Source organism: Cyclopterus lumpus, chromosome 3 (genome assembly GCF_009769545.1).
Source record: "Cyclopterus lumpus isolate fCycLum1 chromosome 3, fCycLum1.pri, whole genome shotgun sequence".
Classification (NCBI taxonomy): domain Eukaryota; kingdom Metazoa; phylum Chordata; class Actinopteri; order Perciformes; family Cyclopteridae; genus Cyclopterus; species Cyclopterus lumpus.
This window is the reverse complement of record NC_046968.1, coordinates 2,013,228-2,149,398: the sequence shown is the minus strand read 5'-3', so window position 1 is coordinate 2,149,398 and position 136,171 is coordinate 2,013,228. Positions and strand designations below refer to the sequence as shown.

General features: G+C 41.9%; 3 protein-coding genes across 4 annotated transcripts; 1 reads left to right on the top strand and 2 right to left on the bottom strand.

Annotated features, from left to right (window-relative positions):
- The first annotated feature begins 21,306 nt into the window (after positions 1-21,306).
- On the top strand, positions 21,307-67,148 carry il16 (interleukin 16). The gene is given in 28 exon segments (XM_034562691.1): positions 21,307-21,458; positions 25,870-25,922; positions 25,971-26,110; positions 29,704-29,840; positions 30,156-30,273; positions 32,390-32,533; positions 32,641-32,746; positions 33,916-34,064; positions 34,827-34,922; positions 35,492-35,606; positions 37,603-37,676; positions 40,228-40,477; positions 43,595-43,712; positions 47,590-47,722; positions 49,332-49,419; positions 50,311-50,534; positions 50,677-50,814; positions 51,844-51,915; positions 52,347-52,499; positions 54,768-54,855; positions 55,744-56,876; positions 57,405-57,556; positions 57,792-57,957; positions 59,046-59,147; positions 60,346-60,609; positions 60,674-60,797; positions 61,663-61,796; positions 67,125-67,148. Coding segments are annotated over 28 exon segments (4,647 nt in total).
- stard5 (StAR-related lipid transfer (START) domain containing 5) lies at positions 66,752-82,809 on the bottom strand. Of its 2 annotated transcripts, XM_034557334.1 has the most exons (6): positions 82,073-82,809; positions 80,296-80,345; positions 75,213-75,345; positions 69,670-69,787; positions 67,786-67,879; positions 66,752-67,675 (listed from the first exon to the last, which is right to left on the bottom strand). In XM_034557334.1, the coding sequence occupies exons 1-6, from the start codon at positions 82,160-82,162 to the stop codon at positions 67,525-67,527; spliced, it is 636 nt and encodes a 211-aa protein (XP_034413225.1). In that variant the 5' UTR covers positions 82,163-82,809; the 3' UTR covers positions 66,752-67,524. The 2 variants fall into 2 exon arrangements, with proteins under 2 accessions (XP_034413225.1, XP_034413233.1); XM_034557342.1 differs by lacking the exon at positions 80,296-80,345.
- Positions 82,810-83,202: 393 nt separating this feature from the next.
- On the bottom strand, positions 83,203-131,386 carry LOC117727702 (transmembrane channel-like protein 3). Its single transcript, XM_034528133.1, has 23 exons — positions 131,265-131,386; positions 126,564-126,710; positions 121,057-121,132; positions 118,953-119,034; positions 118,601-118,707; positions 117,916-118,014; positions 116,337-116,479; positions 108,417-108,564; positions 108,144-108,187; positions 106,745-106,892; positions 104,375-104,484; positions 104,190-104,268; positions 102,167-102,424; positions 100,456-100,584; positions 98,197-98,264; positions 97,717-97,845; positions 88,934-89,044; positions 88,144-88,269; positions 87,933-88,011; positions 86,897-86,939; positions 86,530-86,803; position 85,788; positions 83,203-84,207 (listed from the first exon to the last, which is right to left on the bottom strand). The coding sequence occupies exons 1-23, from the start codon at positions 131,384-131,386 to the stop codon at positions 83,203-83,205; spliced, it is 3,528 nt and encodes a 1,175-aa protein (XP_034384024.1).
- Positions 131,387-136,171: the final 4,785 nt, after the last annotated feature.

The window sequence follows — 136,171 nt, the reverse complement described above, 5'->3', positions numbered from 1 at the left end:
GCGGCACAGGTTCTGGTCCAGGCTCTGATCTCACGGCTAGACTACTGTAACTCCCTCCTGGCAGGTCTGCCTGCTAATGCCATTTGACCGCTACAGTTCATCCAGAATGGTGTTTAAACTCCCAAAGTTTACCCACACTACTCCGCTCCTCCGCGACCTTCACTGGTTACCGGTGGCTGCCCGCATCCGCTTCAAAACATTGGTACTTGCGTACCGTGCTGCGAACAGATTGGGTCCAGTCTACATCCATGACATGGTAAAACCGTACACCTCAGCTCGTTCACTTCGCTCGGCCAATCGGCTTGTAGCTCCGTCACTTCGAGCTAAACACTCAACAAAGTCACGACTATTTGCTGTGCTGGCTCCTCATTGGTGGAACGAGCTCCCCATTGACATCACAACAGCAGAAAGTCTCTACAAACTAAAAACACATCTTTTTCGACTATACCTTGAATAGGGAAGGTAGCGCCGTAGTAGCACTTTAGTAGCACTTAAATGTCTCTTACTGATAGCACTTTGTAGTTTAACTTTATTGAAGAAATGTTATGTTGTTGTTCTGAGTTTGTACTCATGGTTGAATGCACTTCTTGTAAGTCGCTTTGGATAAAAGTGTCAGCTAAATGAAATGTAAAGGGCTGAATCAGGTTTGCCCTGGTCCAGCCCTTAGATGCTGCTATAGGCCTATAGGCTGCTGGGGGACATTTTAGGATACACAGAGCCCCTCTCTCTTCTTCTCTCTCTCCTTATGGACACATTTACGTCTCTTCATTGCACATTACTCTACTTCATCCCCGGGCCTGGCTTCCTTCCCAATGGCCCTGCCTCTTTCTTTGTGCCTCCTCCCTCAAAGGCCTGGCCTCATTGTTCTGGCCTCTTTCGCGATGCCTCCTGCCATGGCCCTGCTGATGCCCCACCCCTCCTCTCTTCCACCTTCTGTTTCATGGATTGTGGAGGTTTGGATCATGGTCCATGCCTGCTACTCATTATTCATACATATTCTGTCATATTTATTAAATGTGTTGTAACTCTGTATCGCTGTTCATCTGTACACATGACATCTATTGCATCTGTCCATCCGGGGAGAGGGATCCTCCTCTGTTGCTCTCCTGAAGGGTTCTTCCCTTTTTTCAGTGTGAAAGTTTTTTTCTCATTTTCCTGATGTGAGGTCCTGGGACAGGGATGTCGTATGTGTACAGATTGTAAAGCCCTCTGAGGGGAGTTTAGAATTTTTGATATTGGGCTATACAAAATAAACTGAATTGAATTAAATCACAAAACTCACGGTTCGGATCAGTCATGAATCAGATCACAGATTGGATCAGTACAAAATAAGGGAGAAAATATAACTTTTAGACATCCCTGCATAAGTTATTAGATGATCCATATTGGTAGATGCACATCCCTTTGTTGTTTTATAGTAGCTGGCCTACAAGACCTCAGACTATTTATCTTTTTCCCACTGTCCCAAAAGTTCCACCGCTCTGAAGTCAGTAAACCATCAACAGTTATCTTTTCACTTTTTTCTTTCACCATAAAAATGTTATTGTCTAAAACAAATCGTGTCATTAGTAGTTTTAATAATGTATTATAAGTCTCTTAGAGTTAGTGTAAACAGCTTATAATACATCTCTAAGATATATTTATGTTGCTGTGAAAACGTCTCCTGGATTAATTAAAGTTTCTCACCAACATTTCATATTTGACCAGATTACATGCAATCACATCATAATAACGTTATAATTTACCCTTGCCAGAGCCTGAAAGCATCATAATGTAAGTGAACGGAACCTCCGTTTAGCATGCTCATGTCAACTTCCTTGTGGAAAAATCTTATTGGACACAAAAGTATTATTTAAAACAGAATAGTTTGATGAGTGGAGGCATTCAGATGACACCTCCCAGCAGATCTGGCTGTGGACAGTGATGGAGCTGCTGTTATTGCAAGTGATGGAACTAAACAGTTGCTCCCCAGCCATGACATCTGCTCTATTTGACTGAAAACACCCTCACACACACCACAATGTGGAAACTTGGCTGTCTGTCAAGTCCATTTTTAATTCCAGGCCGAGCCCTTCTTTGGCTCCCGTCACACTACAGGACTGACTACCCCAGCCTTCTTGAGACCCTTGTTTCTTCTGGTCACACCCACACACTGACCTCTGAGCCACAATGATTTCAGGATCTGTTTTTGGATTCAGAAGAGTTGTAGAGCTTCCTCATGATGAGCACATTGTTAACACAAGCCCACTCACAATACACACTTCATATCCTGTCCCGACCCAACCCTGCTTGCCATTGTCCTCACACACAAACAACAATATTTACCATGGCCTGTGCCTCAGTCACTGTTCTGACCTGATCAGGGATCACCTCTTCCCTCTATTATGTGTGCATGTGTTCTCTGTGATGTGAGCACTGTTCACATATACTGTTTGGACCAGGAAAGGAGGCAACGGGTTGTGTAGAGGGTGGGTGATATTACGGCCATCAGGTTGAGGAAACAAGCTGCTTTTCCTGCTTACTGCTCAGAACTATTTATTGAAAGAACAAGATAGATAGATAGATGGCCTCAGAGGGCTTTACAATCTGTACACATACGACATCCCTGACCTTTGACCCCACATTGGATCAGGAAAAACTCCCCCCAAAGAAACAGAAAAAACCCTTTCACAGGGAAAAAAAGGAAGAAACCTTCAGGAGAGCAACAGAGGAGGATCCCTCTCCTCGGATGGACAGAAGCAATAGATGTCATGTGTACAGAATGAACAGCATTACAGAGTTATTCAATGAATATGACATTATTAATAATGAGTAGTAGGCATGGACCACGATCCAGAACTCCAAAATCCACGATACAGAAGGAGGAAGAGAGGAGGCTCATCAGCAGGGCCATGGCAGGAGGCAGGGCCACAGAGGCAGGAGGCCGGCCCACCAGGCAGGAGGCATCGCAAAAGAGGCCGGACCAATGAGGCCAGGCCCTTTAGACAGGAGGCACAAAGAAGGAGGCAGGGCCATTGGGAAGGAGGCCAGGGCTGGATGCAGGAAGCAGGGGTAAGGGGGCAGGGGGGGCAGGACCCAGGAGCCAGGACCGGCTATGGACACTATGAGGCGAGAAGGCACAAAGACTTGCAGGGAAGAAGTAGAGTTAGTAATGTGCAACGAAGAGACGTAAATGTGTCTGTAAGGAGAGAGAGAAGAGGAGATAGGTGCTCAGTGTATCCTAAAACATCTCCCAGGAGCCTATAAGCCTATAGCAGCATATCAAGGAGCTGGACAGGGCAAACCATTGATTGAGGTGAGCTACTGCAAAGTCTGACTGCAGTTGGCAGAGATGTTCTCCTGTATCTGTCCTTGTGACAGCAAGGCTGAATCAGTCTGTTAGAAGAAGTGCTGCGCTGTCCCTGCAGTAGGTGGTGGAGAGGGTGGTCCGAGTTATCCAATATGGATAATCATTTATTCAGTGTCCTCCTCTCCAGACTAAAGATCTACAGCTACACTGGTTGCTTGTGTTAGCATGCTACCTTGCTCACAATGACCATGTTAACCATCTTAGTTTGGTGTGTTATAATGCAAACAAAGCAGTTTTTAAATAATAAAACAAAAACAAAAAGTTTTCCACTTATTTCATTTAAAAATAAGTGGAAGTTGATCAGCCTTCTGTGTTTAGCACTAAACACAGAAGGCTGATTAACTTCCACTTATTTTAATTTATGCTTAAATAACATAACAAACATAGTAATCTGAAGTCAAACTATGATGTTTTACTCAAGTAATTTGGTTGCGTTTATTTCAACTTTGTGTTTAAAACTCTTTAAAAAACGGTGTTTTTCCTCAAACAAATAATCCCCGAATCCCCTATTCCTTCCACTCCATTCAATTTTGGAATACCACCGTGGCCCAGATCTGTTGTGCGGTCATTTGATTAAACACATCCATTTAGAAATATGTAATGTGAGCAAAACAGAAATAACGATGTGTTAACACAGTCAACATCAGGTAGTAAAGTAAGACCTACTGTTTGGGACTATATATCTGTATATGTATGTGTAGTTATATTCTTAAACTTCGTACTGTGGGGTTTTGCTCTTCTTTGAACATTTCTGCACACAATTACGACTTCTAATAACTGCACATTTCTTTCATTTAATTATTGATATCTTTAATTATGTTATGCACCATTACACCATCGCCTCATGTTAATAACATTAGAATGTTGTGCTTTAATGACATGATATTGGTATTGTTTTGATTTCATATTCATGGTAAAACATTTGTATCATTAAATTAAGAATGTAAACGATAAAAGGCAATGAGAAGTTCCATAATGTGCACGTAAAGAATAGAATAACCGTCCGTTTGTGCCTGACACCGTCCAATCACAGGTCTTACAATGGGGGCATTGCTCCAGGTTGGCCTGCCACACTGGGTTCCACCGCACTCTTGCTTTCATGAGACAACGGGAGAGAACTGTCACGGCTCTGCTCTGCTCTCCATTTTTAATTTAGTTAAAAACACACAATTGCGCAATTGTCCTACACACTTGATCCGATTCATACCAAACTTTTTGTCTTTTCCCTATGTCTCTTGTGTCCCCTGTTCATTCACTGTTATGTGTGTGTGTGTGTGTGTGTGTGTGTGTGTGCCGTGGGCCCTGGTTTCCGGCACCTGGCAGATCCCCATCCCCACACCTGCACCTCATCTCGCACCTGTCTTCAATCACATCAGTTCCTTCATGCTAAAACATTCCGGCTTCCCTCTCTCCAGTTGCCAGATTATTTCACCATTTCCAGTGGTACTTAGACTCTCGGCCTCTCTAGGATTTTTATTAATCTCGTACTTTACATTGAGTTTGACTTCTAACCCCTGTTCCCTCTGCCCAGGATTCCCGTGCCTGCACTCCTGCTCAGCCACCTCACCGCTCTGCCTGCACTCACCTCCTGTCCTACCTTCTCGTCAGTGTTCTGTCAATAAAACCCATCACCTTCACTGAGGCCACATTTACACATAGCCGGGTATTTACAGAAACAAATATTTCTGCCCCTCCGTTTTCAAAAATAACGTCGTACACACAAGGTCGTTTTCAAAAAAGTTTCTGTTTATATGAACCCGCATAAATACGCCCCCGGGCGCCATCATAACTATGCCAAACCTGTAGTCGGCAGTGTAACGAGAAGGATAAAGACATGCAAACCAATCAGAATTCTCAAAACCAACAACAACTACAAGAACACGATCAACTTCCTTTTCGTTGGCAGGCAATGTACCTACGTCTTGGGAGTATAGAAAGCTGAAGAAGGACTGCTGACCTCCGTGCAGTTCTTCGCCTCTGCTCCTCGACGTAAAAAATCAAATACAAACAGGCCAAAAGGGTTTGCATTAACGCACAAATGAGCACTACCTTGACACCATCCATGATCAGTAGCCTAAGTAAACTAACTGTAAACAGGACGCTCACATGACGTGAAGCATTTTTAGTCGCATACTGTGATGTTTGACAACCTAAACCTCCGTTTGACCTAGTTCACACGCAAACACAAAAACAGAGTTTTCAGAAATCTCCACTTTGGCCGGAGTTTTTAGAAATGATCGTTTTCCGTGATAAAACCTCCGTTTTTGTGTAAATGAAAGGCCAAAAAGCATGAAAATATATGCGTTTTCCCATCGTGTAAACGGGGTCTCAACCTTGCCGTCCCCGTGTCTGCGCCAAGACCGAACCCTTACGCCAAGACCGAACCCTTACGCCAAGACCGAACCCTTACGCCAAGACCGAACCCTTACGCCAAGACCGAACCCTTAGGCCAAGGCCCGAACCCTTACGCCAAGACCGAACCCTTACGCCAAGACCGAACCCTTACGCCAAGACCGAACCCTTAGGCCAAGACCGAACCCTTACGCCAAGACCGAACCCTTACGCCAAGACCGAACCCTTAGACCAAGACCGAACCCTTAGACCAAGACCGAACCCTTAACCAAGGCTATACGTTAGCTTGTGTTCTGACATTCACACAAACCATGGCTATAAGTTAGCTAATGTTCTGATTTTTATACAACAAAAGGGCTGCATGTTAGCTGGTGTTCTGAAATGCATACTGACTATTGGACTTAAACACAAAACGATGATTGACGACATTTTTTATTGCCAAGGCATATTTTTTTCTTCAACCTGAACAATATATTAACTGTTTAAAAGTATACTATGATTATAATTAATACAAAATCCATGGCTTCAAACTACAGCTTCAACATTTTTAACTTTGAACAATAACAATAGTTTACAGTATACTTAAATACATATAAAGAAATACAAAACACACACACACACTGTATACAGCTTCAAACTTCAGCAATTCTTTTGCAGAAATATGAGCATATTTGGCTTCTCTGGTAAAATACGACACCTCTCCTGACTAATTGCATGTGCACAGGAGAAAAGCCTCTCAGATGGTGTCGATGAGGCCTGTACACACAGGTATGGGTCTGAAAGTGCAGACAATATGGGGAGGCTGTCCCGCTTCATCCACCACCAGGCTGCAGGGTCTGGTCCTGATGGGATTGAAGGCCGACTTTTGTAGATTTACATCTCTTTCTGGACCTGTTCAGCAATGGAGAGGCACTGCCTTTAGTGGTCGTTGCCTCTCGAACAGCTTCTATAGGACTGACTTCTTGGCACGAAAGATACATAGTAGTAGTGTTTAGACAAACATGCTTCAAAATAAATACATTCATTTGAATAAATAAAATACATTGGAGGATATTTATTGCTACTGTGATGTCCATATCAAATAAAGTCAAGTCAAGTCACCGAAAAACCTTGATGTAGCGTGGACCTGAATACACACCCACTTTGTGTGATGTGTTATGTTATAGAAAGTGGATGTAACATCACACAATCCTGCCAAAAATAATCATGCATGATGCTGGTCCAGTCTTGAGTACATTTACATGAAGAAACTTTCAAATTTGTCATAGAAACACCTACTGGGAAAATAAAATATTTTTTACTATGAAGTATTACTAAAATTAAAATTATACAACTGGGTCTAGCCCTGTGGTATGACTATGCTCTGGAACCAGGAGACCTGGGTTTGTATCCCATCTGAGACTAATTTCTTGCATCCTTTTTTTTTACATTTAATTTACATGATATGGTCTACACTTCACTTAGAGACACATGATGCATGTATATGTTCACATGGTCACAGCGCCATCTACTGGCTCCACTGGACTTCCTCGAATCTGCCCCAAACTTGTCATGCTTGATAAAAGTCACGGTCTGAGGATTTTGACACATTTATTTTTACTCAGTCAAAGCACCACCTACTGGCCAAAGAAAATCAGCCGTGTGTGACAAACGGTAAAATGTCCGACTGGCGGGCCTGCGTCCCGACTGGCTCAAATGAGCGAGGACCCGTTCATCGCTGCTCGCAGCTTTAATTAGTCAGTCCGAGAGGACCCTATTGAGTTTGTTAGCGTGAACATTGAGCACATTTTGGGGTATTTGCGAGCGACGAAAACCGCTCTAATTTGGCACGCTTGTCAGGCTTGGTGAAAATAGCCATCTGATCAAGGAGTCACATTTTTGCAATTCATAGTTGCTCTCTAGCGCCCCCTAAAACTTTGACCGGCGACGCCCCTCACCCAGAATGTCCGAATTTTTCACACATGTTCATTTACACCTGCTCTACAAAAAAGCCTCTCAGACCCCTAAGGTCCGCCTACTTAGATTTTCCGCCATTTTGAATTTTGTGAAAAACACATATTTGACTTTCTTAACTACATGCTTGGTCCAAATCAACAACACCTGATATCAATCAGCCAGATGACCTAGAATATGTCAACCGTTTATTTATATCTCATTATGGTAAGGATCTAAGGCTCAATGAACATCTTAGGGGCGTGTCTTTGTTTTTCAATGCTCATAGCGTCAACACTATTGGGAATAATCACTTTGAAGCATTTTTCCTAAGTGCGCATGGCATGCCTTAACTTGCAAAAGAAATCTTGTGCGATTTGAACACTAGGGGGCGCTACAATAATTCGCCGAAGTTGGCTGTTTTTCGCGTTTTTCACTCGTATTTGGCACTTTTCGCCGTTATACATTTAACTTTATCTCCCGCAAAAATTATCCAATCGACTTCAATCTTCTTTCCAGGATGACCAGAAGGCCATGACCATGATTATTCTGCAAAAAAACGTTGCTTTCACCCACTCTCACTTGTCGTTAAAAATATTCCAATAAAATCCCACTTTCTGTTTTTTGTTATGCTAGAGACTGTTGCTTTAACTAAACCAATCTTTCCAAAGATAATCATCCATGATGCCAGTCAAGCCCTGAACACATTTCCAAGAAAAAACATTCGAAATAATCATTGGAACACCAACTAAAAAAATAAAATGACCAGAATATATATATAATATATTTATGAAATATATATATATATATTTTTTAAATACATATTTGTTTTAAATATAAACTATATATTTATAGACACAATATATAAATAATTATATCTGTATCTATATATTTATATATGTAACAGATTTGTATTGGGCAGGGAAGAAGTTTACTTGGATTATTTCTTTTCCAGCATTTATTTGCTCCTGCAGAAGACCATAAAACACACATATTGTCTTACAAAAGGTAAGAAACAAATAAAATGACAAGGTTTAGACACTAATATTTTCTAGCTATATGAGTTCCGATTAAAATTGTTTCAACAAACCAGTGGTGCAGTGGGATAAACACATGTCTTGTGTGTTGGAGTTGTGTGTTCGAATCTAAGATGGGACACATTTTTTCATCACTTTTTCTTTTTACCTTTAATTTACATGACGTGGTCTATACTTCACGTAGAGACACATGATGCATGTATATGTTCACATTCTCAAAGTGCCCCCACTGGCCAAAACAAATAAGCCTAAAAATGCTTAGGCTTGCTCGAACTGGATTTGCTCTAATCTGCCCCAAACTTGTCATGCTTGTTACATGTCACGGCCTGAGGATATTGACAAGTCTAATTTCAGTCATAGTCAGAGAGCCACCTGCTGGCTCCACTGGACTTGCTTGAATCTGGCCCAAACTCGTCGTGCTTGTTACAAGTCGCGGCCTGAGGATATCGACGAGCTTATATTCACTTGTGTCGACACGCCACCTACTGGCGAAAGAATATCGGGGTTACGCGACAAACGGTAAAACGCACGATCGGCGGCCCCGTGTTCTCGGCCGAGCGGGTCGGCGTCCCGCCAGCGCCCCCGACCGGCGCCCCCGACCGGCGCCCCCGACCGGCGCCCCCGACCGGCGCCCCCGACCGGCGCCCCCGACCGGCATCCCCAACCGGCGCGGGTGAGCGAGTACCCGTTCATTGCTGCTCGCAGCTTTAATATTGTTTTGTTTTTCCCTTATAGGAAAAGAAGCCTGGATTCTGAGAGCAACAGCGATATTAATCCCTGAAAGTCCCTCCTCTGGTGTTGGTGATGACCCAGATGTACCACCTCTGAGCAGAACTGACAGCATATTTGTAAGTTTGCATGATAAAAAACTAGCAGAATAGTTAACTTTGTCTAGAGAAAATAAATTCTGGTAATTTTGTATATCTTTTTTTCTCAAATGTTATGTATGGGTACAAACCAACAATGAACTTATCTACTAACAAGTCTTGTGAATGCATCCAAAACGATAGAACTGTTGTTTTACTATTAAATATATATTGATATTTGTTGTCGAAGAAAAAGACAATCAACCAAATCCTAGTAAATTTAGTAATCAGTAGAATTATTCCTTGTTGCTGTTAACACAACCCTGACATAGCCTTAGCCTTACCCTGTATGGTGGGTTGATTGTCAGGTTCAGTTGATCAGGTTTTAAGGGATTCTCAATGACAGTGTAAGATGTCCATGCCTGCTTACTGTTTCTTGCAGGTAATTTAGCTATAATTATCTTGTATATTTAAATTCCAGCTGATCAAAGAATATCTGGACTCAATAATTATTTCTTGTTTATTATTCAAATTAGTCATTTTAACAGTACTTTAATGCTGAGCTGTTAAATTCTATTTTTAACAGGAGAATAAATACACCTCGGTCAACTGAAGTTGAGACCTAGTTGCTTATATTAAAGTCGACACAGCAGCAGTCTTTCAGTCCAGTAACATACTTTTTATGTTATATTAACGCTATTTACATGGCACTTTAGTAATAGGGAGTTTGCCATCTGAGGTTGTCAATGTGTATTAACTGTCCTGGTACAAGCTGAACAGTTGAGCTTGTAAATAAAACAATTCCCACTGCTGAACATATGAAGCTCTATGAATCAGTCCACTCGAGGGCTGTGCAGTCTGTTCGTAAACTCTGAAAAGATTGTAGGCTGCTCTTAAAATAATAGCACCTCTACAGAGGAAAATGTTTAGGCATAATCCACTTAAAATTGAAGTGCAGATCTAAAAGTGTGTATATATTTTAACGGGTGGAAAATAAATCACGTTACTAATAATCTGCACGTTACATCAGTGTTTTCAGTATGAGATAGATCTCTGTACTCACAGCAGGAAATAGTGCCAGTAAAATATCGTAAATCGTTCTGCTTATGCTATTTGTTTGTTGTTGTTACAGTGATGTTTGCACCGACCCCTGGAGAGAACGTTTCTCCTGCTTCTTCTGCCTCTATCGAAACACTGAATAGTACTTTTCGTGTTTGCTTGTATTTGTGCATCCAAAAGATCTGTTTCTTGTGAAGTAAAGTAAAATTAAAATGGAGGCAAAGTGAGGCTTGTTAGCTGTAAGGGATGAGTGTTTTAGATAACTACTAACTACTTTGTTCAAATATGAGCTTAATTTGTTTCTCTTTTGTACAGTAGTTCTAAGTGTTTTCCCAGCAGCTGATTTTTGAATTTCATTGTATAAAGAGTGATAGTTTGCCGGACTGGAGATAGCATCTTTAATGTTGAACTAATATCACTGTTCAGGTGAAACACCAAGTCCTGTTTGTTAAAAAAGGCCAGGTAAATTATCCATCATGTATCAACTATTTAATTGTATGTTGTTTGCTCAACAATTATATTTTAAAATCAGATATGGTTTGTTTAAAAAATCAAACATTTGGCAGTCTGGAGTATTAGATTCAGTGTTAATATAATCTCATAATAGGGTTTCATCCAATATAGGTAGATTAAATGATTGTTATGAATTGTAGCATGCCTAACAGTGGCGTTAATTGTATACCAATAGACATAACCTGAATTTTTTGTGAGAGAAAATTCAGGTTTAACATTTTTTAGAGAGTTTTTGAGGTTTAAAGTAATTTTAGTGTTATCTAAAAAGTATCATGATTTTAGCAGCTAAAACCATGTCTCTAGACCCTTCAGAAAGGGTGGATCCCATCAGGCTGCTTCCAGGCAGTAGACCCCATGATGTGATAAAAACGGGTATGTGTGTGTGCACAGGTTAATGTGAACCAGCAGTAACATTAAAAAGGTGTGACGCCAGGCCTCCCTGCTGCCTCTGAGCCCAGTTCTTTCTCCTTTATGTTGTCCCTACACTGTACTTTTAGTCAGACTCACATACTCACTGGACACAGTCCTCTGTTTTGTAGGACTGAAAGAAAATTGCTTGCTTGGATTTACATAAGAATTACTGATTGAGAATGTAATGCCACTATTGTATGAATGATGTTGCATCGTTTGGACAGTACAGGTTCAGTTCTGCAATCCATGAGTCCAAGGAATATGCAAAAGAGCTAGCTGATACTCAGCTAACCCCTATTTTTTGGTAGAACGATAAGGCAACCTCAGAGAGAAAAGATGCACCAATACCACTTTTGTTTAGACCAAATGAACAATTCATGAATACTTGTTAGAATAAATGTACTTTTGACCACTCAAAGCTCTTAAACCCTTTGGGGTCCAAGTTGTTATTCTTGATTTTACATAATTTCTTAAATTCACTTTTTAAAGGGCACTTGCATTTGATAAATACACATGTGTTGTACGTCAAAAAATCTCTTGTGAAAACATACCTTTACTCAACTGTTTTGGTGCTGGAAATTGATTTACCAAAGCCTTATGCTGCGTTGCGAATTTTTCGTGCGAGTAGTTGCGAATGGCATGATTTTTTTCTGAATGACACGAATGGTGCGGCGCGAATTTTTAAAATATTTTAGTTGAAATATTTAAACTTTGGCAAAAAATTTGCCCGACGCTGAGTTGTGAAAGCCAATCAGCGTTGAGACACTCCGCCTCCTGGCTGCTGCTGCTCTAGTAGCAGCCAATCAGCGTTGAGACACTCCGCCTCCTGGCTGCTGCTGCTCTAGTAGCAGCCAATCAGCATTGAGACGCTCCGCCTCCTGGCTGCTGCTGCTCTAGTAGCAGCCAATCAGCGTTGAGACACTCCGCCTCCTGGCTGCTGCTGCTCTAGTAGCAGCCAATCAGCGTTGAGATGCTCCGCCCCCCTGGCGGCTGTTGCTGCTCTAGTAGTGCTAGAAAGCGGAAGTTATCGAGACGGAGTGGGTGAAATTCACCGAGCTGTGTGAGCCTACGGGTGATGTTATGAACCCAGACACCAGGGCGTTAGATGGTTATTTCTTCCATGTTGGATGGCGGAAATGATAATGTTTCCACGGTTAAGCCACGGTTAAGATTACGGAGATAAGCCACGAATATTCACAATGCGTTTGGTGTGAACGCAGCATTAGGTTCAAAGAAATAGTGGAATATATGAATAAAATAGATACATGTAATAAATGTCTAAAACCAAATTTTGTAATATTGTTTTTTTTAGTTTTTTGTTGTCCGTCACTCTACTTTCACAAAACGGGGACTGAAAAACAAACACGAGGACCTAAAGCTTGAAGGCGATGTGAACACGGGGGTATTACAAAGACAATGTGGCAGAGGACAAGGGAAAGCAGGGGAGTATATATGAGGGAAAAACACAGGAGAAGGGAGTGAACAATCAGGAAACACACACGGAATGGCTGAGTGGCAAAAAGGTCTCCAAATGTCAGTGAGAAAGCCCTCCAACACAGCCAGACAGAACTCAACCCTCATGGACTTTGCAGAAATGCGTTTCAGGAGTGAGGAGATTGGGATTAAGACTTCATTCTGTGACTCTTTGGGAAATGAGTCAACAGGAGATTATGGGACTCGGATAACAAGAATGAGGGTAGTTTAATGACATCTGGTGGAAGAAAGGAGAATTGCAATACAGCATTATATTAAATGCAGCATTCTGGAGAAATGGGAATGTGGCTGGAAGAAGAATAGAGAGAGAGAAAGGGCAAACAATAAACACAACTGAGGAAGCTATCATGAAAAATAGATTCCTTTCTGAGCCTTGGACAGATGCACACGGGTAGTCTACCATGATCTATCTGATTTTACTAAGAGGCAGGGGAGTGGACTATTGTTTAAATATAGGACCACATCTGCCCAGCCATTTAGTATCTGCCAGCTCAGGCAGAGATAGAAGTGACACAGAAGAGACAGAGGGTTTCCAGCTCTCTGGCTGTTTACTGTCCTCTTTTCCCTCTGAGGTGTGGTCCGATTCCTTCACACAGTACGATACAGAAGCCTGTCTACTGTGTGCTATTAAATCAATGTGGTTGAGTATTCTGAGACATCTAGCACAGAAACCCTACTCAGTACACACACACACACACACACACACATATATATATATATATTAATATATATATATATATAAATATAAGTATATATAAATCTATATATATATATAAATATATGTATCTATATATTATATATATTTAATATATACATTTATATATATATATATATAAATTAAATATATAAATATATATATATTTAATATGTATATATATATATATATATTTAGGGCTGCACGGTGGTGTAGTGGCTAGCACTGTCGCCTCACAGCAAGAGGGCCGTGGGTTCAATTCCCGGTCGGAGCGGTCCTTCTGTGTGGAGTTTGCATGTTCTCCCCGTGGCAGCGTGGGTTCTCTCCGGGCTCTCCGGCTTCCTCCCACAGTCCAAAGACATGCTGCAGGTTAATTGATCTCTAAATGTCCCATAGGTGTGAATGTGAGAGTGAATGGTTGTATGTCCCTACATGTGCCCTTGATGGACTGGCGGCCTGTCCAGGGTGTCCCCTGCCTTCGCCCTATGTCAGCTGGGATAGGCTCCAGCGCCCCCGCGACCCTAATGAGGATAAGCGGTATTGAAAATGGATGGATGGATGGATATATATATTTAATATATTTATCAAATATATATATATTATATTAAGATATGTATATATATATTTAATATATGTATATATATATTTGATATGTATATATATTATATTTATATATAATATATATACATATTTAATACATATATTAATAGATATGTATATATATATTTATATATATTCATATATATCTATCTATATATATATAGATAGATATATATGTCTATCTATATATATATAGATAGATATATATGTCTATATACATAGACATATACATATATGCATACATATGCATACATATATATATATATCTGTATCTGTGACATTGTTGGAAGTTACTCCTATTCCATTTTTCAGAGACTATTTCACTCTGGTGCACAAGCTTTACCTTAAAATATCTGTTATTAAGACACAATGTATCATGTTGTAACCCATTCATACATTTATTTTACGACAGAGTGAAAATCAGGCTGAACAGATCTGCTTGTTATCCAACAGTGAATTTCATGACAATTATTTTTTAAATCATATAAACAACCACTATATGGCAGAAAATTCAAACTGGGTGTGCACAAGACTGGGTGGGAGGAGCGAAAGTCGGCCAATCAGGATGTGTCTACCTGAATAGATTTGCACCCCACAGTATATTGGCCCCCAGACTAATACATTGAAATGCTCAGACCGTCAGAGACCTTCAGATACCATCAGAGACTTTTCTGTTTGTTGTTGACTTTAATTGAACCAGATTCAAGGATATTAAACAATTTCTGCATTTCATTACTGAATTTTATTTCTTAAACTGCACTGCAACTTGTATTCTATATTTTTAGCTTTTTAATGTTTTACTGACTGTTTTTAATTGTTTTAAAATATTGTATTCTTTTGCATTGTGTCGTCATGCTTTTAATGCTTTGAGTGCCACTAGAGGGAGGTACAGAAAATACATGGTTCACTCCTCACAGAAAGGAATTCTGACTCATTTATCAGAAAGAAAATAAGCTGTTAGTATGAAGAGTTCAGTTACACCCGCTGGGTGGACAGTGTCCAAAGACTATTGAGGGTCTACTGAGAGAGTACTGTGAGAGCAGCCACTGAGCTGAGTGGCCCACTCTTGATCCAGAGGTGTTGGCTAACTACAGACCGATCTCTAACCTTCCCTTCCTCTCTAAGACCCTTGAGAAAGTAATCGCAAATCAGTTGTGTGACTTTCAGTCAGGATTTAGAAAACACCACAGCACAGAGACAGCACTGGTGAAAATTACTAATGACCTCCTAATTGACTCATCTCTGTACTTGTCTTGTTAGACTCGGCCCAGAACACCTCAAAGATCAATTATCTGGTGATTCAATTCAATTTCAATTCAGTTTATTTTGTATAGCCCACTATCACAAATTACAAATTTGCCTCAGAGGGCTTTACAATCTGTACACATACGACATCCCTGTTGTATGTGTACCTGATGTGGTTTCTGTAGATGGCATTGCCATCTACATCCAACACCAACGTAAAGAATCTCGGCATTATCTTTGATTAGGACTTGTACTTTAACTCCCACGTAAAATAAATCTCAAGGACTGCATATTTTCATCTACGTAACAGTAAAACAATTAGACACATCTTTTCTCACATCTATGCAGAAAAACTGTATCACGTGTTTGTTACTTCTAGACTAGATTACTGCAATTCCTTATTATCAGGCTGCTCTAATACGTCTCACAGTCACCACATTTCACAGTCACCACACAGAGTAGACTTAAGATGTTCCTCTTTAATAGTGCTTATAGTTAGGGCTGAATCAGGTTTGCCCTGGTCCAGCCCCTTGATATGCTGCTATAGGCTTATAGGCTGCTGGGGGATGTTTTAGGATACACTGTACTGCACTGAACATGAGTCATACACACAGATATACTCAAATGAGGAATATAGGGTTTATGTGGACCACAGAGAAGGTATTCTCCCCACCCCCCCACACCCACACACAGAACCTTGTAAAAGCCCATGTAGGTGTGAGGTCAAGCTCAGCTAAGTACGTGTGTTTTCCTCTCTGGAGCTGGCTCACAGGAAAGGGGCACCGGTTTTGGGGAGCTGTGCTTCTACTGAGACACACTGTTGTGCTCTCCAGACAGAGGGGGAGGAAAAGGAGGAAGAAGGAGGACGAAGGAGGTACAGGCACATTACCCCAGATGAATCCCAGTGAGAAAGCCACACTCTGGGTAATGCATCAGTTTTTGACCTGAAGTTCTGTCTGGATTTGAGCCTGTCTGTCTGGAGTGAATCCTCTGCATCTCCAGTCGAAGCAGTAGACACGGTCTGAAAGACAACATGATGGACTATGGTGAGTAGGACTTCCACTCCAAACACTGATGGCTTTTTAACAGGGATGTTTATCAGTGTTTTTAATGATTGAAACAGTGTGTCTCTCAGATTGGTATCCAATTTGACATTAATGACTGTAAAGACTTTATGACTGAAAAGTAAGAGAGGAAATGTTGTTTGTCTGAGCATTGTGTAACTATCAAAGTGTTCGCAGAGCAGGGAAGTCAAATGAGGTGTTTTTTGGCCTGAGGTCTGTATGAGTGTAATACGTGTGTGTGTGTGTTTGTGTGTGTATTCTCACTTGCACACAGAGGTCCTTTATGAAAACCCAAATGATATAACATTGTGTATGTCCATTCCAAGGCGACCTTTAGAGCACAAGTAGCTCAGTGAGGCCAGCAGTGGATGGGCAGGGCTTCCTCTCTGCTCTCCCCACAGCCACACATAGCCCACCGGGCCAGCTGACATACGACCACATGGCTTTACACAGCATGCACCTTCATTCCACACAACACAACAGAGGCCTCCCCCTAGAGAGGGAGATCCTTCGCTTTGCAAGAATTCAATTCTTCATTAACAGATGATCTCTGTAATTGTACACATTGTGAAAGTGATGGGTTATTCATAGCATGACTTGGCTCTTTTGGCTGTCCTCTGAAGGCCCTGCTCCGTCTCAAACACTGGAAACAAGAAGCCCAGTGAACTACCAAACAACACTCACGTTGTTCAGCTGAGCAGCCGCCCCACCCCCTGCTTTCTCTCAACCAGGGTCTGTTCCAACATCATGCTGCCTTGCAAATGTTACAGGCAGTCAGTGTTTCTGTGAGGACGCGCACGCGCACACACACAACACACACACAGGATTATGCAAACGCATGTTTATTCAGCCTATCCTAAACACACCTTTAAACGTGACTACCAAAATAAAAAGCAATTTAAGTTGACTAATTGATATGTTGTGTCTTGTTTGTTTAATCTGGACACAAATGTAAAAACAGTTGGCTTTGCTCAAACTATTTCTGGGCGTATCACATTGAGCTTTGAGTTTTCCAAATTTATAGGGGTTTTATGTAAGCAGATGTTCTGACTGGCTCTTTGGTAAGAACGGGTCGTACTTGTGAGCAGTTCTGAAATTTCCAAAATTACAGTGCCTGTCCTAAATTCCCAGCTCCAAGACACTTTGTCAGTAAATTTACTACTTTGAATACACAAAGCAAGAGATGGGATAAGGGGTCACCTTGTGTGATGATCAGAATGCAGCTCATTGACATTAATATGGCAATACGAGTCATTTAGTGTTGCTCAACGTAGTCTACACATGCAACATGAAATTGTATTGGTGTGATGTCAAAGTTTTAATCTCATCTAAATCTTATCCTGGTGATTATTTTGCAGCAAAAAAAAGACAAAAGAGAACAATGAACAAGAACGCAGCCCCCCAAAGAGACGTAGTTTCCATCACTACAGAACCACAAGTAACCGTTGTGTCAAGAGACTACCCCTCTCCTCAGATCTCCCTTTTCTCCCTGTTGTCTAAACCAGTGGTTCCTAACCATGGGGCTGCGGCCCAATAGGGCCGCGAGTACCACCTAGAGGGCTGCAAACAACTTTCAGTTTTGCACCTGTGGGCTGAGGGACCGCATAGGTTATCAATTGAAGACACCAGAGGTAGTACTGTTATCCATGAGACGCTCAGTTACAATACAGCTTCCCACCACTTGGTGGCGGTAACGCATCAGTCAGTTGTTTTACAAGCTCCAATAGGCAGAAGAAGACACTCGGCCAGCCGCTAGCCTGTAGGGAAAGTTAAGGAGAAGTATTTAAAATGAAACAATGAAGACGAAAGTGGTGCTAAAACCCCCCTAAGGTCTAAATGTTTGCGCAGTACAATGTCGACTTCACTAAGTAGGGCTTTGTTAACGGAGGTGACGAGGCAGAGCCAGAGCCCAGTGTGTGTAGTGTGTGTGTGGAGTGTGTTGGTGCGTTCACACCAAACGCGTTGCGAATATTCACCAGTCAAGTTGTGTTAATTTTTTGTCTTTCGCAACCAGTTGCGAAAAGGGGGCGTGGCTTATCTCCGTGGCTTGCCTTGGTAAAAACAGTTATAAATTCCACCATCCACCACGATCGAAATAACCACTAGTTCTGCTTTATACTTGTTGTGGACATCCCATAAACGTCGGAACATCTAACGCCCTCGTGTTTGGGTTCATAACATCACCCGTAGGCTCACACAGCTCGGGGAGTTTCACCGACTCCGTCTCGATAACTTCCGCTTCCAGCGCTACGAGAGCAGCAGCGGCCCAACGGGCGGAGCATCTCAACGCTGATTGGCTAGTTTCGCAACTCGCGTTGGAAGTTGAAATATTTCAACTCTGGCGAAATTTCGCAAACGCGCAAAATGCGTCTATCGCAACGTCCGGCGAATTACAACCAAACGCGTCTGTGCGTTGATTTTACATGGGATCCAGACGCGAGAAAAATTCGCAATGCGTTTGGTGTGAACGCCCCTTGTGGAGTGTGTGTGGAGTGTGAGCTAACGCTACCAACGCAGCACTGAAGCCTCAAAGCTAAAGCGGCATCTCGAGACCAAACATCAGCGCTCGTGCTCAAGAGAAAGTAAAATGGGCTCCAGATGCACAAAAGGTCGTTGTATCACTGACTGGTAACTCCAGCTGTCACAGATATGAAGAGCAACTTCCGGTTCTGCCATGCAAACATGAAGACTGAAGCATATCATTCGCAGATTATAAAGCTATATTTTCATTTGCACATTATTTATTTACCGTTTAATTGGACATATTATTTTGAATGTCTCCATTTTATTACCACATATTATTTATTTATCCAATTTTTCTCTCTAGTAAAATCTATTTATTAATTATTTATGTTTTTAATAAGCCTGAATTGAGCCTTTAAATGAGTTATTGTATTAGCTTGATTTGTTCCATGAATTGTTCGCCTGTTGGGTGTCTTGTTGTTGTTGTTGTGCAGGTTTATATACGCATGATGAACAAATGTCTTTGTGATGATCACATTGCATCATGTTTTTGCTTGTTGAACTGTAAGTGGATTTGATTTAGTTATTGAATACAAATCAAACCAAGAGGGAGAAGTCAGCCGCAGCAAGTGACATTACAACCAACGCTTGCTGGAACTAACATGCTTTCAGGCTCTGCAGCCCAGGGCTCAGAAAACTAGTGATGGTCAGAGCAAGCTGTGGAAAGATTGGAGACGGTAAATAGAGCTCAAATAAATGCTTCACCATCTCAGCCCTCACACAGTCTGAGACAACTGGTCCTGAGTCCACCAACAAAGTTAAAATTTTACTCAACACTACCCGGCTAACAGCTGAACAGACAGGTGTTGGCTGCAAGTGGAAGACAAATATCAATCATTATAATCTGCACTCTGCATCAGAGTGTGTGCATCAGTAGGCTCACGTGTCACAATAAAATACCTGCTTCCTTTTCATCTTTTGTTTGTGTGGCCTTGTTGTGGTGTACATTTAGCCTATTCAAATATCTAATAATATAATTATATCTATTATATCTATATTAATATCTATAATTCAGCTTTTTTGGTAGAATTAAATATTTTCTAGTAACTAATCTTCCATAGACCAAGAGTTGGGAACCACCATGAACATGTTGAAGAGACTGATGAGCAGATCTGATAGACAAGGACACTTCCCAACACCTCGACAAAAAGGTGTGGATTTGTGAACCTTCTCTTAACATTCACCACATGATGTTGTTGGTTGTGTCAACTTAAACCATAAAGACGGTTTTCACCTCCTTCCCAATCACTTATGCATTTGAACAAGTGTTAAAAGACGACAAGCTACGATTGATCAGGGTCCAACATGTAGCCTGCTGTGTCTATGCCAAGTCACTGTGATCAATTCTGACTCCATGATCTCTTAATCTGACCCAGTAACCATCACTAAAGACAGATATATTATGCCCCCAGATCCTGATGGTTTTTGAGTGGCCTATTACACATAATCATTAAAAACTAATGCTACAGCAGCCACAAAAGTTGTAGCTAATGAGTATTCAGTCAAAGTGAAATGATCCCAATCAAGAATGTCGAGGGCAATCCAAGCACTAACATGCAGCTGAATAGCTGCTTAAACCTCCTTAGCCAGTCAGGCCGACTGTGAGGGGAACATCATGTTGTCGGACCAAAGGCCATATTTGTTTCAGTGAAGAACCTCTGCACATTGTTTACTAAGTGTTCATGGCAAATGCGAGAGGCCATCTCCACTAAAATGTATAATGCATACAAGGGTCATGCTATAATGCACTCTAAAGCGTAAAGCGTTAAAGTGTACAGACCATCATTGACTCCAACTCATTGATGGGGACCACTACACCAGGACTACCACTATCTATTAGAGATTGTGTGTACATTAAAACAGCCTAAACACAACGGTGGATCATGTTCCATGTGCTTTAGTCATATTACACGTTGTATGCTATTGTGTGTGTGTGTGTCTGTGTGCTTCTCTCAACATTTCTGAGCCTGATTAGGCTGTAGTCATAAGGACTAAATAAATATTTTTTTAAAAACATGGAAGAAAAGCATTTTCATCTCCACTGGTCTCCACAATTGCCTCAGCTGCTTCTCAGAACACTTACACACACAGATGCAGTCAGACTGTCCTAACTGAGTTTTCTAATTGCCCTCCAGAGCGTCCCTCTCCATTAGGCTTCAGGCCGGCTGGGAGGAGTGGGATGGTTTCCGAGCTCCAGCCGCACACACATACACACACGCTGACGGTCATGCCTCAGAGATACTCCCACCAGAGGAGGAGAACCAGCACAGCGGCTGCTAGGAGGATGGAAAGGAGACGCAGGGACCAGGGGGAAAGCAGCAACAACAACCCAACCAGCAGCCACAATCACCGCTCCAAGAAACTGGCCATGCTCTCCAGGTACCAGCACCACTCAAAGGCTTACTACTCGGGCTGCACAAGAAGCAGAACACTTCAGTTAGGTTACCCTTTTTATTGGCAGAAATAGTATGTAACCGTCGTTACAGGCTGGTGTCCATCTTTATGATGGAAAGAGATAGTTAGATTGTTATCATCCCAAAAAGGGTAATTTGTTTATATGCATGATATGTTCCTCCAGAACAATGAGACATTTACATACAACAACAGCATGAATACCTTCTTACAGAAAACATCTGTGTTATTGTGTTTAGCGGGATATGAAACACACAGCTAAAACATGTCTTTTCAACACATTCTCTCTCCTATCTCCTGAAACAGCGACCTTCAGTGGCCTCGTGCTTCAAACTAAAATGCTTTGCGCTAGTTCAGTTTTTTCTGTGGTGGGGACGGAGTGTCACTTTCCACTTGTTACATGTATACAGTTTCTTATCAAAATAAACTGCCAAAGTAGCCTAACAAAGTCTTTAAGTTTACTTGGTTTGGATTGTGGCTTAGGTTTGTTCCGTAAAATAAGTTTGCTTGTACTTAACTCACAGTGTCTAGTTACATAAGTTACATAAGGTGCAAGGTAAAATAAGTCAACGTTGACTTGGTTTTACATTGGACATGAACAGCTGCCTCCTGGGTGAAAGTCTGTGTTTGACCCCACGATCCACCTTAAGGACTTTCCTGTTCTTTAGCCTTTAATAATGACATGGATGGGTTTATGTTGGAGTTCGTTGAAAGCCTGGTGCATCTCATACAGACTCTAAAGCAGGGGTGGGAAAACTTTTTGGCTCAGGGGCCACAATGACTCCAAAATTTGACAGACGGGCTGGGCCAGTGTTTGTGTGAACCAATATGAATTACAAGTAAAAGCCAATAACTAAAAAGTAAAGAAAACGTTTCAGGGGAACAGTGTTGTTGGTCCGGGGCGGTGCAGTCCTGTATTTTACAACTCTAAAACTCTTGTAGTACGAACCCCGTCTCCAGCGACAGAAAGTGACATGCAAAATTAAAATGACTGGAACTCTTCGAAAGTTAACGTTTTCTTAGTGTTCACAAAGGATTGTGAACACTAAGAAGCAGAGCTTTCCAGTGATATGCGGTACATTACGGTCATCGCTTTTCAGTGGTATGAGGTACATTACGGTAATCTCTTTCCAGTGGTATGCGGTACATTACGGTCATCGCTTTTCAGTGGTATGAGGTACATTATGGTAATCTCTTTCCAGTGGTTTGAGGTACATTACGGTAATCTCTTTCCAGTGGTATGAGGTACATAACGGTAATCTCTTTCCAGTGGTATGCGGTACATTACGGTCATCGCTTTTCAGTGGTATGAGGTACATTATGGTAATCTCTTTCCAGTGGTATGAGGTACATTACGGTAATCTCTTTCCAGTGGTATGCGGTACATTACGGTCATCGCTTTCCAGCGGTATGCGGTACATTACGGTCATCGCTTTCCAGTGGTATACGGTACATTACAGTAATCTCTTTCCAGCGATATGCGGTACATTACGGTAATTTCTTTCCAGTGGTATGCGGTACATTACGGTCATCGCTTTTCAGTGGTATGAGGTACATTACGGTAATCTCTTTCCAGTGGTATGAGGTACATAACGGTAATCTCTTTCCAGTGGTATGCGGTACATTACGGTCATCGCTTTTCAGTGGTATGAGGTACATTATGGTAATCTCTTTCCAGTGGTATGAGGTACATTACGGTAATCTCTTTCCAGTGGTATGCGGTACATTACGGTCATCGCTTTCCAGTGGTATGCGGTACATTACGGTCATCGCTTTCCAGTGGTATACGGTACATTACAGTAATCTCTTTCCAGCGATATGCGGTACATTACGGTAATTTCTTTCCAGCAGAATGCGGTACATTACGGTAATTTCTTTCCAGTGGTATGCGGTACATTACGGTAATTTCTTTCCAGTGGTATGCGGTACATTACGGTCATCGCTTTCCAGTGTTATGCGGTACATAACGGTCATCGCTTTCCAGCGGTATGCGGTACATTACGGTGAGCTTGCCTGTGGTATGCGGTACATTACGGTGATCGCTTTCCAGTGGTATGCGGTACATTACGGTCATCGCTTTCCAGAGGTATGCGGTACATTACGGTCATCGCTTTCCAGTGGTATGCGGTACATTACGGTCATCGCTTTCCAGTGGTATACGGTACATTACAGTAATCTCTTTCCAGCGATATGCGGTACATTACGGTAATTTCTTTCCAGCAGAATGCGGTACATTACGGTAATTTCTTTCCAGTGGTATGCGGTACATTACGGTAATTTCTTTCCAGTGGTATGCGGTACATTACGGTCATCGCTTCCAGTGTTATGCGGTACATAACGGTCATCGCTTTCCAGCGGTATGCGGTACATTACGGTGAGCTTGCCTGTGGTATGCGGTACATTACGGTGATCGCTTTCCAGTGGTATGCGGTACATTACGGTCATCGCTTTCCAGAGGTATACGGTACATTACGGTCATCGCTTTCTAGTGGTATGCGGTACATTACGGTGAGCTTGCCTGTGGTATGCGGTACATTACGGTGATCGCTTTCCAGTGGTATGCGGTACATTACGGTCATCACTTTCCAATGGTATGCGGTACATTACGGTGAGCTTGCCTGTGGTATGCGGTACATTACGGTAATCACTTTCCAGAGGTATGCGGTACATTACGGTAATCACTTTCCAATGGTATGCGGTACATTACGGTCATCACTTTCCAGTGGTATGCGGTACATTACGGTCATCGCTTTCCAGAGGTATACGGTACATTACGGTCATCGCTTTCCAGTGTTATGCGGTACATAACGGTCATCGCTTTCCAGTGGTATGCGGTACATTACGGTGAGCTTGCCTGTGGTATGCGGTACATTACGGTGATCGCTTTCCAGTGGTATGCGGTACATTACGGTCATCGCTTTCCAGAGGTATACGGTACATTACGGTCATCGCTTTCTAGTGGTATGCGGTACATTACGGTGAGCTTGCCTGTGGTATGCGGTACATTACGGTGATCGCTTTCCAGTGGTATGCGGTACATTACGGTCATCACTTTCCAATGGTATGCGGTACATTACGGTGAGCTTGCCTGTGGTATGCGGTACATTACGGTAATCACTTTCCAGAGGTATGCGGTACATTACGGTAATCACTTTCCAATGGTATGCGGTACATTACGGTCATCACTTTCCAGTGGTATGCGGTACATTACGGTCATCGCTTTCCAGAGGTATACGGTACATTACGGTCATCGCTTTCCAGTGTTATGCGGTACATAACGGTCATCGCTTTCCAGTGGTATGCGGTACATTACGGTGAGCTTGCCTGTGGTATGCGGTACATTACGGTGATCGCTTTCCAGTGGTATGCGGTACATTACGGTCATCGCTTTCCAGAGGTATACGGTACATTACGGTCATCGCTTTCCAGTGTTATGCGGTACATTACGGTCATCGCTTTCTAGTGGTATGCGGTACATTACGGTCATCGCTTTCCAGTGGTATGCGGTACATTACGGTGAGCTTGCCTGTGGTATGCGGTACATTACGGTGATCGCTTTCCAGTGGTATGCGGTACATTACGGTCATCGCTTTCCAGAGGTATACGGTACATTACGGTCATCGCTTTCCAGTGGTATGCGGTACATTACGGTGAGCTTGCCTGTGGTATGCGGTACATTACGGTAATCGTAAAAAGAAAAACATAGTGAGCTTTATTGTTTAGCGCTCTTTTAGGCTGTTTGTGTGCGCTCTCCTGCAGCAGAAAGCGTTACAACGGTCGTTAACCTGACGTATTCTGCTGCAGGAGAGCACAAACAGCCTAAAAGAGCTGAGCAATACATAAGCATTAAAAAACATCGATGCTGGTCTGTTGCTGTCATTCTGCTTCGGGAAACTCCGGGAACGGAGAAGCGTTACAGCGGTCTTCACTATAATTTATAATAATTAGAAATTATTATCCGGCGGGCCGGATTAAAAAGCCCAACGTGCCGTAGTTTGCCCACCCCTACTCTAAAGGGTGCCTCTGTATTTGAGAAGTTGTGAGACTGGGGTGGCCTTTTTCCAGTGTTCTGAATCTGCGACAAGAGTAGAGTGAAAAACAGATTGACATGGAGGTCAGGGTTATGTGCTGCATGGCTCGTTATTGTAATGCCATTTCTTAGCCAAGACTATGCTACATATTTTTTTAGCTTGATATTTCTTCAATCCAATTTCCAATTACATTTATTTATATATGACAAAATCACAAATCAAAAATGTTCTTCAGATAGCTTTACAATCTAACATACAATATACTCCCTTGCATCAAATGAGCCCCCCCACCCAAAAAAACTTTAATGCCTAAAATTGACCTTCTGACTTTCACTGACTCTGTCCAGGTCCCTGATCCTGTGCCACTCTAAAACTAATGATGACTGTCCAGAAGAAAGGCGTGCTGTGTCGGATAGGTGCAGGACATGGGGCCCAGGCTGCAGGGCAGACATGACTGCTTGGGATCAAACACAGTGCAGAGATACAGCCCTGGAGAAGAGAGGACGCACTGAGTCAGATAACCAGCTGCATCATACCTCCACACTTAAGGTGAACAGAAGGAGCACAAGGAGGTCCTTCAGCATCAAGGTACGGCAGCAGCGGTTTGTGCTAGTGATCATTTGCTTATAAAAACACTCTGAGCATATTCTGAGACTGATTGTGAACTTTTTCGCCCATTCTCTTCTTTAAACTGAGAAAGATCGTTGTTGTTGCCTGTGTTCATTGTAATTATTTGGCCATACTAGCGGCACTAGTGATGACAATAGAAAAGGTTGGTCAGTCCACAACTTTAATCCAGACTAAAATAACTCTTGATTGGGTTGAAAATTTGTACAGCGATTCATGGTCCCGAGAGGATGAATTCTGCGGACCTTGGTGATCCCCCGACTTCACCTCTTACGCCATCAGCAGGTTGACTAACCATTCCAAATTTCGGAGGCGCCACCCCCTTTGCTGGCGACTTTGTCACTTGCGTGTCTGTGTTTTTAATATTCATGTTTTTATGTTTGATGTTTTTTTAAAATGTTTTTTAAATACTTTTTAATGCCTTCTGATTCATGGTCATCAGCGTATTAAAACTTTGATGACAAAACCATGGCTTCACTTAACAATCACACAGTTTGCCTTCTGTGGCTTTGTTTTATACTTTTCTGGAGAGCCGCCCAAACATTTCAAGTTGGAAGAGAAACAGACTCACTTTTCATCTCCTATAGTCGGCAGGAACTTCTTCAGCTGCGGCCTCCTGCATCTAGTGGACAGAATCCTGAATCAAGGGGACAGAATCCTGACCGGGACCAGGTCAGAAACAGTCGGCGGGGGTACAAACCTGTGCTACCCCACGCTATTATGGGGAATGTCTGCTTCTTGGCTAATAAGACGTAGGTACGATCACCAATTCTGAATTTACGGAGACCTGACTGTCGGACAGGATACCAGAGTCCCATGTGAAAATGGAGGGATTTTTACTACACAGGATGGACAGAGACCCAGTAAAGACTGGGAAAAAACAAGGTGGAGGTGTTTGCCTTTATGCGAATGACCGGTGGTGTCATCCTGGTCATGTCCCGGTGAAAGAGAGTGTTTGTGACCCGAACATTGAGATGCTTGCCGTAAGTTGCCGATCGTACTGTTTGCCCAGGGAGTTCTCTCACGTAATTGTTCAAGTTGTCTATATTCCTCCATCGGGTAACAGGAAGCAGGCCACAGAGACCATATCCAGAGTCCCCCATGACCTGCAACGCTCCTCTCCAGACGCGCTGGTTATTATTAATGGGGATTTTAATCACTGCTCTCTCTCTGCCAGCCTGCCCTCTTTTAAACAAATGGTGGCATGCCCTACGAGGAGCGATACAACTATTCTCAAATTATCTGTTTTATGTTAACATTAAGGACAATTTTATTTCAAAGATGCTCCCCCCTCTTGGACAATCAAACCATAATTTGATTTTATTGACACCAAGCTATTCTTCTTTAATCCGGAAGCTGTCGATTCAATTCAATTCAATTCAGTTTATTTTGTATAGCCCAGAATCACAAATTACAAACTCCCCTCAGAGGGCTTTACAATCTGTACACATACGACATCCCTATACCAGGACCTCACATCGGATCAGGAACAACTCCCAAAAAAACTGAAAGAAACCTTTTTTACAGGGAAAAAAGTGAAGATCCCTTCAGGAGAGCAACAGAGGAGGATCCCTCTCCCCAGATGGACAGAAGCAATAGATGTCATGTGTACAGATGAACAGAGTACAACACATTCAATGAATATGCCAGAAATATATGAATAATTAGTAGTAGGCATGGACCACCATCCAGGCCTCCACAATCCATGAAACTGAAGAGGCACAGCAGGGCCATGGAAGGGGGCAGGGCCACAGAGGCAGGAGGCATCGCGAAAGAATCTGGACCGATGAGGTCGGCCTTTGAGGGAGGAGGCACAGAGAAGGAGGCAGGGCCATTGGCAAGGAGGCCAGGTCCAGGCCAGGGGCTGGATGCAGGAAGCAGGGGGAAGACTCAGGAGGCTTCAGTGTTCTACCGAACCACTCAGGCCTTTTGTCTCAGCAGCAGTTTGTTTTTTAGTGAACACCTTTAGATGTGGTTGTTTAGATTTGGCATCTTTCTGATGTTGGCCATGTTTTAGAAGGCATTTTTTCTGGTTTTGTTCATTCCTTATTGTGTGTTTCTTGTCTGTATGAATCTTTGGTGGCAATGAATTTCTCCACTTGGGATTAATTAAGTTTTCTAACTCTAACTAAGTTCCAGTATGGACTGAGTATGGAGGGGCGACTGGTAGCTGAAGAGGTGCCAGTTCGCTTTTGGCAACTGAATTGATCAAGACACCATTGTGTGAACACACGTTACTCTCACAATAGCAGTAGTAACAAGGCAAGGCAAGTTTATTTGTATCGCATATTTCAAAGTGCTTCACATAAAATCATTAAAAGCATGAAAACATAATGCAAAAGACAAAAGAGATTTTAAAACAATTAAGAACATTCATTAAAACATTAAAAACAGTCAACAAGAAATAAATTGTAGTAGTGAAATGCAGAAATTGATTAATATCCTTGAATCTGGTTCAATTAAAGGCAACAGCAAACAGAAACGTGTTCAATCTGGATTTAAAGGAGTAGAGGGTCTCAGCAGACCTGCATCTTTCAGGGACCTTGTTCCAGATATGTGGAGCAGAAAAACTGAACGCTGCTTCTGCATGTTTAGTTCTGACTCTTGGAACAGAAAGTAGACCATTCCCAGACCACCTGAGGGGTCTGGATGGTTCATAAGGTAGCAGCAGATCACACATGTATTTAGGCCCTAAACCATTCAGTGCTTTATAAACTAGGAGCAGGATTTTAAACAATTTTTTTTGTTGGACAGGAAGCCAGTGCAAAGACCTCAGAACTGGAGTGATGTGATCCACTTTCAATGGGTATGAATGGTTCAATAGGGTCCTGATGGGCAGGTGGCACCTTGCATGGTAGCTCCTGTCATCAGTCTATGAATGGGTACAGTCCATGTACCATTTATATAAAAAAAGAAACAAGTTAGCAACTCTCTGAAAGCATCTAACATGCTCCCACTGACATTGTGTACATGTTGTACAACTCCATGGGCTCAGCAGGCTGATAAACAACCGACATGGAGCAGTGTTTTCCCTCTGGGGGCTAACTCCTAAACATCGATCATTCTTAATCAGCTACCAGACAGAAACTATATCTATATTGGAGACCAACTCCTTCACAGTCAAACACAAGTTTCTGTAAATAGAGCCATGTTGTCATGAGGAGATTGATTTCAAGAATGATTCACACTCATCATTTATTGTATTTATTTGTTTCACACGATGACATGTTCACCTTTGTGGTTGCTCCATATTTTAAGTAATTGACATAAAGGAAAAACATGCATACCAATTTAAAGATCACAGCCATTCTGTCTGTATTATATAATGTAATAATCTGGTCACACAATGTACCGTCCCCTGAAGAGCCATTGAATCATACATGGCCCATATGAAGCTGTTTTCGCTTTCTTTGTCACCTCACTCAGCCAGATGGTTGATATGCTCATGAAGCTGGCTTTATACCTACCTATATAGAGGTTCCCATATGCTTGTTTACTATGTGTGTGTGCGTGTGTGTGTGTGCGTGTGCGTGTGTGCGTGTGTGTGGCTATAGGAGAGTAGTATCTGGAGGATGTGTGTAGCCACAGGGCCTGCTGAGGACGTGTGTGGACCACAAATGGCTGATAATAGCATCCAGACAGAGGACACAGACACCAATGTGGAGCCAGGGAATGAAGGAAACCTACACAGGTAAAACAAAATAAAACCTCTGAACGCACCAGCTATAGGTGTGATAACAATAAGCCTCTTGGGGCGAGGGGCTGTATTTCTGGGGTCCTGGTGTAGCCAGCAGATATCCAAGCAAAGACTTCCTTTTCGGTGTTCTTACTCATTATTTACAGTCAATATAGCAACAGTCAATATGTTTCACTTTAGATAGTTTTGGTGTGAAGAGGTACTTCTAAGTCCTATAACAGCCTAACTCTAATAATGATATCATGTACAGTATATTTGAATGAGTCATGCAGTAAGGTGTAAGGACCCTCCGGTATGTTTTCTCTTTAGAGGCTGCAGCTTCCTGAGTCCAGACAAGCTGGCACCCTTTAACGGACAGTTTCTAGACGGCAGTGCTTGGATGGCAGGGGAGAGGATGAGGAGCAGTCCCGTTGAAGCCTACAGTGAGGTAACAGCGGCTGACGCATGAAATGAATCCTCTTTAAAAGGAGCCCTCCTTTTTTCAGTCCAGCCATTGCCCAGCAGAATATTGCTGAGCAGACACAGTGCGTTGTGCACCTTTGAGCTGCCAAGTCTACTTGAGTCCCTTTTAAGAGGCTGGAAAAACCAGAAGGAGAATGGAGAAAGGAAGCAGTAGGAAAGAATGTCTAATATGTGACGACTGGGCTCAGCTGATTCTGTTTTCAATCTGTTTCTTTTCACAATGGCTCCCTTCAGTAATGAAACGCCCCCTTTCACATGGTTCCAGTTCATGATGAACCAGAGGACAGTTAGAGACAGTGTTGCCACAAATAGTTGCTTAAAAATGTCAGTTATCCATCCATATAAAGTGTGCTAACATAAACCACCAGTAAGCTACTGGTTACACAGGCCAAGAAGGTATGTAGCAGTGAAAGCTCTGATGGTCTAGAACTACATTGTTTTGGTGCTTATATATTAAACTTGTCATTAGTGACACAGATATGGTGTCATTTCTTTCAAATGTTTCATGATCTCTCTTTAAAACCGCTGAATGATTCATTCAGGATTAGTGCATCTGCCTGTCTGAGTGTCCTTGGACAAGACACTGCAACACAAGTTGCTCCCTGGGTGCATTAGTGGCCCACTGCTCCTGATACTGAGGGTGGCTTATATGCACTACACTACTGTACTCTACTCCAGTATTGTACAACTCTACTATACTGCTTAATATTATATTATACATTACATTATATGTCATTTACATCACACATACATCACTGCCCACACTGCTCTACTTTACTAAACTACTATAATATGTCCGATCAACACATTAATAAGCTACATGACATAACTCTATATTAAACAATGCTTCAACTATAACTACACTATAACAACACCACGCTTCGCTCCCCCACTCATTTGATTACCTGTGTGGTGTTGATACCACCACATGTGACTCATTTTAATTTACCTGTGCAGATGTCTTTATGAGAGTCAAACCCCTTTCACCTTTTGTCTCAGTTCTACTGAACGGGTGTTCCTTTCGTTCAGACTGACACGCAAAAACTTACTCCAATTGTCTCATAATTAGATTGCTTACCACTCTGAGACTACGAGCTGAACCTCCAGACTCCCACCACATAATGAAGACCTCGTTCATCCCTCTCCTCGACTCCCTATTATCAAACCGAACATGACCCTTAACCAGTCTTTCCTGCATCCTGCAGCTATTTCAAATACAAGTACCTTAGCTCCTTACCCATATGGCGTGGTCTTTGTAGTGTTAAGTTAAAAAAACCTTGGGGGATTCGGGCGGAGAGAAAGTCCAAAATCCAATGATTTATAATAAAAAGTATTTAATGATAAAGATGATCAACAACATATATGGTCCTCGATCGAGGGGTGTCCACATGTCCGAGATTCCACAGGCTATAAGCAGCTATTCTGCTAACTAGTTATCTGTCTCTCTCGTCCACGCAGAAGGACAATATCACCCCGCACAAATATTTTCCGTGGGTTAAGTACCCTTCAAACATTGGGCTTATGGCCTCCATTGGTTCGGTAGCATGCAAATACTGTTCAGCAACACTTCATGCTACTGGCTAATCGCTTCACGAGGTGAGGCTTCCGCTAATCTAAACAGTCCCACGCTGAAATAGTTCCCCTACTTCCAGTGTTGCGTAACAAAATAGTTTCCGCCTGGAATCAGCTGTTTTTACAATCTCCAAGGGAAACCTCCTTTTTAACTACGCCTCCCATAATCAATACATTTCATTCATACATCATCTTACAGTTATAATAAACATACAGTGACTTTCTTCTGTTTTCCTAATACACTGTTCATACTATTCTTCATAATATCCCTTGTGCATTATACTTTAAACATAGACATTGATATAGACATGCAAGTAAAGATAAAAACTATTAAAACTCTACAGTACAAAGCAGGGTTTAGCACTGCACTGCTTTGTACTGTACAAGCAGGACAATTGGAACTACTGAATTACTGAAGTAGACATTACAGGTACATTCTCTCATTGGCATGCCTCATGTTGTGCCAAAGTTGAAATGTTTCTCTTCACTTGTGTTTTTGTGTACTTTAGGACACTTCCACATGTGAGGACATTCTACATTCACAAAGTCTGACTGCAAACCTATCGCGTCCGGCTCTCATATCCCCATCGGAACCTCAGTCATTGCCTGGATACAGAGATGAAGAACATCTTGCCAACAACAACCACCTCAAGGTAAACTACTCTTACAAACTGTTATATTTATATATGCCATCATTAAAACTTTATCTTATTTCACATTGAAATTAGTTTATGTCCCTTTGACATACATGTGTGTTTAGTTCTCTATCCCAGAGGTGAATGAACAGAGGTGCTGGGACACAGAGGAGCCTGAGCAGAGCCCACCAGGACAGATGGCCAGCAACAGGACACGCTCCCACTCAACCAGTGTGTTTTATACCATTTTCAGTACAATTAACAATCACCTCTAATCCACCAAGAGGAGTGAGAACCATTAACTCAAGCCTGCTGTTCTGCAGCTAAAGCTTTTAGAGTGTAAAGTAAGACAGACGATGGAGAGACGGTGATGGGAAAATCTCTTCTAATACGTTTATTGTCTTCAGGGAGGTGTGAGGCCAGAGAGTATTATCCTTTTAGATACAGGAAGCCACTCTGCTTATGGAAAATGTGGTGCACTTGAAATTGGAATGAATGGATTGTAAATGTCAGTGTATATTTATCGTGACACAAAGTATAACTCAGTAATGAGGAAACTCCTCTACACTGTAATCCAATACATCGCTTTACTTTTGGTTGCCACACTACCACAGTCGGAAGGATTGGTTTTCATCACGGCATGGACAATAGCCTTTGGTACACAATTTCAACAGCGCTACATATAGGCTGGCATTAAATATAAAAGTTAGTCCTGATGGACAGGTGGCTCCTTGCATGGTAGCTCCTCCCATCAGTGTGTGAATGTTCGTAAGTCCTGATGGGCAGGTGGCACCTTGCATGGTAGCTCCTCCCATCAGTGTACGAATGGGTGTGAATGGGTGAATGATGACTTGACTAGTGTTAAAGAGCCTTAAGTGGTCGGAAGACTAGAGAGGGAAATACAGAAGTATAGTTCATTTAGCACTTGGACGGGTCGGATGTTCTTCTTATTGTGTTAACTGACTGCGTGGCTGGTATTGTTTCACCTTATGAGTAATCATGACACATTATGGTCCTGGACATGGGAACTACCACAGAGGAGGTTAAAGGTACTTGTCTGTTTGCACTGTAGAGGGGTAGGAAGAGGTAAAGGGTTCATTGATCCCCCCACTTTGCGCCTCCAGCCTGATTTGACACTTGTGTGATCCCAAAATCTGTCAACAAACAGAGAGCGATCCTGTGTTCCTATGGTAGTTCCTGCAACCGGATTTTTGACATGACGACATGCACGCAGGCAAAGGGAAAATAATAACTGTCGTGGCTGGTAACTTAATTCTTTCAAGTATTATAATAAAAAACTAGGTCAACATCAATGATGGTGTAAATGCTGCTTTTTTCTACCGAATAATTGATTGACTATAAACTTGATGTTCATCCCGATGACACCTGTGTATAACCAGGTGTTCATCCTTACTGGATTGGGGATCTGGACAGCATCATCATGAAGACCCCAAAACTGTACACCACTCATCCTCATGGGAATGCTGGTTTCTATGGAAACAGGAAGTCTCTGTCCCAGCAGCTGGAGGTTCCTCACACCACTCCACAAGTATTTTTATGATATTCTAAACAGAATGCATGAAAGATCACAACACGCATGGTGACCATGCAGCCATTTTGTTAATTTGTGCTAATCATATAAAGAAGACAAAGACAGCAAGGCTACAATTAAGCAGAGGCAGAAAACCAATGCCTAAACTGATACAAACTAAGTTGTATATATATGTCCATTTTTGTTTGGTTAAATAAGTAAACTTGACAAGCAAAGCTACTTCATTCTCTGCGGTCTATACTTCAGTAAAGTTGATACTTTCCATCTCCAAGTTTAGTGTGTGACCATTGGTTTGGTTTGAGCCATTAAAAGTGCTGCTAGAGTCAATGCATGACATGAGCAGGTCTATGAGGTGAGTCCTCAGACCTTCTGTGATTTAAGTATTGGTTTGTTTCTTTTTGCTTTCAACAAGTATGCTTGTTCTTAAAGAAGTTGGTATTTTATCAAATAAACCTACAGCATATCTGGGGCCAGTCACTATTTCTACTAGCAGAGAGTAGTTTCTGTAATATGAAGTCAGTATTATTCCAGCCACGACTGGAGCAGGAAACTCACAGCACTCAGATCAGTTTGCTGGTTAAAGAGAATAGTCAAGAGGACAGAGGTTCTCTCAGTCATTAAGGACGATCTGTGATTCTTACAGTGATGTGTAGGTGGTAGAACAAAGGTTTAAAGTGCTACTAATTACTGGGAGTAAAGGAAATAATTGAACCATGACATAATTCCCTGCTGTGTGTGTTTCATACTGCTCCTCTCCAGCCTCGCTCTCTCAGCTCTGCCCAGCTAGTACACTCCTGCAGCAACATGCAAGCCTTCATAATCTGTAATGTTGTGCTAATGAAGGGCCATGGCAAGGTAGGAGCCATCCACCACCACCACCAACACAGCTGTCGCTTTAATTCATCTCTGAATGTTCTATCATATTGTGAGCCAGTGTTCCCAGAGGTCTTCTTTCCCTTCAGCTCGTCAACACATATTTATTTCATGCTCCTAAACTGTTAACTGCAAGCAGTTTACCCTATTACTTATTTCATTTCTTTTCTTGGTTAATCAACTGGGTCACTTCAATACAGCAATACACTTTGATTGTAAACATTTGTGTGAGAACCAAATAGTGTCTCTAGTTGTTTTTTTTATACTTCAATCTGTTTTATAGTAAATGTCTTTACACTGCTTTGTGTGATTGAGTGCAAACTCCATCATATTCTATTCTTTACACAAACTACTGTTTCCCAGGTCAAGAAGGAACTTTCACACTCAACTAGTGTTCTAGTTTACTTCTGCATCAATTACATACCAGTATTGGTCAATATGTGAAACTGTTCCTATGTTTATGATTAGGATTCCAATTAGGATTGTGATTATATTGTTGTTGATGTGAATCAGTGGTAAGGCTATTAATAATATTCTGCTGCTGTTCCCAGGGTCTGGGCTTCAGTATAGTGGGCGGGAGGGACAGCATGTATGGACCAATGGGAATCTATGTCAAGACCATTTTCCCAGGAGGAGCAGCAGCTGCTGATGGAAGGCTGCAGGAGGGTAAGGGACAACTTCCATGACGCTCATACATTCACCTTAGGACAAGTGTAATTGTCACAGTATTTTTTCTGTAATTGTCACCCGGCTAGTCTCTATTACCAATTATTGTAAAACACATTTCTTTTCACTTATTTACAAAAATATATGGAATCACTGAGAGTGCATGGAGAAATCAAAAGCCTTTGTGTTTGGGTTCATAACATCATCCGTAGGCACACACAGCTACGTCTGGATAACTGACGCTTCCAGTGCTACTAGAGTAGCAGCAGCCAGTTTGATTCAACAACGGCACCACGTCAGTGATGCCGGGCGAATTTGGCGAATGAGGTGAATCTTTCGCTTCGCGCTATTCACACCGCCCGGTGAAAATGTGCCTTTGATGTGAACGCAGCATAAAGCTGAGCCCGGCCTCCCTAGGGAGGAAACTCATCTCCTTACCCTATCTCTAAGGCTGAGCCCGGCCTCCCTAGGGAGGAAACTCATCTCCTCACCCCATCTCTAAGGCTGAGCCTGCCCCCCCTACGCCATACGGAGGACACTCATCTCCTTACCATAACTCCAAGACCCCTCCAGCAGTCTTGCGAGGGTAAAAAGCTGGTCCACTGTTCCATGATCGGGACGGAATTTGCACTGCTCCTCAGACATCTGAGGTTCGACAAACAGTCGGAGCCTCCTTTCCAGCACCCTGGCACAAGGCTGCGTAGTGTGATACCCCGATAGTTCGAGCACACACTGTCCCATCTTCTCTGGATGCAGCCGGCGAAAATCCTGGACTAGAGTGGGGTCAACGATCCTCGAACGGGGCACCCATGAGCGTTCCTCTGGATCATATCCCTCCCAGTCCACGAGGAATTGGAAGCCCCAATTCGAGAGACGAGCACGGCCGAGCTGCATAGGCTCCACCTCCGAGGTGGAAGAGGGCAGCGGCCTTGGAGATGAGGACCTATGCGCTCACCCTGATAGTCTGACTCAGGGACACACGGGTGGAAGTTGGGAAAAGATGACGTCACGGGCGACGCTTCCTGGGACTTGTAGTTCCGCTCACGTTGTCTTTCCTGTATTCAATTATCCAGCCCGAACGTGACAGTTCATAAAGAACACTCGCTTTGCCCAGTCGTAGGTGGAGAAGGCACTGAGCTGCGTCCTCGGAGTCCGCTGGGTGATCGAAAACCCTCCGCAGATCCTTCACAAAAGTCACGTAACCCATGGAACTGGGCTGATCAATGCCCAGCGTATTTGTGGCTCAGTCCAAAGCTCTTCCCCGTAGTAACCCAACCACGTACGAAACCTTGGACTGGTCCTAAGCAAAGGTCTGGAGCTGGTGGTTGAACACCTGCCGGCAGTCCGAGTCCCGTGTCAAGCCACGGGACTCGACACGAACACTGACAGCAGAGAACTTCTCAGAGCGGCAGTGGAGACTACCGGGGCAGAAGACGTAACAGACTGACAACCCAGGCCTGCAGGACCAGCGTTGATAAGGAGCTGGTGACGAGTCAACAGGCCACAGGTGTGCACCGCTCGGGTGTGTGGCCATGGGCAGTGTCTGGAGGTAGGACAACAAGCACATGGCAACACAAAAAAAAACGGGATGACAGACACATGAGGTAAGGAGACTTGGGAAAACAGAGGTAAACACAATGGGTCAGACAGGGATCCTGACACACACGGTACCTCTTTTTCGAAAATGTGAACCACCACCCCGGCACTGTTCCTGACCCCGATGCGTCATTGTCAGCCAAGACAGCCCGGCAATGTCCAGAATCTTCAGCATCTCAGGGCGGCTCTCATCCACCCCCGGCACCTTGCCACCAAGGAGCTTTTTGACTACCTTAGCGGCCTCCGTCAGGGATATGGGTGCAACCACTCTCAAGGTCTAGGAGTTCCTCAAAGTGCCTTTTCCACCGCCCCGACGATTCAGTTTTCTAAACTATGTCAGTTGACATGTCGCTGAGTCGCCTTTAATGCTCTCATAACTTCTGTTTCTGTGTCTGCACAGGTGATGAGATCTTGGAGCTGAATGGAGAGTCACTACATGGTCTGACTCACGATGAAGCCCTACACAAGTTTAAAGTAAGGCTACTTCATTGTGATCCTAATAACAGTACTGGTTTAGCAACCTACAGGACCCAATTTGTTCATCTAAAAATGAGTAAAACACTTGGCTAAAGTGACCAACCTTCTGGAGGAGTCTGCCATGCTGCTTCATAAAGGACAGGACCACTAAACACAGAAGCTCCAATAAAAGAGCTGTAACTTAGCCAGTAGTTAGACCAAACACTCAATGAAACATTTTCTTTTTGTTGTATTTAAGAGGTCAGTCTGGTTATTTTTGTTGTTAAAATAGATTTGTAGTTTTTGCACAATAACAATATTTTATTAATAATTAATAATTAATACATACATTATCTTTTCTTATTTCAATTCAATTTATTTTGGCTAGCCCAAAAGCACAAACTCCCCTCAGAGGGCTTTACAATCTGTACACATACGACATCCCTGACCTTTGATCTCACATCGGATCAGGAAAAACTTCACAGGGAAAAAAGGGAAGCAACCTTCAGGAGAGCAACAGAGGAGGATCCCTCTCCCCTGATGGACAGAAGCAATATATGTCAGGTCTACAGATGAACAGAGTTACAACACATTCAATGAATATGACAGATATTATGAATAATGAGTAGTAGACATGGACCACGATCCAGACCTCCACAATCCATGAAACAGAAGGAGGAAGAGAGAAGGGGGGGCATCAGCAGGGCCATGGCAGCAGGCAGGGCCACGGAGGCAGCAGGCCGGCCCACCAGGAAGGATAAAAAGAGGCCAGACCAATGATGCCAGGCCCTTGAGGCACAAAGAAGGAGGCAGGGCCATTGAGGAGGCCAGGCCCAGGCCAGGGGCTGGTTGCAGGAAGCATGGGTAAGGAGGCAGGACCCAGGACCAGCTTCGGACACAACCAGGTCCAATAGACCCTGTGTAGCGAGAAAGCATAAAGTTGCTGGGGAATAAGTAGAGTTAGTAATGTGCAATGAAGAGACATACAGTACATTTGTCAAGGAGAGAGAAGAGGAGAGAGGTGCTCAGTGTATCCTAAAACATCCCCCAGCAGCCTATAAGCCTATAGCAGCAGATCTAAGGGCTGGACCAGGGCAAACCTGATTTAACCCTAACTATAAGCACTATTAAAGAGGAAAGTCTTAAGTCTATTCTTGAATGAGGTGACTGTGTCTGCCTCCCGGACTGAAAGTGGAAGCTGGTTCCATAAAAGAGGAGCTTGATAACTGAAGGCTCTGGCTCCCATCCTACTTTTTAGGACTCTAGGAACCACAAGTAGCCCCGCATGTACAGACGAGGACAGTGTCCCTGCAGTGTATAAAAAGTTGCCGGATTGCCCGATTCACTAGCCTCAACAATTCCCCTTCTCAAAACAAAACACTATATTGCACAATCATCTGCAACCCAAGTTATTACACACACACCTTTGTAACATTACATATTACTTTTTGGTTATTAAATCACAATAAACTCTTAATGTATATTACTTAGCTCTGTAGCTCATGGGGAGAGTGGTTGTCCTGTAACCACAAGGTACCCGGTTCGATCCCTGCTCTCCCCATAGTTGCATGTTGAAGCGTCCCCCAATTGGTCCCCAGGCGCTTCACTGCAGCAAATTGTATGTATGTAAGCAATTAGCAATATGACTAATAAAATATGGACTTTATATAAACATTTATTTATTTATATACGCTCTCTGTTCCTTGGATGGATCTTATAGTCTAGTATGCCTTTTACTCAGGGAAGCTCTCCTGTTGTATAATATGTATGTACTTTTGCTCAAGTAATACTTTAAATGTTGAACTTTTACTTGTAACAGACTATTTTAACACAGGTATTACTACTTTGATGTAAATAAGGCATGCAAATACTTATTCTGACACTGTTTAACGTATACAGAGTGTGTGCATGCATGTGGAGGGCAGACCAGTGGAAAGACAAAACAAACAAGTGAAGGGAAATGAATACATTAAATACATGAAAAAGAAAACAATGTATGTCGCTAAATATAAAGAGTTGTGAGTTTTGCAATTCCACTTGCATAAAAGGGCTCCGAGTATAAAATGTTGCACACTTTTATATTTTATATTACTTGTATATGTTTTTTTTACCTTTCGGGTGTGTCTAGTGCGTATAGTGCTCACTGGGTGAAGATTGAGTCATGTTGTATTTGTGTATACGCTGTGCTTTTTCCCCTTCTCTTAACCACCCTGATGAGGGCTCTGTGCTGAAATGTGTTGGCCCAAAAAAGACCAGGCTCTTTCCTATTTGATAATTTTCTATTTGGCTGGCTAAAGAAGTTACAGCCCACTCCTTCCTGAAGCCGTTTTTTAAAAGTGTTTACTAATAGTTATTATCAGATAACTATGACTTTGGTTAAAATGTCTTACGTTTTAATACTGAAATAACTTTATTAGGACGACACACAAAAATATTCTTACAGATTACTTCATCAACTTATTATAATCAGTTTTCGGTGGGTGTGGGAGAATAATAGGGGCCCAAAGATCAAATTCTGCCAGACAGCTACAAACATTTAGCATTTTAAATATTCAATGTCTTTGTGCAGCAAATCAAAAAGGGCCTGCTGACTCTGGTGGTGAGGACAAGCCTGCGTGTCGGGGTGCTGTGTGGGCAGTCGCAGGTAGCCCAGCTATGCAGGTCAAGCTCCCTCAGCTCCACCACAGGCATGTCCAGGGCCAGTGCTGACATGGGAGACTACAACTACCTGAACAACACCTGCAGTAACACACCGAGTGTCCCGGGTCAACCAGCTGAGCCCAGAGACCGCATCATGATGGAGATCATTCTGCAAAAAGGTCAGACACAGGAGGGGGAGGGATCCTTCCCTACTGGGTCCTACAGGGGCGAGGCAAGACTCCTTCCAAGCATTGAAAGAGCACACATTAGAACAGTCTAGCGAGTCACTGCCACTTTCCTGATGCCTGCCACAGGCTTGACACCATTATCTAGCTATGCACTGAGTAAGTTAGCGCTGTGAGTGATTCATATCTATAATAGATTAGAGACAGCAAGAATGATTACTGAGTGTCAGTTTGTTAGGCTGTGACCTACTGAACCAGACCAATATTATTTAGTTTAGCTATCATTGCTATGAATCATTAAGCAAACTCAATTATTATTTAGTAAACTAATGTTGGCAAACAGAAACATAGCCGACGCAAAGTGGGCAAACTCCCTGTTATCTCAGCTTTGGAGCCTGGTGAAGAGCGTTGTTTTCTCATCCTCGTTGCACTGCTGTGCCATGACGTTGCACAAAACACGTGCATCCTTGAAAATCCTGTGAACAATCCTTGACTGTTCTTTGGGGAATTCAATGACGTACCATTTTTGAAAACCATTGAAGGATCCTTCTATGACCTTGAGAAACATCCATTAATTTATCTTTAAAATCGTTTTTGTATTTTATCATTTAAAGATACCAAAAGTTTCCTCTGGCTTGGAAAGTGGTAGGATGCAGACATGAGATACTTTGTCCAGAAACCAAAGATGTTTATTTACATAAATAAATAGCTCTTACACGTGAACCAAACCTATATACAAACTATATAAATAAACTAAACAAAAGGTTAACTTAACTGAACAAAGGTAACTTAGATTAACATAACCTCACGTGTACACAGCTACACAGTAATGTTATTTTCCCCTTGTAACAGCCAAAAGCATCTCGTTAAATCCAGCCTCCAATCAGCAGGATCTAGTTTGCACCGTGAGTGCAGGTGAAACTATTTACTTCCTTAAATATGTTAAGTTACACAAGCCATCCCTTCAAAGCTTTATTCAGCTAGAAACACCTTTTAATAGTATAACATCGTACTTACCTTGCACACATGCATAACAAAACAGAATCAACCTAAATACATACATTTACATACGGCCCAAAGCGACAACATGGAGCAACCACCCTGTGGACTCACCATCCGCAGGGACAAGCATCGGGGTCGGGTGCTATATAGACTGGGGAGTGGGCCTGGGCAAGGGGCCTGGGCAAGGGGTGAGCCGATCGCCGGCAGCATAGACTAGCTCTAGGGACGTGGTCACCTCGCTAGCGGGGAAAGAGCCAGAGCTGGTGCAGGAGGTGGAGTGGTACCAGCTAGTTGGGCTCACCTCCACACACATCACTGGCTCTGGAACCAAGCTCCTGGAGAAGGGTTGGACTTTGTCCTTTTCTGGAGTTGCCCAGGGTGAGAGGCATCGGGCGGGAGTGGTGATATTCACGAGCCCCCCGCTGAGCGCCGTCGTGTTGGACTTTTCCCCCGAAGAACGAGAGGGTCGCCTCCTTGCGCCTGCGGGGAGTAAGGCTCTGACTGTTGTTTGTGCTTTTGCACCGAACTGCAGTTCAAAGTATCCAGCCTTCAAAGTTCACGTGGGCAATGACAGAGAAACCTGGCGGGGGGTGGGAAAAAAACAGTGGACCAGATCTTTACCCTACTGGAGCGGTCCTGGGAGTTTGCCAAACCAATCTCCATGTGCTTGGTGAACTTGGAGAAGGCTTTCAACTTGATCCCTATGGGGTTTCTGGGGGGTGCTGCGGGAGTATCGGGTGCAGGACCTGTAACGGGCCATCCGGTATCTGTACGCCTGCAGTAAGAGCTGTGTTTGTATTCTCGGCATTAAGTCAGACACGTTCCCGGTGGGTGTTGGCCAGGGTTGCCCTTTATCTCCGGTCCTGTTCGTGACTTTCACGAACAGGATATCTAGGCGCAGCCGGGGGGTGGAGACCGTCGGGTTCCTGCGTCTCGGGATCGCCTCTTTGCTGTTTGCATTTGACAATGCTGCTTCACACTCAACCCGTCTTGCTGAAGAAGGAACTGAGCTGGAAGGTGAAGCTCTCAATTTACTGGGCGGTCTACATTCCAACCCTCACCTATGGTCACATACTCTGGGTCTTGACCGAAAAAACGAGGTCTAGGATACAAGTGGCCGAAATGACTTTCCTACGTAGGGTGGCGGGCTCAGCCTTAGAGATAGGGTAAGGAGCTCGGACATCAGGAGGGAACTTGGAGTTGATGTGCTACTCCTCCGTGTCGAAATGAGTCAGCTGAGGTCGTTCGCATACAGCCAAGTGGTAGGAGAACTCGTTGGAGAGTTTATATCTCCCAGCTGGCCTGGGAACGCCTTGGGATCCTCCAGAATGAGCTGGAAAGTGTTGCGGGTGAGAGGGAAGTCTGGGTCAGCATGCTGGGCCTGCTGTCACCACAACCCGATCCCAGATAAGTGGATGAAAATGAATGGATGGATGGATGGCATTCAGTAAGTTTATTAGGTTTGGCTTTTGTTACTGTTACTGGAAAAAATAAGCGATTTTAAGATTTTACAAAAATTGCCAAAATATGGATCCTGCATTTGCTATAATGCAACCAATAGCATTGTTTGGGTATAGTGTCCTGGTAAACAACCATATATTTCCATGTTGAGATTCAGGCTTTCTGTTGCACAGGTCAGTCTTCACAAAGGTCCTCACACTCCTCACTATGGTAAACTATGTGACACTGAACCCCAAGTTGCTCCCTGGTCGCTTCAGCCCACTGCTCCTTAATAACTAAGGATGGGTCAAATGCAGAGAAGAATTTCCCAAATAAAGGGATCAATAAAGGATACATTATTATTATTATTATAATTTTTATTAAAATTGGTATGGAGTGATACATTGATTGTGTTCGATTTTTAGACATCAATCCAGGCTTTGGTAATTTATATGATGGCCATTAGTCATTATTGTTTTTACATTTTACAAACTAAATGATTGATTGATCGGTCAATAATGAAAGCATTAGTTTCAGCTCTAAAAGTCAGATTTCCAAGGATTTGCTGTGGTTTGTTGGGGTCTAAATGTTAAATCTCTTTTGAAATTAAACCTTAAATTATTAATCATATTATAATAAACATTTATAAATGCATATGTAATTTCCCAGAGGCTGGTGTTGGTCTGGGTATTGGATTATGCTGTGTTCCATCTGGTGCTGGGTGCCCAGGGATCTACATCCACACCCTCTCTCCCGGATCTGTGGCTCACATGGACGGTAGACTGCGGTAAGCATACATTACAACAGTACAAAAATGTCTCTACTGTAATTAAGTGTGTACAGTAAGTTGGTCAGTAACACAGTGTATGAGATCCCATTTCCCAGGGAAAAGGAAAATGTGTGCAGTGGGAAGTGAATCATATCCTTTGCATTTGATTGGGCCGCTAAAAAAGTGTGTGTGGGGTGGGGGCTCCCTTGATGCTAAAAGTTGCAGATTGAGTGATGGTTAGATGTCATGATATTATTGGTTGAAACTGGTTGTTAATGGCTTACATAAGCACACATCATACATACATAGTTTTACAAGGAGAAAATATGCTTGACGGTAGAGATTGGATTTTTATATAAAAAATACAAAGACTTTATTAAAATATTTCTTTTATATGTTTTGTGTGACTTCAATAGGACACAAAACTTTAGGAGTATGTTTTTAAATAATGTACTGTATGTATCATTTGTCAAATATACTGCCTGACAGATCATTAAGTTAACTACCCATTGCTACAACTACGTGTAGCAAGCTGACTTTGTTAGCGGCTTTCTGGCAGCACCTGGAGCAGAGGAAGCAGAGGTGTTGGTACAGCTCCAGTGTTTGTGTGCTACCTGCTGCTGGGAGGTCCACGCTGGCCCTGCAGAGCCAGTGTGGTGGTATGATGTGCTGATCCTCAAGCGGGCTATTGGTCCTGACCCCACGTTGAGCCACAAAAAAAAGGAAATATTAAAGAAATGAATTACAAATTATTATAATTATATTAATAAATTAATTGTCAATATTTGTGTTTTGGAAATATGGAATATACCCAGTAATATTTGTAAAATAGGATATCTGTGCAAAATATACTGTATGCTTTTCCTGCAAGTCCCCTCCGCTTGTCTGCATGTCTCAGCTGCCTTGGGGCCACAGTTTAGCCAATTTCTGATATAAATGAGTGACAATTTAGCCAATCACCATCCTAAAATAGATTCAACTTGCTGCGCGTTCTCGTCAGGGCCAGTCTCGTGAGGCGTCATTTTAATGACATGGCAATGACAAGCACAAGCACTACTCTTCCAAGAAGACCCAATCCTAACTCGGTAAAATCTCTCCTCCAAGACCTGTTTGAGAGAAGAACTTTGGTGGAGAAACTACAGGTAAAACAACTGGGTCCAGATCAACCGGACCTCACAAGAAGACAACAGACAACAGGCTAGAGTGAAAGGGAAGCAGCACATGCAGCTTCTGTAGAGACTGGTACACCCAGAATGTTTGGAAGATTATGTAGAGACTGGTACACCTGGAAGGTTTGGAAGATTCTGTAGAGACTGGTACACCAGGACGGTTTGGAAGCTTCCATAGAGACTGGCACACCAGGAAGGTTTGGAAGCTTCTGTAGAGATTGGTACACCAGGAAGGTTTGGAAGCTTCCATAGAGATCGGCACACCAGGAAGGTTTGGAAGATTCTATAGAGACTGGTACACCAGGAAGGTTTGGAAGCTTCCATAGAGACCGGCACACCAGGAAGGTTTGGAAGATTCTATAGACTGGTACACCAGGAAGGTTTGGAAGCTTCCGTAGACACTGGTACACCAGGAAGGTTTGGAAGATTCTATAGAGACTGGTACACCCGGAAGGTTTGGAAGATTCTGTAGAGACTGGTACACCCGGAAGGTTTGGAAGATTCTGTAGAGACTGGTACACCAGGAAGGTTTGGAAGTTTCCATAGAGACTGGCACACCAGGAAGGTTTGGAAGCTTCTGTAGACACTGGTACACCAGGAAGGTTTGGAAGATTCTGTAGACACTGGTACACCAGGAAGGTCTGGCTAGCTGGGTGCAGTCGTGCTAATGCCGTATTTTGCTTTCCATGCTTGCTTTATAAATCAACGGAGACAGATCCAGCATGGACAGATACTTTGCTACCCAGATGGATGATGGACACAGGATGGCTATGAAGGAACACAATGAGGAGGTGGATAAAAACAGGCACATTTTCTCCAAAATAATTGATTGTGTGAAGTTTTGTGGGGCTTTTGAGTTGGCCTTGCGTGGGCATGATGAGACTGACTCCTCAGACAACCCTAGCATTTTCAAGGGATTGGTGGCCTCCCTAGACGGTGTGCTGGAGGAGCACCTTATTGTTTTTAGACAGCCAGCGTTTTTAAAGGCACATCAAAGACGGTACAAAACGGGCTGTTGGACTGCATGCTGTCGGTTATTAGATTAGATTGAGATTAATGGTAATTACAGGAAGTAGTCAAATATTCAATAACATAGTCGACTGTCTCCTGAAAAAGTGAGGACACCCTGGTAACTGTACCTTAGTAGGCATATACTTGACTTGGACATAAGCATGTGTTCAATCAGAATCACTTTTATCAAAATAGCTTTATTGCAAATGTAAGATGATGTATCTTTTACAGGTATGTGATAGCATCCTGTTGCATGCCAAGGAGCGGTTCTCCTTGAGCCAGCACCTCCTCAGCACAACCCTATGCATGGAGCGGTTCTACTTCCGCTAGCATCTCCTCAGCACAACCCTATGAGAACAGTGGGGTTCAAGGCTTGTAGTGGTGCAATGCCTCTGTCCCAGTGTTTCATGGAGAACAACCTACAGAGCACCTTCACAGAGACGGTCTTCTCAGGATCCTCATCACTGATGACAACAGCTGAATCCGAGAGGTGTTTCTCTACTTTGAAGAGGATCAAGACCTTCCTGAGAAACATCAAGACACAGGATTGCCTTAATGCTCTGGCTTTGCTCTCCATGGAAAAGAAACTTGTCACGGACATTCCTGAATTCAATAAGAAGGTCATTGAGAGGTCATTGAGATGTTTGCCACTCGGAAGGACAGAAGAGCAAAATTCCTTTACAAATAATCTGTCATAAAAACATGCTGGTTTCTCCACCACACTGATTGGGTGTTTCCCCAACAAACTAGGTTCATAGGGGCATCTTAATATATAAACATGTTCTATTAGATTATATATATGTGATTTATATTATATATATATATATATATTTTATTAAAATATATTTATGATATTTATACAATATGATATTCATGATATTTATATTGTATATTTATGATATTTATATTATATGTCATTTATTCAATTCGGTTTATTTTGTATAGCCCAAAATCACAAATTACAAACTCCCCTCAGAGGGCTTTACAATCTGTACACATATGACATCCCTGTCCCAGGACCTCACATCGGATCAGGAAAAAGACCCAAATAATAGAAAAAACCTTTCACTGGGAAAAAAGGGAAGAAACCTTCAGGAGAGCAACAGAGGAGGATCCCTCTCCCCGGATGGACAGAAGCAATAGATGTCATGTGTACAGATGAACAGCGATACAGAGTTATTTATATATCATATTATACTGAATATGTATATTAATATATTGAATTGTATGAATAAGATGTCCTTATGTTAAAGTGTTGGAATAAATGTTAAATATTTAACTGCAAAGTAGTAATGTGTGTTTGATACCTTTTCTATGCATTGAATCATAGTGGGATGTTTGCTGAAATTGATGACTGAAACACCCACAAATATTTCCACCAGGCGCCACGGGTGATGATGGACACTGGCTAAAGGTGTTTTTTTCTGACATTTTATAGACCAACCGATTAATAATGCACATGAATTCACTTTAAGGTACCACATGTCCTCACTTGGGTTTCAGTGTTGTGTCCACAATCGTTTTGTGCCATAACAATGGATTTACATTTTACATTTCCAACATATTGAAAAGGTTTTATTGACATGTTGCTCTTCAACACACTGAGTGGGAGTTAGGCAGACAATCAGTGTTGCAGTACATTCAGCATTTCATTTTCTTTTTTCAGTGTTCTTTTTTTGTTTCTTTCAACATCTTTTCCTGATCTTTCGCTTTAGATGTGGAGATGAGCTCATGGAGATGGATGACACTGTGGTTTACAACATGCTGCTGAATGATGTCTACACCGTACTGAGCCAGTGCACACCAGGTCCAGTACACGTAATCATCAGTCGACACCCCAACCCCAAAGTATGCAACGCCTCTACCTCATTTACCTGAACGTGTTAATGTGGCTTCATCGATAGATAGTTACTTTATTAATCCCTCAAGGGGAAATCTTTTTGCTACAGGAGCATTTTGACATAAAACAAGACTGAATCTACAGTAAATCCATGCTAGCTCTGAAGCTGTACTGAGGAACAGCAGGGCTTTAAGCTAAAAGCTAACATCTCCATTCTAACATTCTCACAATTACTATGCTGTTGTTTAGCATATGTTCTAATTTTCACAAACACTCTTTTATTTGAACAAATTGATTTAGCATGCGTGTATAAACTCTGAAGTGTGATGTAGAACGTAAACTCCTCCTTGTTAAGGACTGGGAACAACAAGGAGCAGACTCAAGACTTGGTAGTCTGGTGGAAAAACAATGTCTTTCCTGGAGCAAGTTGTCAGTCACATGGGCAAAGGTATCAGAAAATCAGCAGACAAAACTCACTGGTACAGAAAAACAGGTCAAAGAGCAGGCAAAAACACTGAGGAATTGCAGGTAAGACGAACTGGTACAGAACACAGAGTGGCACAGACTAAATACATGGGGAAGACGGACAACAAGGCTCCGGGGGAAACAATGAGAGCGGGGCTTCCAATCACACAAGAGGAGGACACACAAGGAGGGTGTGAACAAGAGACTGAGTGACAGACAACACAACAGAATATGACAGCGACAACACAACTACACAGCGTTACAGTCCTCAGGTCATTAAAACCCAAGAATCCCCAGACACTACTGTCAACATGACATCTGTGTCCTACATGCTACATTTGACTCTGCAACCCACTACTCTAATATGTGTTTCGTAAACAGTAGGACTCACCTTTAAAAAGTATATTTATTTTGTGAAATTTGCCAAAACATAACTGTGGGAGAAAAGGGAAGTAAATAAAATCTATAAAGGATAATAAAAAAATGTTCAAACTAAAAATGATAGATAAAATGTGGATATTCTCCTCCCTGTTTACAACCCAACTTCTCATTACTGAAGCACTTCTTATTTTCTCAGCCACAACACATTTTCCATAACTGGAATGAATGGTTCCCATATAGAATCCAATAACTCATTTGTACTTTTCAAAAAGTTATTTTCTCTGTTGACAGGCAGGAAGACATCTCCTTCAGCCACAGACCTATGTGCAGCATATGAGTTTATCATGGAGCAAGCACATGTTAATAAGTGCTTTTTTCTCATTGTTAACAACGAAAAGACCAAAAGCATCAATGTTGGTCGAAGCGATTGGTTTCTACTTAAGATGCAAAATATTTGAAAATGGGTCACAATTATACATTTCCATTTTTAAAAACTGTAGTTTTAAGCAAACTTCACTCAAACTAAATATAGTGTACCCTGGGGATTATTTTTAACAGCAGATGAATTCATATCTAGCACTCGAGTGAGTATTTTAGGCAGCGTAAGAGTCAAAATGAACCACAATGTGTCTGACAGAGATACGTTCAGACAGACAGTATGAGCGAATGAAAGCATCTATACAGCAGAAAACCAAAATACAAGGATGAACCTGGAAGATATGTATCCTTTCATACCCTGACTTATTCATTCCAATCTTCTGTGTGTCACAGGTATCAGAGCAGCAACTGAATGATGCTATCGCTCAGGCAGTGGAAAACAGCAAACTGAGAAAGGATAAGAGCCAGTGGAGCATTGATGGTGAAATATGTATTTGGTCATTATTCATTTTCCACAGTCACATAGGTTCATGGTATGGCTGGATTGCCAGCTCTCCCTATGATTGTCTGGATTTGAGGTGTCTTACTCCTGTTGCCTTGCACACTTCTTAGCTTTCTTCCATGTACATTTTAGCTCAACCATAATTTAATAAATATCCAGAATCGTATGCAGCTTTTTGATTGGATTTCTTTATCAAATGTATCTTACAACCACTTGCGACAGAGATACTTGTGTCAAATTGTGCATACTTCTTTGTAGATGGGTGTTTTTCTGAGAAATAACTCCCTTATTATACTATATTACTACTTTCATTTGACAAAAGTTGTACTTGATTTTGTTTTGCACTTCCAAAGAGTAGAGGGACACCATTGAAAAATGCAGATTTTGTATCACGCTTGTAGACCATTGAGTCCAGCAGATATCATGATGTAGGGAATGTTAGATCCTTAAGAGGTTTACACTCCAAACACATTGGAGACTAAACTTCCATAATGCAACTCTATGGTGAGAAATGTTGCAACTTATTGAAACCATCAGGGAAAAGCCAAGACATATACAGTATATGGTGCTCAGAGTGATTTCGGAGACAAACGGTACATCCCAACTCTCCTAATTGTCGTTTCCTCACTCCTCACTTGAACCAGGAGTTGTTCTGAGCCGCCATATTGATGACTGTCCCAAAGATCTTATTTCTGCTCTGAGGAGCGAGGAGGGAATATCATCCCTGTACTAATACTAATAAAGACACAGTTATCATCCCTGTACTAAAACTAATAAAGACACAGTTATCACTGTATTAATACTAATAAAGACACAGTTAGCATCACTGTACTAATACTAATGAAGGCATCATTTAATCTTTTCTCCCAGGGCTACGTAGACCAGAGTCTTGCTCTCACAGCCAGCTCAGATGTGAACATTGTCGAGAGAGGAGTTCCAGTCAGCTGACGGATCGACGAGCACAGAAGACCATGACCCGCTCCTGCAGCGACCACTCCAGCGGTCACAACCACAACCACTGCCTCTCCATATACAGCCCTCGCAACACACAGCACAACCCATCAGCCCGTGTCCACAGCCTAGACACACCCAGGGTAACCAAACATGCGGCAGGTTGTATGAAGAGGGTTCCAAATACAGTTTCTAGGATCAGATGAACATTTACTTCTAGGAAATCTATCAGAATCCAAGTAATCTCATATTTTGAAATGATCCTGTCCCATTCTTGTTGTCTAGTCTATGAGAGAGACGTGGTCTGACAACAGACTGTCAGTGCCTGTGTATCCTGATGAAGACTATAACCTCCCGTACAACTCTGCTGCTGCCAACCTGTCCAGTCAGCAGGCTCTGGATCTGGCCTCAAGGGGTCACAAGGTAACCCATCCATCCATCCAATTCAAGTCAATTACATTATATTTATTTGTATAGCCCCAAATCACAAATTCTCCTTGGAGGGCTTTACAATCTGTACACATATGACATCCTCTGACCTTTGACCTCACATTGGTTCAGGAAAAACTCCCCCACAAAAATCCTTTCACAGAGAAAAAGGTAAGAACCCTTCAGGAGAGCAACAGAGGAGGATCCCTATCCCCGGATGGACAGATGAATAGATGTCATGTGTACAGAAGAACAGCATTACAGAGTTACTACACATTATATGAATATGACAGAAAGTATTCATGTGATGAGAGTAGTAGGCATTATGAAAAAGTTACAACTACCAAAAATAACAGTGGATATCGTAGAATAATAATGATAATAAAAGCATCATTGGCAATAATAATATTAGTAAATCCAACCATCCATCCATGCATCCATCAATGCATGGGGGGGGCGGGGGGGGCTCCATACAGAAAAATATCTGAACTGCTTATCTAGTGTAAGTTGCAAAGATACAAAAATCATATCTTGCTATTGCAGACGAAATTCCTGAACTCATGTCTATGTCCTATCCAATATCTTAACTAAAACTATCCATGTGATTATTCAATCAGCACTCGTCCTGCCTGCACCTTTGATTAGAGTGTACTGGTAGACTACTCGAGTTGGACAAGCCATTATAACAACAGCTCTCACTTGTTACTGGATGGCTAGCTAGCTTTAATGGGAAAAGAAGTTGGACGTTCAGTTTTAACTCCAAGGAGTAGGAGGCACCAATTATGTCGACACCAACCTTTTTGTGTAAGTTATCTTCTCAGTGAACTCTCTCCAGAGCCGAATGCAGCATGTCAATCAAATTCCAAATGAGTGGTCTTGTCAGTCGATATATACACCCATTAATATTGGTCGTGGAAATTCAAAGTGTCACTATACAGTATAAGTAGCCTTTCTATCATTATATTATGTCAAAGTGGCAGAAACAAGAAAACGACCCACACCTTCATCTCGTCCCTCCCACAGCCAGGAGACCACGCCACCAGGATAAGAGTGGACGGCAGGGCAGCCCCCCATGTTTCGCTCGCCAGTGCTGGGGTAAGCTGACTGAATTTGAGCTAACTGCTAACTGGGGGCATGTCTGAGCTGCTGAATGCTCCTCTCGTGGCGAAGCAGCCTCTTGGCGGTGGGGGGGACGAAGCAAGGGGGCGAGTTGTATTTGTGTTTCAATTGAATCCAACAAGCAAACTATCAAAACTCACTCAGACCATGAATGTTTTAGCCTGGAGCAGCTCTACTCTTTATTCTATGGACTGAGGGCAGACTTGCTATTGCCTCTGAATGAACAATTAGTATTTTTTAGGAAACCTTTCTGATTGGCAGTAGATATCTCGGTAGCACAATAAATCCGTCACATATCACATAGCATTATGTCAAGACTGTTACTTCTTCACATTGTTTTGATAATGTTGGATCGATTTCTGAATGTTTTAAACCTTGATGCCTGTAATAGAGCTGTGTGTCTGTAGTCCACCTGCAGGGTACGTGCTGCTCCACGTCGGTATTGCTGGCCTCAGGATGTGACCAGTGAGGAGGGTTATTATGGAGACTCCAGTGGCTCCAGTAGAGGATCCCCAGTTAGAGATGGAGGACTGGAGTCATCATCACACACCAGCTGCCAGGTAAACCACTCTAAATGCAGCTACTCTACACTTTTGCACCTTTTGCCTATGTGCTAGTATTTACTCTTGAAGATTGTATTGTTTAAAAGCTTTTATTTTTCTATGATTATACACGTATCTACTATGTCATACATTTTCAATTGTGCCTTGACTAGTTTGAGGCTACCCTGTGGTAATTTGATAAAACACAGTCGTCTTCCTTGATTTGATCCATTTTGCTTACTAGCAACTTGCAGTTGCATTGCTACATTTCTTTGCTGTCAGTAGGCATTGCAACACATGCATGGATGCAGCCATCTGTCAAAGTTAGGAAAAGAACAAGAGAAATTACATTTTAGATTTGAAATATCCCAAACCAATCCAGATCCAGACCCTTCGTTTGGATCTGTCAGGTGTTGGTCAGATAGCCTTTGTGTTATTCTAATGATGTATAAAAAACATCTGAAGGAAATACACATCACAATCACTCTTCCATCACTCTTCAATATATATATATAAAACTTGCATTGGCTGGATTGGAGAGTTGGACCAGATGCAGCTCAGAATCCTGCTTTCTCAATGTACTGATCCCCATTATATGAATCATGTTTCCATCATGTACTAATAATGCTTCTTCTGAAAAGAGTGACATGTAACATACTGCTCTCCTTCCACTGCCGGCAGTTCTTCAGCAGTATGTACAAGGCCTTGAAAAAGTTACTTTTAAGGAATGTATGTGAAATGATGTGCTTCCAGTGTTCTGCTTGCGAATGCATTCTGAAAACCATTAACTTTTTTTATGATTTACTGAAACGTAAAGCTGTCAACCTAGAGTTTTAAATTGCTGTAGCTTCCTGGTACTACTCTAATAAAGCACCCCTTTTATTGGTTTAGGGATTGGATCCAAGGGCTTAAAAAGGGGATTTGAAACAATTGATAATATGGAAAACATATTATTACTTACTTAGTATCTTGTGCTATCCAAGTGGAGGCTGTCATAATTACACATGGCTGTACAACCCTATCAGACAAGAACATTTGGCCTCCCAGCGAGTACCAACGAGAATTTTAACGGTGATTTCTAACTTAAAACTTGGTTGTATAAGGTTCTATACATTATTTTACATCAATGTATAGAACTGCTTATTTATCTATATCGTCTCTCTTTCCACCTACAACTGAACAAATGATCAACATTTCAAACTAATTTGTGTTGTGTCACGTTGATGTTGTAAACATGTACACATACTTTTGGCCATGAAGTACAAGTGTGTGTGCATCGCTGTGTACAACTGACTTTGGAAACTCAGGTGTTAGACTATAATACAGTGCCTCAAATACCCATCTTGTGTTCCAGTTGTGTGCTTCTCATGCATGCTTTTACACATGTCAGTGTGTGCATGTCAGCATGAAAGCAGTGCATGTCATATGCCTGTCAGGGGCTAAATTGGTCCGAAGCCCACCGGAGCTCTGCCTCCTGACATCCAAATCAGCTACGTTCCTTTAGTGTTGCAGCGTTGCCAACTTTCCCTTTTTTTTCTGCCATGTCAAGCTGGTTATTACAGGGAGATTTCAGTTTTAATGCTTGAATGTAATTATATATGTAGCTCTATTTTTTCCATAAAATTCATAAAAATGGTTGCTTCATCTACATAACCAATAGATAAAACAATATAAAGTTGAATGTTCTCGCTTCACCTTAGTGGCATTTGGTCATTTGAGATATTTGTATACAATGATGCTGAATGGAATTCATTTCGTGGTGCAGCGTTAGAAAAAATGGTGCCATTGAGACGCTAGACAAGTCACAGAGCACAAAGATTCAGATTCAGATTCAACTTTATTGTCATTGCACAGAGTATAAGTACTAGGGCAACGAAATGCATCTGACCAGAAGTGCAAAAAGAAGCAGTAAAAGTGGAGCAATGTGCTAGATAAATAAGAGATCAATATTAATAATGATTTATAATACAACAAAACAGTATGAATACTATAAGTATAAACAGTATGAACAGTGGATATCAAATGCAAGATTTATACAGTAAGGCTCCAGAAATACTGCCAATCAAAACTGTTAAGTGTCGTCTCCCCCTCCCCCACAAGCTCAATTTGACCACTGGCTGTATGCATCACGCTTGTTGGGCCTATTGCTCACTCAATCAAATGTTGTGAAAGCAGTAGCAGTTATGTTGATGAATGTGTAAAGGGAAGCAGGGTACACTATTGCACCTCTCTGTGGTTGACACAAGAGAAGATGTCGTGACACAATACTTCCTGTTTGTGTAGCAGGAAGGAGAACGAATAAGAGAAGAGTCAGAGGGGATCAAGGAAGATTTCACTCATCCTGTAGCCCGCACCAACGACAGACTACACACAGGTAGGAGATAAGTACGACCGTCTTATATTTTAGCACCTGGATGCAACTTCCGAACGAGCTGAATAATCAGGCAGTTTGATTCGACAAAGTGTCAGCAAGCTCATCGTGGTGCTGCTGTGGTTTTCCGTATTTCAGTGGAAAGCTACTGAGGTTGCACTTCCTATTTGAGGCAGTGTTTTTATGTGTCAGTAAATATAATTAAATCAGATGACAGAGACTGGGGCAACAGAACAGGTCATAAAGCATTGTACGTTTCAGCAAACCATGGATACATTGAATGTGGACTTTTCTACATTTGGTCATAGCAAGTGACGTAGGTCGTTGTACTACATAGTAGTTGTTGCAGGCTACAGTATCGGGATGAGTCGTACGAAGGCCTAGTACGAGCTTAACCAAGTAGTAAAAACCTAACCAATCGTTTCACAACATTAACCACTAGATATTGTATGTTTCTACAAGCCCGATACACGGCTGATATAAAAAGTATTTATAAAACATATTTTTAGTTCGGAAACGTCATAAGCGTACAATGCCAACATTTTTGGCGACTCAGTTGGCAGCAATGTTGTTGATCGCCTGCTTTGGTTAGACCAAATCATGGGCTTAAACATGGAGATTCCTCGTCTTGTATTGTTTTACTTACATGATAACCTGTTTTATTATAATTAGTTTTTTAATAGTTTGATATAAATGTAATTGAACGCATGAAATAACCCTTTGAACCTTCATTAAAACAAGCAGAGGCCTGGATGATGATGATTTCAACGATCATGTAGTTCAGTGTGAATATACACAATAATATCTATTCCTAAATTTGAGATATGAATATGTGTGAAACACAAAACTACCTATTAGAAGTGTCTAATCTCTTCTGTGTTGCATGGACAGGTGATTCATCAGTTGCGCTCTGCTCACAGCCGAAGAGAGGAGGTTTGAGGAGGCAGGCTCGTATCGATCAACACGCCCAAGAACAGCTTCAGGATCCTTGGGTTCGCCTTTCAGACAGCTCCCCTGAAGAGCTGACTAAGATCCACCACCGGGCTGCAGGAAGAACACAGCCTATCAACGTCTACAGCAAGCCTGCCACCATGAGTGACGAAGAGAACATGTCCAAACTCAATGACTCAGCCACTGATGGGACTTCAGATCCTCCATCCAACATGAGCCCTGAAAACACATTGGAATTTCCTTCAGGAGCAAAGTTGGGGCCTCCGGTGGCACCCAAGCCTGCCGGGTTTCGCAAGAGTCTGAGGAAAATTTTGGATGACCAGGACCAGAAGAAGCCAGCGAAACCCGCAGAGCAGAGGTCTGCTATGGGCTTCAACAGAAGCTTCGGTGTTAGATCTACCCCTTCTGCAGCCAACCTGTCAATCAAACAAAAGATACACTCATTTGAGACTTTTTCCAGTCCAGAGGTTCCACAAAAGGGGGGTAACAGGAGGCCTGTGGCCCCATCCAACTCTCTTCCTCTGGAGACAGAGTCCAAGAGTCACCCTGCCTCACATGGAGATTATGGGAAGGGCAAACATGAAATCCCAGACCCAAACCAGTCTGCATCTGTTAGGGACACAAACCAAATTGTTTCTGCTACGCCCTCTGCTATCACCTTATCCTCTTCTGAAATTTGTAGTCAAACAACAGCCAAGTCTTTTGATGATGAACCTCCATCTATCAAATCCCCCACAGAGCTCCCACTTTCTGACACCTTTAGCACTGATCTGGACTCAGGGACACATGATTATCACTCGGCTCAAGAGGTCCATGATGACAGGAATATCTTTCCAACAAAGCAGGAGTCTGAGCTTGGAAGAGTCGATCTTAACGGGTCCACAGAGTGCAAAGTCCTACCCTCTACAACATCTATGAGATCCAATAAAGTTGAGGGGGAAAGTCCTACAGAGGAGCCAGAGGAAGATGGGGCACAAAGCCACGGAAGGAGTGCTGTTCCACCCACAGGCAGGAACCCTTTGGGAGGCCTGGAGGGAGAGAGTTTAGGGAAAATCCTTGCCTTTAGTAACCAGGTAATTTCTCATGCGTCTTTATTTGACATGTGAACATTATTTAATGGGCAATTTCAAGTTATTTATTTTTATATAGTTTTATCTACAATTTCCAGGAACATGGCAACACTGCCAAAACAAAGTATAATGGGTCAAAATGAGTTAGATCACAGGGTTGTAAAAGTAACAATTGATCCAGATTATGGAAAACACTTTTTCTGGAGGTAAATTACAGGCCTCCACTGTTCTGAAAAGTGAAGTCTATGCTTCATGTGTTAAAGCTGCATTTTCTCTACTGACCACCAGGGGGCGACGCCTTTGGTTGTATAGAAGTACATGCTTCATGCTTTAAAGCTGCATTCTCTCTACTGACCACCAGGGGGCGACGCCTTTGGTTGTATAGAAGTACATGCTTCATATGTTAAAGCTGCATTCTCTCTACTGACCACCAGGGGGCGACTCCTCTGGTTGTAGAGAAGTCTATGAGAAAATGACTCATACTATTTTAATTGTATCTTAGTCCAATCTACGTGTTGTTTTTTGTTCCAGGTTTCACAAGCACTGATGCGCTCTTTACCCACGTACCCCTGCCATGAAAACCCTTGCTCCTCAAACCTGCAGGACTCATCTGCTGTGGACTTTACAAACCCTCGGTGGTCTGAGCATGCCCCGGACAGCCCCGACAGAGGATTCTCTGTCAGGTAAGACTTACACTAATGTGCTTCATCATTTAAACAAGGACTCACTACCAGAAAGCATAGAGGGCATATTTTTTATTCATAAGGAAGTGGCTCAGGTCGGAAAAAAAACCCACTTCCTGTTTGACTAGAGAGGCAGTGACAACGTTTAGAATTGTCAGAAGAAATGTTAAATGCAACTCAGTTACACACTGCTAGAATGAAAACATGCTGATGTGTTTTTATCATTCAAACACAGCTTGGCCACACTGAGGGAGTGTACCATTGAGCGAGGGGAGGGGGGGTGTCATGACGAGGCAGCAGTCACTTCTGCTGGTGCTCACTCTGTCATCTCAGCCATCCCCTCACAGGAAATACAGAGGATGATCCAGGAAGTCAAAGGTCTGGACGAAGAGACGCTGAAGGTAAGACATCTTACAGGACTTCAACTTGTTATAAGACAGCTTCACACTCCTTCATGTTCTGGAAGGGTTAGAAACCTGTAGACGTATGTATATGTACAAATCTCCCAAACAAACACACAACACCATCATCATCGCACACACATCACATATGTTATAGTTTGTGATATTTAGAATTATAGAAGTATTGAGGACAAAACATTTTGTAGCGGAGAAATTATAAAAATAAATAAACGATCGATTCCTGAAAATATAGAGAGCCTCCAATTATAATAAACCACTTAAAGAATCCTTTACTTAATATTCTAGGCCTAGTCGTAGTAAGTACTATGTATACACGTGCGTGCGTATATATATATATATATATATATATATGTATATATATATATATATATATATATATATATATATATATATATATATATATATAGACACACACACATACACAGATATACATTCAATTCATTTTGTATAGCCCAATATCATAAATTACAAACTCCCCTCAGAGGGCTTTACAATCTGTAGACATACGACATCCCTGACCTTTGACCTCACATCGGATCAGGAAAAACCTTATTTTTGTTATGTATATATATATATATATATATATGCTGATCCGATGTGAGGTCAAAGGTCAGGGATGTCGTATGTCTACAGATTGTAAAGCCCTCTGAGGGGAGTTTGTAATTTATGATATTGGGCTATACAAAATAAACTGAATTGAATTGAAAACTGAATACATAACACATATCCACATATATACATACATAAATATACACACATATATATGCATATATGTTCACATGTACTGTATATATTCATGTATATATATATATACACACACACACATATATATATACATACATACATATACACACATATATATGCATACATATATACACATATGTATATATACACACACACACATATATATATATATATATATATATATATATATATATATATATATATATATATATATATATATATATATATATATATACACTACATGGCAATGCAGGGACCTGAACCATGCTTGGTGGTAATAAGACATATACACTGCAGAAGTAACTGTGGGTCTTTTTCCATAGCAACTAGTGGACATCCATGTTGTGATTCTACATAAAGAGGAGGGAGCTGGTCTGGGCTTCAGCATCGCTGGAGGGTCTGACCTGGAGAGCAAAGCTCCCACAGTAAGCAGCACTCTGTTAGTGCCTCTTCATTTAAGGTTGCACCAATAGCCAGGAGACGCATGTGCAACTCATACATACGTTACAATGCCTTTTTAAACTTTCAAGGATCTTTTATCGGCATTCTGCAACACAGGGTTACACATAGAAATGCAGTTGTAGTCGATTTGTGCTACCCAAGAACACCTTGGCCAGTGGTTTTACCATTTTAGTTATTGAATATTTTGTGGTGTTACTGGTTTTCCAGATTTCAGCTGTTTAAGAAGAAGCCTGAGATCCAGTTCTCAAACACAGAACACAAATACTAACTTTGATCTCAAGAGCCTGGTCATTGACAAAAATAATTAAATGCCTCTTTGATAATAAGGAAATGTGTTTTAGGAGGGTTTCGATAAAACTAAACCAATAAGCTCAATAAAGAAAGAATCCCAGTGAGCATTTTTATAGCACGACTGGTCAACGATGAAAAGACACTTTTTATTTGAAGAAGTTGATTTACAATGTTCCTCGTCTACATTGTGCTAATAATAATAAATTGTAATTTTAGAGGCTAACTTCGAAACCACATGCCCATTTTTCAGTTGAAAGTAAATAGTTCAAAACCCATAGAAATATGTTTAATAAATAGTTGTTGAAAAAACATTCACATTAGAACGTCCTTTAAGCATGAACATATTTTAAACGCCTTTTAAACTTAAATAATGCTCACAGTAAAATATGTAGCCATTATACGTCATATAGTCAGTAACACTTCAACAGTTTTCACTTAAAATGTTATGTTAAGGTTATGGTGGAGCCCATGAAGAGGAAGGGCTCCACAGTGTAGACGGGGGGGGGGGGGGGGGGGGGGGCTGATGGGGGCCGATGGGGGCCGATGGGGGCTGATGGAGCTTAGTTGTTCCTGAAGTCCACAACCATCTCCACAGTCTTGAGAGCATTGAGCTTCAGGTGGTTTTGACTGCACCAGGTCACCAGATGGTCAGTCTCCCACCTGTAGGCAGACTCATCCACATCAGAGATGAGTCCGATGAGAGTGGTGTCATCCCCAAACTTCAGGAGCTTGACGGACTGGTAGAAGAGCAGCATCATTCTATTTGAAAAGTGCTATAGGAATGACACTTTAGGGACTTACCTTTTGGGTCAGACACTGTGCACACACTCTCTGAATCTCCTGTGTGAGACACTCATTGTCTTCATCCAGGTCCACAGAGTGTTTCCCAGCGGCCTGGCAGCTCAGGAGGGCACCATTGAGAAAGAAGACGAGGTGTTGTCTATAAATGGCCAAACACTGCGCGGCGTCACACACGCTGACGCCACCGCGGCTCTGCGTCAGGCCCGCTGTCTGAAGCAGGCGGTGGTGGTGGTCTGCAAGAGAGCAGAGGAGGAAGGAAGAGAGGGAGGAAGCTGCAGGAGCGACGAGCCCAACCATGCAGGTGAGTCCCAACACTGAAGTCCTGTGGCTCACGTAGGCCTAAAAGGTTCCACATTAACATCTGGACATGTAAGCTGTGTTTTGTGCTGCAGTGGAGGAGCAGGGAGCTCCGCTGAGTGTGGAGCTGGAGAAAGGAGCAGGAGGAGTTGGCTTTACTCTTGAGGGGGGGAAAGGCTCAATCCACGGAGACAGACCTTTAGTCATCAACAGGATCTTTAAAGGTACCCTGATTTCATTCTATTTACAATAAACTAATACATACATTATAACATAACCAACGCTACTCAGCCATCGTTTTAGAAAGTCTTTCAAAAAGTTCTGTTTGTTTACTGAAGGAGACAGAAAGGTGAATTCTGAGAGTTCTGTGAATCAGTCAGTCACAGACAGGAGAGACAATTCCAATCATTGTTTTCTCATGAAGGAGGAGAGGACGTGATTGGTGACTCAGTGATATCATTTTCAAAACTGCTGTTGGAAGCTGCTTCAGACATGAGTACTAGTTCACGTCTGTAGCAGCAACTATACAACTGTAGACTCCATTCTGGTGATCCATATTCTATGTCGGGTCTAAATTGTTGAGTTCAAAGTTTGGCCAGTCATAGTTTCCCAAACGGCAGATTGAGTAAACTATATCTAAATAAAAAACATGACAATAATGTTACATAATTTGCCTAACACACAAAATAAGTACGTTATGTTGAGAGTACATGTAATAATTCAAACTCACCTGGAAGCAAACATGAGTGCTTTATGGTAGAACAGGGAAGAAGTGCACTTCATCCTCCTGTGGCCAGAATGAGTATTACAACACCAAACACTACAAATGATCCTGACAAAGAAATTGCCTGGCTAAACATTTTTATGTTTTCACAGATGAAAGTGAAGTAACTTAGAAAGATTATCCTGGAAAACCCTCTTTTCCACTTGTTGTTAAGTCATAAGCACCGGAGAGAAAACTCTTTTTCACTTGGCTTCTGTACATTTTCACTGATGGATTCAAAAATAGTGAACAAATAAGTCCGGGGGTTTTACCCGTACTGACCCAGGTTAGCAGCTGTCACACCATTGTCTGCGTGTGTCTTTCAGGTGGAGCAGCAGAGCAGAGCGGTCTGCAGCATGGAGACCAACTCCTCCAGGTCCAGGGGACCAGTCTGCAGGACATGACTCGCTTCGAGGCCTGGAACATGATCAAGGCCTTACCTGAAGGACCCATCACCGTGGTCATCAGGGGCAGGCAGGGGGGTGTAGAATGACAGACACGGCTGCTGGGAGCTGCTTACAAATGAAAACCAATAATAGCACTTGAGGCACACAGATGTTAGCCTTTTATTTGAGACAGAGTGATCCATCTTTGACATGGTGGACAACTTCTGAATACATTTATGATCAGATATGGAGTTTGTAAAAATAGTCAATCCAACGAAATCCTCTCAAAACCCACTTACTTTACCAGGCCATGTTCCAAATACTGAGAAGGATCAGAGGGGGGGCTTCACAGACCCAGGGGGACGTCACGGAGACTACGGCCAGGTTCACTTAGCGGTTAGCATATCAGTGTCTAGTGTTAGCACTTCTATGCTACGCTAGCTACTGAAGGTATACGTATTGGAATGATTGTGTGAGAATAAAGATCTACCCGGCTTTACACTGGTGATCCTTTTTTATTGTCTTCTGTCTCAATGGCCAGGTGATGCGGTGGTTCACTGATGGGGGGGCTCGGACAGCTTGATGGGGGGTGGGGCTTAGCAAAGGTCCAATTAGATTCCAGTGGTTACTGCGTAGGATTGTTTCAGAATTGTATGATCACAACTTTTCCAATAACTCCAGAGCGTTGTAACGTCAAGAATTACTGAAAAAATATAGAAGTAATCATTTCCAAAATGCACAACATTAATATTCTTTTCTCACAAAATAATATGCATTGTGCAAAAGAAATGCTATGTTCTGTTCATTTGTGTAGACAAACAATGTCCCTTTAGAGGATACAAATAGTAATTTGTTGTGTTGTCTTTGCAATTGTTAATTGAAATGCCCCATTATGCAAACTTAATAGTTTTATTTTTCTGCTTTACACCTGACGTCTTAAATGTAGAAAGAGATACATTTTGTTCCTTAAAACAATTTCTTGAAATTAGCCAAAACGAGGCAAAGTAGAAGGCAGTAAAACATCCGCGTGGCACCACAGCAGTTTTATTCTCTCGATCCATGAAAGTATGAAACAGTAAGCAACACATCAGGCCATGAGAAGCTGGAGGTCTCCGATGTGTTCTCACTTATCACCCTAGACGTGGATTCATATCAGAGCAGACATGTTGCACTACTCTGAAGAACGGTAGGACATTGGCACAAGGATAGCACGACATCTGTGCTGCTGTTGCACAGCTGTTCATTAGATTACAACCTTTATTAATGCCCACTAGGTGTTGTTTTTAGTGCTCCTTTAAGTTTAATCTAGAATACGCAACGGTGTAAAAGAAGGGAAGTATAAATATTGGAGTAACAGTCTCTTCTCCATGTGTCCATAACTTCTGTTATCTGGCAAACTCAACTCACTTTGATGGGATTGTATTTGTGTTTCAATCCTGAGCACAGAAGAGTTGTACAGAGTTATATAAATGTAAAGAAATTCACTCCAAAAATGTATTTCTGTATTTATTATCCACAAACACGCACAATAATAACCTTCTTTAAAAAAACTAAATGAACAGACTGGTGTTGGCAACCCTTTCCGTACAAAATAAAATGTATGCTTGTCCCATTGCACTCAGAATTACGACATTTGCACAAATGTGGACTATTCTGGTACACTTATACATCAATTACAAAACAATGTTCATGGACTCACTGACATATCCCTTTTTATTTTAATATAACATTGAACTGTTAAACTGAGCCTGAAGTCATTCTGCGAGTTTGTAGGTGGCGTATAAATACTTTGAAGTGTGAAAGTGTTGCTGTTGTATAAAGAATAAGAGCAGCGGTGGACAACAAGATGTTCTTAATTATTTTAATGCTGGTGAAATACAAAACGAACAGGGGGCAAAACAGTACAAGATAAACACGTTCATGTACAAATGTAAAGAGCAGCAGCAGTTGCTTTCAGTAGGAGGAGCACATTAGAAACATCTGACAGTCCTTAAACTGCCCCGGAGGTTGTGTAACATCAGAAATGACTGAAGTGACTGTTGGACCACTTCGGACTGGTATCTGAATGTCAACCACGACAGAGAAGCTGTACTCTGGGTATTTGGTCTCATTGGGGGTCATCACAGCCTCAACACATCGATTGGTTAAAGGGTTGAACTGGGTTTATGAATCAGCCGTAATGTACAAGCTCTTTGACCACTTTGTCAATCTAGATGTTTGCTGGTCAAAGTTCAGAGGTCAGATCAATCAATCTGAATCCTGTTTCATGTTCGTTGCTGGCATTTTAACAAACAAATAAGAGTTATTTCAAATTTTAAGCAAAACATATGTTCCCAATGATACAACATTGTGTTACCTTAACTATAAACTACTGGAAGTAAAAATGTAATGAAAAAGCTACGAGTGAGATATGTCGCAACAGAGACGTCCAGCAGGGGATCCCTACGGCACCATTCACATCTACTATTGACAAGTTCTCATATCCGGATAAAAGGGAAACATTTCAAAAAGTTATTGCATTACAAATGAAAGTGAAGTGTAAAGCAGCCAGACCAAATCCCTTTCCAAAAGGCTCTCGTATCCAGACTACATTTAGACTGGTATTAATGTGCATCTCCAGAGCCACACTGAGCCCATCACTGATCACACATTCCTCACCACTAGTGATGCACTACTCATGATCATGAGAGACAGTGTTGTTGCTTCATGCAATGGTTTAGACCAATCAGAGTCCTGTGTGGAGCTACAAGCAGATAAGGGCGTGGCATAGGTGAGCATGATTGTTCTAAACAACAATGGCGGCTCCTGAAGAGGTTAGCCTAGATGATCACATGTTAACACCTGGTAGAGATGGAGTCCAGAAGAATATTTACTTAGAATGACAGGAAACCGCTTCTCTGGTTTCTCGTTGTATTTGTCATATAACGGGTGTTTATTCTACTGCGGCAGCTACCTGTATGTACATCGAGATCATTTCACACACACAAACCCTGCTGGCTATTTCATGACCAAAATAGAACAATGAACTTTAACATCTCAAGCACACATGACCTGGAAATGGTGGAATGCAATTGGGAGGTCTTTCATTAATATTACTGTCTACACTGGGAGGTAAAAAGATGTTACAGGTGACGTGCCACATCTGGTTCAAAGGAAGCTTGATACTAGTTCAACTAGTCACACTCTGGCTTATCATACACATGAAGGCTCTGGAGACAGTGGGTGCACCAGCAGTTGACTACACATACCAAATCCTCCATCCTCTCTTCCCCGACTCAGATACGCCTCTTTTCATTGAGAGGGATCCATAAATTAAGGAACTGTAATAAAGTGGGGATCAAGGGAAGGCTTACATGGTGTCTTTTCAAACCACCATTTCCCCATTCAGTGAGTCTCAGCCTATGAGGATTCAAAGGAGTACAGTACATGTGTGGTTATTTTTTCTGAATACCTGAATAACTTACTGGCAGTTGTGGAAAAACTTACATGTGAATATTTTGTATAGAATATGTATGATTATGAATGTAATAGCAACTTGTATATTGTTTAGTTATTAAATACAGACATGATTTGAGCTGTAAGCTTGGACTTTCGTGTGCAGTAGTTCCATCCTCTGTTCCCCACGTTAAATCATAAGACAACATGATTAAATAAAGCTAATAATCAGTGTGGATGGGCTCATGTCAAGGTAGTACATGTGTCTTAGTGGAAGTACTGTCATTATATACAATCCACAAGTACTTTTCCCATTCTTTTCCCCCCATACACAACTATCATGAACTACAAAGTGCAGACAGTGAGTTGGCCTTGAAACTGGACTGATAGATACCGTACTGGTCCTGGTCTTTGACAATCTACATGTAAAAACACTGAAGTACCATTCATCTGTACTTTATGACATGCGTCAGTATAATTCTACTTTCCACATGAGGGGGTGGCTATAACAGTACTCTGATTACCAACATCTTCCTGAAATGTTCTCCATCAATTTCTATTAGCCCCGCCTCCAAACCCTCAGGCTCACTTACATGAACGGAGGAAAGGAAATAACTCTGGATTCAGCTGTTAGTGCAATTCACAACTTAATTATTTAAATAAGGGCCATTCAAGTGTTTTAGTTACCTCAACGAAAATGATCAACTGAGTCAGTTTTTTCTTAATCCAAAGTAAGTCTGTGAGCAAAAGTCTCTTTGGGCCCCATGGCGTCACGTGACGGACCCTGAAGTTGTAATTCCACCGTTGACCACTATGTCGGATTTGCCACAAAAGCCAGATTCAGTTAACTTCTCTTCACTCACAAAACAGCAATTAAGATACTTTTCTCTCGATTACCCGCAAAACTGGCCACAAACATACTTAGAAATATAATAACAAGTCTAGTTTTCTCCTGTTTTACCCAAGAGCATAAAGGTAACTTTTGACTTACATATTTTGAGTCTTGACTCCTAATTTAGACCTTAGTCATGGCACTCACTTTTACAGTATATGCTACTGAAAACCGCCTGATATCAGCTTATAGTGTGGTTTTATTATTTTACATAAATCATGTAATTTCACCACAATAGCTTTTTTTAAACATGTGACCACAGCACATGTCTTTTATTATGAAATGTCTCGTGTCAGCTGGTGACCACCTTTGTGAGGCCAGTCAGAAAAGAGTTGTTAAGTTTTGAGAAGCCAGCTAACCATCTGCAGGCAGCTGTTGTGGATATAATCTGGAATCTGCAAAAGGAGTTTCAGGAACTGTATATGAAGAAAAAGAAAAAAGGGAAATGTACTATGGATCAGTGGTGAGCAGGGTCGTCCTTAAATCAGAGGCTCGGTGGTTTGATCCCCTGCTCCGCTAGCCCATATCGATGTGTCCTTGGGCAAGACACTTAACCCCAAATGTCTCCCGAATGTGTGTGAATGTTAGTTACTGCTGATGTGCAGGTGGAACCTTAGCTCCTCCCATCAGTGTATGAATGGGTGTGAATGTTAGTTACTGCTGATGTGCAGGTGGAACCTTAGCTCCTCCCATCAGTGTATGAATGGGTGTGAATGGGTGAATGATGACATGTAGTGTGAAAGAGCTTTGAGTGGTCGGAAGACTAGAAAAGCGCGACACAAGTACAGTCCATTTACCGTCCATTACTTGGAAACCACTGGCATGAAAAAAACAAGATACTTTTCTGCTCAAAAGAGCAGCATAAAACATGCCATATTTACCCACTTGTGCTTCAGTATAAAGGATTAAAGAGGCAGATAATCAGAGTTTACAGGTGAGTTGGAAAACAAATGGCAGTTCAAGAACAACAAATTATGAGGTATGAGCCAGTACTCCAAACCAACAACCTGATACCAGCATAGGATAAATAAAGTCCATGCAACATGCATGTTTACTGTACACACTGAAGTATGAGCTTATAAGAAGAAGACGTGTCTAGTGTCTCAATCAGCATGGTAAAAAGCACTGTTATTTAAGAGCACGTACAAATATAGATAATTACTTAATTAATGAATTCCACTGCAGGAGATGTAAAGAGAGACTGGAGTTTGAGATGCAGGTTTAGTCAAATGCAAGCCCTCATTCTGATTGTTGTGCATAAACTGCTTTCAAATAAGAGGGTTGACTGTTGAAGATTCACTGGATTCCTCCTGCATCACAGGACTATAGGAATGTACAAACAAAAATCATGGATAGGATCTATTTGAAGTCAGCGATCAATAATCTCAATGTGTCGAGTTTGGACTGTTTAAAATACAACAAACCTGACCAGGAATCGGGCTCAGGTTTGAAGGTAAAAGTCTCAACTCTTAGTGTCAAAGGTCCTTGAGGGATTTCACAGCCTTGGCCAGGTTGCTGTAGAACTCAGCCATGCTGGAGGGGAAGAACGAGTCCACCACGGAGCGAGGGAGGTAGCCACCCAGGTCTGTCTGGAAGAAGCTGAACACCTGGGTCTTGTTGGGCTCCCTTGAAGATACACACAAGAGAAAATATGTTCTACAGTGGAGATGAACCTGAACTCTGGCTAGAACCTCCTCACAAAACACACTGTACGTGTTTTGTGTCAGTGTGCTCACCCTGAGATGGGGACACAGATGCACCCACAGGGATGGTTGAATCCTCTCACGTAGCCAGACTGGGGCGGACAGCCCGGGTGACTCACATTGGTGGCTGTTTGACGGGACACAAAACACACATGCACGTGTACGTGTCCACATTAGGCTGATCTTGTGAGAGCTGTGGCTCTTTTAACCATGTTCACTAAACAGAGTGCCTGCTGAATTTATTTTCCATCAAGCAAAAAATCTATGTTTTTCTTTTTTACGGTTACATTTTGAGGTTTTGGGCTATTTTGGCCTAAATACACATTTATGTTAGTATTTAAACATAATATTTCAGAAAAGTTGCAATACAAAAGACAATTGTCTTAATGCAAGTAATCAGCTGGGCAGGTTTCATGCTTATATCTAAGTTAAAAGGTTTATCTTATTCACCTGCAGTGTCCCCCCTTCAAGTAATGGGTTGCCTTTTGGGAAATATACATTTGCTTTATTGCTGAAAATGAGATGAGGAGAACGGTATCGATCTACCCATTTACAGTAAGAAGGATTCAACCAAAAGGCAAACTATTGGTTTAAACTGGAGGTGCTTCAGGTGGGCTGGTGGAAGCAGTTACACAAGTTCACCTGATGGAACCTAAAGACTGAAAGTCAGCAAACCTCTGGGCCTCAAACACACATGGTTGGGATTAGACGTATATTTTAGGTCCATATCAGACATATTTGGTACTCAGATCTTAATGGTCATGGTTATTACATTTCTACTAGTTCAGTCCGATGGGGGTAAGAAACACAAGTAGTCAGACAGTGAATCAGGTTATAAACAAGCCAACAGTTTATCCAGATCATCTGAAGTCCCGCCTACTTCCTGGTAGGAATGTGGTTTGAACTGTGATGAATGTTTACAGGGAACAATTTTACAATTTCTCTTTGAAATAAGTTTGGTTTACCTATTTCACTTATCAACTTATTTATAAATGTATCCATATATTTTATATTTATTCTAAATTAGCGTTCGCAATTATTGGCACAACAGCCAAATTTCACAAATGTACTTCCAACATGGTACATGGTTTTAAAATAGACAGCTCATCAGGGGTGGTGGTGATCATAACAGGAGATAATCATTACCAACCTTTTCGGAAGCAGTATATTGGGTGGACATTTGATAACACCTTGTTTACAGTTAATTTATATTATTGCATTGATCAATTTGCCATGTTATGTACATTGCCTGAGGATACATTACATGACTGTGCATAGCGAATTGTCGCCATGCTTTTACTCAAAAAAGCACATGAATATTAACTCACACTGTAGCAGAGCACTGAGGCCACCTCTGTTTTCCAGTTCTGAGATTACTCTGAGCAGCATGATGTGAATTAATTACAACATAATTAGTGTCTGATTAAATTAGTTGTTACAAATGGTTTTAAGATTCTTCCTCCACGACTTATTACCATGGTGGGGCAGCAGCACACGTGTACATGTGACCGGCACATAATCAGCATCTCTAAGCTCTACCAGTCAATAATCAACTTTCATACCGTAGGGCAAATTCTTTTTTATAATCAATTAAAATGGTGGTTGTGAACCTGAAATCTGTGACATTGATTAATTTAAGTACAAATTTAAGTCTGATTTGTTGGCAAACTAAAACTTGAACTAGGTTCCTAAACTGAGTGACTCTTGAGTTCCTATTATTGTGTGACATGTAATGCATTTATTTTGTTCATGCCTGTAGGCTCTCCATAACATAGTTAAATCTCATACAGCCTTGTATCCAAGTCACTTCGACAGGTAAAAACAGTCCAGCATCTACTGCAAGGCACAACGAATTTTAAGATGAACAAAAGAAACAAGCACAGGAAGTAGAGGAGGCAAAAACGAGTCGTTACGCACCATTTGATGAAATGGTGCCATCTTCGTATTGCTTAACTAAAATAACGTCTACAAAGTCTCGTGGAGCTATGATACCCATAGCTGCTGAGGGCGTGACTGTTCGGCAGATGGAGATGTCCTGTGAAGAGAGGGAGACAAGGGAATGTACTCAAAGACTGGATCGGACAAAGCAAAAGTAAAAATTAACAACACCTCTCATAACTCAGTTGAAGCTGCACCGGGCAAGATTTTCTGTCTTTTCTTTTGTTTAAGTATTCAATTCAATTCAGTTGATTTTGTATAGCCCAATATCACAAATTTGCCTCAGAGGGCTTTACAATCTGTACACATACGACATCCCTGACCTTTGACCTCACATCGAATCAGAAAAAACTCCCCAAAAATAACCTTTCACAGAGAAAAAAGGGAAGAAACCTTCAGGAGAGCAACAGAGGAGGATCCCTCTCCCCGGATGGACAGATGAATAGATGTCATGTGTACAGAATGAACAGCATTACAGAGTTACATAAACACATTACATGAATATGACAATGTATCTAAGTATGTGGATCTGTTTGGAGATGTAGCTATTGGGTTAAGGGCAAAGCTGATGAAGTCAATGTGACACCAAGGCCCACAACAAGACAACATACAGCAGTTCACAAACCGGAAATGCCACGCGAATAAAAGGCTGGGGAAAATATATGTTTCACTCAATATACAGCACTGCTGCTGCAGAAGAGTGTGACAAAGACTATGTAGGATAATAGACTCCATGCAGCACACCGATCCGTGATGATCCGATTAGAAGCGCAATGTTTGACGTGTGTAAAATCACCACATCGGGCAACACATCATCTGCTGTCGAGCACATTTAACACAGAATGAGTGTGAGGGAGGGCTCAGAAACATCTTGCAGAAATGGATGAAGGGCATGCAGGAGCCCATAATCCACCAGAGGGGGGCTATTTAAGAGGATAAGACTCTCTTGGAGTGCGTCCGGACGCTCTGCAAAGGCTCCACTCCTGTGGTATTGTTTGAGCCAGTGAGATAAACGCTGTTTTGACCGCCAGCCATTGGAAATAATGGGTTTCAGAGAGCAATGCTGCCGTTGTCGTGCTGTGTGAAAGGCATTTCACTGTAGCTGATGTCAGGGCTAGGAGGAGCGCTGTCCTGAGAAATATCTTCTTGAGGGAGATTTGGGCCATCGGTTCAAAAGGGAGACCCTCAAGAGACAGGGATGTCGTATGGGTACAGATTGTGAAGCCCTCTGAGGAATTAAAGAGCACCAGCAGTACATCTCACTGTGGTGCTCCAGAAGTCAGACAGTCATCTCACTCCCTTCAAAAAGCGCCACCATGGGATGCACAAAAAACAGATCTCACTCCGTAGCCTCCGTGGCAGGCAGATATGGCTGCAGCATACACATCAGTTGTAGATGGGGTTAGGGTTATCTACCAATGTTTGAAGATATGTTAACATAAGAGGCATGGGACATGACATGGGCTCTGAGCCTATCCTTACACCAGCGCTGAAAAGTGGACCGCCTACCAAAGTAGCATGCTGTAGTTGTAGGGGCTCGAGGGCCCTGAATGAATGCTAAATAGACTGTACTTTTTTAGTCTTGCAACCACTCAAAGCGCTTTTTACACTAAATCTTCATTCACCCATTCATACACTGAAGCATGCAAGGTTCCACCTGCTCATCGGGACTTAACATTCACACACAGCAGGCACAGCAATTTGGGGTTGAACACATCAACATAGACTAGTGGTCTTGAAGGACAACCCTGCTCTACCACTGAGCCACAGTTGCCCTCACATCCCATGTGATGAAGGTACTGGTGAGGCTGGTCTTGGCCCATCTCTGAACACATGTGAAATCATCACTGGACCCTCTGCATTTTGCATACGTTGGAGATGTTCTACCAGTCTGTTGGACCAGTGCTCTGAGATGTTGTAGATGTTCTACCAGTCTGTTGGACCAGAGCTCTGAGATGTTCTACCAGTCTGTTGGACCAGAGCTCTGAGATGTTCTACCAGTCTGTTGGACCAGAGCTCTGAGATGTTCTACCAGTGTGTTGGACCAGAGCTCTGATATGTTCTACCAGTCTGTTGGACCAGTGCTCTGAGATGTTGTAGATGTTCTACCAGTCTGTTGGACCAGAGCTCTGAGATGTTCTACCAGTCTGTTGGACCAGTGCTCTGAGATGTTTGAGATGTTCTACCAGTCTGTTGGACCAGAGCTCTGAGATGTTCTACCAGTCTGTTGGACCAGTGCTCTGAGATGTTTGAGATGTTCTACCAGTCGGTTGGACCAGTGCTCTGAGATGTTGTAGATGTTCTACCAGTCTGTTGGACCAGAGCTCTGAGATGTTCTACCAGTCTGTTGGACCAGTGCTCTGAGATGTTGGAGATGTTGTACCAGTCTGTTGGACCAGTGCTCTGTACTTCTCCGTAGTCTGCTGGGGGATCAGCATTGGAGCCGGAGACACCAACAGACTCACTAAAGTGGTGAAGAAGGCCGGCTCCATCATTGGCTGCAACCTGGGCAGTCTGGAAAAGGTGGAGAGAAGGCATTCACTCCTAGTGGCGGGTGGTCTTGTATGTTGATGGAGAACCACAGTCAACATTGTGCATTCTCTCCAGAGGCAACAGACCCGTCTTTGCATTCCCAAACCTGTCCCACAATATCTAAAAGGAATGTGAGACTCAGATTACACTCGTTGTGGGATGAACCTCTGTGAGAAGTTAAGTCTGCAGAGTGGTATACATCCCCGGGGTACAGTAGCGCTTATGATGGTAGAGTAGGTGTCTGTGTGACCCACCACAGCAGCCAGACTGAACACACATTGCACCTGATATATGCTGCCGCTGTCATGTTGCTTGTCCTCACCATGATATGAATTGAAGCAAAGGGGTTCTGTACTTTCAGAACTGTGGACAGCTCCTGACAGTTTACATAGAGCAGTGTTTTTCAACCTTTTATGCATCAAGGCACACTTAAGACACAGAAAAAATCTCACGGCACACCAACAACAGGAAATGATATGCAAATCAAACCCAAACATAGTTTCAGCATGAGCATAATATACTCTAAGAAATCAGGGAAACGCGTGTTCTATTTGTTGTGTTTTATTAAACTTAACATCATCCTAATGCCAAGATGGCACAGGCTTTATGCCCAGGTACAGATAATTTTATGCCTGTTTCATAGTGTTGTCACGCAAACAAACAAAATAGTTTGGATCCTTGTCTTGGAGCGCAGGGTGTTTAGTTTTAGTGGCGTTTAAGCTTGCTAGGGACCATGGCACTGTTAGCTAGCTTTTCCCCACACAACGCACAACGGACTCGGTGCGGCGGGAACCCCAGTGAAGGAAAATCCAAATGACAGATACTCATCACTGTACTGTCTTGAGCTCACCGTTTTAGCCTTCTTTTGACACCCACTTGTACTGGGCTCATCATCTGGATCAAGTGTGGGGGGATCTTGATCAGGACCTAGTTTTCTTTTCAAAAATGTCTCCATTAGACTTTTATGCGTGTACTGTACCTATCTCTTAATCTCACTTTTTTAAATTGTCGCCTCAGCAAATCTGCCTATTAATTACGCTGTGTACCCACAGGCAGAGGGGAGTATTGAGCCTTCATACCACTGTAGCGACACTGTGACGTGGCTGTCAATCACAGTGTGGCACCGTGCATGCTGGTCGAGGGGGCGTGCCTGTGATTGGAGGAGTAGAGGGGAGGCGGGATTAACCGGTCGGAAAAGGGGAGTTAAGTGTGGTTGACGGGACCGTTGTTGTTGACGTTCGAGTTGCTGAACTGAGAGGAGCACGCTATCTGTGTTAGTGGATGCCCAATAAAGTGAGGATTAAGAACGTCGTCCCGTCTCCGTGTCATCAGTGCAATAACGTCCGAAACATTACACCACCAACAACGCGACGACATACACACAAACACACAAGTTGGCTTTTTTTTTCCACGAATGAAGTGACAGTATGTCAAAAAATTTTATTTTTCACGGCACACCTGACAGCCTCTCACAGTGGTTGAAAAACACTGACATAGAGGGATGAAGGATTCCATATTTTCCTCACATCATGAGACAGGCATATCCCATCCCATCCAGAGAGGGAACCGTCTGTGTACACGGATGTGTGTGATGTCACTTTTCCGGTATGTCAGGTCGGACTGCATTTAGGGAGAAGGGATCGTCCACAGTCACCTTTGGTGCCAAACAGGGTTGAGGCACAGGGACCAAACCACTACATCTTTCTCATTTGGAGAAGTCCCAGGGGGTCAACCACAAGGTTTGTGGACATCACTAAGAGCGTCATCACCACTCTGTAGGGTACATTGTGGAGCAATAGAGAGTTTAGGGCATCCAGCTTGGCTAGACACAGCTTTGCTCTCATGGTGACCAAATTCATATCCACACAAATCATCATCCCATAAATCAATGACTGGGCGGGAAGCCAAAACCTCTTCTACCAGTGTATTGTGAGAAACAGCATGGTGTTAATCAGTGATGAAATGTTACTAAGTACATTTAAAGTGCAGTACTTTCCTACATTTTTTTAATGCTACTTTCTACTTAATTGCATTTCAGAAGGAAATATTTTTTACTTCACTACATTTATTTATATTGAGTAAATGAAAAACAATGCTTTGCTTCCGTTTCATGGATTGGAGTTCCATTCATACATTGTCATATTCATGTAATGTGTTTATGTAACTCTGTAACACTGTTCATTCTGTACACATGACATCTATTGCTTCTGTCCATCCGGGGAGAGGGATCCTCCTCTGTTGCTCTCCTGAAGGTTTCTTCCCTTTTTTCCCTGTCAAAGGTTATTTTTGGGGAGTTTTTCCTGATCCGATGTGAGGTCAAAGGTCAGGGATGTTGTATGTTTACAGATTGTAAAGCCCTCTGAGGATAATTTGTGATATTGGGCTATACAAAATAAACTTAAATTGTATATTACACAAGGCAAGAGTATACAAATGAATAAAATTAGCCCTAATGCAGCCAGCCACAACATTAAAATGCATCTTACATTATGTATCAATAATAATAATAATAATAATATAATATTAAGATGATTTTATGATGTGATATTTTTTAAATCAAGATCAAAGTACTTCTTCCACCACTGGTATTCATCAATGACACTGGCTCAGTCACTTGCATCATCAGTGGCGTTTGAACCTCTCATTGGAATGCAACCATCTCTAAACCCAATAGCAGCAGCTCTTAGGGGGCAGAGCCCATACGATACAAGACATGTTCACATTAGACCACACTAATCCACTCAATAACAAGTTGGGCTATTAAACCATGACGTATAGAGTTGATTGACATTACCTCTCTAGATGTATGGGTACGGCACTGCCATTTAAAGCAACCAATATGGTATGACACCTAGTGCAGCTTTAAAAATAATTCAGACAATCTTTGATTAAAATCAAATGAAATGTCACTACTGTATAGAATGAAACCTGGGTTGAGAATGCCGATGACAAAACATCCTGTAATCAGAAGACAGAAATGAGTAACACACCTCTTTGATTTGTTCCAAAAGCTCAAATCTTTTGACATTGTTGTCCCACTTGACTCGGAGCCCGTTGGGTACTGGTTTCAGACACTCCCACACTTTCTCTGGGCAGCCACTGACAATCCCCTCCCCCTTATAACTGCAGAGGAAAAAAGATGAGGACTTGGTCAGGAGAGCAGCTCATCTGCTGAAAATTAGAATGATACATTATTGGACAGGCAAATGATTTAACCCTTGCACACAAATAAAAAAAAAGTCCACAATATTTTCCGATCATACCTTCCTTAAACATAACAAATTGATAGCTAATTAACTCTAAACAAACAATGACATTCTAATGATGTTTACTAATTAAAAAATATTCAGAAAGAATATTAGAAATGCTATATATTTTTATTTAATATTTGTGAAATATAAAATAATTGCTTTATAAATTGCATTGAGAAACAATTACACTCAATTTCATTAGTAGAGTATCTATTTGGTGTTTGTTGTTAAGGATTACAAAATGATGTGTGAACATTTAAGAAATCGTTTTTGAAACATCTATAAATATACAGATAGATAAACCACTTATGAACTATTGTCAAGGAATTAAGTATCTAAATAAAGGTCTATAGATGCTTTACAAAGTAGTTATTAACCATTTTACAAGGCATTTTAATTAGTTGCAACTTTATGGTAGCCATGCAAGTAATATTTATAAACGACTTCCAAACCATTCATTAACTATCACGGTTGGGGTGGTAGTGCAAAAGACTCAGGAGCAGGGGAATAGACAGGAGTCGAGGTGAGGCAAAGAACAAAAAAAACAAGGGCAAACCGATACTGGGAACTATAGCTCAAAAGTGATGCAGATACAAGGGTTATTACAAAGGCAATCTGGCAACTCACAAGGGGAAGCACGGGAGTATGTATACATATGAGGGGTAACAAGAGTGTAGGGAATGACTCATCACGAGACAAAGCAGGGGAGTGGAATGAACCATCAGGAGACACTAGGGAGACACACACATATGGGAGACAGGGGAGTGGAATGAACCATCAGGAGACACAAGGGAGACACACATGGGAGACAGGGGAGTGGAATGAACCATCAGGAGACACAAGGGAGACACACATGGGAGACAGGGGAGTGGAATGAACCATCAGGAGACACTAGGGAGACACACACATATGGGAGACAGGGGAGTGGAATGAACCATCAGGAGACACTAGGGAGACACACATGGGAGACAGGGGAGTGGAATGAACCATCAGGAGACACTAGGGAGACAGGGGAGTGGAATGAACCATCAGGAGACACTAGGGAGACAGGGGAGTGGAATGAACCATCAGGAGACACTAGGGAGACACACACATATGGGAGACAGGAGAGTGGAATGAACCATCAGGAGACACTAGGGAGACAAACGTGGGAGACAGGAGAGTGGAATGAACCATCAGGAGACACTAGGGAGACACACATGGGAGACAGGAGAGTAGAATGAACCATCAGGAGACACTAGGGAGACACACATGGGAGACAGGGGAGTGGAATGAACCATCAGGAGACACTAGGGAGACACACACATATGGGAGACAGGGGAGTAGAATGAACCATCAGGAGACACTAGGGAGACACACATGGGAGGCAGGAGAGTAGAATGAACCATCAGGAGACACTAGGGAGACACATCTGGGAGACAGGGGAGTGGAATGAACCATCAGGAGACACTAGGGAGACACACATGGGAGGCAGGAGAGTGGAATGAACCATCAGGAGTTGGATCGGTGCAGCCCTGGATCTCATGAGGGGTAAGAGTAACAAAAACTAATTGATAAAAATGTAAGTGAGTTGTGATATTAAAAACAGAGCTATGTTCATCATTCACAACCATAAATTGCGATTTAGCATTTTAGGGAAGTGGCCTCAAGCCTGGGAGTAACAAAAGAAATGTAAGGGAAGTGATGAAAATGTATATAAATAGAGTGACACGTTGTCAAAAGATTTGATGTACTTGATTTTGAACGGGACCCTGCAGGTGCGCTCGGGGACACGTCCGAGAGCGCACGGACGAGGCAATGCCTTAAAGCCAAACCACAATAAAAAACATTGATAAACGTGATCTGGACCGGGCTCAGGAGACTCACGGTGGAAACGGGAGTACGTTACAATTACATTTATTTATCCACAAAAACACTAAATTGGCACATAGTACAGTATCAGCTTTTTGAGCCACATTTTGCAGTGAAACATGGAGTTGTGCAAACTTCGCCGGATACCTCCAAGTCTCCTGTGGGTGACTATAAGATATGACAATAAACCTGCTAACGAATTTAAATAATGTTTTTATATTTATTCACACCACCGGTCCCGGGGTTGCATGAAAATAAACACCATTAAATTTCACCAAGGGGATGAATAAAGTATCTTCAATTGTATACAAATACATCTAAGCAACACATTCACTTGATAAACAAATGTAATTACGATCAGATCTACTCGTCAAAGGCATAGGTTTGCTTATGGATGGTAAGGCCCTGACCTGACCCTATAAATATTTGAGTAAACTCGTTCATATTATCTTTGGAGTGAACAGACATCCGACGAGAGAGACAGAGAAGGAGAGCAGCAGAATGCCGTGTGACTGGACACAGAAATGGGCTTCTGGTGAAAACATCATGGCGTAGCAGCCATGAGGGTAATTATTTCTTTAAAAGCCCACTGTCTGTCTGCATCTGACTGATGTGACAGCCATCAATCAATAAGAAAGCACTCTTTGGTGGCGAGATGAGAGGAGAGGGCAGAGCTTGGTTCATTCGGCTCTGACCGCCTGACCTTACAGTCGGGTTCACTGCAGTCCTTTTACACAATACTGGTATTTATCGTATTTGTTGATAGATGCACAGTAATAGAAGATATTATTGAAGAGACATCCAGCTCAGGTTAACTGGAGGCTCGTAGGTGTGAATGTGAGCGTGAACGCTCGTCTGTCTCTATATGAGCCCTGAGAGAAACTAGGCACCTGGTGAACTGTCTTCAGACAATGCCAGCTGGGATCGGCTCCAGCGACCCCGAATAGGAGAAGCGGTTCGGATAATGGAATGGATTAATTAAAATGTATCATTAAGGTGAATAATAACAATAATAATAATAATAATAAAAAAATTCCATTTGATTTATATAGCGCTTTTCAAAATACTCAACACTTTACAAACTATCATAAAAAAAGAGCTATACACTAAAAACATAGAACACACAGACATTGAAAGCAGTTCTGAAGAGGTGAGTTTTGATTGGAGACCCTAAACCCAGCTATGGAATATGTGTCCCATGCGCATTTAAAGAGTTTTAACAAATCGATTAGCTCTGTAAAAATGATTGTCTCTTTAAAGAGTCGCATAAAATTACCACTTTACATTTTGTGTTTAACCAGAGATGTGTTTATAAGTTTATGATAAAATTAATAATCAATAACATTCAAAAATAAAAAGCTTTGGTGAGCTGATGATGGAGCTAACAAGTGAGCCCTCTCCTTCCTTCTCATGTCTGTTGGGATGCAGTGCTCAAGAGCAGAGCCAAAGACAGAGCCAGAGCCCAGTTAGTCAGGGCTATTGTAAAATGATACAGAAGCATAACTTTAAAGAAAGAAAAGAAATTCACTTTTATTGATCCCCGTTGGTAAATTCTTCTCTGCATTTGACCCATCCTAGTAATTAAGGAGCAGTGGGCTGTGGGGAGCAACTGGGGGTTCAGTGTCTTGCTCAAGGACACCCACAAAATGGTCCCAATATGGAATAATAGAATTACGCTAACAAATCCAAAAAGGCATCTGGTTTATTATACATTAATAGGATAATGGTTTTGACATACTTTCATTGGAAAACATGTTTTTACTAAAAGAAAATATGATACCGTAATTAAGGCAATATTGCGAGAATTGATACTCATCAAAAGGAAAGCTGACTTATTTGGTGGTTATTAAAAAAACATTAGTCATAGATGGATGTAGCTTTTTAAGATTAAATAATGCAATAATAGATTATTAAGGACTATTCTCCCATCAGTTAGTTTCCTATCACACTTTTAGAGGAAATGTGAATGTTTGTACTTGTAATCACTTCCATTATGAATTGGTAAACATTTTCATCACTTCTTTTGTTACTCCCACCCTTGAGGACACTTTTTTTAAATGACAATGATGGAGGCAAGATGGGGAAAATGATGAAAAATGACTGTTCATCATTTCACAACAGTTTTAATCAAATCAACTTTAAATTATTAAAATAACTGGATAATGTATCACAACAATTTTTTTTTTCTTTTAATTCACATGCACTTTCATTCCCTCCATTTGGGTCAATGAATATATGTTTCTTTCACCCCTCCTAATTGAAAGTATTTTTTATCAACAAACTGTAATCAACAAAATGTGTTCAAACCACATTTTACAATCCAAGGTTCTTGAAAAGTGGTATTAAATGATCTGTCCATCAGGACTAACTAACATTCACACACTGATGGGAGGAGCTACCATGTAAGGTGCCACCTGTCCATCAGGACTAACTAACATTTATACACTGATGGGAGGAGCTACCATGTAAGGTACCACCTGTCCATCCTTTCTAACTAACATTCATCCACTGATGGGAGGAGCTACCATGTAAGGTGCCACCTGTCCATCAGGACTAACTAACATTCACACCCATTCATACACCACAGGAACAGTCTGCGGGGGCAAAGAGGGGTTCAATTCAATTTATTTTGTATAGCCCAAAAATCACAAATTATCCTCAGAGGGCTTTACAATCTGTACACATACGACATCCTGTCCCGGGACCTCACATCTGTACAGGAAAAACTCCCCCCAAAAAAACGTTATCAGGAGAAAAAGGGAAGAAATCTTAGGGATGCCACTAATATGTCACACATTGAGCCGGGGAGCAAACTGCTAATCCTTTGATTGAAAGCCAAACCTGCTGTAATACTGAGCCACCGACACCACACAGTCACAAAGTGTTCCATCTACAGATTTGATGCATTGTGTTCAACTATTGATGAAATCTAAACTAGATGAGAAAGAAAAAAGAAGTTGAGCTTTCTCACACATTCCCAGGGAACTCCGACGAGGGACGCCAAGACACAACCACGTCATTCTGCCAAAGAAAACAGTAGATTTACAGTGAGCAACATTTGCCTTAGTGTAATGAACAGCCCTGGTAAACACACAACATACTTCAAAAAGGTAAAATAGGTCATAGGTTGTGTCTCTTGAGGAGCATGTGTGACAGAGGTCACTATGAGTTGCTGCACCACCTGACAGACATCATTGAGCACCAGTGTGTTAAGCATTGCTGGCATTCGTTGGCTCTTAACTGTTATATGTCAATGTTGATTCGGTGCTACGTGCAGCTGACAGATGTGTTGGCAGGATATTTGGAATTCTGAATAATCTAAAGTGGTAAAATGTCTGATGTAAGATGGTCATAACAGAGGGCTCTATAGTAGGGTTGGTCAAGGTCAATCATTTTGAGAGCAAACACATAACTATACATGGAAAAAGCAAAATGTGCACCCCGAAATAAATACAATATTGTTGGTGTAGTGATGTTTAAATACTGTTGTCAGTCAGAGAACCAGACCACCATGATGTCTGTGAGCTGATAACAATAGGTTTGTTCGAGATGAGCCAATGCTGCCAGAATCGATGGCTGGCGATCGGTGCCAATGCATGCTGGTTAGATTGGAGTCTGACTTGATCCAGACTTGCTAAGATAATAATAATAATAATAATAATAATAATAATAATAATAATAATAATAATCATCTCACGAGAGGGAGGCGGACGCAGATTTTAGAGCTAGGCGCCACAGTAGCTCTCCACCCGTGGCCCAGTGCATGATGGGAAACACCTGCCTGTCACCAAATCAGAGAGCTGATTGGCTCTTAGATTTGACAACAAACACCACATGTTGTAGAAAATCCCTATTGTCAGTGTAATTGGAATACTTAACATTCAATTATTGACTATTAGTCTCTTGTTTAATCTAAAAACATATATTGTGTGGTTGATAATAATAAAGCTTATTTATATAATGCATATCAAAACGAGTAGTAATGTATTTCACAGGCAGACATAAAAAGAACAACGGATAGCAAACAATGCAGTTACACGCACATTTCTACATTAATATACATTTACAAACTCGTATGAATAAATCCGAACGAGGTCTGTAAACTACAAGTAGCCTACAGATACTTTTTTCTGCGACTTCCTGTGTATTCTTTAAAGGCAGCTGAAAACTGTCCGACTTGACGACAGTTTCGTGTCAGCGCCCCCTGCTGCTCGCGCCTGCTCTGGTCTACTTCAGGCCAGGCGCAGTTCATCTCGGACGAGCCTATTGTGTGGTCGGGATGGTGGCGGTCCGAACAGCTGGCACGTGAACGTGTCGTCATCTCCGGCAGAGAGCGTCTGTTAAACTGATATACAAACATCTAGCATTTCATATTGTAGCTTGGAAAAAGGAGGACGAGTGTGTCATGCGCAGACCAGCAGCAGCCGTGGGAGACATGCACTGGTAGATGTGTAGTAACCAACACGGTCCCCCTCGTGTTACCTCTCTGCTACCTCGAATAAGGCATCTATTTATTTACAAAGTCTTTGGAACTGAAACGACAAAGAGTTGTGTAACTGAACTAAAGTGGGTGATTTGTCAGTGAGGCTCAAACCAACAACAGAAAGAAGAGCGTTAGCGCCCACTTGCTTCTTGAACCCGTCAGGTGACGTAAGCCATGCTGCCGGTAACGCTGACGATGAAGCTCGAGAACACTACCGGAGAGCAGCACGGGGACATGTCGGACAATAGGAACAGCATACAGTTACCGATTTCTTGCAGACTTTCCAGCCGGACTCGTCCCTCTTGTAGCCCAGTAGGCAGTCCCCCACTTCCTTCGCCTTGTGCTCATAGTCCATAACGTCTGGTTGAAATGAACCTCCCCTCGCTAGCCGAGCGTTAATTCACCTGGTAGACTGACGCGAGCTGACGGTACACGGGCTCAATGGCTAACACACGATATCCTGTTATGTCTCACTTCAGCAGACATTCACAGAGACACACGCGGTGGGCTGCCAAATACAGCAGCGACTATTAAATGACCGTGAGCGAGTAGATGCTGCAGAGCTAGCGTTAGCCAAATGAATGAAACGTGCTATGCAATGCCCGCATCGTTCACTAACGAGCAGCGAGCGCGCGCGTCGGTAACGGTTCACTCTCAACCCTCCGTGGCCGCTCGACCGTCCGCACCTGTCTCGGTCACAACGTTTAAATTCTTAACGATTTGAATTAATTTCCTGAAATAAAAGAATTGTTAGCGGTGGTGTCAATTCAGTCAGAGAAAAATTACGTCCGGTCTAGCTTTCAAAAGAAAACCCCTTCTAACATATTTAAGCGTTTATGAAAATGTATCATGTGCTATTAAAAATCGTTCACTACATTTTCAATGTATTCATTGATTTAATCACGAATCTTGACATTGTTTTTTACACAGCAATACATTTACGGAAGCGATAAGTACCACTTAACTTATTTTGAAGGCAAAAGCACCTTGCAATCTGATGGCATCACGCCCCTGCAGCTGGACTCCTCACATGTTACCTACCGCAAAGCAAGCTGGGAATTGTAGTGTTCACGTCATTCCATCCGAAATGCTGCTCATTCAACGTGCAGGACGGATCAATGAAATTATGATTATCAGATGGGAAGCAAGTGTAATTATGTAAACTGTTTTTCTAGCTGATAGCTTCAGTGTTGTGTGGTTTGATTGTTATAGACAATGAAACAATATCACATTTAATTATGTGATGTACATGTAGCTGTTTCAAAATGGTACAAGACCACAAACACATCAAAGAAAGAAAGAAAAATCACATTTATGATAATATTCTCACTGTACTTTCAAAGCATTGTAGACTTTTACCCCCTATTAACAGAATACATAATTTTAGCAAATATGTCATACATTGGAGCAGACAAGGTCATTTGACTCAATGACATTTAGATCAAAGTTGGTTTTGGACTTCTTTTTGGCCAGCTTCCCTTGCCCGGCATCAGCCTTGAGATGGTGCTCCTTGTTGTGGATGACCTGAATGTACTGGTCAGTGCTGCTGTTCTGCTGGTCACTGCTGGAGGCCAGGGAGGCTGAGTCTGACTCGGTCAGAGGGGTCTCCAGTTTTGGTCTCATCTTGGGTTTCACAAAAGACTCCATGTGCCTGGTCCTGGCTGGGGACTGACAGTGTCTATCTGGGGAATGGATGTGCCGCCTGGTTCGCACAAGGAGCGAGTCTGCTGCTCTCACATTGGCCTGAACCCGGGAATTTAACTCTAAATCTCCCCAGTCCATTTCTCCTTCATCATTCTCCTCTTCATCCTCTCCTTGCCCTCCATATCTTACTCGAGCTCGAGTGTGAGCGCCTTTAACAACAGAAACGTGCCTCTCTACATGGTCCCCGATGTAGAAGTGTGCCGGCTGGTGAAGGTCAGAGAGGGACCGGGGTCGATGAGCCTTCCCCGACACCATCCTTCTTCTGCCTTTTCCATCTTCCTCGTCCTCTTCCTCTTCACTCAGATGCTGATGCGAAAGGTGGGCCCTGTGAGGATGTGGTTGGTGTTGAGTGGCGCGGGGTGTGTAGCGTTTAATGTTGCGTGGGTACAGCTCAAGGATCTCTGCAGGCTCCTCCATGAGGTAATGACGTGGGATCCGTGTGGACGAGCGCAGCAGCTTCTTCCTGGGCTCGTGCTCATTGACAATCACATAGCGGGTGGTGTGACCGCGCCGTCCTCCATAACTCTGTGCAGTGATGATCCCGGCAGCCTCGACTGGATGTATGGAGCGTATGGCCTTCCTGTACAGGGGGTCAGAGTGGATGTTGTCAGAATAGCGAGCTGGGGGATTGTATGCCATGTGGTGGTAGGACTTGGATCTGCAGGTACCACTAGGGCCAAAAACAAAGGGTGGGGCCTGTTACAAGAGTGGACAACACATAAGATTGAGCTTAGATGAATATCATGTAATATTATTGTTGGTGTGTTATCATTGCTTCATGTTTGAAATGTTTGAAATGAATTGCCACAAATTTGATTACATTTAAGAGGACATGTTGTTCACTGTATGGCTAATTAAACAAGGTTCAACACTGTAAAGCATGCTTGAATAAAGATTTGTATATTGGTCAGCAGTGATGCTACATGCCATTTGTTCAAAATGTTCTTAAACATGCAAAAACACTGGCATGGTCCTTGTAAAGGCAATATTCAGCAGGTTTAATTTGGACAATAATTTAAACATTCCCATAACTTACAAGAATTCGTGGCTTCCCAAAGAATATTATTCTTCAGAATGAAAAAATTAACTGAAAACCTGGGTTAGCTACTGTAAGAAAACTATGCTTAATAGTGTTCCTAGTGATAACTATTGTGTATTATAATGTGATGTTGAAGGGTCAAGTGAAATAAAATACACTGAAGGTATTATGCGATGATATTAAATGAATAACACTGAATGTATTATGCGATTGTGGAAGATCTCAGACTGAAAGGAACAAAGACTTTTGGCTAGGAAATGTTTTAGGCACAAAGTGGTGTAGATGTTGGAGAAAGAGGGTTTGCTGGACCTGAAGGCTGAGGAATGTTGTTGATCGTAAACTAAGATCACCCTCCTCTCTTCCTCCTTCTGTTTCATGGATTGTGGAAATCTGGATCATGGTCCATGCCTACTGGTAATTTTTCATAATATCTGTCCTATTCATGTAATGTGTTTATGTAACTCTGTTCATCTGTACACATGACATCTATTGCTTCTGTCCATCCGGGGAGAGGGATCCTCCTCTGTTGCTCTCCTGAAGGGTTCTTAACTTTTTTTCCCTGAAAGGTTTATTTCTGTTTTTAGCTGATCCGATGTGAGGTCAAAGGTCAGGGATGTCGTATGTATACAGATTGTAAAGCCCTCTGAGGCAAATTTGTGATATCGGGCTGTACAAAATAAACTGAATTGAATTGAATTGAATGAAGAACAGAACAAAGTCTTGTCCAATCACAGGGCTGGAAAAGGTGCTGACCAGATGAAGGAGGGGGGGGGGGGGGCTGACTTTAAGCTTACAAGCCTGAGACATTCTGGAAATCAGTAGATCTTGTGCCAACTGGCGGGCAGGTAAACGATCTTTGTCGGTCTGCCTGGGGGCGGGCTCTGGATCTCTGTTCCATGGGATATATTTCATGCATTTCATAGTGTGATTCAATTTGTAATTGTGTTTGCTGTACTTTTTATACAAATAATTTTATTGTAACTGGAACCATCGATACGGCTCAATTTTGTTGACAGACCTCATGGCAGAAGGAGCTCTCCTGAGGAAGGCCGGACATGACACTACTAAGGTAACTAAAAACTGAACAATGAATCGTTGGACGAGTAATGCCAATACCAAAATGCTAAATAACATAAAAACTATTCATACCAGCAGCGATAAGACACTGTATCAATAAAAGGTTTGAGTACATTTGGGCAAGCAGAGGACCACCACTTGGGATCCTATTGACCCTGACCCTTAAGCTAATGTATTGAGTTTCTTTTTAGCAAAATGCTGAGTGAATTTGAGTTCCCTCTGGTAAAAAGCAATCTCCAAACCCATCAGTTATTGGTGTGACAACAATAAGCCTGCGGCAGAGAATCTATATTTCTGGGGTTTTGGTGTAGCCGATGGGTTCACAGATTACATTTCTGCCAAAGCCTCTTTTTCTCTCCACATAGACTATTAATCGGCTTTCAACCAAAGCCTGTTCAAAGTGTGAAAACTAAAACTAAAACTAAACCGACTACAATCAGAGACTAGAATGCTTCCGTTGCCAATTCTCTTCCCGTTGCCTAGAGATTATACATGTGAATGTCGTCTTGTTACGGAATGAGTCACCTTTTCTGCATTCTGTATGAAAAAAACTCATGACAAAAACAACAGTTCTAAAATATACATTTTAACAGGCTAATTATTTGCAGGAAAAAAACAAGGCTAAGCCCCACTAAGGGTTCAACAGACAGCATTCAAACCAGTTCAAAGGAAACGTACTAATCGGGAAACAAAGTTTGTTTTAACCAAACCAAACAGGTTAGGTTGTAAAAGTATCATAAAACTACAATGTAGTTTAAGACATCCCCATTGGCCATATGTTCACTATTTATCAATTCTACAATTAAATCAATCAAATTGTATCTATCCATCATATATGCGGTTGCCTGTTGTTTTAAGACAATCTGATTGGACAAACCAATATATCAATATATGTGTCAGACCTGTTAGGTATGTGCTCCGGCCTGTGTTTGGGCAGTATGGTCACTGTTGGACTTCTGACTGATCCAGCCACCCTTCCTCTGTTCAGGTGCGCCCTAGATGCTGATTGGGTGATGGTGCGGATGCTGTTTCCATGACGAACAGGAGAACTAAAGTTTGTAACGCTGCCGTTCCGTTGGGGAGATGGAGTGTTAAGGGAGGCCTCCTGGCTCGTGATGTCGCTCTCCTGCTGATCTGGCTTTTTGTCAGCTGCAGCTTCTGGAGCATTCAATCTCGCTAAGATGGAGTAAACGTTACAGGGTGTGGGTCACGACACTATAAGAAATAATGGAACACACACAGGGCAAGTGAAACAAACTTCAGAGATACCTGCAGCCATCTGGAAGACTTTCTTCTTGTCCTCGGTCCGCTCCTGAAGAGATTAAAGGAAAATTCCACCTTAAATATTTTAATTTTAGCATAAAAATGACTTAAAGCTATTACGAGCTACTTAAACATTTTGTGTTGAATTTGGCGGTCCCTTTAAACAAAAGCAGTAGTGTTGACGAGCACCAAACTTCTCTTTGCGCCTTTTTAGTCTTCAGACTAGTATTCATTCGCCCATTCATATCCCTTCATACATTGATGGCAGGGGCTTCCATGGATGAGGCCACTCCCATCACTAAGCTTTCACACGGCCTTCGGGAGCCATTTTGGGTTAAGTGTCTTGCCCAAGGACTCATTGACATGGACTGGAAGTGCTAGGGAACGAGCCGATCTTCTGATTGAAAGACGACACACTCTAACTCTGAGCCACAACCACTGCAATGCCTATCCCAGTCTACTCCACTCAGTGGTTCTAGTTGTCCTGTGCCTCCAGCAGAGTGGTGTTGGGGTTGGCTCCCAGGAGGGACCAGTGGAGCAACGAGGTGAAGCTCTACTCCTGGCTGGAGGAGGAGCTGCTGTTGCCTGCAGCATTGGCGGATTTGTGTCATTTGGCAGCGGGCTGGTCTCTCCTAAATGTTTTGCTGGAGTCTGAACTGAAAGAATTTTTTGGTGAATCGGCATGATTTCGTCCAATTTCTTGTCCTAAAATATTGTTATTCTATTGTCATCAAAAATCCAGTATTGTTCTGCCTTTTGTACCCCTCCAAGTACTCAAGGCCGAACAAATTATCACCGGTCAATGTAACTGGTCATCTTCCTGTCTTATTCTTTATCAGATGGGGGAACCAAATCTGGTAAATGCAAGCTATGATTGAGAGGGATGTAGATATTATTATATTGTGTCTAACAAAGTATACATGTTGAAAATAAATACAGCATGGTAGCCCATGCTATCACTGTATGAATGGAGACTAGAAAAGGGCTATACAAGTACAGTCCATATACCGTTTACACACACTGTGATTTGTCAGGAACTCACAGTCTGGAGCTGCATCCTCAGCTGGTTGTTGGTGAATTTGAGTGATCTGGCAATGGCCTGGAGATAATATATTAGCATGCTGCAACACACAGGGACAAAAGTCAAGATGACATGTTGATATTATAGTTGTGTGTGTGTGTCTGCGTGTGTGTGTGTGTGTGTGTGTGTGTGTGTGTGCGTGTGTGTGTGTGTGTGTGTGCGTTAGTCTTACAACAGCAGCAGCAGTGCTGGCAGCACTACGACAGGGCTAGTGACGTAACTCATCACTTTACTGAACCACAGGGGGAAATCACTGGCCACTGTCTCAGAGATGATGTCATATATCTTTTCTTGACCACTGAAACACACATGTAAGTACTTTTATGGAGTTAACATTTAGAAACAATAGCTCGGTATTAGTAGCAGCTCCTCCTTCAAATGTGGTGACCTCCTCATATTGCACAAACACAGCAGACTCTAGCAAGTACTTTAGCTCCTTTTCCCCCTTGGCATCCCTGTCATCTGATGCGCCCCTACCACCAACTTGTGGGCATAACCTTGACTGCGGCGACGCAAACAGGGAACCTGCATTCACATCAGCTATATGGGAACTTTGTGGGTTAACATTGTGTGGATCTGACATTGCTCCACAAAACATTGATTTGTAAACTATCTGACTATATATATATATATATATATATATATATATATATATATATATATATAAACTGACTTTATAGATCATATGTCAGAGACTCAGTTAAAATGTGTAATGTTTCAATGTGTAATTAAGCTACTCTTAGATAGTGGAATGTATATATTGTATATATTTACATATTGTAAATAAAATAAAGAAATACACATATATATATATATATATATATATATATATATATATATATATATATATATATATATATATATGTTTATTTTCAAGGATAGGAGGAGACAAACACAAGGGGAATATAAATCACAGCAGTTCAACAACACACATCTTTTGGCACTATGAACTATGTTTTTACCTGAATGGTCCACAGTGCTGTGAAGGTCTGTATCTCACAATGGCAAAGACGGTGGGCAGCATACACAGAAACAGCATGAAAAGCAGCATAGCCAAGTAGAAATTGTTTGATCTGAACAAAATAAGCAAAGTAAACACAACATTGGTGTATGAACATGTTCACATTACTATTGTTTTCAGGCCTCTTCTCTACTGTTGCTTTTACAGCAATCTGTCGAACAATTCAGCAAAAAGACTTTTCTTGTGTTTACATCAAATAGTCAAATTAAAATGTTTTTTCAAAATTACAGCAAAGCTTTAAAAGTGCGGAACATTTTTTCTTCTTGGAACAGACATACATTAACAGATTTTAAAGCCAAAGCATCTGTGCTCACTAGAACTGTGCAGCTTTTCATTCTTGTACAGACCATCCACACATTGCCAGACAGTAGAAATGCCTCCACTTCCTTTAACAGCCAGTGAGTGTGAATCCATGAAAAGAACACAAGCTTTTAACGTGTTATAGCGACTATCCTGACCAGCATTCCACCTGCCACAATAACCTATACTATCATCTGTGGTCCATTTGATGTAGGAGGCTACACATTTAATCAGATATAAATACACAGGCATAATGGCTCCTGGTGGTGGCACACTATGTGTTCAAATGACCACTTAAACAATACCAATGGAAAGTCAATTAGGATCCTTTGGTGAGGTGGTCCAAATCAAAGTCTATGAGACAATGGGGTCCGAGTGGACATAGGGGTCAAACACAGGACAGAGACCTGTATGTATGTCCCAGTGACCTGTATGTATGTCCCAGTGTAACCAGACTTTACTTACTCTAAATGAGTTAAAGTTATCTAACAAGCATACTAATTTTAACTCAATCCATGATGTTGTCTTTACTTAACCCAACGCTAAATTGTTTCAGTGGTGGCGATATGTAATTTGAACATAATGCACTATTAAGACGTCGCAGTCATTTGACAAATTCCTGTGAGATCACGACTTTTGAACTGGACGGAGCCAAATTAGCTGTTTCCCAATGCTTCCAATCTTCATGCTAAGCTTGACTAATTACGTCCTCGCTCCAGCTCTTTGTTTAACTCACAAAAGTTTTCGCAAAATTGCTGTTCATGTTAAACATTTTCTGAATTAAGCTTCAAGAAACACTTACAAAACTATCCCTGTGAATAAAAACCTGTTGCTGTATGTTTTGACGTGCATGGCGACACAATTCATTGTTTACACAGTAATATACTGCCATGACAGGTGTTGTTTCTACAGTATTCAGCTTTGATAATACATTAGCACCTGTGGAGAACAACTGACAAACACGTCTTCCATTGTAGTTCCTGCATTTCTTGTTTGAGGCGCACGCTTAGTACAACACCTTATTTACTAACTGTTTAAATGTGTGTGTGTGTGTGTGTTTTTGTTTGTGTGTGTGTGTGTGTGTGTTTTTGTTTGTTGGTGTGTATGTGGGTTTTTGTTTGTGTGTGTGTGTGTGTGTGTGTTTTTATTTGTTGGTGTGTGTGTGTGTTTTTGTTTGTTGGTGTGTAGGTGGGTTTTTGTTTGTGTGTGTGTTTTTGTTTGTGTGTGTGTGTGCGTGTTTTTTATTTGTTGGTGTGTGTTTGTGTTTTTGTTTGTTGGTGTGTATGTGGGTTTTTGTTTGTGTGTGTGTGTGTGTGTGTGTTTTTGTTTGTGTGTGTGTGTGTTTTTATTTGTTGGTGTGTGTGTGTGTTTTTGTTTGTTGGTGTGTATGTGGGTTTTTGTTTGTGTGTGTGTGTGTTTTTGTTTGTGTGTGTGTGTTTTTATTTGTTGGTGTGTGTGTGTGTTTTTGTTTGTTGGTGTGTATGTGGGTTTTTGTTTGTGTGTGTGTGTGTTTTTGTTTGTTGGTGTGTATGTGTGTTTTTGTTTGTTGGTGTGTATGTGGGTTTTTGTTTGTGTGTGTGTGTGTTTTTGTTTGTTGGTGTGTATGTGGGTTTTTGTTTGTGTGTGTGTGTGTGTTTTTGTTTGTGTGTGTGTGTGTGTGTTTTTATTTGTTGGTGTGTGTGTGTGTTTTTGTTTGTTGGTGTGTACGTGGGTTTTTGTTTGTGTGTGTGTGTGTGTGTTTTTGTTTGTGTGTGTGTTTTTATTTGTTGGTGTGTGTGTGTGTTTTTGTTTGTTGGTGTGTATGTGGGTTTTTGTTTGTGTGTGTGTGTGTGTGTGTGTTTTTATTTGTTGGTGTGTATGTGGATTTTTATTTGTTGGTGTGTATGTGGATTTTTGTTTGTTGGTGTGTATGTGTGGCTGCTCGGATTTTCCAAAACATCTGGGGGTGACTGATAAGGACTGAAGGAGGCCATGACAGCCTTGTTACATACATCCAGAGTGCCTTAGGCCTGTGTGTGTGAGTGTGTGCGTGTGTCTTTGTGTGTGAGTACTGTAGGAGTACACAATGATTTGTCACCACCCCTGCTGAGCTGGAAAATGAAACCATCCATCCATCCATTTTCACCCGCTTATCCAGGGTCGGGTCGCGGTGGCAGCAGGTTCAGCAGGCCGACCCAGGCTTCCCTCTCACCCGCAGCACTTTCCAGCTCATTCTGGGGGATCCCGAGGCGTTCCAAGGCCAGCCGGGAGATATAATCCCTCCAGCGTGTCCTCGGTCTTCCCCGGGGCCTCCTACCAGTTGGACGTGCCCGGAAAACCTCTAATGGGAGGCGTCCAGGAGGCATCCTGACTAGAAGCCCGAACCACCTCAGCTGACTCCTTTCGACACGAAGGAGCAGCGACTCGACTCCAAGCTCCCCCCTGATGTCCGAGCTCCTTACCCTATCTCTAAGGCTGAGCCCGGCCACCCTACGGAGGAAGCTCATTTCGGCCGCTTGTATCCGAGATCTCGTTCTTTCGGTCACGACCCAGAGTTTGTGACCATAGGTGAGGGTTGGAACGTAGACCGACCAGTAAATGGAGAGCTTTGCCTTCCGGCTCAGCTCCCTCTTCACTAAGACGGACCGGTACAGCGCCTGTTTTACTGCTGCAGCCGCACCGATCCGCCTATCGATCTCCCGCTCCAGCTTACCCTCACTCGTGAACAAGACCCCGAGATACTTGAACTCCTTCGCTTGGGGTAGGCAGTTTGCCCCCACCTGGAGGGAGCAATCCGCCGGTTTCCGGCAGAGCACCATGGCCTCAGATTTGGAGGTGCTAACTCTCATCCCTGCCGCTTTGCACTCGGCTGCAAAACGCCCCAGTGAATGCTGGAGGTCACGGTCCGAGGAGGCAAACAGGACCACATCATCCGCAAACAGCAGAGAGGCGATCCCGAGACTCCCGAACCGGATCCTCTCCGCCCCCTGGCTGCGCCTAGATATCCTGTCCATGAAGGTCACGAACAGGACCGGTGATAAAGGGCAGCCCTGGCGGAGGCCAACACCCACCGGGAACGTGTCTGACTTACTACCGAGGAGACGAACACAGCTCCTACTGCAGGCGTACAGAGACCGGATGGCCCGTGCCAACGGGTCCGGCACCCCATACTCCCGCAGCACCCCCCACAAAACCCCCCAGGGACCCGGTCGAAAGCCTTCTCCAGGTCTACAAAGCACATGTAAACTGGTTGGGCAAACTCCCAGGACCCCTCCAGTAATCTTGCGAGGGTAAAGAGCTGGTCCACTGTTCCACGACCGGGACGGAATCCGCACTGTTCGTCTTGAATCTGAGGTTCGACAAGCGGTCGGAGCCTCCTCTCCAGCACCCTGGCATAAGCTTTTCCTGGGAGGCTGAGCAGTGTGATACCACGATAGTTCGAGCACACTCTCCGGTCCCCCTTCTTGAAGATGGGAACCACCACCCCGGTCTGCCAGTCCATGGGCACTGTTCCCGACCCCCATGCAACACTGAAAAGGCGTGTCAACCAAGACAGCCCAACAATGTCCAGCGCTTTCAGCATCTCAGGGCGGATCGCATCCACCCCTGGCGCCTTGCCACCAAGGAGCTTTTTGACTACCTTAGCGACCTCTGCCAGGGATATGGGTGAATCCACCCCAAAGTCTTCCGGCGCTGCCCCCTCTCCGTGGGACATGTTGGCCGGGTTTAGGAGTTCCTCAAAGTGCTCTTTCCACCGCCCGACGATGTCCCCAGTCCGGGTCAGCAGTTCCCCCCCCTGCTGAGAACAGCCTGGGGTAGACCCTGCTTTCCCTTCCTGAGCCGTCGGATGGTTTGCCAGAACTTCCTTGAGGCCAACCGAAAGTCCTTCTCCATGGCCTCCCCGAACTCCTCCCATGCCCGAGTTTTAGCCTCCGCGACCATCGTCGCTGCAGCCCTTCTGGCCCGCCGGTACCCGTCAGCTGCTTCAGGAGACCCCTGGGCCAGCCAGGCCCGAAAGGCCTCCTTCTTCAGTTTGACGGCTTCCCTCACCCCCGGTGTCCACCACCGGGTTCTCGGGTTGCCGCCACGACAGGCACCAATGACCTTCCGGCCACAGCCCAGAGCAGCCGCGTCCACAATAGAGGCTTTGAACAAGGTCCACTCGGATTCCATGTCCCCAGCCTCCCTCGGGATTTGTGAGAAGTTCTTCCGGAGGTGGGAGTTGAAGACCTCCCGCACAGGATCCTCTGCCAGACGTTCCCAGTTCACCCTCACTACACGTTTGGGCTTGCCAGGTCTTTCTAGCCGAGTCCCCCGCCATCTGATCCAACTCACCACCAGGTGGTGATCAGTTGACAGCTCTGCTCCTCTCTTCACCCGAGTGTCCAAGACATACGGCCGCAGATCAGATGATACGATTACAAAGTCGATCATTGATCTCCGGCCTAAGGTGTTCTGGTACCAGGTACACTTATGAGCCACCTTATGTTCGAACATGGTGTTTGTTATGGACAAACTGTGGCTAGCACAGAAGTCCAACAACAAAACACCATTCGGGTTCAGATCGGGCAAGCCGTTCCTCCCAATCACGCCCCGCCAGGTTTCTCTGTCATTGCCCACGTGAGCGTTGAAGTCTCCCAGGAGAACTATGGAGTCGGCAGGTGGCGCCCTTTCCAGGACCCCTCCCACCGACTCCAAGAAGGCCGGATACTCCGAAATGCTGTTCGGTACATAAGCACAAACAACAGTCAGAGCCTTACTCCCCGCAACCCGTAGGCGCAGGGAGGCGACCCTCTCGTTCCCCGGGGAAAACTCCAACACAGCGGCGCTCAGCCGGGGGCTCGTGAGTATCCCCACTCCCGCCCGTCGCCTCTCACCCTGGGCAACTCCAGAAAAGGACAAAGTCCAACCCTTCTCCAGGAGCTTGGTTCCAGAGCCCATGCTGTGCGTGGAGGTGAGCCCAACTATATCTAGCTGGTACCGCTCCACCTCCTGCACCAGCTCCGGCGGAAAATGAAACCATTAGTGATAATTAATAATGAGAAAAGTGTGCTGATCAATGTGTGAAATTCCTCAGAGGGTCCCGTCTCCCAACTCCGCCTTGTAGCAGTATATGCATAGTACACTCGCCTCTCTCTCTCTGACACACATGCACACACTCACACAATTAGAGCAGGGTTATCCTTCAGAGGATCAGCTCCACTAGCCCATGTGGATGTGTCCTTGGGCAAGACACTTAACCCCAAAACTGCTCCCGCAGGCTGTTCCCGCAGTGTGTGAATGGGTATCAATAAGCAGATAGTCCTGATGGCACCTTGCATGGCAGCTCCTCTCATCAGTATAAGAATGGGTGTGACTGATGACATGTAGTGTTAAAGAGCTTTGAGTGTTGCTGTTCTTAAACCATTTGGAGTACATGGTTTTGGTCTCTTTTGAAAGGTAACACTGAAGTTTTTCAGAATCACTGCAAGTGCTACTGACATTGAGTAATATAAGTTTGGACACACTGAAGTAGAAGGTTTTTATTTCCACCTGAATATTTCTTTGCAAACAGATAAACATAGCTGAAACTTATGAGCCTGGGAAACACAATGGGACCACAGCATGAAGCCTTAGACCAAGTGCAAATGTGATAACAATACCACAAAAAAATAATATTTCACACGTGTTTTTCTATAAGAGTATGTGGAGCCGTTTTCCAAAAAAGGCAATTTGGAGACGCCAAGGGACCCTTGGTAACCATGGTCACATACCTAGGCTAAAAGGGCTTCGAGCCTTAAACACTTTGCTCTAGTGGAAGGTGACACTGAGAGGTACAATCCAGATTCACTATCAGTATTGCTGACACAGAGTAACTGAAGCATAAACTATTTATTGTATTGACACACGGGAGCATACGGGAGTTGACCGCAGACGTTCGTGTTTACGCAACCACTTTCTTGTTGTGGCTTTAAATCTTCCCCCTGAAGCAGCATATTGTCATTTCATTGGCTGTATGAAGCGCCGGTCATCAGAACAATCGGTTGCAATTGGCTCGGTCTGTACGCGAAAGAAGAGGGGCAGGCACTTTCCTTCAACGCGGACTCTCGTTGGCTATTGTAAGCTGGACGGGCCAGTTCCTATTGGGTAATTTGAAATGATGTGTAGTGGGGAACGCTCCCCAGAGAAGGAAGTGTAGGGTTTTGAACGCGGCCCTCAGGCTGGCTCCTCCCCTAATCAGCACCAGTATATAAAAGGCACCTGTTGTCATGGCCTCACTCCCTTTTTAATCTCTGTTTATCATTTGTTGGTTCACCTGCATTTTGCCAGTTTTGATGTTTTTGCCTCCATTTTGCATGGTTTGGCCGTTGTAAAATTACTCTTCATGTTTTGGCTTTTAGTTGTTTGTTTTGATTGTTTTCGTTGATTCCTTTTTATTTTCTCTGGACAAATATTGGTAAAGAACCTGTGTGTTCTAAAACTATATTTTAGAGTCGTCAAACTTATATTTCCTAGGGTGTAAGTCCCCAAGGGATGTTGTTTGCTTTTAATTTCACGTTTAAATGCCAATTTGGGGTATAGTGTCTTGCCCAAGGAGTCATCGACATGGACTAGAGGAGCCAGGGTTCAAACTTGCCAAGCCAATTGGAAGACGAGCCACTCTATCTGTGAACCACAGTTGGCCCTGCCCCTTCCAGCAAGCCACACCATTCCCGCTCCAGTCTCTACAGCCATTCCCACACCTAGCCCTTTGCCTTTGAAGCAATGAATCCTTCTTTTGATCTTCAACTACTGAGTCTGTGTTGCAAAAACCAAACAGTTATGAGCATGAAGTTATAGTGTTCCAAGAAAAATGTAAATATCCCAAAAGCTGCGATATATTGCCCATTGATGAAATCCCTGTTGTGGAGCTGAAAAAATGTTTCTACCCTGTTTACTATGATATTGTGTAAAGAGACATGTGATATTACAACCTTGTTCTCAAAGTATCCCAACTCCACCAAAAAAGTTATTTGTGGCATTAACTTCCTTTTGGATGAGATTACATTCAGGAGTTTGCCATGTATACATTGTGACAGATTCATCATAACACTGAGCAAGAAATGAATTCACTTTTTCTATTAATCTGGTAAACCCATCTAGAAATAATCCAATGATCCAGGACACAAACAAAATAGACACAGAAATAATAGACACAAACATTCCATAATAAACATAGACAAGGCCATAATAAACACAATCAAAATAAACACGGACACAAAAGACACAGACGGAATAAACACAGACACAATAGACACATACATAATAATCACAGACATAATAAACACAGACATAATAATCACAGACATAATAAACACAGACATATTAGACACAGACACAATACATACATAATAGACAGACATAATAAACACAGACTTATTAATCAGACACATAATAAACACAGACATAATAAACAGACACCAAAGACACATACGGAATATACACAGACATAATATACACAGACATAATAAACACAGACATAATAATCACAGACATAATAAACACAGACATAATAAACAGACACATAAGACACAGACGAAATGTACAGACATAATAAACACAGACATATTAGACACAATAGACACAGACATAATACATAAATAATAGAGATGGACATAATAATCAGAGACTTAATAATCAGACAAAATAAACACACACATAATAGACACAGACATAATAATAAGACATAATAGACAGAAATAACTGACAGATATAATAAATCATATAAATTCCTTTAGTTATGGCTATTTAAAAGGTGCTCAATATGGAATTAAGTTCATATTGCCTTCACACCCCTCAACATGGAGATGGCTTAGCTGGTGGCTAGAAGCTACCAATGCTAAAAGTGCTAACAGTGCTGACAAAGCTAACAGTGTTTATCTGAGGGTGAACTGCCTCCATCAGAGGGGGAACACCAGGTCAGTTGTTGCAGGCCATGGGTCAACTCATGGCCCAGAGACCTTTAACCTTTAAATAATCTGCTGCCAGGCCAACAGTTGGATCAGTGTTATACTGCTTGACTTCAGTCCCATAACCAATGACTATATTATCCTATCTAAGAGGCTCAGTATGTAAACAAATGGGAATTAGTTTGACATGGTTGTTCTCAGATAATCAGCTGTTTCTGTTGGCAGATTCCCCATTAGTTAAGACTAATTCTAAGTTCTGTATGTATGCTTTATTATCTGCTAAGCTTATCATTGCAGATGCACATGCAGTTTGATATTAGTATTAATTGAATGTCAGTGTGGTGACATCAACACATTTGAATTTTCAATATGGTATTCTTGATATCGGCAAAGATAAATGACACACAAAGATAAATAAACAGCATATTAACAGCACCTAAATACGTACAAGCACAAACGTGTGTGTGTGTGTGTGTGTGTGTGTGTGTTTGTGTGCGTGTATTCGTGGGTGTCAGACCTGGAGGCTCGAAACACCTGCTGATGGGGGACATTACAGGTGAGGACGGCCCAGCTCCTCAGATACATAAGACCAATCAGCTTCAACACATTGAAGGCTGGAAGACAGGGAGAAAAGAACGCTCCCATCCTGGACGAATGACAGAGAAGAGTCAGTGACACACACACAGACACTGGGGTCACATATAACACACATTACATCCTGTGGCTCCTAGTTTCGCTTCATTATGTTCATTGCTGCGAGGCGACATTTCTGAAATGAGTTGAGGAAATACAGTGGAGCCAGACACAGGGGTGGAATGGAGAGGTCATAGAGGGCCACATCCCTTTAAACAGGGTCATGGAGACGAGTCAGCACCAGCCAGACTATTACCTCTGAATTACATCTTCTATTACACACACAGTGAAGGCCAAGGAGAGTGGAAAGAGATATCCATATTTCCTTTTCTTTCAAATAATTTTGATAAATTTTCGGACTTACCAGATCATTCCTTGGTTATAAATCAGATGCAAAACATTCTCTGCTATTTTGAATTCTCCATATTCAGGCTGAGAAAAGAGAGAAAAATCATTGTGGTTTTCTTCCTTTCAGTTTTTCAACCATAGAGTCCTTAAATTATGCATTCAATGTTAAATGAAGGTTAGTTGTTTTGTGATTATGCCAATATGTTTACACTGTCACTATGTTTAATGTCAATACTTTGTGCCAATAAGAATTATATTTAAAGTCACCCTCCACTCAAACATGTGTTTTACTTATTGTTAAGTAACAGTTTGATACTAGAAAGCTGTTTTCAATTCATCTGCTTTGTGCTCACCTTAAATCTCAACATGTTCTCACTCCCAACTCGTCAAGTCCTGACGCTTGTTCAGTGGCTCTAGGTCCCATTTTAGTGTCAGTTTCCACTCATTAGTGGTGTTGTCTTACAATAAACTTCCAATGAAGGTTTCCTCAGGTTACTGTAGGCAACCAGAGTAGGCCTCGGAAAGGATTGTGGTTAGGGTTAAAACAAGTACGTAAAATAAGGTTGGCCTGTGTTTGTTACACAGCTGGTGTAAGTTAGGTATGATAGTTACGTAACAAAACAAAGGGTGAAATAGAACAAAGTGAATTGTTCTTAAGTGGCATACAAATAATTCAAAAGAATTGGTTGAATTCAAAAATTCCTGAGTGTTCCAGTTGTTCGAGTCATGAAGTCTTAATCTAATTTAGATATTCTAAATACCTCCACTGGAGAGAAACCCACATGTAACTCTAATTAGATCAAGACAAACTTAGTCCACAATTATTTTCTGTTCACCATATGGTAACAGTTTTAATTTAATGTTTAAAACTTAAAACTTGTCTGGACAGCTGGGGCGAAACATGTGCACGTCGGCTGTAAAAAGGATCTTTCTGCAGATAGAGGTCCCGAGTATCATCCTCTGTGGAGTACCATCCCCTAATGTAGGCATGGTAATATCTCTCTATACCACTTCTTTTATTATGTATGGAACACCTCTTTATTTCTACTGTGATGACACATAGTTTGCAACTGTATTAGTCATATTTCTAATAGTTACCTTATCAAGTCATTTAGTTGCAAAAACAAAATCAAGTTGCTCCCTGTGAACAAAGAAGTTTATTTAAAAAAAAAGTAAAACATAATTGATGTCCATGTGTCTGAACTCTCTCCAGCTGAATGCAGACAAAACTGAGACAATAGGCTCTTTCCCAGCAGCCATTTTGACATGTCATTGTAGGGTGAACACTTGTGTAGTTAATAATGTTAATCATAGCACTGTTCCATTTGGTTCCTCTAGTATGCCAGAAAAAAGAATGTAAAGTGTGTCTATGAATGGCTTAAAACCAAAATACATCCCCAATGTCTTCTACCATATGAACCCTCTCCGTCCCTCAGGTCATCAGAGGGTCCATGTTAAACATGGAGAAGCACTTCCTGTGCACCACACAGCTGGAGCAAACATCCGGAGGCTATTAGACTTGCACCGACTTTAATCACCTTTAAACCCAGGTTAAAAAATGTCACAGCACTGCTTCTGAATGAAGCTTAAATATTCATTATGAACCATCTTGCCCTCCTATCCTATCATTTGCCATTAGGGGTCTCTCAATCAAAACAATTACAAAAGATGTATTTTCATGATGTCACGAAGTAGGGAGTTGTTTTCTTTATTGTTAGAACGTTTTGTAGCCAAGCGTTATCGGTTGTGTCTATACTTGTGAAGATCCCAGTTTTGTAAATATTTGATGCAGAAGGAAATGCATTCAACACATTTGTTAGCGCTCAGGGATACACACAGCATGGTTAAGTGAGTGACATAAGAGATAAACAGAAACTTTGAAAAGTCCACAAGGTACCTTGGAAGGAATAGTTTGATATTTTTGGGGAATGTACTTGATCACTTATGGTAGAGAGGGTGAGCAGATCAATACCTCTCTCTTATCTGTCCATTAAATACAAGGCTACAGACAGAAAAGTGTTGCCTTAGAAACAGGGGAACGGGTCGCCAGGCTCGGTTCAAAGGTAACTACATTAGCCAACCAATTCCTCTAGAGCCCATTTTGATAGCTCAGTCCATATAAAAAGTAAAAGAATTACAATTCTGGAGTTATATGTTGGACTATTTGTTGGCTACAAGTAGTAATGTCCTGCCGGAAGTCGTCACTGATTGTCAGTAATTGGTCAAAGCATTTTAAAATTGTATAACACAAAAACTCACATTGTGTACAACTTACAAACTTGCTTTCTAAATCCCAGCAGCAGCAGTCACTCAGGTAGCGAACCACCAAACCTCTGATGAAGTCAATGAGCAGGATGCTGGCCACCGTGAAGATCATGTCAATGATGGACAGCTTCAGCATCTCCTGGAGACACACAGTGTGTACATCGTGTAAATATATATGTAATATGTGCAGTTCAATAGATTTTCCACCACTCAACCAGGCTAAAACCTGCTCAGTAGTATTGTCTTTTGCTGTTTGTTTAAGCACAGCCATGACTTGCATGAGGAGATGTTATAAAAACACAAAGAGAATACAATATCCATCCATCCATCCATTTTCAATACCGCTTATCCTCATTAGGGTCGCGTGGGCGCTGGAGCCTATCCCAGCTGACATAAGGCGAAGGCAGGGGACACCCTGGACAGGCCGCCAGTCCATCGAGGGCAGAGAATACAATAATACAATAATAATAAAAGCAATTCAAGTAGAAGTAAAATAAATGAATAAATAATCAAAAAAAAGTTTTTCTGGGATTCCGATGATGTAGCCAGCGAATATCAGAGCATTGACTTCTTCCTTTGTGCACAGGTCATTGTTTACAGTCTGGAGTTTAGAGATGATATTTACAACTGGATTGTTTAACAAGGAGCCAATTAGCCAACTAATAAAAAGCTCAATCGTGGTCGGTGGGATCCCAGATTGGATTTTGCCCACCACAAATTTTGTCTCGTTGACTCTGCATTCAAAGGTAGATATCTGTTCATAGAGATTGAATTAAGATGAGCATATACAAATATCATAATCAAAAATATATTTGGCAATTATCTTGTATGTACTTTACAAAGAGAATGACATATAGAGTAATAATGCTTATTAGTGTGTAAAGCAACAGTCCGAGAAAGCCTTCATGTACTGTATTTATGTTTAGTATGTTGCAATCTGCCACTTTAGTCCAGACTGAGATGTCTTCAAAACTTATGGATGGATTTAATTTATTTGAAAGGCATGAATGTCCTGATCGGAATGAATTGTAATAACTTCCTGACAACACATCTACCCCTGCTGCTCTCTCCTCGGCCTTCTCCTTCAGCCACACACCCAGACCCTCTGGTCAGGGTGGTGGCACAGATCTACTCATCTCACCCAAATGGAGTTTTTTCTCTCTACCCGCTTCCATTATTTACCCCACTGTCTTTTGAATTTCATGATGTGACTGTTACTCATCCAGTTTAACTAATCAATGTTGTTCTCTACCGTCCACCTGGTTCCTTGGGAGACTTCTTGGAAGAATTAGATGTCCTCCTATCCAACTTCCTAGAAAACAGCCCCCCGCTCATCCTTCTGGGTGACAGAGAAGTCATGTGACCTGCTACTCTTCCTGTCTTCCTTTGCTCTCTCTCTCAGTCCTTCCCCTCCTACTCACAAAGCTGCCAACCACCGTGACTATATATTCACCAGAAACTGCTCTACATCTAACCTCACTGTAACTCCACTTCATGTCTCTGACCACTTCTTCATCTTGTACTCTCTCCCACTCTTTGGAACTGACAACCCTCCCACAATGGACTCTGCACCTGTCCGTCGCAACATCCGCACCCTCTCTCCCTCTCACCCTCTCACCCTCTCACCCTCCTCTCTGCCCTCTGTTCTGTCAACCCTTCCTTCAACTGACTCTCACTCACTTATGTATAAATAAGAGTGTAGTGTATAGCGATCAGATTACCTGTCCAACGTAGGTCTCCCAGCATGGGTCCTGCTGAGAGCGGGTGTTCTTCTCAAACAGAGATGTCTGGTTGGAGAAGGACCCTGGGCTGCTTGTGCTGGTGTTTCTAACATTCAGCAGCGTGGCAATGGTTGTTATGGTACTGTGGCGAGGCTCAGAGATCTCAGAAACCAGGGTGGAGAGGCTGTCTACCTCAGGCTGAGAGATGGTGGCCAGGAAGGAGCTGGGGTCAGACCAGTTACCTGGACTCACTGGGACCTGGAAGAGAAAAATAGTAGGATCCATTACCAGTTAAATGCTATTTCAGACTAATATGGGCAACTATGTGACAGCTATTTAGTGGCGTAAAAGTACTAGCACAACAATATTCATTTCAAGAGAGAGGTAAGAAAATACACATATTAATGTTATGTCTTGACGAACAACAGTCTGGCACCGACACTGCTGGGCAGTGACTCTGCTACTAGTAAATATTATATATGGTGGGTGGAGGAGGAATAAAGTTGTCTCACAGCTAGAGGAAAGAAGCTGTTCTGAAGTCTGGTGGTTCGGCAGCCGATGCCTTTACAGACGGCAGCAGGGTGAACAGACTGTGGCTGGGTGAGTTTTGTTTTTGAATATCCTTTTAGTTCTACAGAGGCTCCACCAACATCACTGATGCTCAGTAGACAGGTACCAATGATGTCATGTTTTTAATCACCCGCTGAAGAGCCCTCCTGTCCTGAGCTGTACACATCCCATGTCTATTTTGCAGTCCGGATGCTTTCTATTGCTCGGCTGTAAAAATTCATGTTTATAGACATTTATTTTATTACCAGGATGTGATGACCATGTCAGCTTGCTTATGATGCTAATTTCTTGGAGCATCCTTACGTAGACACTGGCTAAGAGTAAATGAAGATGGTACACAGCAAGGAATGATGCAGCTGCAGTTCTAAACCTCTACCAATTCATAGCACAATATATGAACATTATCTCTGCGAAGGTTGACTTTGGTAAAGTGAAGCAGAAAAAAATGTGAGAGTTTTTAGTAAAGACAATTTTGGCGAGGTCTTTAAAATGTTAATTTTGGCACAATGGCACATTTCTATTTTATCATGTGCCAAACTAGATATATCACTAATGGTGTTCAATACATCCCAATACAGCAGTAACATACACGATCCAAACAAACTAAGGTGCTAAACGGTTAAACTCATCTGTGTATTGGCAGCTATAGACTATAATTGATTGTAGTTTATTACTACTGCACTTTGGCATGACCTTTTCCTCTAGGACAGCAGTGTTAGCCAATCAGAATCAGCAAAGTGCAGTTCTCTGTCAAACGCTCGCTTCGATTCGCTGATATAGAAAGTTCCCCCACATGGAAAATCTGACAGAAACGACCAAGGAAAATGACCAAGGAAAATGACCAAGGAATGCCTTTCTGCCCATAACAGGAAGTACGGCAACGTGTTGCCGTACTTATATACTTGATATACCGAGATAAATGAGGACATCGGCTGTGTTGGTTGATATATCGCTGCTACTTTTTTGGAGAGGGAATTTATGGATATCTTGTGAATATGTGTATGAACAGATAAGCCCTCATAACACACTTAGAAAACAACTCCTTCTGGGTATATAAATATGCTTTTGTGATACAACATTTTGAAGCCTTTACCACAGACTGCGAAGCATGCAGTTGTTGTGAATTCTTCCCTTGCAAGCAATAAACAAAGACAAAGACAACTCTGATTCCAAAAGGGGTTTTATCCATTTTCATTATTTCTGTTCAAGTTCGGCTTGCTTTCCTGATAACATAAGAAATGTTCCATAACAAGCATAATAAGCAGGCTTATATATTACTGTAGGTTCAGCTGTTTAATTTGGTGTGCAACACCTTTATATTCGTTGGGGATTAGTGCATTGTTTATCCCGGTTTATGCCAAGCTTATTCCCTAACTCCTATTTAGTGGGCTCTCAGGCTTAAAAGAAATGATGGCTATGAACATAGGAAATGTTCTATATTTTCTATACTCACAGCAGAGCTCATACTGTTGACCTTATCAAGGAGGGCAATAATGAGGCTGTAGAGATTCCCCAGGTACAAAACAAGCACTCTGTAAACACATACACATATGACCAATGTTAGTGTGCCGTACGACCTGGGATGTGCAATGTGTAATTATTGGTGCATTCGGCAGCATTAATGTAGTGGTGGAGTACCTGGCCAACTGGAAACGCAGCGAAGTTCGTGGGTGGTACATCTCCAGTTGAGACACCAGCTCAAAGGCAGACGGAGCAATCATGGTGATGAGAGAAACCACCACACTAACCTGGAGAGAGGAAGAACATGAAAGCCACTGACATGGAGACGGTATTATATTTCACCTTAAAATTAATGATACATTATGCAGATAGACACTTTTCTCTTCCTCGCCTGCATCCGCAGAGAAGTGAAATGTGGCTTAGTCCTGTAGGAAAAAAACATTGACAAATGTTTGATCCAGGCACTTCATCTAAATTGCAGTGAACTTATTAACACTATTTAACTCCCATCCATCCATCCATTTTCAATACCGCTTATCCTCATTAGGGTCGCGGGGGCGCTGGAGCCTATCCCAGCTGACATAGGGCGAAGGCAGGGGACACCCTGGACAGGCCGCCAGTCCATCGAGGGCACATATTTATTGTAATTATTTTAAGTGGAGATAGCAATATTTCTACGGATAACTAATGTGTGAGGCTGAATTTGTGAGAGAATATAAATATTTTGATTTGTTTGAATGGATATTTCACTTTACGTAATTATCATAACACTTTAATTAAATGAAACAGAACACATTATAATCTCATTAAGTGTAAAACAATTAAAAAACAAATCCAAATTATTCCAAACTTAATTGCAAAAACACTTTTTTAGCCAGAGTCCTTTTTGTCCAAATGAGAGTTATACAATATGAGTTTCCCTCGTACGATCAGGATATTCTGTTCCTCCCTTTTCGGTATGTTTGACATCACCATGAAGAACTCTTCAGACTTACAGTGTAAACGCCTAATTCACCATGTAGCTTTGCATTTGGCAAATTCTTGACGACTTTGATGCTGAGACCAACCCCTCCTTCTGCTACCGGCAGTACCTGCTAAGGAGTGAATCCTTCACATTTGTCACACCTGTATGTCAAGTTGAGTTTTTGTCCTGTCTCCTCGTTTGTTTTGTGACTTCCTGTTTTATTTTGGAAATTAACTCTCCTCTCGTTTCAGGTTCCGTGCCCTTCCTCTTGTGTCACCAGTCTGATTGTCTTCCCCGATTCCTGATTGTGTCCACCTGTTTCCCCACTTCCCTCATGTGTCCTTATAGTCGGTGTCTCCCCTTGTCCTGGTCCAGTGTGTCTGATCCTTCGTCCTCCACACACGCCTTGTCATGGTCATGTCCAGGTCACAGTATTGTCTAGGCCGAACCTAGTTGTAGATAATTATTTTCTCCTTCCCTCGTTGAGAGAGGGTTTTTGCAGGCTCCCGTTTTGTTGAGCATTTTCCCGTTCATCCCTCTTCGGAGGAGTTATTTGTTTCCAGGATTTTTCCCTGTGAGTTTTTGTTAAAAATAAATAACTGTTAGTTAAACCTCTACTCTGCGTCCGAGTCCTCCTCCAAAGTTCCCGCTCCGTGACAACATTTGTGTTAACTTCACTCTTCATATTCTGTGTTTCTTGAGCACAAATCTAAAGAACCCAACAAGAAAACGATGAGTGACTGTATCAATAAAATGTCAACCATACACATCCTTATGTGCTGGTCGCATTTAGCTCTAAAAGTGTGAGAATGTGTTGTGTTTCTACAGTATCATATTCTACCACCAACTAAGTCGTTGCAATAGTATTGTCAATGGAATAGCTTTGGGGCTTTGTTGAGACTAAATATTCAATGATTAAACAGAATATACATAACAATTAAGTTTGTTAGTTGCAACGGTTCTCTAAATTTGAACATCAGGTGATTAAATTGGACGTGTCAGAAGTGGATTTTTTGCCATCATGGTTACAATACATGACTTATAAACTATATATTTTCATGCAGAGCTGAACACGAATCTGCAATAGCCTTGAAAGGCAAGTGAGAGAAAATTAATTCTGGTGATCCATTTTCTAAGTTTAATTAACAAATGTACAAAGACTTACTGTCCTTGTAAAAAATGTTAGAACACTACGTGCTTGTTCTTCATTTCAGCCACAAGAGGCTGAAGAGCACTTCCACCTTCTGAATAGGACTCAAAGCATTCATGTTTTATTTCAGGTGAGCTTTAATTTACATATCCGTGTGTTTAGAGGGATTGGAAAAAATTATCACAGCAACACAAATTGCAATTGCATCAGACTTGGATCATCAGCATTTGTTCCTCACTTGCCTCTCAGGACCTCCGCGCTGATCTGACAAACTGACCATGGATTCATTTGGCTGATAGAACAGCAGCCTCTCTGAAGGGAAGGACATGATGAGCTGGACTGGATCAGTCTCGGCTCTCCACTTTCATTGATTCCTTGTAACAGTATTGTATGTTGAATAATCTAATCAAACTAATGATGTCTGTTCTGCTACCTCATTCTTCTCCCAAAGCGTCAGCTCCGGCTTCTCCTGCTCTAGCTTCTGAGAACGCTCCACCACAAAGTAGATGATGTAGATGCTGCCAGCCAGAGACAGGAGCACCAGGATGTTGGCTAAGATACGCAGACTGATCAGAACTGCCCTGAAGAAACACACAAATACACAGGAATACATTGATGGCTGGAAGTGCTCAGGTCTCATGTCCCAAAATTCTGGAACGTTATATATATAACTTTTTGAAAGAAAAACTGTCTGTCTGTCTGTTTGTCTGTCTACAAATAAACATGCCTTGCCTTGATAAACACACACACAGCTTAATGATGTAAGTTCCCTTTACGAACAGACTCTTTTTCACTCCTCAAGTGAAAACAAGTAGACAGCTAACTAAAAGCTGAATGGGCCGGTGGGACCGCTCGGTGTGTCCTTCCCCTGTGGTAAGAATGTATTTCATTCCTGCTTTCAGATGTTGACTTCAAGAAAAGAGTGATAGAGAGGAATTATTATTATTATTATAATATGATGCTGGATAGTTTCATGAATAATAGTACATCATATTTGAATTGTTATATTTTATGAATCAAATCTGAATCAGCAGCGTAACCAGTAACATTTGTCTGTCAGGTAACTGTGGTAATGCAATGTTTTCCTCCGCAGTAAGCAGTATACAGATGAGTTACATATTTTTGAAGAGATTTGGGGTCTTTTTAATAAGTGTTTTCAGCCTACTAAGAGTTAAAATAGTAACACAATTCAATACTTTTTAAACATCACAAAAATCTAAAGCTGCTGGACCAGGTCGTTACCTTTCCTAACAGTAAAGTCTGCTCCTGTTGTTTTTTCCTGTATTGTTTCTGACTGTGAATAGCAGTCAGACGTGTGGTGTGTGATGGAACTATGTCATGTCAGGTGTGCTGCTGAGGACCAGAAGAAGCTCAGTGCTGAGTGTGAAGTTGTTTGTATAAGCAATTCTCCAGAAAGCTTTAAGCCGCAAAAGCACCCAAACAAAATGCAGCTGGTTCTGTACGGGCATGTTTTCAACCTCCACTGCACTAATAATGTTCTTAAAATCACAGGTTACAAATGTCAGAGTAGAGGATGACAACTAATGTGATAGCTGAGGTAGACATACAGGACATTCTAATATGTTCTGTCTCTCCAGTCATGTCCTTTTTGTGATTTACTGTCAGTTTCTTATAATGAATCCAGGATGGATGGAAGACATTAGTAGTGATTTCACACAGGGTGCTGTAAATGAACTGGGTTTGAAAATTATTCAAAGGGTGGAAAAGCCCAGAGAAGGAAGAAGAAGAAGAAGAAGAAGAAGAAGAAGAAGAAGAAGAAGAAGAAGAAGAAGAAGACATGCAAAAACAAGAAACAAATAACAGACACCTACAGACTAGTATCCTTCTTCTTTTCCTGCTCCTCAACGATGGCTTCCTGTGCAGAGAAACATTTGATAATATGTTGTGATGACCCCTGTTGTTATTATTTTAAGGTCACATTGAAGTCACAATTTCTGATTCATAGTGTTCTATGCATGAGAAGTGTTGTGAGATAAATCAACTGAAATACAAGAAGAGGACAGGGTTGTCATTGCTTGGGCGTATGTGATTGTAACTGGATATGTACAATCTGAGTGTGCAGTGTGTCCAAGTGTGCATCTGACCCTGATGTTGTTGACAATGGCAGCTCCTTTGCTCTCTGCAGCCTCTGGGTTTCCTATCAGGTAATCCCAAGCACAGAAAACTCTCCAGCAGAACGTGAAGTTCTCATCAGAGGCGCTGGCCAGGCTCAGACGAGAGTTCTTGGCCATTCTGCAGGAGTTTATCCAGAGCATGTTATCCAACCATACAATACATTGTCAACGCTATCATTTTAGGTCGCTGATGCTAGTATGAATGATCAGTCATTCCAGTCCAACACTTTGGTTCACTGTGAGATTCTTGACAAATTTACATTCATAAATTTAAATGTACGTTTACATAAATACTTTGATATTTCTGATTCCTAAAAAAAATTGGTGGTTTTATGAACCCCTTACTTTACTACTGACAACTTCACTATTTTTAACCTGCACCCTATTTTCCACAATTAACGAACATTGCTGCCACTAGCAGACACTATGAGGAGCGTTAGAATGTTAAGGCGTGGCCACACCAACAGGTGGTGGTGTTAAAAGCTAGTGCTTGGTGCTTTGTGTCTTGTTGACTTCTTGCAGGGTAGGCCGTTCTTGTTTACTCTTAGTTAAACCTACAAAAAGGAATGCACTACAATCCGTATATAACCCACGTTATCTTGAGCCGGGGCGTGCAGGGCTGCTTCTGAGGAGGTCACGTGGTAGAAAGAGCAGCAAGGTCTGTGGAGGTCGGAGGTCGGGGTGGATGGATATTGAGCTTTTTGTCTATCTTTATTCAAGAGCGTGTTTTTGTTATTTGAGAGCATGACTTGTTGATTTCACTTCTGATTTTGTAAAGCTGTCCAGCTTCAGCTCTTCTCCTCACACTCTGGCTGCTCGTGAAATATCTGCACTCAGATTTCTCATATGCTTTTGGATTCTTTTCCACATCCAACAGAATGTCCGCTTTAGTGTTGATCAATGGAATGATGCCTGTCTCATTGCGGATGTGTTCACTTTTCTTCTTAGGCTGTCCCTGATGGGCAGTTAACGGGGCTCTCCGTGGCATTAGTATGTGCTTGTATGTACCCTTGCTTTCTTTGCAATTTTTTATATAAAATGATAGTATATTAACACCTGTACTTTTTCTGTTAAGTTATAATAAATACACCAGCTACTATTACTGGAAGCACATTTGTTATATTTTGCTGTACACCAGGGGTGTCCAAACTTTTAGCAAAGAGGGCCAAATTTGATAAAGTGAAGATGCCCGGGGGCCAATAGTTCCTTCTGACATTTTTTTAACCACAAAAGTTACATGAAAATACACATTGTTTTTCAATCAACAATTTTCATTGTCACAATTACCTTTATTTTTCAGATGACAATGTAACCAAATATAAGCCACTAGACGTGAACAACTCTAAAACACAATTCTGCCTTTCATTCAGTGAGATAACATTGAACAAACTGTATAGAATACCATCTGCTGGTGAATGATAGAGTGAAGTTTGATAGCGTTACCTGCTTCTTCGCTGACTTTATTGCAGATCAATGTGGACAATCCACTTCGCTCACCAGCCATGGCAGGCGCACTATCGGTAATGATCCCAGAAACTTTACTCCACGGTAGTTTCATATCATCAACAGCTTCACAAACAGAAACGAATAAATCTGTTCCTCTGGTTTGCCCTTTAAGGCTTTTGAGGTCAAGGAGCTCCTCTGTCACGTTCATGTTGTCATCAACTCCTCTTAAAAAAATAAGTAGTTGTGCAGTGTCAGATGCATCGGTGCTTTCATCGCAGGCTAATGAGAAATAATCAAAAGCCCCTCTCCTGTCCCCCAGTTGTCTCTGAATATCTGACGATATGTCCTCAACTCTCAGTGCCACAGTGTTGCGTGCCAGGCAAACATTCATAAATTCTTGCTTCTTCTCGGGGCAAATGTTCTCCACCATTTTCATGACACAGTCTTTGATGAACGCACCTTCAGTAAAAGGTTTGCTATGTTTAGCTATTAACATGGCCACTTCGTAGCTGGCTTTTGTTATGTTTTCCTTTGACTCAGAGGCCCGCGTCAAGAATCGCTGTTGTGATGCCAGAGCAGCTTGGACTTGCTTCACTTTTTCAGCGCGGTCACTCCGTTAGCTTGTCGTACGTTGTAGCATGTTTAGTCTCGTAGTGTCTCTTTACGTTGAAATCCTTAAACAAGGCAACCGCCTCATTACAAATTAGACAAACACAATTGCCTCGATTTTCAGTGAAGAAGTATTGTAATTCCCACCGCTCCTGAAAGCTGCGGCCCTCACTGTCAACTTTTCTCTTTTTTAATTGCGGTCGCCATGGCAGAAATGATTCAAGAAGTTTTTGCAGCACTGATGCAGAGCCAGATAGCATTAGAACGGTGCTGCTACCGTGTGGTGAAAGAAGAAATTACATCTAAATATGATTTATTTATTCTGACAGAGCTAGCGAGCCATAACTAACACATTATAAGACCGAAGCTGCGGGCCGTATGAAATCTGACCGCGGGCCGGACTTTGGACATGCCTGCTGTACACTAACAAGGATATTGCCAATCAACTGCGTCTTGTTCAAAGCTGCACATATAGAGAGCAGGCCATCAGCATTTTAATGCTAGCTAAGACTGCATAGTTAAACATAGCTCTGTAGTGCCTTCCTTATGTTTTTGTGAGTGAAGGTCTGGGTGCCGTGGTATATAACGTTATTCCATCCACCCAATTTCAACCGCTTAGTCAGAAGGCTGACCAAAGCTTCCCTCTCATTCGCTAACTCATTCTGGGGGATCCCGAGGCGTTCCCAGGCGAGCTGGGAGATATAATCCCTCCAGAGTGTCCTGGATCCCCTCCCAGTTGGACGTGCCTGGAAAACCTCTAATGGGAGGCGTCCAGGAGGCATCCAAATTAGATGCCCGAACCACCTCAGCTCACTCCTTTCGACAGTATAATATAACGTTATTGTCAGTGATATTACCTGTTGACTATAGTGGTAGCATAATGCCAGTGGTGTATAGTAACAAAGTAGAGATACTTCGTTACTGTAAGTCGTTTTTTTGGATATCTGTACTTTACTTTACTATTTATATTTCTGTTTACGTTCACTTTTACTTCACTACATTTTGCAAAGAAAACTGATACTTTGAATCTGATACATTTCCCCTGAAACCTTCGTTACTCGCTACAAAATCAAATCTATCTTTAGAAAAAAAATTAATCATGAGACCAACATCGGGGACTGTCGTGGAACACAGACTCCAGGCAAGTAGGTTTGGTGAATCAGTGGTCCTAGTTTGAAGTTAAATCGTTGGTTAATCACGTTATTGCGCAATTGCAAACAAGTGCTCTCAAAGCCGCGTTCTTTTTATTCCCAGTGATGTCCAGGATGCTAACTTAGCTAGCGAGCGACTAGCGACATGAGTAGATGACTGATTTCATGATGGAAGCAGAAATGGAAGCACCTGCTACTCCCGCAACAAACAACGGTGGTGACGAAGACCAACACCGGATTGGAGTATATCTTTGGCGGGGTAGGGAGACATGTGTCTGATTTTCTAATTTAGCTATAACGTTACATGGTGTATGTTAGGCTAACGTTCGCTAGCTATCATAAATCAAATGAGATATTAGTGTTGTAGGCAGATCGCTAGCGAGTTATTGAGCTGAGGAAGTGTTGACAGTTGTGAGATTGTTGATTTCAGTCATCTTAGCTATAATCATTGCAGCACTAGTTGGCTAATGTTAGCTAACTTAACGTTAGCTAGCCACCACACCAAAGGATTGACAGGAGCCGCGAGAGCTGCGTAAACTGTGCGGAAGCTGTCTGTGAAGCCGAACACACCTCTACCTGCCTCAGGACTAGTCTCTTTACTAGTGCTTATAGTTAGGGCTGAATCAGGTTTGCCCTGGTCCAGCCCCTTGATATGCTGCTATAGGCTTATGGGCTGCTGGGGGGATGTTTTAGGATACAATGAGCTCCTATCTCCTCTTCTCTCTCTCCTTATGGATGAATTTACATCTCTCCATTACACCTTATTAACTCTACTTCCTCCCCGGAGTCTTTGCGACTTCACGTCTCATAGGGTCCATTGGACTTGGCGGTGTCTGAAGCTGGTCCTGGGTCCTGGGCCAGATCTCACTGGTCTGGCCTCTTTGGCCTGTCATGGCCCTGCTGATAAACTCAATTAAATTGAGCCCAAAAAGTTATTTTGGAGATGAACAGGACATATTTCAGTTTCAAGTAATGACTGGGTTGTTACTGTCAGTGCTGCTTTAGTATTGATCATGTTTTGATATTTGATGATCAGATTTAGTTATGATGGTAGCAGTTGCTCAATTGCAGATTCAGCTTGAGCAAAACCTTTGCCTCTTGTGTTCAAATCAGGCCCAGAGGAGTTTACAAGGCAGGTGTCCTCAAAACACTGACCTGATGCATCAATTTAATATTTTTTGCTGAACACAATATTGTGCATTTGCCCTCTACATCCTCTAGTTGGAATGAGCATACTTATAAACGCACTGTTACAACTCCTTAGTGCCATATTGCTTTTCGGAGAATTATGTTCATAGTAGATGCAAAAGTATACTTATGTACAATATATTATGTTGAACATTGTTGTTCCTGGATGGATCACAGCTCCTTGTCCTTGGTCATCGTGGCCACAGCACTAATAAAAAAATAACTTCAGAATTCTCAAAATTCTGACCTTTTGTTTTTTTATTAACAACATTTACTTGTAATTTAAAGTATATTTAATATCAGAAAAAACTACAATAAATACTTTAATACTTTTACTCAAGTAGTATTCTCATAGGAGACTTTACATTTTACTGGAGTCATTTTCCAGTTAGGTATCTTTACTTTTACTCAAGTATTGCTTTTGGGTACTTTATATACCACTGCATAATGCTAAGGTTATCATTAGATAGAACTAGATACAACAGCATAATTCCTGTTTTATTTTGATACTTACCTGCTGTCTCTCGTTTCAGAGTCTTCACTTCCTGCCCATGTCTTTTTCCCGTCTGTGTGATTACCTACCTCGCCTTGATTGACCTCACAACCCTTGAGTAAGTCTTTGTGCCCCCCTTTGTCTGTACTCCTCGTGCGTAGTGTTTAAGCTGTTTTTAAGTTTTTGAACACCTAGTGATTTTGTACTTTTGACTTATCCTGACATGTGAAGCAAAGGGTATTTACTACTGATCTGTCTCCTGAGCTTTTGAGTCCTTTTGCCCGTGGTTTTAGTATTGACTGCCCAAAATAGACTCACCGGAGTCAGATTCTGAACACTGCAGGCTCAAAGAAGACACATTCACTCTATATACTTTATACATACGTATATACACTGTATATACTTTTCTTTTTTTTCTCTTTATTATTTAATTTTCTTAAATTTAATATGTCCTGCTTTGCTATTTTATTGTATAGTATATATTGTAACCTTGCTTGCTGGTGCTACAAATACATTTGATAAGTGTATATATATATATATATATATATATATATATATATATATATATATTCACCAGCAGGAGGAGGGCCTTACCAGACTCTTCCAGTTACTGCACTAGGAGAGTCTCTGACGACGCAATCGAGTTTAGCAATCTTGCAGCTGAGAGTTACTGGAATTATTCTGCCAGGTTTGACGCCATTTTCCATGCTTTGTCTCACTCTTTAAAGGAACAGTAGCTATCCTTTAATTACCAGCAGACTTGGATTCCCTAATCTCTTTAACCATCAAGACACAGATAAGATATTATTGGAGAGAGGTAGAGATCCAGGTCCTATGCCCAACTGACATGTCTCCCGAGTTTGCTTTTGAGTTGCTTTGCCCGTTGCTTCAGTACTGCTACGTTTTGGAGTGGCTCCACTCCCCACAGGCATAATCAGAAGTTCACTAGCATGCATACCTTTGACACAAACTCTAACCATGCTGGCACCACTATTTGTTCCCCTCTGGCACATTGACAGAAGGCCGATGTAGCTGTTGTAGAACAAGAAAAAAGTTTTGGTGGTGCACTGGTTTATATACAGTATAAATATACTTTTATTCCAAAAGTGGTAAAGAAAGCAATACAATAAAGTCTTAAAGGGCGGAAGTGAATGAACCAGGTCAAAGAGTAACCGTCAGGGATGCTCTAGGAATACAAACTGGCAGGGATAATTTCATAATTTCAACACGACACCTGCCGTGGCATTCTATAGGTTGGGGAATTTTGACAGGGTTGTTGCCAAACGGCCTGCTACAGTTTTGCCGATGTAAAAGTGTCAAGGCAGTGCACCCGGTTCTTCCCTGCTTGTGTGGTATGGATGTGGTTCAGACCTGGTCTCCTCCCGGCTTACTCCTAAATCCGACTCACCTCACTTGCCTAATCAATCCAGCTACCTTCCATCAACTCATCATTCAGCAGTATACAGTATCTACCCTGGCATCCATCCACTCTTCACCAGATCTTGTTACAACCTTAGTGGTATTAGGCTTGTTCTCGGCCGCTTAGTTTAAGATTCTTGTTCAGAGTTTATCCAAGTGTCTTCCCTTGTTCTTCCTGTGCCTGCAGTTTGGATCATCCTCCTGGTTCCCCAGTCTGCCTGCTCTACCGGGTCCTGCCCGGTTTCCATGCTCGCCCTCCTGTTCTCGGAATCCCCGCTGTTCCCTATCCGGTTTTCCCTTTGTGTCCTCCCAGAAATAAAAACCTTTAAACTCACGCACTCTGGTCTGTGTCTGCATCTGAGTCTGCCACCAGACCCCATAACAGAAAGTGTCTTAAAACTAGCATTTAACTAGCATTTTATCAATTGACCAGCAGGAGCCTGCTCTTTCAGTTGCAAAAAGACGCCCTTTTCTCTTGATTGATCCCTCAGTAAACATTGTAAACATGAGTTTATGGTCTCAATCTCTAGTTTCAAGTCTTCTTCAGTACAGCATGATGTTCATTTTGTAAATTATGTTTCCTTTAAGAGTAAAATAGACCGTAAAAAGGAGCATTCTTTAGGACAACTTATAGTGATCAACAGGTTGCTGCCACCAACAGTCTCTCCTCTGCATTCCAAATGTGGTAATTTCCCATCATTGGTTTCAAGAAAACCAACATGGCATTGGTCGTAATCCAAGATGGCGACGAAAAACTCAAGACTTTGAAATTGGAGTCCAGAAACCAATGAGTGATTTAAGATGACCAGTCTATGGTTCTTGCACATACAAATCCAAGAGCAAATGTCCAAGAGCACACAGAAGCATCAGATTGTAAGAAGAAGGGATGAAGCTGGAGAACAGAAAATATCTGCAAACAACAGTATATCTGCGTGCAAGTATGAGGATACAGGTTGAAACAGGGGCTATTTGTGTGTGAGGACCAGGTTTTAAGGGAATGAATTACAAAATCTGAATGTGAAATCAATGAGTCATGCTCTAAAATTGAAAAGAAAACACATTCTTGAATGAAGATAGGAAGACAACTATGGATGAACAGGTTTTACCAATGAGACCCCTGCAAATAAACCTATTTAAACACAAACCATAACCTTTTCCCCAAGTAGTTTTGTTGCCTAAACAGGTTTGATTGATTGTGTTGTTAAACATTCGTAGGAGAACGAATTGAAAATAATCAAAATAACTGTTCGTTAGATAGGAACTGGGCAAGATGATGGACAAGCTAACCTCCAACACAGAGTCAGTTAGGAACAGGCTAGTTCTAGATAGTCTCAAGAGATGGAACAGGCTCCTCGGTTTCAGACTCTCCAACTGTCCGTCTCTTCAAAAATCTGCACTGTTTAGATGGCTTGCTGTCAACAGCACATACATTCTGTTGTCAACAGCACATACATTCATACATGATTTGTATGAATTTGCAACTCAACTTTGCAGTGCTAAATGCTGGTGTGACAGGCCATTTCTATCATCAACTCATTATTGTTTCAGTATTAAGTCAGTATGAGTAAAGAGCATAATTATTACTTTCTTAAAAGGATGATGAAACTGTAGGCAAAGACAGCCATCCCAACCAGGAAGTAGGCGAGGGGCAACCGGTAGCCTGCACTGCCAATTTTCCTCAGCCTGCCATAGTAACCATAGAATAATACAGAGTACTGCAGATAGCCCTGTGGAGATCAAACACACACACACACACACACACACACACACACACACACACATACAATACACAACACATCACAAAACAACAAGATTGTACAGCACATCTAAATCTAAAGTATACAACTTCATCTGGAGTATGAAGTCAATGCAGTCTAAAAGCATTAACAGTTCAGCAAACAGAATCATTAGAGATCACCATGAATGCTAAATCTGTTTGATGGATCTCGTCAGATGCATATGTAGAGTTATTGCTTGAAGCAAAAGTATTCAAGTAATAATTAATTAATAGCAAAATATGTAACGGTTAATAAGTAACTCAATAACTCAAATATTAATCATGAACCAATTAATTAGAATGAAAAAAGTGATGATACTCAGCTTTCGCCATAAGACACCATTAGTGTAAGTAACATATTTTAACATTATATTATATTTAAGAAACCAAATAATTTTGGAAAAATAAATGGTAAATAGACCTATACTTCTAGTCTTGTGACCACTCAAAGCTCTTTAACACTACATGACATCATTCACCCATTCACACCCATTCATACACTGATGGGAGGAGCTACCATGCAAGGTGTCACCTGTCCATCAGGACTAACTAACATTCATACACTGATGGGAGGAGCTACCATGTAAGGTGCCACCTGTCCATTAGTACTAACTAACATTCATACACCGCACAGCTACGGGAGCAATTTGGGGTTAAGTGTCTTGCCCAACAACATAGACAGGAGAAGCCAGAATTCTTAACTATCTCAATTTGATTTGTTGACCAAAATGTGACAATGTACAGTATATATAAAAATCAATAAAATACTCATTACAAAAAACAGTAATGAGGTGCATGTCTGAACAGGAATTTGGATTTTTTTTTTTTTTTTAAAGAATCAAAAAAAATACACAAACACAACAGAGGCAATTAATATCCAAGAGACAAAAAAGAAAACTGAGCCAATTTGAAGCCATCACCTAAACATTGTTAAACACTACATGTCATCATTCAGCCATTCACTAATGGCTACCAGGCAAGCTGCCCATCAGGAGTAACTAACATTCACATAGCAATTACAAATCGTAGGCATAGCTACGGGAGCAATTTGGGGTTAAGTGTTTTCCCCAAGGACACATCGACATGGGCTAGTGGAGCCGAGGATCGAATCACCGATCCTCTGATTGAAGGACGACCCTATCCTACCACTGACCCACAGTCTCCCCGGTTGGTAGCTCTTTAAAAAAAGCTTAATGCACAGGAAACCGTGATTCATTATTGCCTTTAAATGACATTTATATGTAGATATTTAATAATGCTAAGGTCTTTACACGCCCAGTATACTTAGAGTAGAGGTCAGAGAGGCAGTAAAGTAATGTTTGAACAATGGTCCATTGTACCTGTAATGTGCTATTGACAGAACAGTCAAATGAAAAAGAGGCTTACCCCAAGAGACCAGATAGTGTCCAGGTCCTGGGCTGAAGCCATATGCTCCTTGGGGATAGTTTTACTCCTTGTTGTTCCAAACGGAGCTCCAGCCAGCAGCTAGTATCAACAAACACAGACCAATACATTATGATATTATTACAGACATTTAAAATACTGACTTAGATCTCATGTCTGTGATTTCACTACAGAGCTGGGGTTCAAAATATGGTTAGCTTAGCATAAAGACTGGAAGCAGGGGGAAACAGCTAGCTTAGCTTTGTCCTACCAACACCTCTAAACATCTAACTGACTATATCTGGCAACTCATGGTATTCTACACAGAACTGCTGAAGGATAAACTATAATGTATAAATAACAGCTGAAACATATAATCCATCCAAAGACCATGACCTTAACACATATACAGTATATATATATATATATATATATATATATATATATATATATATATATATATATATATATATATATATATATATATATATATATTGCAGTAGTCGCCACACCATCGAAGTTTCTTGTGAAACGTTCTAGTCCGTATCTATTCTTATTATTTAGAATCCGGGGGTGGAGTATCCATCAGCAGACCTGCTGCCTTGGCCAACACAGACACTTGAGTGACCAGAGACTGTTTTTGTATTAATGAAACTTGTAAAGTATACAGTGTGAGAGACTTGCTGACCTCTGGTAGGACGATGAAGGCTCCAGTCATGATGGTGAGGACAATGTTGATCCCAAACAACCAGCGCAGGAATATAAAGTAGGAGGCCACGCCTGACCCAAAGTGACCTCAACAAGACACAGGAAACATCTACTGAGACATGTTGATATGATGCACAGTCACAAACTCTATTGTATGTTTCTGTGCCCTGAAAAGAACAAACACCATCTAGTATGACCATACTGAGGGATGACTGTCCCGAAAAAAAGGAATTTAGGTCTAGGTGAGTCAAGTACTAAACTTTCCATTACATCACTGGATATATAGCAATTATAGCATTACTGTTATTCATTGTGTAAAATAGATGACTTACTTTCTATTTTCTTGATCCTCACTTCCCAGGGAATGAACAGAACCACGATGTTGTAAAGCACACGTGAGAGTTTCTTCAGCAGCTGGAGGAGGAGAAGGCAGTTTTGAGGAGCACTTTAAAGACTTACTGAAACCTCTGAGTGACACACACCTCTGCAATGGGGCAGTAATAACATGAAACACAAAACATAGAACATAAGTCCCTTCATAATTACAATGATAATACTTTGTGTTTATAGAGAGTTCTGAAGATACGCAAACACTTTACATGGAAAACTAGAAAGGTGCAGCTCTCCGCCAGGTGAGCACAAGAGACTCAGACATAACATTTAGCTGGCGCTTTTATCCAAAGCGACTTACAATTATACAATGTAGAACAGCTACGGGGAGCAATTCAGGGTTAAGTGTCTTGCTCAAGGACACATCGACTAGGGCGGGCCGTGAGCGAGGATCAAACAGCCGATGCTTGGATTGAAAGACCCACATGCAAACCACTGACCTACAGCCTCCCCACAGACGAGTAGTCCAAGAGGACGTGTCACACAACAGATACGCTGTCTAAAAAGGCTGAGCGGCGGCGATGCACTCAGTATTCATATATTATGTGGATGAGGTTAGGCAAAAGGCCCATGTAAACATCCAGCAATCACTATTGGCTTAGAACACAGGTTTTGAAGAGATATACTCATAAACTTATTCTGTCTTTGCTTCTGAAGCATAACATTTCGGAAGTAAATGTGAATCATAGGTGTTTCAGGTGTTCAAACCCAGCTGTTTTCTGTTTCTGGAGAGGGTAGTCTTTGGTGTAACAGCTGTCTCAGATCAATGACAAGCATTCACACACATTCTCACATAGGTAGCACTATTTAGGATGTCATTTTGTTGCACATATTCATGTTGTCCACATAAGACCTGATCTGTGAAGCTCTTTACGTCATCAGAAAATCAGAACTGAGATGATAATTGTTAATCAAGATAATGTCAGCTGGACCCATAATTCTCATTTTCAATTATCTGTGAGCCAAACTGTAAAATAAACAAGTCATCATCAGACTGCTCACTAAAATGTATGCTAATGGGGCCTGAACATTTTAATTAAACAGAGCCTTTACAACGGACTATAAATTCACTCATGCTGCTGTGCTACAGTTGCAAAGCTTTATTTTCCCTCTCTGGAAATAAGTGCACGCAATACAGCGAAAATGATCCACAGCATGTGTGTGTTGGGCTCACAGGAGGCAGCCTGCACAAAGGACAGCCAGCATGTTTGATTATCATCTGGTTACTGCAGTGCAGTACAATAACAGAAAGAAGCTCCCCTCAGCATACACTCAAACAGAATAAATGCAGTTGTGTGTCGAGCACATATTTTATTAAAATCAGCCAGAGCAAAGCCATCTTTGTTGTTTTCAATTTCATATTCAGGATAAATCTGTTCCACCTTTACAACAAATCTGTTCCACCTTTCAATTTCATATTCAGGACAAATCTGTTCCACCTTTCAATTTCATATTCAGGACATATTCTGTTCCACCTTTACAACATGGTAAATAAACACAAGTCCTTAACTCCACAATCTTTCTCTGTGGCTAGGTGCGATGGGGGGGCCTTGGTCACCCCTTGATGATGATAACCACCATGCTCCATCAACAAAAACAATGTATCACACAAGTTATTTTAAAAAGGTTATTTTGTTAGTTATTTTGTTAGTTATGTGACAAATAAGTCAACGTTAGATCACATCAGAGGGACTATGGATTATACACACAGTGCATGACTGTTCGTAGGTATTGCGATGACATGTGTATGAGAACAACCAGACCAAAAGGAGCCTTGAGAATACAATAAATATTCTAAACCAGAAGTTTGGTGTCATCCTGACATTTGGTTGTATGTTTTATTTTAACCAATCAGTGGTGGTATGAAACACTTTGATTCTTTCCATGTCTGCGCACACAATGTAATGTTAACCCTTGAAGGTTAACATTATGCAACATATTAAAAGTGGAAATTCTAATGGACTACAAACAGTTTTTCATTCTCTACAAACTGCATTCAAAGCTATGGGATCAAAAACATACTGTGAGTATGAATGACATACATACATCAGCTCCTGCAGTCTGGTAACCTCTGGTTCTGGTGAGTCGGCCCTCATACTTCAGAACGATCTCTCTGGCCTGCCTGGGACACAAAGACACAAGTGGTAGCTCACTAAGTACATGTACTCACAAATTGACTGGACTTGTATTCTTAACTCAAATACGTCCATTTCCATCTAGTACTACTCCACTCGATTTGTGAGGGAAATATTGTACTTGTAACCTCCATCTGAGGGATGTGATTATTAACTGGGAGAAAAACATTTTTAAAAGGAATGATAAGTGGTGGTTGCACATGCTTGGGTGTCCTGGAAAAATTATAGTGGATGAGTGAGAGTTCACGACGACCATATTGTGAAAGTGAATGTTTGCCAATTCAAAAACACATAGGTCAATCCAAAACAAATGCAACATCAGAAACATCCTGCAAATAAAGCAGTGGCGGGCCGTCAGGGCCTTCAAAGCCTTCTCTGAAGGCCTAAACAGAATCACAAAGTTATAGCTATTTTATTAATTTTCTTATTTAAATTAAAAAAAATTAAAAGTATATCTATTTTATAAAGTAATTGTATTTCACAAATACACTACATGTATTATAATTATTCTCATTGCACAGACAGGAGTCTCATGTGACTCTGGTATTCCTCATGCATAGGTAGCTGCTTAACAGCATCGTTATCCAATCACATCGCATGTTGATGGTCACGTGGGCCGTCTAACCAATCACACGTCCAGGCTTCTAGAAGACTCTCTCAACTATTTTAAACGGGTTTGTCTTCCACGTATTTTAAACGGGCTTCTTCCATATGGAAGAAGCCCGTTTAAAATAGTTGAGAGTCTTCTAGAACCCTGGACGTGTGATTGGTCACACGGCCTGCGTGACCATTAACATGTGCTGTGATTGGTCATTTGGCTACCGTGACTCGTCATCTAACAGAAAACTATAGCACGGTTCATGTTATTGAAACTGTTGTTTCGAGAAGTAATTGAATTTATAGTATTTTAGTTATTTCATCTATGGCTGAAGGAGGACTAGAACCGGACTTGGTGGCAGATTTACTTGCAACACCATTCTCAAGGAGGACGTTTGAGGAAAAGCACGAAATCGTAGCAAATGGCCGCCCTACCCCACAGCTAACAGCCTTGACCCAGCAAGAAAAAACATGTATGCGTCACTTTCAGTTCGCCAACTACGATATTCCTGGATGACAGCATCGGAGAAGAGTTGCCAACTGTATTGCTGGGAATGCCTTTAATTTGGACTGAGCATCTTGGTTTTTACTGCCACTGTGGAGCGGACATTCTCAGCCTTAAAACGCATCAAAACTACCTCCAGAAACGCAACTGTGGAGGCTCGGCTGTCCAGAGGGACACACAACCGCGTCATCGAACTCTTTCTTCGCAAAGAGAGGAGAATGGACTTTGTTTTTAATTGAGCATCTGGTGAGTTCACTGCTTTTTTCTTTTTACATCTGCAGTAGCGTTAATGTGTCTATGAAAAGAAACGTTGCAAGCTTGTCCCAGTGGAAATGTTTTGCACCTGTCGGCCACCATTCAAACCAGTACATTGACCCATATCCTTCTAAAACCAGAAGAGTAGCATACCGGTTCCATTAAAATAAACTACACATCTAAAATGATTGTGTAGCTTTACAGTCCATTAGACAGAGAAACCAGCTCATCCAGCACTTGGGTCAACTAAGAGGGCTATGAGCCATGTATGCTACACTCTAAGGAAAAGAAACTGTAGTTTTTACAATAGTGGCATACAGGGGTCCTATTTTGTCACATTCTATTTTTATATTTGATTTTTACGGTGAGTAAAAAAAAAATGGGATGTGATATAGGAGCAGTCATTGCAGTGGGAGTAATCGCTGACATTCAGCCTGAGATTAAAGAGGGTGTAAAAGCGCAGACTTGCATCCCATCCTTGATGATGGTAATAAAACCTCTGCAGTAATAACAAACTGCCCATATAAAAGCTGTTATCCATGGCACATACTCAGCACATCTTGAGCTCTCTATCTCCAGGTTTTCCCTGGCTCAGCCTGTTCTCTATCTACTGGTCTAATTACATCCAGTCAACCCATGGAAGAGCTTCTTTAGACTTCACAAGGTTCATGTGGGATTTGGACACCTGGCAGAATGTTCACACATGTTGAAACATCTTTCACAAAGATGTTTGCTAAATGTAAATGTTAACAAGGTAAATGGTAGTAAATAGTTATAACTTAATGAAAATCAAAGTATATTTTTAAGTATTCAAAAACTGTTAAATTCAAATCTGGCTGTGCAACATTTATGAAATACATTACTATGCTAATATGACTTATGCCTAAGCTCTGTGACTTCTAGTAGGAGTAAGCAGTTAAATAGGACGCACACACATGAATCAGCCCATAAATATGTACAAAAACTATTCTTCAGTGGACCTCTGAGTTATAAACAAGGTGGAGATCTGCAGAACTTCTAGAACTAACCATGTCTCCTCAAAATGACATCCATGTACTATTAATCTGCAGCAAATACATTTTATACATACACGGTTTGAATGAATATTGATGTTTTTAAGATGAAAGGCATTTTTTGTGATATGCTTGACGTGGTGTTCAAAAGAGAGGGTTGGATCAAAGATGATAAAGATGACACCAAGGTTACAGATGTGTGGCTCGCATGGCTTCTCCTACCATAGCTACGCTGATGACACCCAACTGATCCTCTCGTTTCCCCAATCTGAAACACAGGTAGCAGCATGAATCTCTGCCTGTCTGACTGACATCTCTCAGTGGATGTCCGCACACCACCTGAAAATTAACCTGGACAAGACTGAACTTCTCCTCCTTCCAGGAAAAGGCTCTCCCACCTACGACCTGACTATTAACTTCAACAACTCAGTGTTGGCTCTGACTCCGACTGCCAGGAACCTCGGTGTGACACCTGTCAGTCAACTCTCCCTGACTGCCAACATCACCGCAACAACACGCTCCTGTAGGCACATGCTATACAACATCAGGAGAATACGACCTCTTCTCACTCAGAAGGCAGCACAGGTTCTGGTCCAGGCTCTGGTCATCTCACATCTAGACTACTGTAACTCCCTCCTGGCAGGTCTACCTGCTAATGCCATTCGACCTCTACAGCTCATCCAGAATGCAGCTGCTCAACTGGTCTTCAACCTCCTAAATTTACCACCTCCTCTGCGACCTTACCGGTGGCTGCAGCATCCGCTTCAAAACATTGGTACTTGCGTACCGTGCTGCGAACAGATCGGGTCCGGTCTACATCCAGGACATGGTCAAACCGGTTGAATGCACTTATTGTAAGTCGCTTTGGATAAAAGCGTCAGCTAAATGACATGTAATGTAATGTGTGTGGAAGCAGGAACAGAGGTGCCATCAATGGAGAGGGAGACGTTGTGATGGGATTTGTTTAGTGATTTGCGGCCGATGATGATGATGATGATTTCAGATTTGTAGCTGTTGAGTTTGAAGAGCTTGGCTTGCATCCAGGTCTTTATATCTGTGAGGCAGTTGCTGATAATGGAGTTGGTAGTGGGAGTGATGGATTTCATGGAGATGTAAAGCTATGTGTCGTTGCTGTAGGAGTTCTTTCACATGGCGTTCTCCAAAAAGAGGAATGTAAACAGCGAGACAAGAGCCTTTAACAAATTACCAAATTATTAACAGTTAAACACGTACGTATATGCCGTAATGATTATTAAAAGTAGCAATGTGAAGCGGCACTACGAGACAACTCTTTTGAGCAAATGTTCCCACTCACATTCAAAATGAAAGCATAGAAAATATACCTAGAGCCCGAAATGATCAGACACATTAATTCACTGTCCAACATGCTATGTTAACAAAGAGGGAATTAGAGCTGGATTAAGAGGTTTCCAGAACCACAGTTAAATTCCCTGCACACAAATGCATCTTTTATCAAAAGATGAAAAGAATATAATCTCATGTTGTTGTTTTTTTTGACATCACTTCACCCTGAATTAACTGAATTTAAAGCTGTAGGGAAAAGACAACTTGATTTAAGTTGAAGTTGATTTAATGTACAGTGTATGAATGTTAGTTAGTCCTGATGGACAGGTGGCACCTTGCATGGTAGCTCCTCCCATCAGTGTATGAATGTTAGTTAGACCTGATGGGCAGGTGGCACCTTGCATGGTAGCTCCTCCCATCAGTGTCTTAATGGGTGTGAATGGGTGAATGATGACTTGTAGATGACATGTATACTTGAGAAAATGTATTTATTATTAGATGATGTAATATTTATAATTCATCCAGTTAAAACCAATGATGAATATTGTTGAGATATTATTATCTTTCTTTTCTTTTAAATCATAGCGCAAGTTAGACATTATTTTGATGTTCCGGATCTTTGTATGAGGAAATTCTCTCTAACTGGACCTTGTTGAATTTGAGTTTGTGGCAGTGGGGTGTGGTTAGACTCAGCTGTAGAGTGGGTGGAGCGGGGGTGTGGCTCAGGGAACAGTGCCGGAATGATGTCTAATCAGTCTCAGCTGGGGCTGAGGGTTAATCAGTCTCAGCTGGGGTTAATCGGGTTGTCTTTTCTCAATAAAGAGCAGGAGGGACTGAGAGGTGAGAGGAAAGAGCGAGGAGCGTCACCAAGCCTGTATGTGTGTTTGTTGGTAATAAAAGCATTTTGGAACTACCTCAAGCTATGTGCTGCCTCTGTGCAAGTCCGAGACTCACCGGGTAACAGGGAAACCTGTTACAGAGTTGTACAACTCTGAAATAAACAGTCAACAGACAGATGTCTGACGTAGACTGTAGGCCAACGCCTCACCTGAAGATTCTAAGGCAGCTTGTTATTTTGAGCGTCTCTCAGCAGCTTCAGTTTGCTTGCATAGTCTTGCCCTGCTGTTAGTAAGTAGTTGGCTTTCTACAAATAACAACTGATGACTGTAAATGTAGATTGTATAGAGGTAAAACACTGCCCCCGTTTTTTTCAGTGTTTTACCCAAATTACCACATTTCCCTAACCAAAGTGCCTTCGTAGCCTAGACTTAACCACATGCTCCTGTGGACACAAACCGTAGTCTGTGGTGTCACACACTTTCAGCAGTGGAAGAACTGCTGCCAGGGAACATAATACACAGCAATTGCTTTCTGTCCAAAATGCATTTGGCAAACCATTTAGCAGTAAAGTGTACATTTGTAGGAGTTATCTTGTCACACTCATGTAGCACAAGATGCAAACTAATAAGGAATACTGTAGATCAGTTAGATAGCTTAGTATCAGTTAGCTGTTCATCTTTGGATGTATTTCAGTAACACAGCCGGATACACAGTCGTTATACCTCTCGTGGTTTTGGTGAGTGAGCTGCTAAGTCATACTCACATTAAATTCAGTGACATTAACGTATCTATAGCACTTTCATTAAGAAAAGTAGCCTTGTGAGTGTGTTCACAGCAGAAGAGGAGGGAAAGAGTAAACTATCACTCCACAGACACAGAAGGAACAATCACACTTGGGGGTACTTTAGGACTTTGAGCTTGCGTCTCATTGGCCATGGTCTGGTCCGAATGTTGGCGATGATCTCCTTCTGGTACTGAATGTTCTGGAACATCTCCTCTGGATCGTTGCTGTCCACCCGCTCTTCCTCTTTATCTTCATCATCCGAGGAGCTGCAAAAGAAGACAATGAAAAAGGGACCAGTCTGCTAACAGTTAAGAAAAACTATTGTTTTGGGCTGACCCCAAATGTTTCACTCAATAAAAGAGTAATAAAAGAGAGGATTAGAAAGATGATTTTATAGCCTTAAATGTTTGAGATCAGATTAAACCAATTAGATGATACTCATGGTAATGATAAATAGACTGTACTTGTATAGATCTTTTCTAGTCCTACGACCACTCAACGCTCTTCAACACTACATGACATCATTCACCCATTCACACCCGTGACTGTGGGTCAGTGGTGATCAGGGTCGTCCTTCAATCAGAGGATGGTTCAATCCCCGGCTCTGCAATGGATGAATGATGTTGTGTTAAAGTGCTTTGGGTGGTCGGAAGACTAGAAAAGTGCTATACAAGTATAGGTCCATTTACCATTTACACCCAATCATACACTGATGGGAAGAGCCCCCATACAAGGTGCCACCTGCTCATCAGGACTATCTAACCATTCATACATGACATACGTGACATCTACGGGAGACATTTGGGAAAGGCTAGTTTATTTGTATCACACATTTCAACAAGGCAATTCAAAATGCTTCACATGAAACCATTAAGCATCAAAACATAATGCAAAAGAAAACAAGATGTCAGAACAATTAAGAACATTCATAAAAACATTAAAAAGCTCAAAATAGAATAACTGTTGCAGTACAAATTAAGTAATACAATGCAGTAGTGAAATGCAGGAATATATTAATTGAATCTGGTTAAATTAAAGGCAATAGCAAACAGAAAAGTCTGCAATCTGGATTTAAAGGAGCTGAGGGTCTCTGATGTTCTCTGAGGGTATCTGAAGGTCTCTGAGGGTCTCCGCAGACCTGCAGCTTTCAGGGACTTTTTTCCAGATATGTGGAGCAGAAAAACTGAATGCTGATTCTCCGTGTTTAGTTCGGACGCTTGTAACAGAAAGTAGACCAGTCCCAGACGACCTGAGGGGTCGGCATAGTTCATAAGGTAGCAGCAGATCACAAATGAAGTTCAGATCGGAAGACCATCCTTTACGCTAGGATCGTAGGCCTCTCACTTTTACTGCTCCCTCACCAGCAGCACATATTCTATACCGGATGTCACTGTCAGAGGAGTCATAGACTCTATCAGCTGTTTAACAGCTGGGCGCCCCCAGCCAATAGTGCAGAGTCACACCCTCTTTGTTAGCTGTTTTTATCAGCTGATAAAAACAGCTAACAAAGAGGGTGTGACTCTGCACTATTGGCTGGGTTGCTGTCTCCTCTAAATGTTCTGGATCCCCTTCTCTAGCGTCCTGCTGCTGTTTCATGCGACCCTGCGCCTCCCCAGCACCATCCACCTTCTCAGATATAGCACCCCATCTGCATATCCAGGCAACTCCAGCAGAGATTTATATATTGCTCAGGGCAAACACAACGCAATCTCCTCGTTGAGTTCAAGCGCCAAATAACTCCTGATTGAAATATATTCAGGCCCTTAACCATTCAATGCTTTATAAACCAGGAGCAGGATTTTAAAATGCATCCTGTGTTGGACAGGAAGCCAGTGCAAAGACCTTAGAATTGGAGTAATCCACTTTCTTGGTCTTAGTAAGGACTCGAGCTGCAGCGTTCTGATTTACTTTTTACAGAGACCTGTGAATGCACCGTTAGAGTAGTCAAGTCAACTGAAGATAAATACATGGACACGTTTCTCTAAATCCTCTAATCCTTGATATATTCTTCAGGTGATAGTAGGCTGATTTTGTAATTGTCTTGATATGGCTGTTTAGGTTAAGGTCTGAATCCATAACTACACCTAGATTTCTGGCTTGGTTTGTGGTTTTTAACATCAGTGATTGAAGCTGAGTGCTGACTTTCAATCGTTCGTCCTTGGGACCTAAAACAATGACTTCCATTTTATCTTTATTTAATTGAAAAAAGTTCTGGCACATCCAGTTCTTGATTTCTTCAATGTATTTAGCCAGCCCTTGTATGGGATAATAGTCCCATAGTGATATAGTTATTTAGTTAGTTGTGTGTCGTCTGCATAGTTATAACACATTTTGTTGCTTTTCATACCTCTAGAAGAGGCCCCAGTATTAGACCACATGTCATCCTAGTCAGCTCTGATGTGTAATTAGCTACAGACACAAAGTATTGTCGGTCGTTCAAGTAGGATTCAAACCAGTTAAGTGCTGCGCCAGAGAGTCCTACACAGACTTTTAGTCTGTTTAGTAGTATGTCATGATCGACCGTATCGAATGCAGCACTGAGATCCAGTAATGCTACGACATATCTACAAATATACACAAATATACACTGACATCCAGTTGTACTGTTTTTGCAGTTTCAGTACGGTGGTGCTGACAAAAGCCGGACTGGAAGACATCCAAACTGTTATTTTCGGCCAAGAAGTTGTTCGGCTGTTGAAAAAACACTTTTTTCATTATTTTACTTAAAAATGGGAGGTTTGATGTTAGCCTATAATTTTTAATTATTTCGGGGCCTAAACTAGCCTTTTTTTAAGAGTGATTTAATAACTGCAGTTTTTAAGGCTTGTGGGAAGACATGAGTGAGTGATGTAAAAAAGACCAGCCCCTGCTTCCTGCATCCAGCCCCTCTGCCTCCTCCTGCCTCCGGCCATGGCCCTGCTGATGCCCCCCCTCCCCTCTACCGTCTTCTGTTTCATGGGTTGTGGAGGTCTGGATCATGGTCCATGCCTACTAATTATTCATACATTTCATTGTCATATTCATTGAATGTGTAGTAAATCTGTAATGCTGTTCATCTGTACACGTGACATCTAATTGCTTCTGTCCATCCGGGGAGAGGGATCCTCCTCTGTTGCTCTGCTGAAGGGTTCTTCCCTTTTTTCTCTGTGAAAGGGTTTATTTCTATTATTTGGGAGTTTTTCCTCATCCGATGTGAGGTCCTGGGACAGGGATGTTGTATGGCAAATTTGTGATTTGGGCTATACAAAATAAACTGAATTGAATTGAACTAATGACCTCCTTTTAGCAGTAGATAGGGAGAGCACAGTTTACATTTTTTTAGACTAAAGTGCAGCTTTTGACACCGTAGTAGCATCAAGGACGCTGGACTTAACTGATTTTATTCTTACCTTTTAGAAATAACTTACTCGGTCACCATAGTTATTTATTCAACTCACATTACCTGTGGTGTACCATAAGGTTGCAGTTATTATTATTATTACTACTCAGAGGAGACCATTTCCTAAAGGCAGCTATCCCAAGCAGTGTAAAGGCAAATAGTAAAAAAAACGTTAAACACCAGGCTGCTGGTAAAATTATTTTATGCACCGTGGATTTGGTTTGTGTCTTAGTTTACAGTTCAGCTTACTGTGCAAACAGAGAAGTTAAAGTATGTGTCCTCATACCACTCATGGACTAAATATTGTATGTGTGCATCACATAACCGATTGTATTAGAAACATTTGAAATGAAGATCTGTGACAGTCAATGTGTTTCATTTAATTTGACCAATTAGTAGTTAATTAGATTAAATTATTTTACTTTGACTGTTGACTCTAAGCCTAATTGATGCACGCTCATCAAATCATAACTTTCATTAATCATAACAACATCCTCAAATTTGTTGATTTGCATTCTGTCAAAAATCCTGATTTATGCTCTAATTGCTGGCAAATTCTGGTGAATGGAATAACTATGATTAGTGCTGATCAATACTGTATCCCCTTGTCCAGTTGCTAATCAAAAGACAAGGAGAATGATGCATGCAGGGTAACATTATAGGCATATGATGCAGGAATTGTCATGTAGGTCTATCTGCGGGTGCACAGTACCACAGGACACGCTAGGATAGGAAAATATCATGGTTTGGGTTAAAGTGTTAATCCCAGGAATTATTTTAGGGTGTGTGTCTCATAGTAAAGTTGGTGTGTCATGTAGCCTGCTGGACTGCAGATGCCCCCTTCTATTTGAAAACACATCATTCAAAGTTGGTCCCCAGCCCCAACTCGGCCACAACAGAAGCGACGTCCACTGATCGCGGTGACCAGAGGAGAGCCCAGTGTCTCACCTTCAGCATCACATGCTGTGAAAGAGACAGCAAAGCCCAGATTTTCTCCTATTTTGGTGTTTCAGAATGCAATATTTGCCTTCTTCGTAGCAAATATTCTCTTAAATGTGTTGTACGGAGTAACTGTCTGTTAATTGTGCATATGACTAAAAGGGAGCATTTCTTTATGTTAATGTATTTTTTAAAATATTTCACCACCTTTCATCTTGTGTATCATCTTCAAATATATAATATATCCTGTGCAACGTATCACAAGAATCAAATCGCATGTATAATATTTTGAGTTTAAAGTAATTAGGTATGTTGAGTGGTGGGACAATGCACTTCTTCAATTGCATTGTCCCTCGATAATGTTTTTGTAATAAATGCTATGTACATTTTTTAAATATCTCAAAGAGAATGAGCCAGACAGACAGAAAAGCAGACAGGCTTGGAGAAATCCTGATAGAAGTAAGATCAATCAAAAGAAGAAGAGTGAGCAGAGCAGACTCACCCTTGCTGGTGGTCCTGGTAGGCTGAATAAATCCTTCTGGAGTTCTTCCTGATACTTTTGTGCCTCTTGGCTGCAGACAGAGACCTGCTGCTGCCAACCAAAGGCTCAGACACTGTACTCATGCTGCCTCGCTGGTCAGTGTGGGAGCAGACACTGCATGCTGCTCAGCTGACTCGACTGGGGGGACTGTAGTGGAGCGACCTGCTGCTCTGGACCCCACTGGAGCATCATACACTACACTCCAGCAGTCTGGGCTGAAACATACTCTCTCATCAGACCAATCACAGCCATACTGACTGCTTAAAGGGACAGCCCCAGAGGCTAGACATCATGTCAGATGCCTCTAACTACTACATCAGTTTAACCAATAAGGTATGGGTGTGTATTATAAGGAGATCAGTTGTTAAAATATGATAAAAACAATAATAGGAAAGTGCTCATTAGAACAGTTACCAGCTCAAAGCCTTCTTTTTGTCATTTAAAGAAAAGCCTAGCTGTGCTGAGGGCAACGGCACTCTCTCTAAAAACTGTAGTAATATTTTGAGCTTTGTGTTAAAAATGCACTTCATCATTTCATATTTCTAATTTTTAATATTTAATTTTTCAAAATCATTTAACCATCCTGTTGATTATGTGTGAATTTTATGATCATGAATTATTTTAATTTGATTTTAATTATTATTTTTATTTATCCATCCACCAACTCCACTGGTTGTATAGTAGTCTATGAAAAAAGTGCTTTACTCTCCTGACAAGTTGTGGTTTATTCATGTAATTCGCGCCTTAGAGGGGGCGTGGCTTATCTCCGTGGCTTTACTCCATGGAAACAGTTATCATTTCCACCATCCACCATGGAAGAAATAACCACTAGTTCTGCTTTATATTTGTTGTGGACATCTCATAAACGTCAGAACATCTAACGCCCTGGTGTCTGGGTTCATAACATCACCCGTAGGCTCACACAGCTCAGTGAATTTTACCGACTAAGTCTCAATAATTTCCGCTTCCAGCGCTACTAGAGCAGCAGCAGCCAGGGGGGCGGAGCGTCTCAACGCTGATTGGCTTTCGCAACTCAGCACCATTCGCGCCACCCAGCGAAAATTCGCGCCATTCGCAACCATTCGCGTCTGTGCATTGAATTTGCATGGAAACACTTTTGGTGTGAACGCAGCATTAGAGTTAAACAGACCATAAAGCTCCAGAACCGCATGCGTATTAAAAATGTTTTAATATTTTTTTAGTCACAGAGAAAAATAGATAGTTAAATTCTGCGTGGACATATTCATTTGCTTTCACTGTCAACAATTCTGGCTTACCTGTATGCTTGATATGTGGCAAGAAATTAGCAAACAACAAAAGAACAAGCACAGAGCATCAGTAAAAGTATCAAGCTGCAGACGAGCGAAGAAGAGCGATTTCTCACCTTCTGCAGCAAACAGATCACAGTAAATGTATTGTTTTCTGTTTGGTAGATATGATTTGAGCCAGGAGAGAGCAGTTCCTGTGATTTTTGAGGGACGATTCGAGGCCGGAGACAAGGATATTGTGGTTGATTGTGTCGAAGGCTTCAGTGAGATCCACGATAACGAGAATATTAACGTGGCCAGAGTCTGAGGAGAGGAGGAGGTCATTGGTGACTTTGAGAAGGGCTGTTTCGGTGCTGTGCTGTGAGCGTTAACCGGATTGAAATGGCTCGAACAGATCGTTGGAAATGAGGTGGGTTTTGAGTTGTGCAGCGACGACGCGTTCCAGTATTTTTGACAGGAAGCGAAGATTTGAGATGGGCCAGAAATTGCTCATGGTCTCAGGGTCGAGTCCAGGTTTCTTGAGGATAGGGGTGACATCAGCCAGTTTAAGTGTGTCGGGGACTGAGCCGGAGTTGAGGGAGGAGTTGATTATTGCTATGATGAGTGGAGCGATGGCTTAAGACATTCCTTGGTGAGAGTAGATGGAGTAAATTCCTGTTGTGAATGAAGAGAGCTCCAAAGGGGACACAGGGGAGAACTGAGAAAGGGGCTGAGGGGTGAATATTGGGAGGGCAGGTTACTGTCCACTCCCTAAGGAACTCTCCCCCCATCACCTGAGATATTCTCCATCACACACCACTTTCAAAACAGCACACATTTATTTAAATCTGCTTTAAACCTGTGATGCTAGTTCAGTATGTTTGTGTTTTGGTTCTTACTGTTATGTCATGTCTTGTGTATATTGTTGTTGCTTCTACACATTTTCTCCTCTATATAAGAGTTTGATATTGTTATAACAAGTAAAATACCAATGCAATGTCAAGAATTGTCTTTATTCTTGTTCTATAATTTCATGAATATATAATATGACTATATATGAACTGTGATAACAAATAGCTTTTGCGGCTCCAGACACATTCATTTGGTGAAAATAGGGCAAAATGGCTCTTTGGATAGGAACAGTTGCTGACCCCTGCTCTAGGGTGTTGTCCGGTCTGGAGTATTTTTGTCAGATACAACTTTCAAAATGCCAAACTTGAGGATTCAACACCATACAATGTATCGACCTTCAGGATAAGCAACTTTAACTTTTGTTCTCAGACATATTCAGAATATTATAATGGGTATATTTTCAATTCAATTCAATTCAGTTTATTTTGTATAGCCCAATATCACAAATTACTAATTTGCCTCAGAGGGCTTTACAATCTGTACACATACGACATCCCTGTCCCAGGACCTCACATCGGATCAGGAAAAACTCCCCAAAAATAACCTTTGACAGGGAAAAAAGGGAAGAAACCTTCAGGAGAGCAACAGAGGAGGATCCCTCTCCCCGGATGGACAGAAGCAATAGATGTCATGTGTACAGATGAACAGCATTACAGAGTTACATAAACACATTACATGAATATGACAGAAATGTATGAATAATTAGTAGTAGGCATGGATCACGATCCAGACCTCCACAATCCATGAAACAGAAGGAGGTAGAGAGGAGGGCGGGGTATATCAACAGGTCCATGGCATGAGGCCGGCTCACCAGGCAGGAGGCATCAGACACAGCCAGGTCCAATGGACCCTATGAGACGTGAAGTCACAAAGACTCCGGGGAGTCACATTTATACACTCGTATTTAAGTCTGCATGAGGACATTTTTTATACAGTAATAGTGTAATGTACCTTATGTTCACTTGGCTCCTGCTCTGAGGGGCTGAATGAAGGACTAACAGATGTCTCTTGTAATTGGTGGCTGCTTGAGTCTATCTACTCAGAGGAGTACTTCTGACCAATGTGTCTTTGTCCATGGGAACCAGTCCCAACTTATAACTTTAGATGAAAAACCTGGATGTTCAACTCAATCCCCTTGAGTGATCCTGTAGAGAGGTTAGACATAGAGCTTGTTGGAACTTCAAAGCCTGAGGAACTGACATTAACAACTGATGTGGGGTCTTGTCTTTTGCTGCCAGTGTTAAACCGTTTAAGCCCGAGAGCCCCCAGAACCTGGGCTACAAGAATATATAAGCTTATCATGCTCCAAACACAACTCAAACATCAACTTTATGAATGACAAAATATCAATATTAATATTTCGCAAACATTTCGACCACTCGCAACGTTTGTGGCTCTTATGTTCGTTAGCATTATGCTATAATAAAACGAACACATTAGCTCTCGAAAAGCAGACAATCTATAGATTCACAAGATATCCATCAAGTCCCATTCCAACAAAGCTTTAGCGATATCTCAACCAACATAACCATGCATACAAAAAAAAATCCAAGCGATTGTAGAGAAATATGACTTACATTGATGATAAAAGCCGATCTCTTCCTATAATGCACAGAAAAGCATTCTTTGGGCGCGGTAAAATAATTGATTAATGACCTCATGCTATATCTATTTCTAACCACTTTTCCTTGACCTCTGTGGAAAACATCACGGGGTCAAGGAAAGATGGGAAGGAAAATTCATGAGGAGTTAGGAAAAGACAACCGCGGTGTTTAGAGAATCCGACTCCACTTTCACTAAACTACGTAGTTATGATGCGACGGCAGGCGCATGTTAGTGACGTCAGTCTGCAGCGGTGAAACTACAATGTTCTGAAGATTGACTACATAAAAAACGCATCTTAGAGACTTCATCTGTCTTCTTACAGTGTTGCGTCATGCAGACGACATGAACAACCCAGTTCAAAGTATTACTGTATTATTAACACAAACAACCTGGGTAAAAGTATGACTTTATTAACGAGGTTGGAATAGAAATGAAAGAAGAATATAAACGTAAAACCAAGGGATCGTCACAGAGAGTACAAAGCTACCAAACTGTCTCATTGTTCAGTTGCATAGTTGCATGTCCTTGAGCAAGACTGAACCTCCAGTTGCTCCCCGGGCGCTTCACTGCAGCCCACTGCTCCTTAATAACTAAGGATGGGTCAATGCAGAGAAGAATTTACCCACAGCGATAAATATAAGTGTACATTTCTTTCTTTCTTTTAAACTTGCTGAATTAAATATGTTTTCATATCCCTCTTTGTTGTTATAGTTTAAATGCAGATTATAATCTGATCATAAGAATATGTAGACAATAGTTCGTGAAACACCACACAAGTCAGTTTGACCTATAGTGTAACATAACAATTTAAAAATTGTTATGGGACAAAGTAGTTGATTCAAAAGATGATAATCAAAAGCATGATTGGACAAAAGGGACCAGCATTGTTGCAGCCAATAACCAGCTGTTTAGTATACATCCCAATGAACCCTTTTTAATTATTGCCTATAAAAAAGCAGCTGGGGAGCATCACAGCTGAGCGTTAAATTGGAGATGTGGAGCTTGCTGCTGCTGCTGTATGGCTCACCTTGCAGCAGAATCATAGGCACATAGGAGGAGGGCACGACGGCGCAGGCTCATGACAATGTATACACAAATGTTAAG

Bases quoted from the DNA above. Each gene is read 5' to 3' on its own strand.
- stard5 (XM_034557334.1), bottom strand. From the start codon at position 82,162: ATGGACTATGAGCACAAGGCGAAGGAAGTGGGGGACTGCCTACTGGGC. The intron at 75,346-80,295 runs GTGAGAAAGCTC...TTTCCTCTGCAG, and splicing joins TCGGAGTTCCCTGGGAATGT to TTATAAGGGGGAGGGGATTG. The intron at 69,788-75,212 runs GTGTGTTACTCA...CTCTCTTCACAG, and splicing joins TTTTGGAACAAATCAAAGAG to GACATCTCCATCTGCCGAAC.
- LOC117727702 (XM_034528133.1), bottom strand. From the start codon at position 131,386: ATGAGTACAGTGTCTGAGCCTTTGGTTGGCAGCAGCAGGTCTCTGTCT. The intron at 118,015-118,600 runs GTCAGCAAGTCT...TGTTGATACTAG, and splicing joins CCTTCATCGTCCTACCAGAG to CTGCTGGCTGGAGCTCCGTT. The intron at 88,012-88,143 runs GTAAGACTAACG...TGTGTGTTGCAG, and splicing joins CCAGCACTGCTGCTGCTGTT to CATGCTAATATATTATCTCC.